The sequence below is a fragment of the Beta vulgaris genome, chromosome 2, assembly GCF_026745355.1.
Source record: "Beta vulgaris subsp. vulgaris cultivar EL10 chromosome 2, EL10.2, whole genome shotgun sequence".
Classification (NCBI taxonomy): Eukaryota; Viridiplantae; Streptophyta; class Magnoliopsida; order Caryophyllales; family Amaranthaceae; genus Beta; species Beta vulgaris.
In genome coordinates, this window is record NC_079203.1 from 19,811,746 (window position 1) to 19,955,924 (window position 144,179).

A 144,179-nucleotide genomic window follows, 5' to 3' on the forward strand; every position below is an offset into this window, starting at 1 on the left:
CCTTCTCCCTACATGGCATGGCAGCATTTATATTGTCTTCGAACTCCTAGATTTAGGAGGCAAAGATTGCACAATCATGCGTTTATCACCCATCAAAACCGAATATGCATTAGTTTAGTCATTATGCATCACATGCCTATCACTTTGCCTTGGACGTCAGTAATAACGAGCATGCAGTCATTGGCAAGGCATCACACCATAGTCTATCCATATATTCACCTACATGAAAGCCAACTAATGCTTGTTTACTCACCCAAATGCCATCATCATTCAACCAGCCTAGCTTAAAGGGATTCGGATGCTTGCGCGTTTATAGATTCAATGATTCAGCCAAAGACAAATCAAACACGTTAGTACATGAACCACTCTATGATAAAGGGACAAACTTTACCCTTGATGACACAATTCGAGTGAAATAGGTTGGTGCGTTGTTCATCCTCAAGTTCATCATGGCTGGAAGTTAACAAAGAGCGACGAATTAGCAAATTAAGTTGCTCTTGTTTCGGTGCATAAATAGGTTGCTTCGACCAAAAGTCTTCATCATCCATATGAGGTTCAGTGGAGGCCGAAGTAGTAGAGGTAAGTGTGTGCAGTTCTTCCGTCAAATAGCACACTAATTCCTCACGTGTGGTGACAATTGTGTTTGGACAATTTCGAGCTATATAACCGAGGCCTTGGCAATGAGAACATTGAGGTTAGTTGGCCTTGCTCGTTGCACTAGAAGGAGTAGTAGTAGATGTGCTTCAGGACTCGACAACCTTGGTTGTAGCACTCGACAATTCAGGCGTGGCCTTATCACTTGAAGGCGTGCATGACGAAGCATCCAACGAGGCAACAGGCGAGCTAAACCACGAGGACTTCTTGAATCGAGGCTCTTGTTGTTGGCGCTCAACCTTGTAAGCAAGAAGTAACATATCATCAAACGTTACATACGGCTGCAATTCAACAACATTGGCGATTAATCTGTTTAAACCAACAAGAAAACGAGCGTTTTTCTGTTCGTCCTCTTCTTTAACATCACACGCCATATGGAGCCTTTCATATTCTTTAATATATTGTTTTACCCTCAGAGTGGCTTGACCCAAGGTGTTTAGGCGCACAAAAAGCTCCTGTATGTAGGTTCTAGGCACAAAACGTTTGCGCATCTTAGTCTTCATGGAGGACCAGCAATCAATGGGTGGTTTATCCTCTCTTGCACGCCTAGTACGCGTGGCATCATACCAAAGGGAAGCGTACTTGGTGAGCTTCAGTATACCATAGGAAAATCGTGAACCACCACTAAAGTTCTTGTGATTAAAGAAGCGATCTAACATGCTTTCCCACTCCAAGTTTGTTTCAGGGTGGAGATCTCCCTCAAAGGAAGCTGAATATGCCATCCTTAAGTCATCTTTACTCCTAGGATGATGTGGAGGTGGGCGTGCAAAGTTTAGATCACGCAAAGGTGGAAACTTTCGCGTTCATAGCAGACATCTGAGCCACAAGGAGTTGCACTTGTTCATTGGTATCTTGAATGGCGTCGTGCGAGGATTGGTGATCGTCAGGCATGGTGCAAGAGTGTGAAAGCACGGCAAAGGAAGGGTTAGTTGCACGAAATATCCCAGCAGCCACACCACTTGATGTGTTTCTTTAAGTAAGAATCACTTAATTTGGGCTCTTTGATGTAGTTTAGTGGCTTTTGTCTATGAAAGATTGGATCTTTATTGAATCTTTAATGATTCTTGATTTAAATAATGGTTCTTTATGGTTTCTTGATTGATTCTTTAATGAAATAGTAACAAAAGTAGTAACTAGTGACCAGGATATGAAGAACTTAGGCGTATTTCGTCTCAAAGTTCAACTAGGGTTTTTGGATTCTCTCATAAATATTTAACTCACAATAATTAACTTAAAAATCTTCTCTACTCTATTGATATGGCCAAAATTCTTGATTTATAGTACAAGAATCCTAATCCTATTAAAACTAGTAAAGCTTAAAGGATCAACATAAATAACTAACTTATCTATCTTTATCTTAAAGGATAAAGATAAATAACAAACTAGAACTTATCTATACCACACGCCTATCCTAAGATAATTAACAAAATAAAACTCCTAATTAGACTCAATGACAAGGAATTAGACTCCTAAGTATAATAGGATTCCTTTATCAAAGCAATTAAAAATAATTACACTATATAGTCTCCTAACAGAACTAGGATACTATATAGATGTCCTAGCAGAACTAGGACTCTTCACCTTAGCCACGCATCGATCTCCTTCACAAATTCGGATTTGATGATAACCACTTCTCAAATCTATCTTTGCAAACACCTTAGAACCATTAAGATCATCTACCAAATCATTCAATCTTGGAATAGGGAATCGATACTTAATAGCGATCTTATTGATAGCTCTACTATCCACACACATATGCCATTCTCCATTTTTCTTTTGAACTAAGAGAGTTGGTACAACACAAAGACTCAAAGACTCAAAGCAATTTAAAAATCATTCACTTGTCTCCTTATTTCTTCAGTTTCTTTTGCATTTGTTCTATAAGCAGTTTACGTTTACTAACCAAATAGGATTTGTGGTTACAACTGGGTACCAAACTTTGCCAAAAGTTTTAGTTTGGGTACTCAACTTTCAAAAGCTTCAGTTTGGGTACTCAAACCACACTTCTGTTACTGTTAACTCTAATAAAATAATAAAAATTATTTTTGCATAAATTAAGTAGTTATTTCTCTTTCCTCCCCCATAAACACCAAATCCACCACCTCCTCCAACCATCCCCCTCCGTATCCCCCTGAAGTTTTCTCTCTCCTCCGCTCCTGCTTCCACCGCTCCTCCGCCTTCCTCTCCTCTTCGGTAACCAAAACTAAGACAATATATTGCATTATCAGGCACAGTTTGCCCACAATTCAATCATTGAACAACCAAAAATCTAACCAAATAAAAATAGATCATAAAAACTACAAAACGATAATGAAGTGAATGCCAAGAACATTAAGAACATCTTCACGCATAAGTTTCCTGTTCATAACTATGAATACATCAACCTCAAAGTCTCAATATAAACTTCAACATCGTTATAATCAGAAATATAAATATTAGTTGTAAGGTTTCTTCCATAGCTCCTAGCATTCATCAAGAAAATTTACTTTGTATTTTGTTTTGTTCGCAAATCACAATTTGAATCTTCTTGAAATATTTTTTGTCTCTCGATCAAACTTGAACTGGTTTCATTTTAAATCAACCATAAGTAGCTATTACCCTACAACAATTTTTAAATAAAGTGCCGAAGTGGCATCAATAATAGAACTACACTATAGGCAGTGGGAAGATTTTATTCTTGTCAATTGCTATTTACGAAATTTACACTTTTGAAAGTAATATATTACCTGCTTTTTTAAATCTTCATTGATTGAGGTACTCAATTTTTGTTTTAAAAGTAAGGAAATAGTAAACTTTGAAGTATGAAAAGCTTTCTGCAATTTTTGGGATGTTTTAGTATTGTAACACGTCGATGTTGGCTTCGCGACAATCTTCATTAATCCATAACTGGCGAGTAAAAGGTTATGAATGATAGAGCATTTGACTGTAATTGTGGAGGAGAGAGAAAGAGAGTGTGAGGAAAGCGTTATTATGTAAAGTCTCTTTATCACCCAGTTAGCAGGTGGAGAGAGAAAAACTAGGGGGGAAGGGTGGGAGGAGGTGGAGTGGTAGGTGGGAAGGCATGGATTGGTGTTTATGGGGCGAAGAAAGATGTATAGGGGCTAACTTCCATACCGGTCCACAATAGACCGATAAGAATCGTCATGGTCAATGCACTAATCATAGAGCCATTGACTTTGTCATACCGGTTTCATGAGGATACCTAGACGACACTCCTCCTTGGGCCATTCTCACATGGGCATGGGTTTGATCCAGTAACTATCTAAATGCGCCTATGGGCCTAAAGATAAACATCAATAGAGGATAAAAGTATATTCCAAAAGGATATACTTACATCCAGCCAATAGGAGCACATACCTACCAAAGCAATGACTCTTGTCGGCTCCTATAAATACCCCGTTCATCTGAGTCATAAGGTACGTTCACAATCACAATCATACTCCATTTGAGAGCTACCGGTTTACCCATTACTAACTAAGGTATCGGAGGGGCGTTCCTCGGATCAACCCTCGAGGTTAGCTTGCGTGTTCTCTTTTGCAGGAAATCAAACCGGCTTACATAAGAAGGAGATACCGGTTCAAACCCAACCATTTATTCCATACCGGAACAATTGGCGCTAGAAGGAGGGGGAACTATACTTTCGAGTCTAAGCCATAATTTTACCAGCAAAACCACTCTCATGGATTCTAATCGGCATTTTGGGATGTCGGAAATCGACGAAAACAACATCCATATAGGGAAAGCACAACCAGGGTTCTGAACCCCGATGCCGGTGGCAGGATTATCCAAATCACCAACTAAGGGAAAGAAAGCTGCTTAGACCCCCCAACAGAATATCTTCGAGACACTCCAACACATGTTCACTCCAGAACAACTCAAGTGCAGCGGAGGTCTTTCAAGCCATGGCTAGCCAGACACCACCGACCAGTCCAACCGCTAATCGTCCTCTGAGCAGAGCCCACAGCCCTGTGAGAAAGATGCGCTCACTAGGGACGGGCTGCCAGGGTGAACAAGGCCGGAATGACCAGGAACAAGTGCCGAACTCCAAGACCCCCACTGAGCAGATTGGGGAGGAGGAAGAAGAGGAGGCACAAGAGACGGAGATCCAACAGTCAACCCAATGCAGAAGAGGAAGCGAATACAGGCGTAGAGCACCGGTATCTTTGAGAAACTCTCCTTTCTCCACAGCCATCCTCCAAGAGCCATGCAGAAGATCAAAATGCCGACATGCAAATATGACGGCAAGACTGATCCGGAGGATCACATATCGTCTTATGAGAGACACATGCTGCTATACACTAATACCGACTCGGTATGGTGTAAGGTGTTCCCTTCCATGCTAATTGGACTTGGCCAAACGTGGTTCAAGCATATACCACCGGCAACTGTCTTCCACTTCCGCCAGCTCACATCCATGTTTGTTACCCACTTTGTTAGTAACAAGCGTAGGGAAAAGACTACCGGTGAGTTGATCGAAAGCTTGAGGGACTATGTAGGTCGTTTTAATGCGGAAGCCGTTACCATCCCAGTCTGCAACAGAAGGTAGCAGTCTTAGCCCTGATGATAGGTCTGAAAGAAGGGACTGCCTTCAGAAGCTACCTAGGCCGCAAAAGGCTGACTAGCCTATCAGAAGTCTTAAGGAAGGCGAATGACTTCATCCGGGGAGACGAATTTGACAAGGCGACAGCTGCTAAAAGGCCGGCATGAGATGGGAAGGAAAACGAGAAAGATCAAAGGGAAGACAAGTACCGGAAGGACAAGAAGCTGGAAAATTCCGACATGAGGGAGGAAAGTAACTCGGTAAAGAAGGGTCAGGAAGGGTGAGCTGACCGATATCGCAATTACAGCCCTCTGACAATGTCTCGGGTAGAGATATATGAACTCCACACGAACGTCGATAAGTGCCAAAGGCCCACAAAGATGTATTATAAGGGTCTGGATAAATCGAAGTGGTGCGAGTTCCACAGGGAATATGGTCATGTTACAGATGACTGTAAAATACCTAAAAGACGGGATAGAGGAATTTGGTATGAAGGGGATACTTCACTCCGTACCAAGCGAGAGAGGATCGAAAATCCCCGTCCAGGGAGGATGAAAACGGCAACAGGAAGTCGATGAAAGAACGGATCACTGAAATCCATGTTATCTCAGGAGGACCGACACGCGGGGGAAGCATACATGGTGTCAAAGCTAGTCTGAAGGAAGTCAGGCACCAAGTGAACTATCACAACACCGGGCAGTGGCCGGCACCCCCAAGCACGCCGTCCGTGGAGTTCACGTCAGAGGATGCTAAGGGAATCATTTACCCCCATGATGATCCCTTAGTAGTATCTCTACAGATCTCAACGGTGATGGTCCATCGCATACTGGTAGATGGCGGAATTTCCGTCAACATATTGTATAAGGAAACGTTTGAAAAGATAGGCCTAAAAGCATCGTGTCTGAAGCCGTACTCGTACCCATGGATTGGATTTACAGGGGCATCTCTTGTCATAGAAGGAACCATCAAGTTACCAGTAAAGCTCGGTGAAAGGTCCCATTCTAGGGATATGATGTTAAATTTCTCATCATCAACGTCCTGGCAGTCTACAACACCATCATTGGACGACCTCTGATCCATGTGGCGCAGGCAGTGGTCTCTACATACCATTTGACGATGATTTACAGGTCAAATGAAGGGAAGTCGAAGAAAATCAAGAGTCTGCCAGGGCTTGTTACCTAACGGCTCTAAAAAATTCTTATCACAAGCTACCAGCAGAGACACCATTGTTGGCAAGGAAACGGTGCAGGACGGAGAACAAAGCTGAGAAAGATCTGTCAATGGAAAACTTTGAGGGAAGGCTGGCAGACCTGTCACGACCTAGCCAGAAGGTGAGACAGAAGAAGTGGGCCTTGAGCTGGAAATGCCGAAAAGAACGATAAAGATAGGGGCAGACTTAGCAACAGAAGTCAAGATCAACCTGATAAGCCTCTTGCGAGGTCACGACGACATCTTTGCTTTCTCTGTAGATGAGATGCCGGGAATAGACCCAACATTTATGGTCCATCGGCTGAACGTCAATGAGGATGTTAGACTGGTAAAACAGAAGAAAGAGGAACTTCTCCTTAAAAAGAATGCAGCCATCAAGGAAGAGGTTGATAAATTGCTAGCTGCAAATTTCATCGAGCCTTGTGATTATCCGGAATGGCTGGCTAATGTGGGAATGGTCAAGAAGGCCATGGGTCATGGCGAATGTGTGTTGACTTCACCGACCGCAACAAGGCTTGTCCCAAAGACTATTATCCCCTTCCCAGGATCGAGCAGCTGGTAGACTCCACTAGCGGCCACGCTCTGCTGAGCTTTATGGATGCCTTCTCTAGGTACCATCAAATCAGTCTGCTAAAGTCCGATAGAAGCAAAGCGGCCTTTATCACAGATGCAGGGGTATACACTTACAAAGTCATGTCCGACGCAAATCGTCTACTATGTACTAGTGATAGATGCGTTTTTAATATTGTTATAGGCAATAGATCCGAGAAAGCCAGGAAGAGTCGTTTTATTTAATAAAATGAGCATCTTCTACAATTATCAAGTTCACTAACGGCCCATGACCTACAACGATCTGTCGGTAGCATAAACTCCAAATAAATGAGGACCTTGGCGGTCAATGACCAACCTGGATCTGCCGACCAAGGACAATTTAACACAAAACCTCTGACGGTCAATGACTAAGGGTGCGTTCTATTCAACTTATTAGACCTGAATTTATTGGAACTTATCTGAACTGAACTTATTGAACCTGAACTGAACTTATTGGAACTTATTAAACCTGATTGTACCTGATTGGACCTGATTCAACTTATTGGACCTGATTGAACCTGATTGGAACTACCTGATTGACCTTATTGGACCTTATTGGAACTTATTGACCCTGATTGAAACTTATTAGACCTTATTGGACCTGATTGAAACTTATTAGACCTTATTGAACCTGATTGAAACTTATTTGACCTTATTAGACAAAAACATTGACCATGAATAACATAAATATTACCACTAACGTAAATACTACCCCTCAAAATTTTTACGGAATAATAATTATTATAATTCGTCCTTTAAAAAATAATGATTATTAATTATCTCTTATGATAATTAATTTAACAAAAAAATTACTATTTATATATTTGCCTATACATAACTTTCATCACTAATATATCTAATAGTGTTGTTTTAATTTTATAAAACACTAGTAGAAAATCAAAAAATTAATTTTATAAAATACTAGTAGTTACTAATCTAAGATGAGCAAAAGGCAGTGAACTATCATTTTAAAGGGCTTGATTATGTGCCTGATTCTCCTTTTCCTAATCAATGAAAATAAGCTGAACATTTATTGCTAACAACAACTCCTTCATTCATTTCTTCAGCTTTCTTCACCTTTCATTTATTTAAATGTTATTAGAAGAAAGAGAAAAAAATGTTCAAAGTCACAGTAGCTTCAACACCTCTCAGATTTCTTCTCATTACTTTTCCTTTCTTCTCCTTTCTTCCTTCTGTTTTTTCTTTTTTTTTTTTGTTCAAAATCAGTATAACACGAAGCCATTATTCGTCCTTCAATTCTTCATCTGAGCAGCTTGTGAGCCGTCGCGCCTGTGCATTCCAGTTTTCACCACCATTGTCGCCTACTGTATGGATCTGAGGTACTTTCTTTTATATTTCTGTGATGGTTAATATTAATTGTTAGTGCATTTTAATTGTTAGAGAATTCTAATTGTTCTATGTGCGAATTTCAATTGTTAATGGTGAGGTTCATTATATTTTTGAGGGAGAAATCTTGCATTTTTTATTGTACAGTGAGATGTTTATTTGAGGGAAAAAATTGACGCTGAACATTTGAGGTTCATTATATTTTTGAGGGAAAAAATTGACGCTAAACATTTATTGTACAGTGAGATGTTAATGGTGAGGTTCATTATATTTTTGAGGGAAAAAATTGACGCTGAACATTTGAGGAATCTCTAGTTTGGTGGTTGTTTACTTGTTTGTTAGTTAGATGTTTATTGTGATGATTGGAGTATGAGAATTGTGAAATGTGCTTGTTATTTATCACAGAACATTTGAGGTTCTCCTTTTACATTGCTAGTTATTGGTGATTTTGTTTGCATAAATTTTGTAGGGGTTGTTCTGTGATGGTTAATCATCACAGAAATATGATTTTTTTTTGTGATGGTTAATCATCACAGAAATATGAATGAGTTCGTAAAAATATGAATGAGTTGTGATGGTAAAATTGTGGTTTTTTTTGTGATTGTCTTTTGGGAAGGATATTATTAGTATTTAATTTCTAAAATTATATTTGAATGTGTATTAATTTAGCCAACAACAATGGCCCCTAAGGAAAGGACACTTTGGACCCCTAAGACTACCGAAACATTTTTGGATTTGTGCCTTGAAAACAAGAACGGTGGCAATACTAAGTATGATTGGGATACAATTAAAATACGTTTAAATGCATAAACTGGGAAAAATTTCGAGAAAAAGGTTGTAGAGAATTACTATAATGATTGTAGAAGCAGATTTAAGGCTTGGTATGAACTGAAGACCAAGTAGACCGGAATCGGGTGGGATGAGAACATTGGATGCCCGACAATTGATCCACATGATGAGAAGTGGAAAGCGTTTGGTCAGGTATATATTAATATGTAAACATATTCTTTTATATTTTTTATATCTCGTCTGATTCATACTCACTAATCTTTATGTATTACTATTTCCAGGTTCATAAAGGAAGACCTTCAGCCTTTTTAAAAAAACCACTACAATTTGAGAAAAAGATGTTTGAACTCTTTGGGGGAACTTTTGCCACTGGAAGTATGGCTTGGAGTATTAATTCCACGGGGCCAAGCTTATTTGACAAAGGGAAAATGGTTGATGTTGATGAAGGATCGGGAGATTCCGATGATGGAGAAGTTAATGGGGATAAAGGATATGATGACGACTCTTGTGATGCTAGTAGGTCCCCAAGTAAGAGTTTATCTGGGAAAAAACGTAAAAGCACTGATAGTAAGAGAACTATGAAGGAAGACCTTGAAACATGTATGGATGTAAAAACATCCAATTAGAATCCTCCAAAGCACAATACACTCCATCATCCTCTTTATATGAAAGATTAATCACAACTTTGCATGGATAACATACCATTGCATGTTGGAGGTGAAAATGGTTCTCATTGGATCCATAGATTATTGAATGGTCATCCACAATTATGCAAGGAACAATTAAGAGTAGAAAAACATATTTTCATCAACCTTGTGAATCTGCTCATGGAAAAACAACTAATCTCAGATGGAAGGTTTGTACTTGTTGCAGAGCAGGTTAGCATATGTTTGTATATCCTGGCGAAAGCCGATTCATATCGTGATGCAGCTGATAGATTTCAACACTCAATATCAACTATTTGTATCTATAATAGAAAGGTATTGCAAGTCTTAGTTGCATTATCAAAAGATATCATTCGGCCATATCAAAGTTTAAATGAAGTTCCAACAAAAATCGCCAACAATGATAAGTATTAGCCTTTCTTTAAGGTAATAATCACTTCCCTCAACTTTTTCAATATTGTTATGAAGATGATCGCCATTACTTTATGATTACGGTTTCTATGTAGGATTGTATTGGTGCTCTAGATGGGACCCACATAGACGCAATAGTAGGAGATAAAGCTGCACAACCATTTAGAGGTCGTAAAGGAAACAAAATGTGGAATGTGTTAGCTTCTTGTTCTTTTGATATGATTTTCATGTACATTTGTGTCGGGTTCGAAGGAAGTGCACATGACACAGCGGTTTTGAGGCATTGTTTAAGCGATCCTAATATGGGATTCCACCACCACCTCCAGGTATCATATTATTGTTGCTAAGTATTTGAAGCATTATTTAACTATGATTATAAATTATCTTTTTTGCACTAACAGGAAAATATTATTTGGTTGACTCTGGATATCCAAATTCTACCGGGTATTTGAGTCCATATCAAGAGAAAGGTTTGAGAGTTCATACTCCTGAATTTAGGAATGGTCCTCCACCAAAGGGAAAGTTAGAGCATTTTAATTATCGACATTCTTCATTACGTGGGACTGTTGAAAGAATTTTTGGTGTACTAAAAAATAGATGGAAGATTCTAAGAATGATGCCGAAGATGGATGATGCTTACCAGTTGGCTATCATCGTGGCAACATGCACGCTACATAATTTTATTCGTTTACATGATTTAGGAATTCCAGTTTCGCAAGTAGTTGAAACCATGGAACCAAGAGCTGATTTAAATTTGACTGACAAGACGAGAACAAAGAATATGGAGATAACTCGGGCGAAAATTGCAGATGAAATATGGTTGGCTGTTGATGAAGAAAAGTATTGATTGAAGAGGATGATGTAGAAGATGAAGAAAATATCTCCGATGAAGAAAGATACTCCAGTGATGATAATGAAGCAATCAATTGATAACATTTATATCTTTCATAGTTATTAGTAACGAAAACATGTTATCTCTAGTTATTTAAAGACGAATTGCAAAATATTGTAATTATAATAATTATTATTATTATTGTTAACCTTAATTATTTGACCATGATTATAATATTATTCAATAGCAATATGAATAATCAAATAATAGACAATAATACAAGTATAATACTATACATTGTGGTACTTTAATAAAAAATTCTAATAATAACATAATCAGCTAATAGTAATATGAATAATAAAATAATAGACATAATACAAATAAATAATAAAATAATAGACATAATACAAATAAATAATAAAATAATAGACACTAATACAAGTATAATACTATATAATCATTGTGGTACTTTAATTAAAATTCTAATAATAACATAATCCGCTAATATTGATATGAAATTATGAATAACAAAATAGTGGACAATAATACAAATGTTTATTAAACATTGACTATTTGGACCTTATTGGACCTTATTAGACCTGATTGGAACTTATTGGACCTTATTAGACCTGATTGGAACTTATTGCACCTGATTGGAACTTATTGCACCTGATTGGAACTTATTGGACCTTATTAGACCTTATTGGAACTTATTGCACTTATTAGACCTTATTGCAACTTATCTGAACATATCTGAACTTATCTGAACTTATTGGACCTGAAAATTAATTTTTTAAGTTGAACAGAACGCACCCTAACTAGGATCTGCCGTCAGAAGTGACTCCTAAAACGACGAATCTTGGTCGGTCAATGACCTTAATGGATCTGCCGGATTAAGCGGATAAGTATTCGGAGTAAACCGGTCAATGACCTTAGTGGATCTGCCGGATTAATTCTTTAAATATTCCTAACCAGTCAATGACCTTGGTGGGTCTGCCGGATTAAGTGAATAAGCATTCAAAATTAACCGGTCCATCCCACTAGTGGATCTGCTGGGTTAATTGAGATGTATAACAAGCGGCTAGCCGGTCAAGGACCAATAGGGTTCTACCGGATCAAGCAAACTACTCTAATAAGTATTAAAATGAGATGAGATAGAAAAGACGACATCCAAGTTGGGCAAAAGCTATAATATTTTCAGTAAATAGCAAGAATGATTACAACCCTAAAAACTAAACGGTCCGCCACATGCGGCAAGATCGCAAAAGAAGATGAGAAGAAAAGCTAAATCCTATTTCTTGGGCTCCTCAGTTTCAAGACCGTCGACGACGACTACCAGATCTTCAGTGACGGTAGTAGTGTTGTCAACCTCCAGAACCTGGGCATCTTCAAACTCGAACCGGGGGTCAACATTGGCTATGTCGGACTCAGTGACCCCGAAGTCAAGGACCTCGCCCTCGACCGGGAGCTCAAAGTCCCAACAACCATGAGCCTCTTCCACCTGGGACAAATCCAGGTCGGGAAGAGCATGTTTAGCACACCTCATGGCCGCTGCCCAACCGTCGTTATACCGGTTGGCCAGACGAACAACAAAATCCATGGACTTCCGGTATTCTCCAACTGCATCGTCTTTTCGGGCCGTGGCATCAGCAATTTGCTCCCAAAGGAGATGGATATCCTCACCCTTGTTCGCCAAAACCAAGGAATGATCGACTACAACCTTCGTCAAGGCGTCATCAGCCTTCTTCTCAACATCTTTGGTGGCATTCACCTCATCGTGAGCCGTCTTCAACTCCTGCTCCTTCACGGCCATCTGGCCCTTCAAAGTCTTACGGGCATCTAACTCGTTGAAGTATGAGGTGTGAAAGTATCAGTAAAGGTCGCATAGCTCCTTACCGGACTGGGCAGACTGAAAATCAGCAAGAGAAAACAATTAGAACATTAATAGACCGACAATACCCTTGTAAGATAAACAAGGAAAATTGCTACTTACCACGGCCAGGTTGTGTGCATGCACAACAGTAAGCGCCTAGTCCTCATCCACCGGTATATCGTATTTCAGCTGCATAGCTTTTAAAATACGATATCCCAGGTTCCCACCCTTCAAAGGACGGTCCAATAGCAGTGGATCGTCGTCCAAGATGTTGAGCTTGGGCTGGAAAAATTCACCGTCCCTTACAAGAGATCGGAACCAGCGCTTCTTCAGCACTTCCGGGAGTACAACCCGGGATCGTTCAAAAACCCGGCGTTGCACGGCTTAGCAAAAGGCTCCAACACTGACACCATGCCAGGCAGGGTGAGGTGCTTGTAGATCTTCGGGCGCAAAGAGAAGGAGCCAACCTCCTCAAACCAGCCCTTCATGAGACCCTTAGGGTGCGGCTCTCCCGATCCCGGAGCAACCGAGACTTTGGGCGACTCGTTCTAAGGCTCCTTGGCCTCCTTCGACCCCATCCCAATGCATCTTCAGCCTTCCTTTTCACAGGAAGGAGGGAGGTCTTGCGTTGGGCAAGGGGCATAGCGCCCCTCTCATTCTCCCTCTGATATGAGCCTCTGCTGGCCTCACGGCACTGCTTTCCGCCGCGACCTCCTACCCTGGTAGGAATGGAAGTAAACCGACGTGTTGGTTTAGGTGGCATGTTGCTGATGGGCTCTTAGTTAGAGTTCAGGTGCAACGCCTCTCGGATAAGGTGTTCCCGGCCTGCAAACAATGAGAAAGGACGAACTAGAAGTGAAATCAGCAGAGATAATATCTAAAGGTAAGGATTAGAACAACAAATAAAACCCACCATGCTGGGGCTTAGCAATACAAAAATCGAGTGCAGAAAGGGCCGAATTGCCCAATATATATTGAACATGAGGCAACCAATAAAGTGATATCGGTACCCTCTTCTTCCCTCTCAGCGCCGGAACGGTAGTGGCAGCAAAAACGCCGAAGGCCTCTTTCTCCCGGCCACTCAGTCTCCTATCAGGGATGTGGTCCATCCGAGAGCGGGGCTTGGTCCACTGGCGACGGAGGGGAAATCGACAGGTACCCTCACTCAGAAAAATCTTTCCCTCTAATGATTTAAGGAGGTGAGCTTGGGATAGATAGTAAGTTTGTCGGCCTTGGTGTTCAAAGACATATAGCCTCCCCGACCTTAGCCTTCGTCAGTTCGGGACTTTTTCCTCTTTCCCGTACCCTTCTCCTTAGCGGAGCCATCCTCCTTTATCCAATGCAGCTTGCGAAACATGTTAAGGGTCTTAGGGAACCCCTTATACCAGACAACCCAAGCGTAGGCAATCAAGTTGCGGCACCCTAACGACGTCAACAATGCCAAACATATGTTCCAAGCCCTGAATATCTTGACAATGAAAGGGTCTAAAGGGAACCGGAGGTCGAAATCTAACATGTAACGCATAGATCCGCAACATGTCTTGGGGGGCAGTCAGTTATCTTATCCCCCTCAACCCGCATCATTAGCCTATAGTCATTAGGGAAGGCAAAATAAGCAGGCCCTTTAGTCAAAAAGCGATTCTCTATACATATGCCTACCCATCCCATGTCGAGAACAACGGAAGCTGCACTACCGACCTCATGAGGAGGCATGTACGGTTCTTCCAGGGCCTCTTCGTCCGAATCATCGATAATGATCTCCGGTGGGTCTTTGTCATCGTCGGCCTCCAAAGTACCGGATTCCTCATCGGACAAGAAGGAGCGCACGACACTTGCAACTTCGTCTGAATTAACAGACGACGCCTTCCCGAGACGCTGGAATGGCCCGGCTATGGCCTCACCTTCGGTCGCCACTCCCACCGGTCTAGACGACGAAGCCTCACTAGGGGGAAATAGCACGGGAGAGCGTTCAACAAGCCCCATCATAGTCCGATGAGGCGCGCCTAAGGCGTCACCAAGCGCCACTACTGCTCCCAGGGGAGAGGCGCGCAATGCTGGCTCCTCATTAGTTCTATCGAAAGTACTACATTCATGGCGATTTTTAGTTCTACGTTCATTGTCAATATCTATTACCGGTGAGCTAGCAGAAACTAGAGGGCTGGAAGAGGTACTACTATTGGAATTAAAATCACTATCGGTTATAGCGGAAGGGCGTCCAAATATGTTTTGTGAATCAGAATTTGAAGACATGTTGATAATTTAAGACGGTATGAAAGACAGGGAAAAATTTGTGGAAGTACCTGGAAGCAGGAAGTTGAAGAGACAATGAACCGATATCCGAGTGTACGTAAGAACCGAAAGGGAATATCCAATCAAGTTCGTCAGGAGGCAGAAGATCAGTATAGAGAGAGAAAATCCGTTAAGAAAATGCGAGCGAATAAAGAAGGATGTGAAATGAGGAGTGGATGTCACCCAAAGCGTATTTATAAAAAAATTCACGGCTTGGATTAAGCGACTCTTCGTCTTTTCGTCCTTGATCACGCCACATATTGTGAATAACGAAAACAACTGGTTAGCAAGTTCTCATAATGAGTTCTAACAATAGTCACGCGCATCGATGCGACGATTAGGGTTCCGAGGCAACGGTTCCCACGCTATTTCATGTTAGTTATGTCCCTGACGGTTTAACATTTACTAAGCAGGATATGTCTCTACCAGACATACCCGCTTTGAGGCTAATTGTATGGGGGCTGACTAAGTTCCATACCCGTTCACAATAGACCGATAAGAATCGTCATGGTCAATGCACTTATCATAGAACCGATGACTTTGTCATACTGGTTTTGTGAGGACACCTAGACAACACTCCTCCTTGGGCCATTCTCACATGGGCCTAAGTTTGATCCAGTTACTATCTAAATGCGCCTACGGGCATAAAGATAAACATCATTAGAGGATAAAAGTATATTCCAAAAGGATATACTTACATCCAGCCAATAGCAGCAGAGTCCTAACTTAGCAATGACTCTTGCTGGCTCCTATAAATACCTCGTTGATTTGAGTCATAACATACGTTCAAAATCACAATCATACTCCATTTGAGAGCTATCGGTTTACCCATTACTGACTTAGGCATAAGAAGATAGTTCCTCGGATCAACCCCCGAGGTTAGCTTACATGTTCTCTTTTGTAGGAAATCAAACCGACTTACATACAAATGAGATACCGGTTCACAGCCAACCATTTATTCCATACCGGAACAAGAGAGGAGAAATTAAATTTGTGTAAAATTATTTTTTATTATTAATTTATTGAAGTTAACAGCCAAAGTAACAGAAGTTTGGTTTGAGTATCCAAACCGAAACTTTTAAAAATTGAGTACTCAAACTAGAACTTTTGGCAAAGTTTAAGTACCCGGTTGTAACCTTAATTCAATTAAATAGTAATATCATCACGTATTCACGTCGGCAATCGAAGAGCACCACAATTTGATAATTTTGGCGCAAAACGAACATATATTCAAGAATCCACCAACGTTACGTTACTTTCAAACAAGGCAAACAAAACCCGGCTGATTCACTCTCACTTCTACCAAGAAAAAAGTTCACACAATTACAAGATTAGCTTCAAATTCCAAGACCACTCCTCACTTCTCCTCCTTCACATTTTCCCCTACTCCCCAAAAAAAAAAAAAAAAAAAAAAACCTCATTTTCTCTCTCCTCGCGCCATAAATGGCGTCTTCTTACCTGCGCAACCATCTCACCATAGCAAGATCACCGAACGATTCAACTCACGGAATTCTCCAAACTGGGCAATCCACTCAAATCGCCGTCAAAAGTCGGAGAAGAAGAACCAATATTCGCGATTTCCGAATTTCTGCTTCGAATGGAAGTAGTAGTAATGGCGATTCTTACCTTAATATGTGGAAGAAAGCTGTGAAGCGAGAACAAAAGGAGATTGAGTTTCAGAAAATTGCTCAGAATTTGCCTGCAATCGATGAGGAGAATCCTGAGGTCTTGGAGAGGAAGAGCTTTGAATTCCAGAAGATTTTGGAAGTTTCTAAGGAGGAGAGAGATAAAGTGCAGCGGATGCAGGTTATTGATCGTGCTGCGGCCGCCATTGCTGCTGCGCGTGCTCTTCTTAAGGATAAGAAAGTGAACACTCTCGCGAATGCCGCGAGTTTGGCGAGTTCTAGGGTTCAGGCTGATAGTAATAGAGTTTCGAGCTTGGAGATTGAAGACGGAGGTAATTTCTAGTTTTTTCTGCCGTTTTAGTGAAGTACTTATTGATGTTTGCTGGCTTGATTATGATTTTCTTATGGTATTTAATATTAAAGCATGAGAAATTATGTCAAAGTTAATGGTTACAGTTGCTTTTTATGGTTACACTTTGTTATATACTACCTCCATTTCTTTTTAATTGTTAGACTTTGACATTTTACACTATTCACAAATTGCACTTTGACCCTCGTTTGTGATTTATACGTGAATAAAAACATAGTCATGTGGGATCTTGTTAGATTCGTATTAGTATGTATTTTATTAATATGTAGTTTTTATATTTTTACAAATACAAAATTAGAGATATAAAGGCTCAAAGTAGTGCATCGGCATGCGTGAAAAGTGTAAGTGTAACAATTAAAAAGAAACGGAGGTAGTATGATAATAGTATTATTTTTAATCAGCGTCGCAAATACAATTATGCACCTAAGTGTATTTAAAAAAAGAAAATGATATACATAGCCCTTACGGCTATGTATAAGAAGCTTACAATAGAAATAAAAATTTGAATCAAGCATTTATAATCTCAGATGATGTGAAATTTTGTCATGAATTTATAAATTGTTTTCATTTTAAGACATGTATTTAGTGCTTATATGTAGCCCTTAGGGCTACATATAACCTTACCCTTAAAAAAATTCTTTTTACTTTAAAACAAAAATTTTGGCAAAGATTTTTTTTTTTCAAATTTAAATTTAAAAGTTAAATGTTTTTTATGTTAAGTGGAGATGTTCATTTACTATATACTTTCTCCATTATAATTTATATTCTTTTTATAAATATAGATATAAATGTTCTTTAATTTTAAGTTGTGTGTTTTTTTTGAAGTAGAAAAATTGTTGAAAAAATTCGTATTTTTTTATATAAATGTTATGTTATTTTTGGGTGCATAATGAGCATTGTACATCCAACATCCTAGTACATAATCCAAGCTTTATGTAGAGCGTACATGTCCTTTAGTCTTGGATAGCCACTGGCGTTAATTTATTACTTTCTAGTTTCTCCAAATGAAACGCAACGTTAATTTAATGAAGTAGTGTATTTGGTGAGAAAAATATTTACTTGACCTTGTTCTTTATTATTGTTAGGTTGGATTGAGTTTGTTTAATACTTTTTTTTTTGACGGGTTGTTTAATACTTTTTTGGTTTAGAAATAGTTGCACCATTTACATGGTATTCACCATTAACATGTTATACTTTGATTGTCTTTTGTATTTTATATTTACGAAAATATAGTTATAAGGGATCTTGTTAGACTCGTCTCAATCACTCAATGTATATATTTTTGATATCAAATTTCCATAATTTTTACTTATGGGTAATTAAAGATATCTATATTATTAATATATTAAAAGGCGCACGCGAATAAAAAAAATTGTGCCATGTGGCGCTCTCGTCGAGGGCATTTTATTCCATGTAATCCGCATACAATAAAAAAAAAAAAATTAGAAATTGCATAATATATTTATATACTAATGTTTTGACAACTAAGCAATAATCAGTATTACCATTTTAAAGTGTAATATTAAAAAATGAAAATTTTCCTTATTCAGGGCATAGTCCGGACCTAATAACTAGTAAAATTTTAAAACATGTCTCAACAAGCGTGAAAAAACGAAATAGTGCAATTATTTCTAAACGGAGAAGTATTTGTTACTTGGTTAGAAAGGCAGAGAGAAAAATTTAGGTGAATGCAAAATGGTAAAATATGAATAATTATTAGTGTTTTATTTGTAGTATCGTTAATTAATCTTGTATTTAGAGGATTTTGACATGTATTTAACACCTATTGTTTGTAATTCATAATCGTTATGGACGTTTTTGTTTTCTTCCATATACTAAATGTTATGAGTTGAGTTGTGAAAATCAAGGTATCAAATCATCATCAAACTTTATTAAGATGGTGAACTTTTGATTTGATATACTTCCTCCCTTTTTGTTTTACATGTTATACTTTCCTTAAATGAAATGCTACAAAATACATGTTACACTTCTTTTCTTTCCAAATTGGTACTCCCTCTGTTTTTTTTTTTTCATTCTCACTTTCCTGTGCGCGTCTCCCAATGCACATTTTTGAACTTAAATACCTTTTATTATATATTAGTAAAAATTATAACGATTGAATATTAATTATGTATTAATTGAGACGAATCAAACAAGACCCCACATGACTATATTTTTTCTTATAAATTGAACAAAATTGAGAAGATTCTCTCTAAGTATGAATAGTGCCAAGATTCCAAGTTTTAACCTCTTAAATTACCAACTTACCCTTACTCATAACAAATTAACCAAAATTAAATCTACTTAATTTTACCTAATTTAACAAAAATTAACACCTTCCCACCACCGCAACAACCCCCTTCCCCCACCACCGTACCCCACCCAACCTGTCGAAAACACTACCCCACCCGCCGAAAACCCCACCCCACCCGCCAAAAGCCCCAGCCTACCCCTTGAAACCCCACCCCACCCGTCGAAAACCCCACCCAACCTCGAAAACACCACCTCACCCGCCAAAACCCCACCCTAGCTCTCGAAAAGGTCCGGTGGCTGCAAGGGAAGGAGAAGGGGAGGGGGGCTGCACGTTCAGCAGGAGAAGAGGAGGGGGAGGGTGTCAGTGGTCGATTTGGTGGTGTGCGGTGTCGGATTGGTGGAGTTAATTAGTTGTGGTGGTCGTAGCTCTGGCTCGTGATCCATTTGGTGGTGGTGGCTCACTGGTATTCCCCACTCCCTGTAATTCCCACCCTTCCTTTTACTTAATCCCCAATTAAATTTTTTTCTAGGTAACCACAATTTTCAAAAGTGTAACATGTAAAAAAAACGGAGGAAGTACAATACTTGTGATTTAATATACCACACTAATATTTAAACATCCAATATGAAAAAAATGTTTTATTTCTTCAAAAGAGTTATGATGATGTGATTCACAAACCATTATTTTTTCTTCTTGGAATGCATTTAGTTTTAGAAGTTACTTTGATTGGAAAAGACTATTTTAGGGTTTTGCCTATAGGTTCTTAATCTTCTACTCCCTTCACTTTTTTTACTTGCTACATTTTCCTTAAATGGTTGTTTTTCTTTATTTGTTACATTGTTTCAACTTTCCTTATTAGGAGATTTGGCCCGCCAAAAAAAATTAATTTTATATGATGTTATGTAGTTTTCTCAAGTATTAAAGATTTTTTTACTACTTTTCTTTCAAAAAGTAAGGTTCTCCCACCTTATTTAATGATAAAGGGCAGGGTTACCTAATTCGCGGATCGCCTTGGATCGCGGAACGGGAACGGGAACGCGATTCGCTAGTCGAAAGAATTTGGATCGCGATGGGATTTTTTTTCGGAACGGATTTTAGGAACATAATTCGATGGAACATAATACGCACTAATAATGATAAAAAAATAGGCACTCATTTTGACTATATTTTTTTTTATAATATTCAGTCGTTAAAAAAAAAAGAAGTTTGAGAATCAATTACAATGCCACAATAAACAAATGATAATTAACCCAAAACCTGGCTCTTTAATTATGGGGAAAGGAAGAAAGGTTGAAACTTGAAATAGTAAGTTATTGTTCTTATTTTTCCCATGTACCCCAATTCCCTAAAAAAAAATCTTAATACAGTGAATGGTGAGGAAAATGAATGGTGAGTATATAGTAACATTCTCTAGACTAATCCTCACCCTTCATTTTCCTCACTCATTCATTTCCACTTTCTCTAATATCAAGAACCACCAAGTCTCTATCAACCAAAACACTCATTGCATTGCCTAATAAAAGTTCATGAAGATGAACATCCATCTTTAACCTCTTGCTTACCCGTAAAAAAAAAAAAACAAAAACACCTCAAGGCGCCCACAACCACCGCAGCCACCAGATGAGGAGAAGACAACCGGAGGAAAATAGGTAACCCTAAACACTTCAATCAACTCGATTTTAAATTCCTATCAAAAGCCCCATAATTAAAGCACAAATTTTGTTATGTTTCCCCTTCAATTAACAAAATTAGGGTTTATTCAAACCCTAAATCTCGAAATCTCTACCCACCATTTGGAACGCCAATTTTAACGATCTAAGTCGCGTTCCCTACCGATTTGGTGCGCGAACGAATGGCGTTTCGGAACGGACGAATCGAAACATGATTCGCGGGGGGTAGGGGCGAATTAGGTAACCCTGATAAAGGGGTCAAGAAGTACACCAAAAAAGATTGAAAGGGACATCTCCAAAAACTAGTGAAAACAACAATGTAACAAGTAAAAAAAAAAAAAACAGATGGAGTATTTGAGAACGTTTCCTATTTGAGGCTTTAGAATTAATTATTTTATTTAATTTGCTACAATTAGATTAGGCATGTGATGTTAGGCATGTAAAGAAGTCCACCCGAGCTTTAGGTGTGTGGTTTTTCTTTTAGTTAGTTTTTATTCTAGTTTCCTACGTAGAGTTGGATTAGGAAAATTCTGTGCTTATCCGTGATTAATAAAGTTAGTTTACCTTGTGTTTGGTTCATATTATGGTATGGGTTTGGAATCAGGAATGAATCCAAGGTGGTATGGGTTTGGAACTTGATACTTAATACCTTGTGTTTGGTTTCATTTGGGAATGAAAAATCTTCTTTTATTTGATACCCAGAGGTAAGGTATGTGCCATACCCACCTCCCCCCATGGGTTTCTAAACCCCATATTTTATGGGTTTGAGGTATGGGTTTAAAATTTAGAAATAAGTTAAACAAACACTAGGTATGAGTTTTGTTCATTCCAAACTCATACCTCATACCTAAAACTAGTGAACCAAACATCCCCTTAGAGATTTATGAATTGATTCCTTTGTGAGTTATTGTTTCGCTGAGATATCACAAGTTTCCCTGAGATAGCACCCAAATCTAGTTGAATCCTAGCCGAGATAGCTTCAATCCTTGATACCTTTTACTTGTTTCATGCATGAAACATTGCAAAACCACTAAAAGATTTCCAAGGAAAGCCAAGAAAGACTTAAGGTCCGAACTATCATCCTTTGAGAGCTCATTAAACGTGCTAATTCTTGGTTCAAGAAACACATCATATGAACTAGTAGGCCGTACTCCCTTTGGTTTTCCTTTGAGTAATGTTTAACTTCTGCCAAAAACAAGTTCTTTTTTAGAAATCTGTGAACTAATCCCATTTTGGCTTCGCATGAAGGTGTCTTATGAGAAGGCCTCTCACCCCTTTAGGCGACAAACCTCGCTTCTCTGGAACCTTTTATCATACGTTTTGGCCGACAAAAACATGTCAATCTTTTTCAACATATTTGCATATGTAATGGTAAAAGTAAATAAAGACATGGAGTGAATGGGGAAATTGGATTAGTAGCTAAGCAAATTAAATAAATGCCCACCTCCCTTATGGAGAAGCTTAGATTCTGTTTACGAAACTTCTCTGTGATAGGGTCTTCAAACTTCTTTGCTTTGAAAACGGCTCCAAGAGGAATATTTCAGTACATCTTGGGAGGGAGTAAACCGTTCTCCTTAGGACTGAGGCAAGTCATGCAGATACGTGACGAGATTGTTTTTTTATGCAGAGTTGTATTGTTCTGCTGTATGACTCTTGCCTCTCCTATTAACTTGTACCTGTGTCAGGATATGTCGGGAATAAATCTGGCACCGACAATGGATAGGAATCCCAGAGTATGCTCCTTGAAAAATGATAGGATAGCGTAAAAAAGCGTTTGAGATTCACAATGAATACTTGTACCGCATGTCCGCCTCCGAAGCCTCTAAAGAGTCTTTTGTAGCATATGCTGCTTTATGGACTTGCTTCACTCTGCTGAGTGATTTCCTAGTTTCCTGGAAGCAATTTTGTGATGATAACCATTTAGAAATTGAGTTGCGAAATCAAATTTTCAACGCTGTTGTTTATATGAGTAACAGAAAGATTAAAGAATGTCAATTCCTGACTCAAAATTCAATAATAGCATATGTGACTTAGGGATACTTATAATTGATTATTTAATCCTTTAAACGCCGAAGCTAGCTGATGTTTTTTAAACACAAAGCATGAAATTATATTAATTTAACCAAAATACAAGCATCTAACTATTTCCTAGCCATAGAAGAAAGAGATTCAAGCCATTTAATTACCCATTCTTGTATATACCCCTAAAAAAAAAGTTCTTGTAATTAATCACGTCATTGATGAAGCAACTTACACTCTAGTTTTTTCTCTTTTTTTTTTCCTGGAATTTGTTTTCTTACGAAACTTGAAGTCCCACATTGACATTTTAGTAATGCTAGGAGGGATACCAAGTTGTAAAAGCATATGTAGAGTGAGTTTGTTTATCTTTAACAAAACATGGAGTCATGCATTAGTAACTTTAAGAGGGAAACCAAGTTATAAAAGCATGGGTAGGATGAGTTTGTTTTCTTTAACAAACCATGGAGCAGAATGATGTGTGAGAGCACAAGCTCACCTACTTTCTTGGGTATACTTTGGCCTATATGGTTGGGCCTAACCGCCTAAGTGTAGTTTTATTTATTGACTTGGACCTGTTGGGCCAAAACCTAACTTTTTAAAATTAAGTTTCGAGCCGAGCCGAGCTTGAACTTTGTCCTCTCGAGCTCGAGCCGAGCCCAAATACTTGAGCTCGTCGAGCTTGACTTCAATTGTTTTGGAGCCGAGCCGAGCCGAGCCTAAGCATGTTTGGTCTCGGTTCGGCTTGTTATCACCCCAAATGTGACTGAAGGGGGGAAACCAATTCATATACAATGCTTAATACTACAACATGTGGACCCATTTCATATTTTAGGAAGCAGTGTAGGTCTTATAAGAAATCAGATCCCCAGTGTGGAATATCAACTAGATTTTTGTGAAGATGATAAAATTCTGCAGCACTTGTTGGAAATAGACACTTGATGATAGATTTTTCGCCTGAAGTTGATGGAAAACGTGAGTATGAAACAAATCATTGCCTTCAGAGCAAGTATTGCGCACCTCAGAATTATGAACATTTTGATTTTAATGATTCATGTATACTACTTTTAGAGGCCAGGATAAGATATGCACTTTGAGAAAAGCAAAGTGCTAAGACCACCCAACTGGTGTTGAGATATTTACACCAGGTAGCTGACCGCAAGGTTCTTTATTATGTTAGCGTGCATGTATATGGTAGGAGCTAAGTCGGTCTTCTGTCATATGAAGTAATCCCACAGTGCCGATTGTGACACATGTCATCTGTTCCTTCAACACCTCATTCTAGATGTTCTAATTTCAAAAATCACAACCTAAAACAGACCCTAGCCACTGGAAGTTGTAAGCTTATAACCTATGCCTATTTTATTCTTTGTTCTTCAGTTTGAATTATGTGTAGTACGTTCAGCTCACGCAATCTCCAGGTAGCATTTTCATCTTACATAAGGCTCTTAACTTACATAATTGTCGAGAGGGACTTATTCAAGTTACTTCAATAGCATGGCTAAGGTGCTGCTAAGTGAATGGCTGACATCCTACCAATGATTTCTTGAGAAGACGTCGGAATGTCCCTCCAAACTAAGGTGCCACTAGTGTAGTGATAAAAATTGGATCTTCTTTAGTAAACCAGAGAGGAGAGGTTATAATAATAAGCTAAGATAAATTAAAAATAACTTAGAAATATTGCCTCAAAAGTCCTATCAATTCCCAATTGAATTTCAAGAGTAAAACTGTATAATGTATTATAAGGACATACTTTTATTTTTATTTTCTCTGAAAGAAGCTTCATTTGTATCCAGAAAAGGGGAAGAATTTCACCTGTATAGAAGTTACGTCTAGTTGAATGTATTGCTTGTAAGGATGATAATTTTTTTCTTCTATTTTTAGCAATTTTTTAAAAATTTCATAGCTTAGGTATCTTTCCAATTCTTATCCTTCCTGCCATTATACTATATGCTTATCATGTCAAGACTTGAGGATTATAGAATACACTCATACAGGTAAATTACCTTTCCATAGAAGTGCCTAATCATGTTTTGGGAATCAACAGAATCAAAGTGGTGTAGAACTACTTCTCTGGACAGGTTTAATCTACGTGCTGGCATTTGTATTGATACGGTTGTGTTGGATGCGGTTGTGTTGGATGAATAACTTGTACTGGCATTTGTAACAATGTTGTAAATTAGCAGGAACAGATAGTAGAAACCTTTACAAGCATCAGCCAAGAATTTATGGAGAAGGACCACCTGGTCCAGACTTTTGGTCTTGGACACCCCCACCAGAGGATGATTCGATTCAAAGTGATGTCAGTAACGCAGAGAGAGCTCCAAAGACCTCTGTGAATCTATGTCCATCAAATGAGGTGATGGAGAAAGAGAGGGCTGCAGAAATTCTGTCAATACCGTTGGAGAGCACATACTTAGAAAGAAACCTTCTCCCACCTTTTCAATCATTGATGGATGTGCACAACGTAGTAGCTCCTGAAACTACTCAAGACGTCCCTGTAACGAAAGAGGAAATTGGCTCTCAATTCTCAGCTCATGCAGCAGAAGCAGCTCAAGCTTTACATGAGGTAGAAGGAAAACCATCTTATGGGGTAAATCGTGATGGATCAAGGTGGTGGAAGGAGACAGGAGTAGAAAGAAGGCCTGATGGTGTTGTGTGCCGATGGACGTTGAACAGAGGTGTGACTGCTGATGGGGTTGTAGAATGGGAAGAGAAATACTGGGAAGCAGCAGATGAATTTGAATACAAGGAACTTGGGTCAGAGAAGTCTGGACGTGATGCCATGGGAAACGTTTGGCATGAGTATTGGAAGGAAACAATGTGGCAGGTAACTGAGTTTGATGGTATATAAATTAACAATAATTGTTAGTTGCCATTTAATTTGAAATTGATTGAAGATTATCATGCAAATACAGTGGTGCCACAGTGCTCTAATCCGTGAAAAATCTTATCCTCGCTTTATGTGGTGGTTATTGTGTCATCATGCATATGTTTGGCTTACTTGAGTACTGAGCATCATTAAACTAGGCATATATTATAGGTAAGTTATCTTTTTGGTACTGCAGTATTCAGCTGCATAAGATGCAACTTCTATAGCACTTTTGAACATAATGTTTCACGTGTTTGTAGGAACTTAGTTTTTTGACACAAGGTACCTAGGGTGGATCATTGGATGTTTACTTTATGTAGCTTCTTCTTGCTGCCTCAATATTTATAGTCTAATTTTTACTCTGAATTTGATGCGCAGCTATGTTTCTGAGGCAGAGAGGAAAAAAAGAACATACTTCTTCACAGAGAATGTAATCTGAATTGCATTGGTTATTGTCCTCTATTATTAATGAGGTTTATCTTAGCAATTGACTAGATATGGCTAGACTTCTGATATTGCTTTGCAATGGCTTTATGGGTTAAATCCCCGTACAGCAATTTGTAGAATTTTTTTAATTGTCTTCCCCATTCTTCTATGTACAGGAGCATGGGCTTTTACATATGGAGAAAACTGCAGATAAGTGGGGAAAGAACGCAAAGGGTGATGAGTGGCAAGAGAAGTGGTTGGAGCTTTACGATGCCACTGGAAAAGCTGAGAAGTGGGCACATAAGTGGTGTAGCATTGATCCCACCACTCAACTACAGGCTGGCCATGCTCATGTTTGGCATGAGAGGTAATGAAAAGCATGACCTTTTTCTAATTGCTTTCCTGTGTCAGACCATGCTCTATTGGCTTCTAATTACACTTTAAATCATCTTCTTGTGCTTGTAATGTGAGTTTTGTTTTCAGCACAACTTTCTGATTGAGTATAAAACTATTCATGGGGCATTAACCATCAGCTTAAGCTTTTGGTTAAGGTGGTCTTTTGACATGGTATTGGAGCCAGCATGACTTAAAGGTCACGGGTTCAAATCTCATAATCCCCTCGAATCTAAGTTGAATATTTAGTGCCGGGTTGTGTATCCACACTTCAAGCCCAAAGGGCTCTCACGTAAAGGGGCGTTATACAGTATACTATTCCGGGTTCAACCATCAGCTTAAGTTTTTTGGTTGAGTTGTTCCTTTAACATTTTTAATTAGTATGGTTGTGTTTGATTTCAAATTAGCATGTCATGTTGCCTTCATAGTTTTATGGATGCTAATAGCTAATCAACATGTGATCTTAAGCAGGTGGGGAGAAAACTACGACGGTCAAGGTGCAAGTATAAAGTATACTGATAGATGGGCGGAGCGTTATGAAGGAGATGATTGGGTAAAATGGGGTGATAAATGGGATGAAAACTTTGATCTAAATGGTCATGGGGTGAAGCAGGGGGAGACCTGGTGGCAAGGTAAGTGTGGGGATCAGTGGAACCGTACATGGGGTGAGAAACATAATGGCTCTGGATGGTTGCACAAGTATGGCAAAAGCAGCAACGGGGAGCATTGGGATACTCATGTGCAGGAAGGTACGTGGTATGAGAGGTTTCCACACTTCGGCTTTATGCATTGCTTTGAAAATTCTCCCCAGCTAAGGGAAGTTACAAAACCATCAGAGACATGATAAATTATGGTGCGAATAATTCTCCTATACTAAGATGTAAATATTACATAAGTGCTATTTTCCGTATAGAATGATATGGTCAAATCAAAGATTGTATTGGTTGTCTGCAAATGCAGAGTGTTGTATCGGATAGGTTTTATATCCCTATAAATCATGTATTGTACTTTGTGTTCCATGTTGACATGAATTGTCTTAATAATTAATCACTCTTCGAGATGTACGTTAACACCTCAAATTTCTCTCTTTAAGATAACTTATTTTAATACTAGCCTTTTGTACACGCGAGGCGTACGATGATATTTTTAGGCCTAATATTAAGTAGTAATATTAGTATTTAAGTTCACCTCCATTTTGTGAATAAGATTCTTCCATGTTCTTTTTATGTTGTTATTCATTTTTGTGATTTTGAATAGTCAAGTCTTATATGCGCATGTTCTTTTATAATCAGTATGATGTTCTTTACTAAATATCGTCATGTTCTTTTGTTTTGATATGGATTTCAGTAAATTCTCTATGATCCCAAAATTGTAACCGAAAAAGTATAATACAATTTCAGTTTTTTTTTCCTTGTTTAACTTCTAAATTCTGATTTCACAAATTGATATTTAAATTTTTTTATCATTTTAATTTTTTTCCTTTTCTAAATGTTCACTCTTTGAGTTTCAATTATATTTAAAATGAAATTTTAAAATTTTCATACACAATCTGATTTAGCATGAAATGGTCATTTTTAATTTTTCTCCTTTTATAAATTTTAACACTTTGAGTTTCAATTATAGGTGAAATGAAATTTTAAATTTTTCATACACAATCTGGTTTCGCATGAAATGGTTTTCGCAAATTAATGTAATTTTTTTTTCTGAAAATAGATTTTTGCAAAAGTTGTTCACAAAAAGGTTTGATATTGTTTTGTTTTTCAAATATATTTCTGAACATGGATATTTTTGCAAAAGTTTTGGGCAAAAATTTTATATTGGAATTTTAAAAAAAGAACTAAATTTGTAACTTTTTCATCAGTGTCATAAATGAAACAAATTTCATACACATCTTGTTTTCTGATTTTATATGAAACTGAATCAAATTTAAATCTAATTATATAAAAGCCCTTTTCAACTAATTGTTATCATCTCCATTTTTCCAACTACATAACAGTCGACTAATGTGAAATAGCTTTGAAGATTAAAAGAATTATGTACCTGTTCGAAAGTTCGCAAATCCCCGATGGACGAACGTGTGATATCTCTATCAAAATCTTATATTTTTCTCAGATTTGTGTTTATAGGTAATTTTTGTGAGTATGTAATTTTGAATGGTTATTGAGAATAATGATTTGTAAGTGAATTTTGTGAATGTTTTTGTATGTATTGACGTCATAGTATATTAGTTTTAGTTTGTAATTTAATTTTTAGTTTTTGTAAAGTTTTCTGATCATTTGAGTGATTTACGTGATTTTTACAACGTGATTTTCTCAACTATATGAGTGATTTGTAAAGTTTCCTCATATAAGTGATTTCTGAGTGATTGTTGAAAATTAATTGTCGGTGGCTTTGTTTGACTCCCATTTTGGTATTGAGATTTCTTTTTTGTAGTTTAGAAAGGGAAGGGGGGCAAAATAGTCAGTTCAAAAGAGGACACTGTTGCTCCCCCTTCCCTTATGTAATAGAGATAAAACTTTTTGAGAAACTTGAGAGTATTAACGCCACGTGATAACGTTAAAGGCTTTAATACTAACTACTTATTGAGTTTGAAACTATTGCAGCGGAAATAACTTAAATATCTTCTCTTTATTAATCTAAACTTTATTCTACAACTATATAACAATGGAAATAAAGAAATAAAATAACAACTCCTTGACTAATTATGATTCCAAACTAGCTCCCCCGTATGAAGTATGCATCATATCAACCTATAAAATCTGCTCGCCACCATAGGGTCATCAGAGGGACAAAGCCATAAAGCAAAACAAAATAAAACAAAGCGTGTCAGTAAAAAAATATTGAGTACATGTATATGCGGAATATTAAACACTTTATTTAATTAAAATTTTGAAATATTTAATTTCAAAAAACCTTTCTGAATACTTGATAATACTTGTATAACATAAAGTATATAATTTTGATAAAAACTCATTTTCCTTGCCTAGGTAACTTACCTAAAGTGTCCACACCCCCAAGTTTAGTATTCCTTAATGAGTCTATCACAAGGGGTTACTACCTTGTCCACATGACTTATACAAAAGGTACATGGGTAAATAATATAATGACTACCGTTCTTGCTAATAAATAACAAGTTGTTGCCTCTTTATAATTGTGATCATAAAAGATCATATATTTTAAAAAAATCCTTCTAAAATAATCCTCCTTTAAAAAGAATAATAATTCTTAAAACTTAGCCGTATAAAGGCATAAATAAAATAACTTACTCAAGCGTTAACCTTTGAAAAATAATAATAGTTCAAAAATACTCCTTTTTAAATATTTAAACATGAATCAAAAGATCAAACTCCTTCTAAAATATTTGAATATAAATTCAATGATCAAACTTTATAAATATATTAAACGAAAGACATAATTCAAAGTTCATAAATAAAATTTGTACACATTCAAACATGCTCATACGAAACCGATGCAGTTCATAATAAAACTCATATAAAAACATGTATTTCAATCCAAAATATTTTCCTAAAAACATGATAGTATACTCGCAAAACAATTTTTAAAGATCTACAAATACACGCACCTTGAAAATTAATAATTACTAGGAGAAAGAGAAAGGTAGGCTAAAAGAGAGAGAGTTTAAACTTGAGAAAAGAGATTTATTTCTCAAAGTTTGTGTGAAAGATATGATGGGTGGAGACCCCTATTTATACTAGTTGCAAAAGTAGAATCGGAATAGGAAACTAAATGTAACACCCTCCAAATTTAAATAAGTTTAATGTCAAATAAATATAGATTTAAGAAAATCCTTTATTCAAACTTGGAGGATATTACCGCCTGTTCACTCTCTAAGAGTACACGAAAGGCAAACAAAAGATTAGTTAACCCAATTATCTTAAAATACAAATATCATTACAACCAAAGTTAGATAAAATCTAAAATAGTAACTCCAAGATAGAAAAACTAAATAAGCTCGTCTAGGTGAATTATCTAAGCCTCCTCACACGAGATCCATCATCAAGTCCAACCTGCAAAGTAATCGAAAGAAGACAACAAGAGAGACAACTCCCAAAAATCAGAAAACTGAGTAATTCGACTCCATCCCGTAAAAATAATAATTTTAAAATATATTTTGATTTTAGAAATAGAATAAAGTGCTCCAACAAATTCAATATTAATGTTTGGATTTTCAAACGTTTGTATCACTAACTCCAAATACAAGTCACATAATCATAACATTTATTCACACAACTAAAAACAATAATTTTAAATTAAGAGAGAGAAATGTGAACGCCAGTAGGCCGGGACTAATCCCTATTATTCGCCAACTTCGACAAGAGGTCGTCACCCCAATATAACCATGGCCAAAATCATAGAATCTCTAGTGTGCACACCCCTTCTACTTGGATCACAACAAATAGAAGGAAGACAACTGTTTCGTATCGTATATAATAATCAACCTATAGATAGTTATACCACCATATAGGGCAACCTGTTCAACACCCTTTCGGGCTTCATTACCCTCCTTAGTTTTTATTAAAAGATCATAATAAACACAAGTTCTCAAGTTGATAACCATACAATTCCACACGTTCTTTTAACATAAAACATAATCTAGTCATAAAGGTTTGCTACAAGAATATCACATACTAATACTTTAATTTCAAAAGAAATCACATGATTATAGCATATTTATACTATTACCAAATTATAATAACATACTCCCATTTCATAGTATTATGAGAATCATACTCTTATAATAGTAATTACTAACTCAGAAATTCATAATATTAGTCTATAAATTATTTGTTACATACATAAGAACATAATCATATAATCACACAGATAGCCGTTTTGCAACGGGAAATAGGGTACAATGAACATCGAAATTACCTCGAGTAGCAAAGATACTGTTGTAGCCTCAAAATCGAGGGCTACCAAGATGACACGTGGCTTCATCCTAGCCTTACATGTGACGCAAGCTTATGAAGGTAAAAGTACATGGGTCAGAAGATTATGTGGGCTAAAGTACACTTTTCTGAGGAAAAAGATGTACTAAAACCACTCTTATGGCCCAAACCTGTACTTAGGCCCAGCTAAGGCAACTTATATCCTGCATAAAGGTGAGGTGTACTGACCAATCAACACCTGCCACGTGTCACCATTTTATTGCTTAGCCAATCAGATGCTCTCAAATTAGGGTGACATCAAGGTACAACAGTCATTTCAAATAGTATAAATAGTCCTTGAAATCAGGGAAAAGGTACGTTTTTCAGAGGATATCACTGTTATTCTGCCATAAATTCTCTCTCTCTCTCTACTTTCTCTGTCTAAAAGTTCCTTCATATCCCTGATATCTGACTTAAGCATCATAGGGGGAAATACCACCCAAACCTCCAGGGTGGTCCCTTTTTTGCAGGTGACTAGTCCGAGCTCAGTATCGGGATTCAAGTCCAATCATTGTTGCACGAGTCTCCAAATTAAGAACACGAAGTTGGGAGTTGTTGTATGAAATTACTAGTTTCATACTACGTAACATTTGGCGCCGTTTGTGGGGAGACGCAACAATGACTAATTGTCACTCTTCAAACATTGCTAGGAATAGAAGTTTCAGAATTCAAGTAGAGGATACAATGGATGACGAGAGGCCACCCCGAGGATGGGAAAGGCACCATGCTACCGTTCATCTTGAGGGAAGAAGTGGGACCCCTGTCATCAAGGAGAATCTTGATCGTCCAGTGACGGCTGGTCATCAGGAGACTGTCTTAAATGACTTCCAGACCAGGATGGCCATTGTTATGGAAGAGCAAATTAAGAACAACATGTTGTTCTTTCAAATAAGCCCAGGAAGAGAGGCTGCTGAGCCGCTAAAGGGAAAGTCTCAAGAAGGTCGTCCAGGACCCAGCCGGCCACCACGGCCAGAGCTGTCCAGGCCACCTTCTAAGGGAAAGCAGCCAGCTATCAGTGAGCCAAGGAGGAAGATGGACTGGAAGCTGGTAGTTCGTCCAGGAGATAACATTCCTCCCACTGGTCGCATGATGGAGACAGATGCTAGGGAGTATCTGGAGGTCAAGAGGGCTGCTGCGTTTCAGCGCTCAGCCTCAGGTTCTACTCCTTACATGAAGGACCCGTCTTTGAGAGTTCCATCTAAGACAGCAGGAATAAGTCATGGACCTTCGGCTATTCAACCAAGGCAAGAAAAAACAGTGGTACAACCTATGGTGTATAGGCGTCAGGCCGTCCCCAATACCTCTTCAAACCCAGTATTGAAGGAGTACTGTCGGGAGCACATACCCACTGAGGGACATGCGGGGGCACTCTAGATTAATTGGCCGACTCCCTTTTCGGTCAGAATCATGGAGTCTCCTCCTTTCCCAAAGGTTAAGCTCCCGACGGTCGAGCCTTTTGATGGTACAACAGATCCAGACGATCATTTGTCAGCCTACAAACACCAGATGTATGTCCAGGGTGTTGATGACGCTACATGGTGTAAGAACTTTCCGGCCACATTGAAGGGAGTGACGCAGAAGTGGTTCAATAATTTACCTCCTAACTCGGTGAATAATTTCACTGAGCTTAGTATCTTGTTCGCCAGCCATTTTGTGGCAAACCGTCAAGAACAAAAGACAAGTATGCATTTAGGAAAGGTAGTTTAAGGGCCTAAAGAAGCCTCAAGGAGTTATGTGAAGCGGTTCAATTTGGAGGCATTGCAGATCCAGGATCTGAATGCTTGAGTGGGTTTGACGCCTTCATCCGAGGTCTAAGACCTGAGCTTTAAGTTTGATTTAGTGAAGAAGAAGATAACAACCTTAACAGAGGCTCTGAAGGAAGCCGAAGCATTCATCCATGCCACGGAAGTTTGTGCAGAAGCCAAACAGCCGGAGGCGAAGAAAACTGAAGAGGCAATTCAGCCAAAAAAGAGTCTTCCCAAGAAAGCTGAAACTTGGGGGATGACTACAATGACCACCTCGTCCAAGAGGAGCAGGAGATCTGAGCCGGCAGCCTCAGTTGAACCCATAGAGTTCAACAAAGATCAGTATTCCATTCTTATGGAAATCAAAGATCAGCATGATTTGAAGGCGTCCTACAGAAATAGGGACAAAAGTAACAACTGTCATTTCCACAAAGATTGTGGTCATGAGACGAATGAGTGCAAGCATCTCAAGAGAGCATTGGAGGATTTGGCCCGAAAGGGAAAAATGAACTCTTATCTACCCTCGTCAGGAAGGAAATTCCAGAAAAAAGATAATAATTGTCAGGGAAGAAGGAAAGATGACGAAAGTACTGATGAACGTGGTAATGGTAATTTCGTGGGGATTCGCAGCCGGAGGTCCTACAACTCGCGGCCATAAAAATTATCTGAGGGAACTCAGCCAGGTGATGCTCACCAATCAGGCTGAGGCTGATCCTTTCCCCAAGATAGTGGTCAGTGAGCAGGATCGAGGAAAAATAAGAACACCTCATGACGACCCGCTGGTGGTGGAGATGGAGATTGCTAATCTCAGGGCAAGACGGATCCTGATTGATACAGGAAGTTCTACCGACATCATCAGTGCGGATTGTCTTTCAAGAGTTTGATGAAAATGATTTAGTTCCTGTTAATCATCCTATCATTGGTTTCGGCGGAGGGGTAATTCATCCTATGGGGACGGTTACCCTACCCGTCAGAGTTGGAGACAAAGAAGCTGCAAGAACACTCTTGTGAAGTCCTAGTAGTACGAGATCTGACAGCATACAATGTCATCCTCGGACGACCTGCCTTAAATCATATCAAAGCCGTCATTGTGACTCATTATATGCTCATGAAATTTGAGTGTGATAGTGGGAAAATTAGGTCGTTGTATGGAGACCAGCAGGCGGCAAGAGAATGCTATCTTACTACTTTGAGACCATCATCATGGAAGGAGAGATCAGAGCGGCCAAAGGCCATGGAGGATGACCCGAGAAACTGAAAGGCCATATAAGTGAGTTGAAGCATGAGGTAGAGAAAGCATAGGCAAAGCCCTCCAAGAGGGCAAGCCGTCCATGCTCTTACCTAGCAAGAAAAGGAGATGCTTAGCTATCAAGAAGAGAAAATTCATCGATGAAGTTATGGCTATCATGAGCTTGGGACTAGAGCGTCCAGAGCCAGTAGAGAGTCCAGTAGAAATATGTTTAAACCTAGAGCGTCCGGAGAGGACATTGAAGATTGGGTCCGTCTTAGGTTCCGAAACCAAGGACGCCTTGGTTATGTTGTTGCGAGAGTTTGAAGATTTTTTTGCTTATACTGTGGAAGAAATGCCGGGAACAGATCCCGAAGTGGAAGTGCATAAGTTGAACATTAAGCCGGGGCATAAACCAGTACGACAAAAGAAAAGGCATCTAGGGCCGGCCAGAAACCAAGCAGTTGATAAGGAGGTCCAGAAGCTGCTCCAATCCAAATTCATCCGCGAAACCTATTACCCGGATTGGGTGGCCAATGTGGTCATGGTTCCCAAGCCGAATGGTACTTGGAGCATGTGTGTTGATTACACAGACTTGAACAAGGCTTGTCCTAAGGACCGCTTCCTGCTGCCCAAGATTGACCGGCTAGTTGACTCCATTACAGGGCATGCACTACTTAGTTTCATGGACGCCTATTCAGGCTTTCACCAAATTCCTATGTGGCCGGATGATCAGGATAAGACCTCTTTCATTACTGAAAAAGGGCTATATGGCTGGCTTCGGATGCCCTTCGGCCCGAGGAATGCGCCGGCCACCTTTTAGAGGCTCATAAACACTGTTTTTCAGCCGCAGCTGGGGAAGAATATGGAGGCTTATATTGATGATATGATCGTCAAGAGCCAGAAAGAGAAGGATCATTTGGAAAATTTAAGAGAAACCTTCACCACCTTGAGAAAGTACAAGTTAAAGCTCAATCCGCAGAAATGCGTGTTAGGTGTAGTAGCCGGGACGTTTCTGGGGTTTTTGGCCGATCAACGAGGAATTGAGGCCAACCCTGACCAAATTCAAGCAATTCTGAATATGACATCTCCGTCCAAGATCAAGGAGGTCCAGCGTTTGACGAGATGTCTGTCCGCTCTTGGATGGTTTTTATCAAAATCAGGCGACAAGTGTCATCACTTCTTTGCGACCATAAAAAAGAATGCAAAGTTTGAATGGACAGAGGAAGCTGAGAAAGCACTTCAGCAGGTTAAAGACCATCTTCGGCAATTACCTAGGCTAATCAGCCGCCGAAGGAGAAAAGCTGTATGTTTACTTGGCCATGTCCCCATTCGCAGTAAGTGTTGTTCTCCTAGCTGAGAGAGATTCAGTACAAATACCCTTTTATTTTGTTAGCCATGTGCTAAAGGACGCAGAAGGCAGGTATTCGTCAATAGAGAAGTTCGGCCTGGCGCTGCTAATGGCCAGCCGATAGATGAGACCTTATTTTCTTGCTCACAGTATTCTAGTCTATACTGACCAGCCGTTAAGGCAAGTGTTGCATAAGATGGACGCATCCGGACGAATGTTGAAGTGGGCCGTAGAGCTCAATATGTTTGATCTGACGTTCGAGCCCCAAAAAGCAATTAAGGGACAAGCTTTGGAAGACTTTATGGTAGAGCTCACCCGGCCTATAGTAGAGAATGTTCAAGACCCAGCAAAGGGAAAGAGGCATTGGACCCTAATGGTGGACGGATCATCCACTGCTAATGAATGTGGAGCCGGGATCATCTTTCAGTCACCAGAAGGGGACAAGTTTGAGTATGCTATGAAGTTCCAATTCCAGGCTTCAAACAATGAAGCAGAGTATGAAGCTCTCTTAGCCGGCATCAGAATGTGCAAAGCGGCTGGAGCTCTGGAAATTGAAGTAAAAACTGATTCCCTGCTGGTGGTCAGCCAAGTGAATGGAGACTTTGAATGGAAGGAGGCGTCTATGAGTAAGTATATGAGCCTGATAAAAGAGGAGGTTATGTCTTTGAAACGATTCGTCCTAGATCAAGTACCAAGGTCTGAAAATCATCAAGCTGATGGTCTCTCCAAACTAGCCAGTTCGGCTGAGGGGGATGTGCCTTGAACAATGTTCTGGGAGGTCAAGGCGGCCACGAGCATTGATGCCAAGGAAGTCCTGTTTCTTAGCCGAGAAGATAAATGGATGAGCCCCATTATTGAATATAAGAAGACAGGGCGACTCCCCCTTGATCCTCTAGAAGCTAAGTATGTGAAGGCTAGGGACAAGTGGTTCGAGTTATGGAATGAAACTTTGTACAAGAAATCCTTCAACCGGCTTCTTCTCAAGTGCATTAGTAGGAAGGACGAATTGGACGTTTTGAAAGAATTGCATGAAGGAGCTTGTGCTTCCCACATTGGGGGGAGGGCGTTAGGAGAAAAAGCTTTAAGGACTGGCTATTTTTGGCCGACCTTGAAGGAGGACGCCTTGCTTTACGCGAAAAAATGTGATAGTTGTCAAAAGCATGGCAACATCTATCAGAAGCCGTCCAATTACTTAACTCCAATTCTTTTTCCTCTTCCCTTTGCTAAATGGGATATGGACATTCTTGGACCTTTTCCTATTGCTGCCGCCTAGAAAAAGTTCGTAATAGTAGCCGTCAACTACTTCACCAAATGGGTGGAGGCTGAAGCACTGAGAGGCATTACCACCAACGACGTCAAAGGGTTCATCTGGAAGAATCTCATCACAAGGTTTGGTATGCCCCAGTCCATTGTCTTTGACAACAGACCGTAATTTGAAACACCCAAGCTTCGTCAATGGCTGGCCAATCAGGGAATCAAGGCTCACTTTGCTGCAGTGGCTCATCCACAGGCTAATGGGCAGGTCGAAGCTTTTAATAAGATCTTGTCGGCCGGAATAAAAAAGAAGCTAGATAATGCAAGGGGATTATGGGTTTAAGAGTTACAATTGGTCTTGTGGTCCATAAGAACAACGACCAAAAACTCAACGGGTGAAACTCCATTCATGCATGCTCGTCTATGGATCAGAGGCCGTTCTCCCTATTGAGGTTGAGGAACCAACTCTGCGAGTGATGATGTACTCAGAAGATGCCAATTGGGCTGCTATTCGGACGACCTTGGATCTGGTTCCTGAAGTCAGGGGCAATGCGCTGCTAAGGATGCAACTTTATAAGTTAAGAATGGCTAGAGAATTTAACAAAAGAGTAGCAAGGCGGCCACTGAAGCAGGGAGATCTCGTCCTGAGGAAGATGGAAGTAGTAGGCCGAGCCAAGGAGCTAGGAAAGCTCACTCCAAATTGGGAAGGCCCCTACAAGATCGTCGAGGAAGTTCAGAATGGCACCTTTCGTCTGGAAGGCATGGACGGTCGTTCTATTCCTAGGACGTGGAACTCTGATACTTTGAAAAAATACTTTGTTTAAGATATCTCAACAGAGTGTCATCTTTTCTTAGTAGCCAACAATGAAAAAGTAGAAATGTATACATGTATCTTGGCTTCCAGCCAAGTAAAATTCATATAATACAACTCTACTTCTATCTTATGACTGTCTCTCTGTTTGATTTATTTTTCTTTAGCTAAAAATGCATACTATCGTCCAAGATGACTAATAAAACAGAGCAGCAAGAAAAAACACCTTCTATTAGGAGATCGGCCAACATGTTATCATCCTTATAAGGATAAGTACATGGAATCGGCCAACAGTTTGTTTACTTAAAGAGTTAAACATCTCCTAAGCAAGGTCGGCTGGAATTAGGAAGCCTTAGTAAAGGTATCCTACTTTCCGTCCAAAAGCCATACCTAGAAATAACAACCTTAGTAAAGGAACAAGTTATTTCACAATTAAACAAAGATGGACGGGTTACAATAACCTTCATAAAACGTCCAAGTTACTTAGCAAATTATGGCCTTTCTCCTTCTTGAAACAAAGAAAGGTCACTAAGACCTCTTCGTCCAAGAAGGGGGGCATATAGGGACCTAAATTATTGCAAAAAACTAAGTCTTTGTCCAATGACGAATGATAGCAAAAGTTCAGGCCGAACAAGTTATTAACTTAATGTTTCTTTTTTTTTAAAAAAACTCAAGTATTAAACTTAGGTATTTGATAAATGTCTTGAAATATTCGGCCAATAAGAGCCATTGATCAGGTAAACGTCTTGAAATATGTTTTGAACTATGCGGCCAATGAGAGCCATTGGATCAAATTAAATCTATTAAGACGAGTTGCTTTCGTACTTAGGCATAAATGTTTGATCAACAACAAGGCGTCCATTGCATAAAAGTATAAAGCATTGGAAATGGAAAAAGATAACTCTTTTATAGATAAAAGAAAAGATTACAAACTATTCTAAAAGGTACAAAAAATTACAAGTACAAGTGGCCTGCGGCCAAGATGGAGAATAGAAAAAGTTAAGCTCACTAGTAGAATAAATGCTATTTGCTGCACTGATATTGCTGCGGTATTACCTGTACGCAGCAATATAACACGGAAAAAGAAAAAAAAATTGAAAATTACAATATTGTTGCGGTTTCCCGCCAAAAACCGCAGCAATATTAGTCAACGGGCAAATTTTGAAAACATGTGGGCCCTCAGCAGCGAATATTCCTGCGGAATTATTTTTTAATATATTGCTGCGGTTGCCACGTGGAAACCGCAACAATATTCGCTGGCAATCCAAAAAAAAAAAGGGACGCGGGTTTCTCAAACTCTCTCACAGTACCCTCACACTCTCAAACTCTCTCACAGTACTCTCTCAAAATTTCGACCCCCTCACACACTCTCTCTCTCCTCCGGCGACACGTTCGGTCTTCCGGCGATTTCGCAACAACATTACGGCGTCCCCCTTTCGTGTTCCGGCGTTTCGATCCGGCAGTTCTCCTCCGCCGCCTCTCTCTCCTACGTTGCTTCAGCGAATCTTAGAATTTCCGTTACAGTTCTCCAACATACGTTTCTCCTCCGCCGCCTCTCTCTCACGTTGGATTCATATCCGCCGCTCTCCTCAGAATTTCGGTGCATTCAAGCTGTTCCTCGCGTTTTGTCATCTTAGGTTAGTTTTTTTGTAAATTTTTTAATTAGTGTTGTAAAAATTTTTGGCTTAAATTGTAGTTTAAAATGATTAGTATAAGTATTATATGCTTGTATATAGATTTAGTATTAAAACTGATTTTGTGATAATTATGCTTTAGTTTTGTATGCCTAATATGTTATACGGGATTTGTTTTTAATTCTTTTTTAAATTGATATGAATGCAATGCCTTTATATTGATAGACTTACAATGGGAGGGGAAGGGAAATCTAAGGAATGGTTTGGTATTTGTTGTTTGATGATAACTTGAAATCGCTTGAATGCGATTATTGTTTGGTGAATATTTGGAATCGCTTGAATGCGATTGTTTTTATGTACATCATATTGCCTAGATACCCGTTCAAGACTTACTCATTAGGAGTAAGTCTTGAATAGTCCCCATTTTGGGACTGTTCTTAAACGTCACATCTCACTTAGGTGGTGAATGTGTGTTGATTCTTTGATTCTAAGTGAAATACGGTTAGTCATTTCCCTAATTTGTTCTCCGGTACATATAAGATAAACAATTATCTTTATCGTGTACTTGGAGAACTGTAGGGAAATGCTGCCGAATTTTACTTAAAATCAAAGATGATACATGCATTCACTAGTGGGATTGGACGTTTAAGGATGGGTTAGGTTGGAGTGATAAGGACCCAATGGAAGCATGCATTGAATATTAGTTTGTTGTATGTGTTGGGGTTATGTGAATTTTAAATTGATAATAATTTGTAATATGTATGTGTTGGGGTTTTTAGAAATGGATCGAAGTTGGATGTATGGAAAGCGAAATACGTTGGAGTTCGTAGAAGGTGTGAATGAGTTTTGTAAACGTGCTATAGAACATCAACAACTTACTTGCGAGGCTGAGATTTATTGTCCATGTGTTGATTGCTACAATGTGAATATGATTTCTGATATTAGGACCATAAGGGATCATCTTATCCGTCGTGGATTTAGGGCTGAGTATTATATTTGGTTATGGCATGGTGAGCAGGGAAAGTATACTCAGGATAGGGTTAATGTTGATGTTGGCACTAGTAATTCATTAGAAATTGATATGTCGAATGTCGGGGTTGAGAATGAAGTTGTGGTAGAAGATCATGTTAGGATTGAAGGCGATGATGTAGTAGGTGATGAAAATGACAACGGAGAGAATAGTGACACTGAGGATGAAGATTTTGGTGATCGAATAGGTGAGATGTTGGAAGGGGCTCGTGACCATTTTAATGAGCGGCCACGAGTGTTTGACAGTTTGTCTGAAGCTGCTGGGAAACCCCTTTATCCAGGGTGTACAAAATACACTCAATTGAGTGGGATTTTAACTCTTTTCAACATAAAAGCGAAACATAATTTGACTGATGTAGGCTTCACAGAACTCTTAGAAGCTTTACATGATATGTTTCCTGAGGGTAATTTGTTACCAAAATCTACCTATTATGCCAAAAAATTAATGTGTCCTTTGGGTTTGAATATGAGCGCATCGATGCATGTCTGAATGATTGCATGTTGTATCGAAATGAGTATGCGGACCTTTATGAATGCCCGAGGTGTGGTAAGTCCCGCTACAAATTGCCGGATGGGGTTGTGCCCGGACCGGGCAATACTGGGCCTTCTGTGAAAGTGTTGTGGTATCTTCCAGTTGTGCCAAGGTTTAGGAGGCTCTTTTCTATTAAAGAAGATGCACAAAACCTAAGATGGCATGCTGATCGCAGAAAGAAAGATGGGATGCTTAGGCATCCAGCAGATTCTCCTCAATGGAAAGCTATCGATTCCAGATATAGAGACTTTGGTCAGGAAGCTAGGAACTTGAGACTTGCATTGTGTACGGACGGAATGAATCCTTACAGTACTTTGAGTAGTCACATAGCACTTGGCCTGTTCTTTTAGTGATATATAATCTTCCTCCATGGTTGTGCATGAAGCGGAAGTATATTATGTTGTCTCTTTTAATTTCTGGGCCTAAGCAGCCGGGAAATGATATAGACATATATCTTGCACCTCTCATCGAAGATCTCAAAAATGTAGGACGAAAGGTATTATGGTGTTTGATGCGTATTCTAACGAAGATTTCAGGCTTCGTGCTATGCTATTCTGTACTATAAATGATTATCCTGCTTATGGGAATTTATCGAGGTATAAGGTCAAAGGGAAAAAGGATGTCCCATTTGTGAGAGATGGCATGGAGGAAGCATACATGACTTGTGTGGAAACATGTCTATATATCATCAATAGGCAATTCCTACATAGTTCTCATCCATATCGAAAGAAAAAGCACCATTTAACGGGTTTGTTGAAAATGGTCCAGCTCCTATACCGTTAACTGGAAAAGAAGTTTATAATCGTGTTAAGGGGATGGGAAAATATTTGGTAAGGGGTTAAACCTTCGGAAGACGATGTGTCGTTTGGAAAAAAGAGTCTATATTCTGGAGACTTCCTTATTGGAAATATTTACCAGTTAGACATTGTCTCGACGTAATGCATATTGAAAAAAATGTTTGTGATGCAATTATCGGTACTCTGTTGAATATGCCAGGAAAGACTAAGGATGGTCTTAAGGTTCGTAGAGATATGGAGAAATTGAAGATTCGGCCTAATTTATGGCCAAAGGTTAAGGAAAAGGCTAAGAAAGGAAAGGGAACAACAACGTATTTGCCTCCAGCTTGCTATACATTGTCTAGGAAAGAGAAATGATTGTTCTGTGAGTGTTTATACGGTATTAAGGTTCCCACTGGATACTCATCTAACATGAGAAGACTTGTTTCCATGACTGATATGAAATTAATTGGGTTGAAATCTCATGACTGTCATGTGATGATGCAAGTGTTTTTGCCGATTGCAATACGCGGGATTCTTCCAAAACATGTCAGACTTGCTATCACGAGGTTGTGTTCATTTTTCAATACCATATGCAACAAGGTACTTGATCCTGATAGGTTGGATGCTTTGCAAAATGAGGTGGTGATCACACTTTGTCAATTTGAGATGTATTTTCCACCTTCTTTTTTTATGTTAGAGTTGTTTATAACTTAAACTAGCATGAAACAAGTCATTTTCATTCATTTGGGAAGAAAAAGGCCCGAAATGGCCTAAAATGGCTAATTTTGGTTCCAACTAGTCTATATGTTGTATTTGCAATCAAATCTACCTATAAATACATCAAACTAAGTATATATGATATGTTAGAGGTGTTTACAACTTAAACTAGCATGAAACAAGTCATTTTCATTCATTTGGGAAGAAAAAGGCCCGAAATGGCCAAAAAGGCTAATTTTGGTTCCAACTAGTCTATATGTTGTATTTGCAATCAAATCTACCTATAAATACATCAAACTAAGTATATATGATATGTTAGAGTTGTTTATAACTTGAAATAGCATGAAACAAGTCATTTTCATTCATTTGGGAAGAAAAAGGCCCGAAATGGCCTAATTTTGGTTCCAACTAGTCTATATGTTGTATTTGCAATCAAATCAACCTATAAATACATCAAACTAAGTATATATGATATGTTAGAGGTGTTTACAACTTAAACTAGCATGAAACAAGTCATTTTCATTCATTTGGGAAGAAAAAGGCCCGAAATGGCCTAAAAGGGCTAATTTGGTTCCAACTAGTCTATATGTTGTATTTGCAATCAAATCTACCTATAAATACATCAAACTAAGTATATATGATATGTTAGAGTTGTTTATGACTTAAACTAGCATGAAACAAGTCATTTTCATTCATTTGGGAAGAAAAAGGCCCGAAAAGGCCTAAAATGGCTAATTTTGGTGCCAACTAGTCTATATGTTGTATTTGCAATCAAATCTACCTATAAATACATCAAACTAAGTATATATGATATGTTAGAGGTGTTTACAACTTAAACTAGCATGAAACAAGTCATTTTCATTCATTTGGGAAGAAAAAGGCCCGAAATGGCCTAAAAGGGCTAATTTTGGTTCCAACTAGTCTATATGTTGTATTTGCAATCAAATCTACCTATAAATACATCAAACTAAGTATATATGACATGTTAGAGTTGTTTATGACTTAAACTAGCATGAAACAAGTCATTTTCATTCATTTGGGAAGAAAAAGGCCCGAAATGACCTAAAAGGGCTAATTTTGGTTCCAACTAGTCTATATGTTGTATTTGGAATCAAATCTACCTATAAATATATTAAACTAAGTATATATAATATGTTTGAGTTGTTTACCATAGTGTCTGTCCACATCACATCCAACAAGGTAGGAGAAATGTGTCTCCATGACCAGTTGATGTTCAGCTTCCGTATAGAAAGACCGATCCAAACACCATACTTGGCTCGCCATGGACCTAGTAAAGAAACAATTAAAAATCCAAATATGAAATTGTAATAAGCTAAGTATGATAAAATACATCTATTTACCTGTTGGTCTTCCCAAATCATCGAACTCTAAGACCATATCTCCTGTGTTGAGGAGATTCATCGTAGGACCTCGTTTACTCTTTCGTGTTGCCTTTGGATTCCCACTTGACTTCTTCCCGCTCCCCTGTGCACCATAATATGTAGTGGTCTGACCTAAACCTAAGAATCAAAATAAGAAAATTAAATTATAGAACGAACAAGTAAATTACATAATGAATGTTTAAAAAATTGAAATAAACGCGAACCTGACGGGGGTGGCTGCCCATCACCTGTCACCTCAATGCCAAGTAAGGCATTCCTATCAGCCTCTAGCTCAAATCTCTCCATCCACGCATCTAACGCATCTGCCTCACGATCACTGGCCTCTCCCAGGTCAGGCTCCTTTTCTGGGTGAAAAGGGGCATCAGAATTTGATGAATGCTCGCTCGAATCGTCACTAGCCATATCTGTAGCATATAGATAGAAACAAGATATAGTGTTAACGAAATTTAAAACAATATACATCATCACATCATTGTAACAAAATTCAAAACAAGCCAAATTACTCATATAGAACATTTTTTACCTTTAATTTTGGTCAATAGGTTGCTCAATGACTGTTATACCTTCTTGGTGATCCATTCGCATGTAACTAATTTCAGTATCAATCACATTCATCATATCGTCATTTGGGATTGAGAAAGGGGGGATGTCATCAAACTTATCATATTCTTCTTCGTCGTCAACATCACCCACTCCTAAAATTCGCCTTTTACCATTAACAACAATGCACCACTGAGTGTCTACAGGATCAGATACATAGAACACTTGTTTTGCTTGCGATGCGAGGATAAAAAGGTTCTTCAGTGTCATGCAGACGACTCATATTGACCAGAGTAAAACCGCACTCATCGTTTTGCAAACCACGTCTATTATCCGCCCACTTGCATCGAAAAATAGGCATAGTGAAGTCACAATAATCGAGCTCCCATATTTCTTTGAATGATCCCATAATATGATTGTGTAGCATCAATCGGAGTTTTATCCTTTGCACTCGCATACTCCCTAGATGATGCAATCGTTGAAACCCACAATTCTGGACCACCTTTGATTTCTTATCCTGACGTTCAGTGTAAAAGGTATAACCATTGATATCATATCCTTCATAGGAGTTAAAATTGTCACGTGGACCGTATGCCAACCACTTAATTGTATCAGGTACATGATGGTTATTTGCAGACAATTCACCGATTACTTTATTGTGAAACCAGTCAATGAACGACCTGTTATGCTCATTCATCAATGCCCTCTCCCCTTTTGACGGATTTTTGTGACGCAATTCATGCATATGTCTTTCTAAGTATGGATTAACTTCAGTAACATGGTGCAACACAAAAAGATGAGCTTTATGCAACTCATCCAATGAAGGTGCAATATGTCGCATTCCGACCCACCTTTGCCTTCTAATCTACCCTCGTGTCTCGACTTTGGAAGACCTATCGTCACAGCCTTAGCAAAATAAGAAGAACAATATCCTCCAACCTCTTCGGCAATTGTTCTTTGAATAATACTCGCTTTTGGTATTGCTGGATTCTTCACTTTCTTTTTCAAAGAACCCATATGTCTCTCAAAAGGGTATGCCCATCTTAAAAACACAGGACCACACAGCTTAATCTCCCTTACCAAATGAAGGACTAAGTGAACATATATACTTAGTTTGATGTATTTATAGGTAGATTTGATTGTAAATACAACATATAGACTAGTTGGAACCAAAATTAACCCTTTTAGGCCATTTCGGGCCTTTTTCTTCCCAAATGAATGAAAATGACTTGTTTCATGCTAATTTAAGTTATAAACAACTCTAACATATCATATATACTTAGTTTGATGTATTTATAGGTAGATTTGATTGAAAATACAACATATAGAGTAGTTGGAACCAAAATTAGTCATTTTAGCCTATTTTGAAAAACAGAACATGTTTCACCTTCCCGACGAGGTTCGATACAAGAAGCTCTACTTGTCTGCTCTGAACGTTAGATGGAGGGATTTTAAGAGCAAATTGGTATCTGGCTGGATAACAATGACGAGAGTTAGATCAAAGAAAGAGAAGTTAGGTGATAGTCCGCCTGACGTATACAACACATCAAGAAGGAGGATTGGGCCACTTTCAAAAAAAGATGATGTCAGATCATGCTATAGTAAGTTTGTATTCTTATTATTAACTTGGTTTTATTGATTTAAATAATATTATACTAACTTAATGTGTTTTTTTATTTTGCAGAAAAAGCGAGAAAAGGCGCTTGAGAGCGCAAAGAAGAACACACATAATCACCACTTAGGTCAGAGGAGTTATGGAGATGCTAGAGAGTAGTGGAGGCAGGAGAAATTCGGTCCACCTAGTTTTGATTCTGGATCGTCTTCTAGTACACCATCCTCCTCGGTGTCCTCCAGTTTTAACCGGGGTGATGATTGGTGGTGCGCGATGCATAAGAAAGATCCTGTTACTAAACAGAGATTCATTCCAGATGAGGAAACAAAGAAAGCAGCTGACAAATACATATGTATATCATTATAATTAACTTTTAGTTTGACATGAATATTTTTTTCATTTATTAACTACATTATTACTGTTAACTTGCTTTTTGGGCAGTTGGAGTACAAGGAGAAGCAAGCCAAGGGTGAGTTATTCCGGTTCGTAACAGAGACGCCCTTTTTATGGCTCTTGGAGAGAAGCTAGATCATCCGGTCGCTGTTACGGTTTTGGGGGTGTTAATGCTGGCTATACCAAGGCTTTTGGCACGTACCTCGTACGCACTATAGGAGATCGATGAAGGAACAAGAGGAGGCACTCATACAGAAAATGAGTGAAAGGTGGAGGGAGGACATTGCCACATATATGCAGAATGTGATGATTTCACCTTCACATCCATCTACCGGGCCATATTCTTCACCATCTGGTGGGCCATCTCCTTCTCATGTACAGCCACCTACTCAGTCACCTGGGCTGTATCATTTTTTCCCTTCACCATTTGCTATGCCATCTCCTCCTACACAGCCGACTCAGCCTCCTATTCTAACATCTGCTTCACCATTTCCTGGGCCATATTCTGGGCCATCTCCTGGGCCATACCCTGGGCCACCTCTTGGGCCATCTCCTGGGCCACCTCTTGGGCCATATCTTGGGCCATATCTTGGGCCATCTCCTGGGCCATCTCCTGGGCCACCTCTTGGGCCACCTCCTGGGCCATCTCCTGGGCCACCTCTTGGGCCACCTCCTCGGCCATCTCCTGGGCCATCTCCTGAGGTAGCTGCTTCACAGCCCACTCATCTACGTACTCCATTATCTGGATCAGACACTCATTCTCCTCAGCTGAAGGTACATATAATTATTATATATACATGTGCTTTATACAAAATATTATCTTATATACATGGCGCCCTATACAAATAATTATCCTATTTACATGTGTGTTTTATTCAAATAATATCAATATTACGTGTTGCTATTAGGACGAGGTTCCATGTCGATTGTATTTGGTAGATCCAACTAGTGGAGAGACTTGTCTAGTGGCAGATGCATATTCTTATGCTTTTGATGAGACCACTACAGTTCATGGGTCTAGAATGATGAATGATCACCTGAAAGTGAAAATTCATCGAATTATAGAGAAATATGGTCATTTGCCACTACCTGTTCCCGTCCCTGCATATGAGATCGACACTACAGCTACTGCTTTGGGTACTTGGGTGCAATGGCCAAAAAATTTAGCACAAATGTTAAGTGATGAGGTAATTATTCATATAGGCCTCCATTTTTGTAAATATAATAGCTTTCAATTTAAAAATTTCATAATCTTATGCCCGTTTTGAAAAATAATTATTAGGTTACACCGACACCTAAAAAACAAAAAGGGATTTCGGGGAGGCTGTTAGATCTTCTAGCCAGTTGCATTCATCAGCGGGTTCGGCTTCTCAGTTTAGTCCAGTTATCGACGATCGATCGTTCTTGGACTCCCTTACTGAGGACTGCAGGGAGTTAGCAGATACGCTTGCCCTTGCCGTCGCAGACGATGATGCTGTTGGTGTTACCTTGCCGAGATCCTTGTTCCATTATTTGACAGATGATGGCACCGCTTTTCTGACCAAGGAGGATATTGGTCAGTTTTTGAGAGGAGAAATGATTAATATTTCTATTATCCAAGTCTACATGAGGTAACAATAATCAAAGTTATGTTTTTTTTTAACATTTAATTATATGGTAGTTGTATTTTTCACATATAGTTTACTTTTGCCAATTTTTAGGGCTACGCAGTCGGACTTGGCTGGATTTGGGGATTCTATTGGACGTGTTTGTTGGATGTGTCCGCAAAGCACTGTTATGGAGTCGCATTCATCATCGGAGGAGGTAACAAAGTACATTCTGCATGCTATGGTTGGATGCGTCGATGTAAATGCTAGTATCATGTTCGCGCCAATCTTTCAAGAGTAATATTCTTTCTTAATATCTACAAATATTTATTGTTGCATGATATGTGATTTTTCAAGTAATTATTGTTGTTTAATCTTTCAATAGCCAACATTGGATGCTACTTGTCATATGTCCCTTGCCTGGGATAGTGTATATCTTCGATTCTGCCAGTTATCACAAACAGCGGAAGTTAAAGCTTAAATTGCCTATGATAGTGTAAGTTGATATATGTTTGATATACTTTATATGAATTGAGATGGTAACATTATTCCACAATTAAGGACTAAATCAAACAATGTTGTGTAATCTAGTGCTTTTAGGAGGTTTCGGATGAGCGACCACAAAGTTCGTCGAGAGAAGCTTTTGTGGAAATATGTTGAGGTATGTATTGATCGAATTGCTTGATTCAATTTAAAGCTTACTTTATTCTCATTATGCGGTAATTTTTCTCATTTTCTTATAACTTTTGATAAAGTGCCCGCAACAACAAGAAGGCACGGAGTGCGGTTATTTTGTGATGCGGTACATTTTTGACGTACTCGCTTCATATTTTGGTTCGTTGGATATGGACAAAGTAAGTTTATATAATTATTCATTTCATATTTAATATATTTTAACTATTTGATGCTAACTTTGGTAAATTATTTTCAGGTTGCTCAAACCTTTACCAAAGATCCTTATACGGAGGATCAAATCAATGAGGTGAAGAATAAGTGGGCAAGATACTTTGTTGATGAGTGCATTGCATAGGTTAGTTAGTTTATGTTAATATTCTTTTTTTTGTTCTAACTTTAGACGAACATATACATTATTGCAACTTGTACAACCAACTTTGTAGTGATGGATTATCATGATATATAAATATTTTTGTTGGATTATTATAGAATTGTATTTATGTTGGTTGGGTTGAATATGATGTTGGTTTGTTGCCTTGAATATTGGATGATGTATGTTGGAGATCATGGTGGTTGTTTGATGGATTTTTGATTTGCTTGGATGGTGGATTCGGAGATGTTATTGGTTGTTGTACAGGTTAATTAAGTCCCTATTATGGGTTTATCCAATTTACAAACGGAGCTCTGCCAAAATTTATGCAGAAAATTTATTAGCATATTGCTGCATAGCTTGATCAAGGTTGCATATATAGCTTCCTCTTCACTAATATAAAACAAATTTTTATTTTTTTTTTAAAAAAAGGTAATATTGCTGCGGTTCTGGGCCAGATTCCGCAGCAATATTAGTTTTTTATAATAAAAAAAGTAATATTGATGCGGTTCTGGGCCAGAAACCGCAACAATATTACCTTTTTGGCCCACCTTATGTCACCACAATTCCATATATTGCTGCGGTTTGGTCATTAAAACCGCAGCAATATTACGTAATATTGCTGCGGTTTAAAACCGCAGCAATATTATTAATACCTATTGCTGCGCCCTTAATTGCTGCGCGCCCTATTCCGCAGCAATAGGGCACTTTTTAACCGCAGCAAGTAGCCTTTTTTCTACTAGTGGCTTCCGGAGGAGTGTTGTTCTCTTCGTCCTGGGCCTCGACCTCTTCTTCCTCTTCATCTTCTGAAGACTCCTGGAAGACGGGGGGGTTCCTCCCCTTTAATGTTAGCCTTGTGCAGGCTCTCCTGACATTCTAGTCGGCGGACATATCTAGGGATGTCCTCTTCCTCAGCCAGCATTTTGAAGGCCTGCACGGCCCAGTATTTCGAAGTCTCGATCACTTCGTTCATTGCCTCCTTGGCCGCCTCCTCCGTAGCCTTAACCTCCGCTTTCAGCGCCTGGTTCTTCTCATGAAGGATGAGATTCTCTCTGAAAAGCTCTGCAGCCACCAGCATGCCCGAGTTCCTCTCGTCCTTGAGAGAGCGCTCCAGAACAGCCCTCTCGTCCAAGAGTTCGGTCAGCCGAAGGAGGTAGGTCTTGTTCTGGGACTCCAGCTCGGCCGACCACTTTTCCCAAGCTATCTTGGACTGCTGGTGTAGCACCTCCTGCTCGGCCATAGAAAACTGAACATGATCGGCTGCTTTAATCACATCCTGGATGAGCCTTTTATTCTCCTTTCTCAGCAGCCTCGCCCAGTCCTCCGTAATCATGCTGCGAGCAAAGAGCTGTCAAAAGGAAGACGAGGATGAGTTAGGACGAATGTAAAACTTAAGAAATACATAAAGTATTAAAAGCAAGCGTCCAGCAAAAGAAAAGCTTACCTCAGCAGCAAGTTGAGACATGTAGCCTACATGTCCTGACGAAGCTCCCCTCAACCCTTTGATGTAAGGTTCAGGGAAGCACTTGAAAAGCTCAGCTTTGAGCTTCTCGCGATCAACCGGTGCCATCTTCGAAAAAGCGGCCGAAGATTCATTGTCTGAAAGTGAAGGAGAGCCCTCAGGAACCGGCCCTTTTCCTTTATCTGAAAGAGGAGACTCGTCAGTAGTATTACGAACTGGGAAAACCACGGCTTGTTTGTTAGATGGACTCATCGGACGCCCGCCAACGCGAAGGGTTCTAACGGTATTTAAATAGTAAGACTCACCAGAGGATCGGGAGGCCGTCCTGTATGCCTCCGGCATCTGAGCCACTAGCTTAGCGACTGGCCCAGAAAAAGACCCATCCACAGCCGCGTCTGGCTGGGAAGACTGGTCCCCTGCTCCGTCCAAATCAACAACCGCGTCCGGTTGGTCAGTAGCAGGTGGGCCCGCAAGACCCGTGTAGGTCAACAAGGCCAGCTCATCGGCCTTGGGAAGCTCCTCCTCGGCCAGAATGTCAATCACGACCTTGGGAATAGGCCGTGATGGTTTTTTCTTCTTGGCCGTGAACCCCTTTGCCTTTTTAGGAGGGGGAGCATCACTGGTAGTGGCCGGTCTTTTCTTGGCGGCCGCTTTCTCTGCCAACGCTTTGGACGTTAGGGAATTTTCTGAAAAAGTTAGAAAAAATGTTAGACAAAAAGCAAAAATCTGGAGAAAAAGGAAGACGTCCAAGACTAGCTCTGGCCGTTTTGCTCCACAAAGAGGAAGCTCGTCCAGAGGTCAATTCCAGACGTTCTGTCCTTAGAAGAAGGTGCTCGTCCAAGAGTTTCATTCAGGACGTTCTGTTCTTTGAAGGCGAATGCCGTCCAGAATAAACTTTGGACGTTTTGCCCATAGAGGGAGAACTCGTCCAGAGTCAGTTCAGGACGTTTTGCTCTTCAAAGAAGTGACTCGTCCAGCAAAAAAAAAAAAAAAGAAGTGAAAGTTCATACCAGGGTGTCTGTCCTCTTTTTAGCACCATTCTTGCTGAATCCTTCCAGAGGGAGTCTGTGAATCTTGACGAACTCATATCACCTTTCAAAGATTTTCTGAGTTTTGCCTTGCCTGAGTCTGCATAAGAAAAAGAAACATGATTAAAATCATGGACATAGGACGAGGGCATTTACTTAGAAGTTCTTTCAAGGTATACCTCTATCCTCGGCCCGCCGCAAGCCGGCCGCGACCAGGAAATCGTCATTGTAAAACATCTCCTTGAAAGGGATCCAATTGGACGGACCCTTGAAGGAGACGTCGTTGATGGAATACGCCGAGATTCTGAAGTATTCCACCAACTGCTCAGCCGAAGTGCTTTCCAGCTCCAGGAAGGATGTTGTTCGTCCAGCATTGGTAGCAGTCCGTCTAGTGTAGCGGTACCGTCTGGCCACCACCTGATATGCCATGTTCATATGGCATTTTTCAGTACTTATTTGGCTATTTTTGTGTGGTCTTGAACATATTTTGGTATGATTTTGTACTCTTTCTCATCAATTGGTATTTGAGTGCTTTAATTTCTATTATGTTGGTGAGAGGGTCCAATTGTAACAATGTGCTATTGAGAAAATGCCAAGTCACAAAGTCAAGTGTACAAGTGGAATAAGTCAACAAAGTGCATTTAAGTGGCAAGGAAACAAAAATGGGAAGAAAATGTTAATCAATTGAGGAAGCATCCAAGGAAAGAAGAAGGAAGTGGTACCGGCAACCTCCGCGGGCGCGGGGCTAGGGACCGCGGTCACGACGAATTTCGGAGGAAAAACAAAAGAATTCACCGTGAGCTACTCCGCGACTTCACCACGGTCGCGGACCATCTCTGCTGGCGCGGACCTATTCTCCGCGGTCGCGGACCCCTGTAGTAAGGAAACGACGCTTCGTTTCCTCTGTTTTGCGGATTAAAACATTAGTTAGCTTTTGGTGTTGTTATTCAGTTTTTAGCATCTGTTTTTTAGAGAGAACATTTTTAAAAGAAAAGTAGTAGTGATTATTTTGGATTATGAGGAACTAATTTCCTAACTTGGTAAATCGATTGGAGCAACCTCTTCATCCATTTTGTGAGTTCAATCTTTACCTTTTATTTGCTTGAATGTTTGATGATTCTTCATATTCTTTATGCTAGATTGTTGTGTACTTTGAGTTAATCTGATCATTTAACTTGTGGTTTCTTTACAATCTTTGCTATCCAGATAATTGCCTGCATTGAGATTCTCTAGAATTGGTAGTTTTGTGCTCAATTATCACATGCTTTTGGATAGTTGTGCATAAGAAGAATCATCTCATAAACTTGTGTTTGACCGCTTGTGTGAATGCAAGTTTATCCTATTGATATCTCCTTAGTTGTTATTTAATTGTTTAATTGAATCTAGAACGCTTGGGCTAGGTTAAACCGTTAAGGATTGGATTAGAGCGCTCGCTTAATCTTACCACAAAGTTAGAGGAGATTGAATCTGTTGATTCACAATAGGTCATTCAAGTAATTATAGGAATTCAGTTGTTCTATGATCAAAGTTTGAATTGGTTGTTAAGATTGGTTGCTAAGTATTTGTCTATTATTGATTACCGTTTGCTTAGTCCTTCTTAGTTATACTTTTAAGTGAAAACCCCCCCATTGTTACCACAACACACGTTTAACCTTGCCAAACCGTCCTTCTCCGTGGATTCGAACCTTACTTCCTTATTCTACGTTTGTGTAGGGTAGTATTGATTATTTGCGCATTAGCCGATACGACGTAGGCCTCGCCAAATTTGGCGCCGTTGCCGGGGAAGGCAGCGTGTTTGGGTTGTTTATTTGTGTGTTTGTATCTGATTTTTGGTGTGTGAACCTTTCATATGGTTCACACCCGTTCTACTAATCAAGGAGCTTTGTTATTTGATTCAGAGATCGAAAGGACGCTTTATCGGTTGAGAAAGGAAATTTGGGATCACTTCCGTGAGTTGCCTTATTATCTTGGTACTGAGGAAGAAGAGATGCCGCCTAGAGCTGATCCGACATTGAGGGAGCTTTCTGCTCCTAATCTGGACCAGGCACCATTGGCCATTCTATATCCAGAGTTTGGGGAGAATGTTACTTTTGAGCTGAAGTCGGGTCTTGTTCATTTACTGCCAAGCTTCCATGGTTTAAATGGGGAAGATCCAATCAAACATCTTGGGTTATTCCATGCTGTTTGTACTAGTATGCAACCAAGGGGTGTTACGGAGGATCAAATCAAACTTAGGGCCTTTCCTTTTTCATTGAAGGATAAGGCTAATGATTGGTTCTATCATCTAAGCCCCAACAGTATCAACACATGGAGGGGGATGAAGCAAGCGTTCTTGGAGAAGTTCTTTCCTTCAAGCAAGTTGAATGAGCTTAAGAGAGCCATTAGCAACATTGAGCAAGGTTATGATGAACTTCTTTATGACTACTTAGAGAGGTTTAAGAGGCTCGTTGCTTGTTGTCCTTACCATGGTTTTGCCGAGAAGGATCTTATGCTGTACTTAGTTGCTGGGCTCCTTCCAGATGAGAGAAGGATGGTGAATGCTGCTTGTGGGGGTAACATTGATAACAAGACCCCACAACAAGCCATGGAGCTCATAGGTGAGTTTGCTGAGAGTTCTCGCACCTATTCTAAGAGGAATGCTACCCGGGGTGTTAAAGCTGCAAGTTCTGATTCATCTTTGGAGTCGGAGGTTTCGAACCTTAAGAATATGTTCCGGCCATTTATGATAAGTAACAAACCTCAACAAGTGAAAGCTTGTGGAATTTGTTCCAATACCGGTCATCCTACCGATGCTTGCCCAACCTTGCAAGAAGACACTCAAGAGGTGAATGCTTTGGGATATCAAGGGAATAGAAAGTATGATCCCTATTCAAATTCATACAATCCCGGGTGGAAAGATCATCCGGCTTTCAGTTACAAGCAAGGGAATCAAAATTTTCAAGGGAACCAAAATTTTCAACAACGAAATCGACCTCCTCCATTCAAGCAATCATATCAACCTCAAGGGCAATCATCTAGCTCTAACACAATGTCCACAAAGGATATGATCAAAGCTTTGACTAAGAATGTGACTACCATGTAGTCCAATATGGTGCAATTTCAACAAGAGACCAAGTCAAGCATTTACAACTTGGAAACACAAGTGGGCCAAATGTCTAGTGTCATGAATAGGCTTGAGGCCCAAAATTCAGGAAAATTGCCATCTCAAACCGAGGTGAACCCCAAGAAGAATGTGAGTGTTGTGACATTAAGGAGTGGTAAGGAGCTTCTTGATCATGCGTCCGAAAAGAGCAAGGTTGTGGAAGAGAAGACAAGAGTTGAAGATGAGGAGGTGGAGGTTCTTACCCCTTCCAAAGAGGTGGAAAAAGTGGTGAGTCCTAGCTCTCATCAAGAGGTAAAATCTTTCCCGGAATACAAACCGGCAACCCCTTTTCCCGATGCACTTAAGGACAATCGTAAGCTTGATTTATCTAAGGATATTTATGAAACATTTAGCCAATGTAATGTGAATATTCCTTTGTTGCAATTGATTAAGACTGTGCCTTTGTATGCTAAGTGGTTAAAGGAGATGTGTTCAATTAAGAGGAAAAGTAATGTTAAAGGAAAACAAACGGTTAAGGTTAGTGAACATGTGTCCGCTGTTTTTCAAAAGAGAATGCCAAAGAAATGCGATGATCCGGGCATGTTCACTATTCCTATAACTCTTGGTGATACTAAGATTGATAGGGCCATGTTAGATTTAGGAGCCTCCATCAATGTGCTTCCTTATTCTTTGTATGAGTCTTTGACACTTGGTGATTTGCTTCCTACCAATGTTGTTATCCAACTTGCGGATAGATCCACTTCCATTCCTAGAGGTGTAGTTGAAGATTATCTTTTGGTAGTTGATAAGTTGACTTTTCCTGCTGATTTTTATGTGATTGATATGGAGCATGATAAGCATTCGACCCCTCACTAGGGGAAAAAACGTAAAGGGCTGCGCAGGAAGGGTTGCGCTTTTCGTAAAAGCGCAGCCCTACTAGTGAAGGGCTGCGCTTATTTAAAAAAGCGCAGCCCTACTAAGTGAAGGGCTGCGCTTATTTAAAAAAGCGCAGCCCTTCACTAGTAGGGCTGCACTTTTTTAAATAAGCGCAGCCCTTCTGTAGGTAAGAAGGGCTGCGCTTTTTAAAAAAGCGCAGCCCTACTAAGTGAAGGGCTGCGCTTTTTTAAAAAGCGCAGCCCATCTGCTTAGTAGGGCTGCGCTTTTTTAAAAAAGCGCAGCCCTTCCTGAAAAAATTTGAAATTTCGGAATCGCGGGCTTTGAAATATTGAGCGGGGATTTGTCAAATATATTATCCCTCATTCTCTCTCATCTCTCACGTCCCTCATTATTCCTTTCCTCCTTCTCTCTCATCCTCTCTTCTCTCTCATCCTCTCTTCTCTCTCATCCTCTCTTCTCTCTCAAAATCTCCCATAAACATTTGCGACAAAAACCTTGAAATTATTTGCACTAAACATGGCGACGGAGTCCGATTGCCTATTGTGATACCTTTTCGGAAGCGGAACGAGCCAACGAGTCAAACTCACCGCTATGCTGTGACGTTTAGGCTTTTTAAGCCATCCGAGTTCGTTTAAGCCTCCAAATAGCCATTTTAAGTTTTTCCGAAATTATTTTTTTTTCCTTAAATTATGTATTTGGGTTTTGTTTTATGTATTTAAACATTATTAGGTTGTAGTTCTTGTATTTTCAGATCTATAATGTTCTTGTATACTTCTCTTTGTTTATATGTTTTGATTAATGTTCTTGTATACTTCTCTTTGTTAATATGTTTTGATTAATGTTCTTGTATACTTCTCTTTGTTTTGATTAATGTTCTTGTATACTTCTCTTTGTTTATTTTGATTAATGTTATTCTTGTATGCTTCTCTTTGTTTATTTTGATTAATGTTCTTGTATACTTCTCTTCTATATAATTTCTTGTATTTTCATCTTTGTTTTGATTAATGTTCTTGTATACTTATTTTATACTTCTCTTTGTATATTAGTTTTTGTTCCTTTTTTTCATTTTCGTTTCATTCTTTTTATTGTTTTGGGTTTAGTATTTTCGTTTCGTTTCTCTTCTCTTCTGTTTAATTTCAGAAAATGTGAGATTATGAGTAAAAAATGACAAAAAAAAAAAATTTTTTTTTTTTTTTTTTTTGGGAAGGGCTGCGCTAGTTAGGAAAAAGCGCAGCCCTTTAGCCCAGAAGGGCTGCACTTTTTCTTAACTAGCCCAGCCCTTCTGGGCTAGAAGGGCTGCGCTTTTTCCTAACTAGCGCAGCCCTTCTAGCTTAAGGGCTGCGCTTTTCTAGCGCAGCCCTACTTAAAAAGTGAAGGGCTGCTACTGAAAGGGCTGCTGTCAAAAAGCGCAGCCCTACATGCCTTTTTTAGCGCAGCCCTTCTTCATTTTTCCACTAGTGCCTATTCTTTTAGGAAGGCCGTTCTTGAAAACGGCTAAGACCAAGATTGATTGTGACACCGGTTCTTTGGCCATGCAGTTTGATGGTCAAATCATTGAGTTTAATATGTATGATGCCATGAGGTACCATAGGGAATAAGGATCACTCTCTCTGTGCCATTAATGTGTTTGAGCCATGTGTTCAAGGTGTGTTCGATGTCTTACGTGGTGATGATTTGCAAAGTGTTTTGGACTTTAGTTTGAATGCTGATTCTTTGGAGTTTGTTTGCCAGATAATGTGCTTAAAATTGTTGTTGAATTGAATGAGCTTTCCAAACTTCCTTTGAATCCTTCAAACTATAAGCCCATGCCACTTACTGTGCCTAGCACAAGACCGCTTCCTTCTGTTGTGCAGGCCCCCGATGTTGAGCTCAAGACTGTACCGGAGCATTTGAAGTATGTCTTCTTAGGTGAGAAAGAGACCTTGCCAGTTATCATTTCCAACAAGTTGACCTTGGAACAAGAGAGCAAGTTGGTGGACGTGCTCAAGGAGCATTCGACATCGATTGGGTGGTCAATTGCCGACATCCATGGCATTAGCCCATCCACATGTATGCATAGGATCTTGTTGGAAGATGAAGCTAAGCCGGTGAGGCAACCTCAAAGGCGTTTGAACCCACCCATGATGGAGGTGGTAAAGAAGGAGGTAATAAAGTTGTGTCAAATGGGTATTATTTACCCCATCTCCGATAGTAAATGGGTAAGTCCTACGCAAGTGGTGCCAAAGAAAGGTGGTGTCACAGTGATCCCTAATGCAAATGGCGAAATGGTACCCACCCGAACTCAAACCGGGTGGAGGGTATGTATTGATTATCGTCGTTTGAACTTGGTAACTAGAAAGGATCATTTTCCCCTTCCTTTTATTGACCAAATGCTTGAGCGACTTGCAGGGAGGGCTTTCTATTGTTTCCTTGATGGGTACTCAGGCTATTTTCAAGTGCCCATTGCTCCAGAGGACCAGGAAAAGACAACATTTACATGTCCCTTTGGCACTTTTGCGTATCGGCGCATGCCTTTTGGACTTTGTAATGCCCCTGCCACCTTTCAAAGGTGTATGGTAAGTATTTTCTCTGACTTTGTGGGGGAGTTTCTAGAGGTTTTCATGGATGATTTCACCGTTCATGGTGACTCTTTTGACCAATGCTTGTACCATTTGTCCCTTGTCTTGAAACGTTGTATTGAGTCTCATCTTGTGTTGAATTCTGAGAAATGTCATTTCATGGTTGAGCAAGGCATAGTGTTGGGGCATGTTATTTCATCTAGGGGGATAGAGGTAGATAAAGCAAAGATCGAAGTGATTCAATCCCTTCCCTACCCCACTAGTGTACGTGAAATTAGGTCTTTCCTTGGTCATGCCGGTTTTTACCGGCGATTTATAAAAGATTTTTCTAAGGTGTCTTCTCCTTTTTGCAAGTTGTTGCAAAAGGCTGTTGATTTTGTGTTTGATGATGCTTGTAAGAAGGCCTTTGACTCTTTAAAAGAGAAGCTTACTTCTGCCCCTATCATTCAAGCCCCCATTTGATCTCCCCCTTTTGAGATAATGTGTGATGCAAGTGATTATGCCGTGGGGGCTGTTTTGGGTCAAAAGAGTGGTAGAGCGTCTCATGTAATACATTATGCATCTATGACATTGAATGGGGCCCAAAGAAACTATACCACCACGGAAAAAGAAATGTTAGCTGTTGTTTTCGCGATTGAAAAATTTCGGTCCTACTTGCTTGGGACCAAGGTCAATGTGTACACCGACCATGCAGCTATTAGATACTTGATGGCAAAGAAAGAAGCCAAACCCCGCCTCATACGGTTGGTTTTGCTTCTTAGTGAATTTGAAGTGGAGATTAAAGACAAGAAAGGCGTTGAAAATCTTGTGGCTAATCATTTGAGTCGTCTTGTCCATGATGAGGACAAACCCCACTCTCAAGAGGCTATTCTTGGAGAGTTTCTGGATGAAACCTTGTTTTCTATCCGTGAAGTCCGTCCTTGGTTTGCTAACATTGTGAATTTTCTTGTTTCTCATGAGTTTCCCCCCAAGTTTACTAAGATGCAAAAGGATAATCTACGAAGTGATGCAAGATACTATGTTTGGGATGATCCATATCTTTGGAGACATTGTGCCGATCGAATTGTCCGAAGATGCATTCCGGAAAGTGAGGTAGCCTCTATTCTTGATTTTTGTCATTCTCATGCATGTGGTGGGCATTTTGGGGCCAAGAGAACGGCGCGAAAGGTACTTGATTGTGGATTCTTTTGGCCAAGCCTTTTTCGTGATGCCTATGCTTTTTGTAAAGTTTGTGACAAGTGTCAAAGAGTTGGGAATATCTCCCAACGGAATGAAATGCCCCAAAATTCTCTTCTCTATTGTGAAATCTTCGATGTGTGGGGCATGATTTCATGGGCCCATTTCCCAACTCTAGTGGAAATCTTTACATTCTCCTTGCGGTGGACTACGTTTCCAAGTGGGTGGAAGCGAAGGCCACCAAGACTAACGATGCTAAAGTTGTGGCAGGTTTTGTGAAGTCACAAATTTTCTCTCGGTTTGGTGTACCCGCGCTATGATTAGTGATCAAGGCACTCATTTTTGCAATCGGACCATTGAAGCTTTGATGAGGAAGTATGGAGTTACTCACAAGGTTTCAACACCCTACCATCCTCAAACAAATGGTCAAGCCGAGGTGTCTAATAGGGAAGTTAAGTCTATTTTGGAAAAGACCGTGAATCCCACCAGCAAGGATTGGAGTTCCCGTCTTGAAGATGCATTGTGGGCTTATCGGACTGCCTACAAGACCCCTATTGGCATGTCTCCATATCAGTTGGTTTTCGGTAAAGCGTGTCATTTGCCTCTGGAGTTAGAGCATAGGGCTGATTGGGCGATAAAGCAATTGAATATGCGCTTTGATGGAGCCGGAGACCATAGGGGTGGCATGACAAAATGATTATGCGGAAAGAATTCAAGGTGGGTGACAAGGTACTTCTCTACCAATCCCGCTTGAGATTATTTCCGGGTAAGCTTCGATCCCGTTGGGATGGTCCTTTTGTAATTGTTAAAGTCTACCCTCATGGTGCAGTTGATATCCGAAGTTTGAGCACGGATAATGTTTTCAAAGTGAATGGCCAAAGGCTTAAGCGTTACTTTGAAATTGCGAAAGTGGAGGATGTAGAGTTTTTGGAACTCTATGCCCCTCACTATGAGTAAACTTTTTTTGCTTGCATGACGTCGAGCTTTCGACTTTAAACTAAGCGCTTCTCGGGAGGCAACCCGTGATTTGATTTTATTTTTAGATAATTGGTTATGTTTGGTACTTGTGTTTTTTTTTTTTTTGGTGTTTCTGTTTTTTGACTTTTGTAGGTGCACATTTGGGCACTAAGAAGGTAGTAGGAAGGGGTGTATTTCAAAAAAAAAAAAAAAAAAAGCAAGAAAAGAAAAGTTACAAGATTTGAGGTTTTGCCGAGAGCAATTCCGCGGGCTAACTGCGGGCGCTGCAGCAGTCCGCGGGCGCGACGTCAAACTCCACGGGCGCGGCCCTGGTTACAAGTTAAAATGAAAAAAAAAAAGCCGCAAGCAACTTCGCGACCTGACCGCGATCGCGGAGCGCCTCCGCGGGCGCGGACCTTTTCTCCGCGTTGCGGACCCGCGTATTTCCGCCAGCTTTCTTTTTGTTCGTTTTTTTTCGCCTTTCCTCCTTCACTCAATTTCGACCCTCTCTCTCTCTCTCTTCTCACTTTCCCTCTCACAAAACCTCATTCCCTTTCATTTCTCTTGAATTCTTTCACTCAAATTACTCTCTTTCACTCATTCAATCCCTTTTCCTCAATCTCTCATCTCATTTCCCACTCAATCTCCTTCAAAAATCTCCACTTTTCTCATCTTTTTACAAAATCTTTTGGAAACCCTAAAATTTGGGGGTTTTTGCTTCTTGGAGTTCTTGGGCAATTAAAGGAGCAAGGAGCATTCTTGGGATATTGTTCTCACTTGGGTACTTGATCAACCACTCTATTAATTCTTCCATAAGGTAAAACTTCAATTCTTCACTCTCTTTTTGGAAGTTCCCTTCATTTTTCGTTGTGGTTGATTGATTATTGTGGAGGATTGTTGTGTTTTTAGAACTCTTTGTGGTTGTGTTGAAATTGTTGAGAGTTGAATTTGTGAATTTTGGAGTGAATTGTTGGAAGTTTGAATTGAGAAATTGAGGGTGGAATTGTTGTTTGACTTACTTGGGTTGTCTTGGTGAGATTTGTGGTTGCTTTAGCAATGGTAAGAAAGCGTGGTCGTACCCAAGGTTCCAATGAGCCTGAGGCTCATGAGGAACCTGCTGCTAGTCAGGTGATGATTGACACTATGGGGTTAACTGGACTCAATAGGGAGCAAAAGGTGACTTGGAGAAATCTTTGTCGATCAAAACGAGTTGTCCAGTGTACCAAGTTTATTGACACTAATTTCTTGGCTCAGTTGGGGCTTTTAGATGGATTTAGAGAGATGATGGGTAGAGCTGGATTGTTGGGCATGCTTGATTATACACCTCGCACTTATAAGAGGTGTGTTTATGAATTTTTATCCACTCTCACCTTAGTGAAGCATAGGGGAGAAACCCGTATTCGGTTTAGGATGCATGACCGAGTGCGTGATATTTCTATGAGCCAAATTAAAGAGGCTTTTGGTTGGGTCGCTCCCTCCAGCGACACTCCTTTCGTCCCCATGGGTGTTCCGTCTGAGGAGGTTGGTGTCTTTTGGTATCGTATTTCTGGGTTACCCCTTAGCAGTGGTGGTGAGAAGATTAGTAGTATCCGTCACCCTGGTCTACGCATGGCTGCTTACTTCCTAGGCATGACTATCTTCTGCAAGGGTGAGACGGGGAAATTGAACCAATTAGAGATGTGCTATCTTCGTTCCTTGCTTCCTGGTAGTGTTGGTATTCCGGATTTGGCCGACCTTTGGCTCAAGTCTTGCATTGATGTGCGAACCAAATTGGGTGGTCACCTAAGCATGGGAGGTATGATTACACATTTGATTACGCGGTTGGGATATCCTTCTAATAATGCTTGTGACCCGGTGGCTGATAATGATATGGAAATAGTAATAATTATATGGAATTCTAGTTCTGTTAGGATTCTATGTAAATTAGGGTTTTTAATTTCAGTTTATTTTAATTAAGTGTGTTAATGATTAAGGAATCCTATTATATTTAGGAGTCTAATTCCTTATCATTTGAGTCAAAGTAGGAGTTTTAATAATCCTAATTATTGTTGGATTAGGCGTGTGAAGTACTTAGATAAAGGTAGGATAATTATTTATCTTGATCCTTAAGATAAAGATAAATAAGTTTAGTTGTTTTTCTAATTCAATTAGGTTTAGGAAAATCTTGTATTATATAAAGGATTTTCGGCTATCAATAATATTAGTTTTTGAGTTTGAGTTATTTGAGTTTCAGGAGAGAATCCACAACCCTTGTTTTTACAAGTGAATCTAAAACCCTAGTTGAACCGTGAGCTGAAATACACCTGGGTTCATCATATCTTGTTACTTTATAAAATAAAAACAACAAAAAAATACAAACTTTCATTGTCAAATCCACTAAACTACTTCAAGAGCCCAAACTTAGTGAAATCTTCATCAAGATTCACATCAGATAAGTTTCTCTTGTTTAATGCCCGCACATTGTTGAAAATGAACATGTTGAAGAGCTCTGATGGTCCCCCATTTCAGATACACTGTGGTGATGGTTTTATCTTCCTTCCTTGGGCGCATTTTCCTTTTGGCCCCACGGTGGCCGATTTCTTCATTAGGCCCGAGGTAGGCGGTGGGATTTTGGATGATATGGATGAGGATGAGGAAGGTGATGGGGATTATGATATGGAGATGGAGCAAGGAGAAGGAAGTAGGCTTTCCTCTATCGAGGAACAGTTACAGGCTCTTACTCTCCAGGGTAATGCTACCATGGGCTACATGAGGCATTTACATGCTTTCTTTCAGCAGCAGTATGGTGGTAGCTATGTTCCATATGGTGATTTCCCTGGAGGAGCATCTGGCTCCGGTGCTTCCGGTAGCGGTGGGGCATTTCATGGTGATCCCTAGAGGTTTGTTTCTCCCTTTTGCTTGATCTTTTGATTTTCTTACACATTGGGGACAATGTGTCCTTTAAGCATGGGGGAGAGGAGTTGTTGATGATGTGTTTATATTGTAAATATTTGTTTTCATTTCGTAAGTTCAAAGAAAAAAAAAAAGAATGATGAAAGAAAAAAAAAACAACAAAAAACATGAGATATGAAATAACCAATTAAAAAAAAAATGATGAGTGGCTAGGTGAAAACCCGGAAGGGCGCCTAGGCAAAAGGAGAGGACTCTAGTGTCATTTATTTTTCGGAGTGGTGGCATATGAAGGTGTTTGAAGCGGCGTTTGGGTAGGTCACTCATTGTTGAAATAAGGAGGTTGTGGTTTAGATGGTGGTAGGTTAGAAAGCCTCTTGTTTTTCATCTTGGAGCCATAAGGGGAGTCGGAGGTTTCTAAAGAGGTAAGCTCTTGGTTTGATGGTGTTATTCCTAACCAAGGCTTTGTTTTGAGGGAGTAGTGTGTGAGTTGAGCTTGGGGGACTTAGGACATGTTAGCTCCCTTGCTCTTTGGTTTGTTGTGTAAGTTAGCTTGGGTGTGTTGAGGTCATTTCCACCCCAAGTTAACTATCTTTGTGGATTTTGGAGCGATAAGATGGCTAGAGTTTTGGTGCGTTGAGATTACTTCCGCTCAAACTTTAGCTAGTTGCGATTCATCATTTATTCGCTTTTGATTGGAGTAGTGGTGTTAGGATTGGATTTTTGTGTGAATTTCGCCATGCTTTTCTTGATAGACCTTGGAGATAGATAGGAGTTAGGATTTTACTCGAGGACGAGTAAAGGTCTAAGCATGGGGGAATTTGATATGCCATGTTCATATGGCATTTTTCAGTACTTATTTGGCTATTTTTGTGTGGTCTTGAACATATTTTGGTATGATTTTGTACTCTTTCTCATCAATTGGTATTTGAGTTCTTTAATTTCTATTATGTTGGTGAGAGGGTCCAATTGTAACAATGTGCTATTGAGAAAATGCCAAGTCACAAAGTCAAGTGTACAAGTGGAATAAGTCAACAAAGTGCATTTAAGTGGCAAGGAAACAAAAATGGGAAGAAAATGTTTATCAATTGAGGAAGCATCCAAGGAAAGAAGAAGAAAAAGTAGTAGTGATTATTTTGGATTATGAGGAACTAATTTCCTAACTTGGCAAATCGATTGGAGCAACCTCTTCATCCATTTTGTGAGTTCAATCTTTACCTTTTATTTGCTTGAATGTTTGATGATTCTTCATATTCTTTATGCTAGATTGTTGTGTACTTTGAGTTAATCTGATCATTTAACTTGTGGTTTCTTTACAATCTTTGCTATCTAGATAATTGTCTGCATTGAGATTATCTAGAATTGGTAGTTTTGTGCTCAATTATCACATGCTTTTGGATAGTTGTGCATAAGAAGAATCATCTCATAAACTTGTGTTTGACCGCCGCTTGTGCAAATGCAAGTTTATCCTATTGATATCTCCTTAGTTGTTATTTAATTGTTTAATTGAATCTAGAACGCTTGGACTAGGTTGTTAAACCGTTAAGGATTGGATTAGAGCACTCGCTTAATCTTACCACTATGTTAGAGGAGATTGAATCTGTTGATTCGCAATAGGTCATTCAAGTAATTATAGGAATTGAGTTGTTCTATGATCAAAGTTTGAATTGGCTGTTAAGATTGATTGCCAAGTATTTGTCTATTATTGATTACCGTTTGCTTAGTCCTTCTTAGTTATACTTTTAAGTGAAAACCCCCCCATTGTTACCACAACACACGTTTAACCTTGCCAAACCCTCCTTCTCCGTGGATTCGAACCTTATGTAGGATAGTATTGACTTATTTTGGCGTTAGCCGATACGACTTAGGCCTCGCCAAATTTGGCGCCGTTGCCGGGGAAGGCAGCGTGTTTGGGTTGTTTATTTGTGTGTTTGTTTCTGATTTTTGGTGTGTGAACCTTTCATATGGTTCACACCCGTTCTACTAATCAAAGAGCTTTGTTCTTTGATTCAGAGATCGAAAGGACGCTTTATCGGTTGAGAAAGGAAATTCGGGATCACTTCCGTGAGTTGCCTTATTATCTTGGTACTGAGGAAGAAGAGATGCCGCCTAGAGCTGATCCGACATTGAGGGAGCTTTCTGCTCCTAATCTGGACCAGGCACCATTGGCCATTCAATATCCAGAGTTTGGGGAGAATGTTACTTTTGAGCTGAAGTCGGGTCTTGTTCATTTACTGCCAAGCTTCCATGGTTTAAATGGGGAAGATCCAATCAAACATCTTGGGGAATTCCATGCTGTTTGTACTAGTATGCAGGTAAGGGGTGTTACGGAGGATCAAATCAAACTTAGGGCCTTTCCTTTTTCATTGAAGGATAAGGCTAATGATTGGTTCTATCATCTAAGCCCCAACAGTATCAACACATGGAGGCTTCATTCGACTCATCTGAGGCCGTCCTTGGTTTGGACGGGCTGGGGTCTGCGGAGCCTCGAGCATCAGATTCCTCCAGGATGATTTCAGGAGAAGTCTTTGGGATTGCGGGACGAGCGCTTTGGAATTCTCGCTCTCCATCAGCGAGAATCCGTCCAGTAGATGCCTCCATTTCTGAGCTGGAGGCCGGCAGGTTAACTCCTCGTCTGATACGAGCCGTTTGCTTGACGCGCGCCAGATTACCCTGCACAGGTAAAGACTGGGTCGTCTGACTTTGCCGTCCATGACTAAAGAAAAAGAATGCATGTCCGGCCGAGATAGGTCCAACTCTAGAAGATGCCGAGGAAGACAGGTCCTCTGTTCTAGGGTTAGTACCAACCCTTGAGCGGCCGGGATCGTTCGATGAAGAGGACAAATCCATTTTCTGAAAATATGCGTGAAAATACAAGGAAAATAAATGAGGAAATACTTGTAGAGAAAGTTCGGACGAATGTCAAGGACGAATCAAAGCCTCGGACGAACAGAGTAGCAGTATGCAAGAGCTTGGACGGGAGTAATTTCTCTCTCTAAAAAAGCTCAGTAAAAATTGCGGAGTCTCTCTCCCTAGAAAATTTCACAGCGATGTTAAAATGATTTCAGAAACGACAAAGTCACATATTTATAGAGGGGTGAAAGTGACCCCCTCATCTGGTAAAAGTAACCGTTGCTCTTGAGGGTTGACCTGTGGAGACCGGCAAAATGGCACCTCTTTTTTGAAAAAGAGAAGGGCAGTTCCAGGTCGGTTAAAAGAGGAAATCAACCGTCTTGGCGCCTAAATGGTAACTTCCTCTTTTAAGGGGCAAATGTTGTAGCCTCAAAATCGAGGGCTACCAAGATGACACGTGGCTTCATCCTAGACTTACATGTGGCGCAAGCTTATCAAGGTTAGTACATGGCTCAGAAGATTATGTGGGCTAAAGTACACTTTTCCAAGGAAAAAGATGTACTAAAACCACTCTTATGGCCCAAACATGTACTTAGGCCCAGCTAAAGCAACTTATATCCTGCATAAAGGTGAGGTGTACTGACCAATCAACACCTGCCACGTGTCACCATTTTATTGTTTAGCCAATCAGATGCTCTGAAATTAGGGTGACATCAAGGTACAATAGTCTTTTCAAATAGTATAAATAATCCTTGAAATCAGGGGAAAGGTACGTTTTTCAGAGGATATTACTGTTATTCTGCCATAAATTCTCTCTCTCTCTAGTTTCTCTCTCTAAAAGTTCCTTCATATCCATGATATCTGACTTAAGCATCGGAGGGGGAAATACCACCCAAACCTCTAGGGTGGTCCCTTTTTTGCAGGTGGCTAGTCGGAGCTCAGTATCGGGATTCAAGTCCAATCATTGTTGCACGAGTCTCCAAATTAAGAACCTGAAGTTGGGAGTTGTTGTATTAAATTACTAGTTTCATACTACGTAACAGATACGAATAATAAAGTCACCCCCTAGAAAGCTCATTCTACAAAATCTCTGTCTATAATAGTAAGTAAATGAACTAAATTAGTTACCTATATATGTAAAGCCCCGACAAATCTACATGACCTTAATCGTCAGCGGAAGCATAACTTAATCTTGTGGGTTAAGGCCCACTAAGAAATAACAGCCTAAAATGGCCTCTTAAACAAACAAAAGAACATCATTAAGCAATAGATACTACCCATAAATACAGAGTATTCTAGATAACCCAAATATACACAAAGTCGCTTCAACTCAGCATTCCTGGAGCATCCTTGACATAACTGATCCTGAGCTATCTTTATAATACCTGAATTGTTTTTATAAAATAGAGAAAAGAGAAAACACAGAAAATAACCTAAAATGAGTTGAAAACTCAGTAACTCCACTCCAGCCCGTAAAAACAGTTTTTAGTTCGTAAACATTTTCATACACAGACATATATCACATCATATTGGTAATTGTTCAGAAATACTATCAGAAAACATCATTGTTGAATAGTCTGCTGACAAGGAAACATTTGCGTGACCATAGTTCATTGGCAAGTACAGGCTTTGGACATAGCATTAACTTTATCATATGACCCTTTTGGTCCGTGTTCATTCGTATATCGTAACATCATTCCTCCACCTGTAACTTGCCCATTTGCCAGTTCAGTTCATAATGCCAAGCCAGCAGAACCATCCACTTTTACAAACTTGCATATGTTCATATTTCCGTATAACACCCATAAATGATGATAACCAGGTTTCATAAATCATAACATCATTGCTCATAGTATACATATCCATCATTGAATCATATCATATTTCATCATGCCACATCGACGTTGTAAAACATAATCAGATCACATAATCATATCACATAATCATCATCACATACTCGTATTCATGTGCAAGAGCATACATAAAACATCACATATAACATATACGAGCATACACATAATTGCTAGACATGAAAGGTTACCTCGAACGTTATTCCTTTTCTTACTCCTTAAGTATCGTCAAAACTAGCCTCCAAGAATCGTCATACATGTATCCCCCTCAAAATTATAACACTCAAAATTATAACAGCATGACCCATAATCAGAAATCATCCACTAAACAACCAAATTATTCTTACTTAACCCATCTTCAATTTCATAACTCCATAATGTCCTAATAACCTATGATTTAATTATTCAGACGAAACTAAGTAAGAGATTAATAGATCGATTCAATTAAATCTCTTTGATTTGTAATACTTAAAACATTTTGTTTTAGAAATGCCATCAACATTGCTTAATGAAAATTATTCAACATAAACCATTTACAACCATTTCTTATACTAAAAATATTTAGTATAATATAACTTAATCATAAGAATAAAATAATCCAATTAAAAGAGTTAAACTAAGTATTTAAAACTAATTAAATCAATATAACTTAATAGAATACTAAATCAGCTTTAGTTTAACTCAATTTGTCCATCTAGTATAAGTAGATTAGCTAATATAATAAAAGTCAAATTTGAGCTTAAATAGTGAACATGCAACACTTGAATTTGAGTTAGTTTAAGTTCAACTAATATAAATCAGATTTTTGAAACCCAACTAAATCCATGCAACAATCAAACTAAGTTGGTTTAAGTAAATTGATTTGGGCCCAATCTAACTAACTTAACAATTGACTACATCTTTAAATTTAAAAATCAGAATTTGGGGGGGATAAGAGGTAGATTCTTTACCTCTGCTTACTTAGAGCAGGGACGCACAAAGCAGAAAACGAGCTCCGGCGAACTCCAGCTGAGGCGGTGGAAGCCGGCGACGACACAGAAGACCTACGGCGGTCCTCGAAGCTCCGGTGGCGGCGGAAACACGAGCGGCAGCAGCAACGAAGAGGAGCGACGAGAGAGAGCACGAGGAGGAGAGAGAGAGTGCGCGAGATGCAGGTGAAGCTCCGACGAGCTGCAGGTGGTCGGCGAGTGCCGCAAAAGTGACCGGCGACTGTCTTGCGACGTGCGAGCTGGCGGCAGATTGTGGTGGTGTTGGTGTGAGATCCGAAACAGGGGAGAGAGAGAAGGAATAAGAGGAGAAGAAATTCTTTGTGATTTCTTGTGGTTTTAAGTTTGTAATTGAAGCCTAGTTTCAATGTGCATTTAAAGACAGATTTCTGGAGACAAAAATGGAGGTGGAAAGATGCTGAATGGTGGTTCAATTAAGGAAGATTAATGTAGGGGACAAGGAGGTAGGTGGTGGGTGTTGAAACTTGACCGTGGGTTTGGGAAAAGCTGAACACCAGCTCCCTTCAATCCTTTTTCTTTCTCATTTCCTTTGGATGTCAAAATGTTAAACTTTGCTATTTACTTTGACTTGTATCTATAATATTGAAGTCATAAAACTATATTGTAAATAGAATCATTTACCATAATAAACATCATTAAAGTAATATGAATATACTTATTTTATAAAATAACTTTCTCCAGATTAATTTCAAAAAAAATTTAGGACGTAATTATGCTAATAAATATAATTCGTAATTAATAAAACGAGTTTAAGGTTCGGGGTATTACAATATATAATACCCGAAATTAATTAAAATTTGTTAAATTAAAGGGAGTAGCTACTATACTCTAAAAGTTTAGAAGGATCAAGTACTAAAAGTATAAGGGTTTAGTTTGAAAAAAAACTACAAAAGAAAATGATAAATAATAATAAATGAATAAAAGAAAAAGAAAGTCTGCAAAAGAGACAAAAGAAACTTATCAACTTCTTAGTTGTCAAGTTTCACGTGATAAAACAAGAAATGGGTTTGAAAAAGAAAAGGAAAACAATTAATAAGAAATGTTACAAGTAGTAAAAGGAGAATAAAAATGAAAGAAAACAAAAAGAAAAAATACAAAAAATAAAAATACAATTACAACTCATGAAACGTGGGATTTTAAAAAGTAAACAAGGAAGTTGCAAAGAGAAAAAAAAAATAAAGAAAACCTCTCTAGTTCTACAAAAGCAGACTATTTGTATCTCAATTAGAAGATATTAGATGGGGCTACTTAATGTGTTACATAGAATATTTTAATTATTCTGGATTCTATTAAAAAATACTCGAGTCAAAATATTAAAAATCACACGAAGAATTGTTAGTCATTACTAAGAAACATCTCAGTATTTAGTCATTCGAAGCATTTTTTTTAATATTTTATTAGTATTTTATTTTAGAATAATGAATAATATTTCTATGTATAGAAATATTATTCATTATTCTATATTTATTAAGATTTGTTTTTAATTATTATATATTAGAATTCGATTTTCTTTTAAAAAAAGAAAAAAAATGTTATTTTTTATATTTGAAATAGTAATTTATTTGTATTAATAGCTAATAGACGAAAAGAAATAAAATGATTCTGTACTCTATAACGATCTGAAAAGGGATATAAAGAAATTCTTTGATTGGTTCTTTCTCGAAGAATGATTCCATTCTATTTGACTAATAATTCTAACAAATAACAAAAAAATTAGAAATAATAAGAATTATTATTGTTTTATTCGAACCGCCCCGTGATCTTCAACCAATTATGCGCTTCAATATAATTCCCAGGAGTAAGCGTTATAGCCTGTTTCCAATACTCAGCGGCTTGATCGAACCAAGCCTCCGCAATTTCAGAATCTCCCTGTTGAATGGCCTGTTCTCCCGGTCGGAATAGGAATAGGCGGGTCAATTCCTTCCCTTAGAACCGTACTTCAGAGTTTCCAACCTCATACGGCTCCGCAGTCAATTCATTTGGTGCCCTATTAAACTGAATGAGATTTCTTATACATCTATATCCCACTGTTCAGAGTAACTAAAAGAGGTTAATACATGAGTTTCAAACTTTCATTTTGATTTAATTAAGAATCAGTTTCAGTTTTATCTTTTCTCCCACCTGCAGAAGAATAAAGCATAGGTATTTACTCTTATCCGGCGTATTTTCCGCAAGGTAACTATCTCGGTTTCATATCGAAATTTATATAGAATCTTTGAAAAAGGCTTTCCTTCATAAGTAAGAAAGAAAAGACTTACTATCTTTGGGATTTGATCCTACACCGCCGCTCAATACCTTAGTCTTAGTGGATCGATCTATTACATAAGTTAATTCCTAACTTTTTTTATCTTATATATACATAAGTAAGCGGTTCTTATTCTTTTCTTAATGTATTGGCCCAAAACCTCATTAATTGATCTTTACGGTGCTCTCTCTATCAATTAGATCTTTTTTTATCCATAGACATAGAAAAAGTATCTAGGCATATTTTGACTTCTATTAATATGAAGTTTCTTTCTTTGCTACAGCTCAAAGAAATCATCGTTTTGGACGATGCATTTGTAGCGAGCCTTTTTTTTAGTATTTACTAGAAAATTTTTCTTCCTTTTTCTTTCTATAGTGGAGATAGCCGCACGTAATACAGATCACTGCCATATTATTAAAAGCTTGTGGTAAGAATGGGTTTCGCTCTAGTGCCCTAAAATAATATTCTAAAGCTTTTGTATGTTCTCCATTACTTGTGTGAATAAGGCCTATATTATAGAGTATATAACTTCGATCGTAGGGATCGATTTCTAGTCGCATAGCTTCATAATAATTCTGTAAAGCTTCCGCATAATTTCCTTCGGATTGAGCTGACATCCGTTACGGTCGTTATTCGATTAAAAGAATCTCCGTTCCAGAACCGTACATATAATTTTCACCTCATACGGCTCCTCCCTTAAATATACATAATGAGAATTAAATATACATGGAATAATAAAAAAGGATTAAAACATTCTCATTATGAACTGAGCGGGGCTAGTGTTTTTACAAAAAATCTCTAGCCAACCTTCTTGCGCAAGAGATTTTACTAGAATCAAGTGTCTTGATACTAAATAAAAAGGATAACTCCAACAATTCCTTTGTTCTCAACGCCTCCTAATTTCCAGGAAATAGTCACTTCAACAGTCTTCGATGGTTATACGGGTATCCAAAGTACGAACGAGATGGATGTTTGTTGTCCCAACCATTCTTGTTAGTCCCAATCCAGGTAAGAAAAGAAAGGGAATAGGTAAGTAATTTTAACAATTTCATTTTGAAGAAACCAAAACAAAGACCAGAGGATAGAGAAAGAATAAAGAAGGTAAAGATGAAGAAAGACAGAAGACAGGAGGTGGTCGGCCGGCCAGTCCCGCGGCGGTACGACAACCCTTTTTTTTTCTTCTTCTCCAATTTTGTTTAACAAAACATGGTGTTTCATAAATGGGTTTCTCAGCTACTGAATTTTGAAGGAAAATTGTGCTTGAATGAGGTGTAGAAGTCCGGTATTTATAGTCTTGGAAGAGGGAGAGAGGAACAATTCAAGAAGGAAGGAAAGATTTCATTGAAACAAAGGAGGAAGGTTAGAATTGATTGAAAGAAAATTTTGGGTGATAATTGATTGAGCAATCAATTTGACAGATTTGCTTGGTAAAACTGAGGAATTTGTTTTTTTTTTTGGTTTTTGGAAATAATCTCTCAGCAAGATGTTTGCTTCAAAACAGAATTTCTTCTTTCTTTTTTTTTCTTAAATAGTATTATTATTTTCGAAATTTAGATTTTCTAAAATACAATATAAATAATAATAATTCAAGTATAGATATATATAGATACAGTATAGTAATATATGAATTTTTGAAATAATAATTATAATTTGATATGAATAAAATCATGAATTTTGTAATTTGGAGAAAATCATTATTTAGGAGTTTTAAGAATTTCGGGATATTACATTCACTCCTCCTAAAAATCAAAGTTCGTCCTCAAACTTAAATCGGTAAGACTCTCTAAGCTAGAAGAACGAAAAGTTAGTATCACATTCTTCCCCTCATTGAAGAAGTTTCGTCCTCGCAACTCTATCATACCTGAGGAAAAAGTTCTGGATATCGGCTTCTCATGGCATCATCAGCTTCCCAAGTAGCTTCCTCGATTTTCTGATTCGACCATAATACCTTATCTAACCTCACAACTTTACGTCGAGTACTTCGCGTTTTGGTATCTAAGATCTTAATGGGTCGGTTCTCAAAGGTAAGGTTTTGATCTAATTTGACAGTTTTTGGTTGAAGGATATGGTTTGGGTCATGAATATATCTTCGAAGTTGAGACACATGGAAAACATTATGGACATTGGCTAATTCCGTAGGTAATGCTAACCTATAGGCCACCTCTCCGATTCGCTCCAGAACTTCATAAGGGCCAATATATCGAGGGCTTAGCTTCCCTTTTCTCCCAAATCGCATTACACCTTTAGTTGGGGAGACCTTGAGTAAGGCTTTTTCTCCAATTTCGAACTCTAAGTCTTGCCTTTTTTTATCTCGTACGATTTTTGGCGATCTTGAGCTGCTTTCATGTGTTCTTGAATGAGTTTCACCTTTTTGGTGTCTCTTCAATCATTCGGGCCCCAAATTCAATGATCATTCACATCACTCCAACATATAGGGCTTCTGCATTTTTGTCCATACAAAGCTTCGTAAGGTGCGATCTTTATACTTGAGTGATAACTATTATTATATGAGAATTCTATATACATCAAGAGTTCATCCCATGATCCTCCAAAGTCCATCACACACGCCCGTAACATGTCTTCGAGTGTCTGAATAGTTCTTTCAGTTTGTCCATCAGTAGCTGGATGAAATGTTGTACTAAACTTGAGTATGGTTCCCACAGCTTCTTGAAGCTTCTGCCAGAATTTGGATAAGAATCGAGAATCCCTATCAGAAACAATATCCTTGGGTACACCATGCAATCTTACTACCTCCTTGAAATAAGCATCTGCTAGTTGTTGCATTGACCATGTGTCCTTCATTGCCACAAATCTTGCTGTTTTTGTCAAACGATCTACTATAACCCAAATGGCATTCTTTCCTGACTTAGTGTTTGGCAATCCCATAACAAAGTCCATAGAGATCGATTCCCATTTCCATCCTGGAACCGATAAAGGTTGTAGCTTTCCACCAGGTTTCATGTGCTGGATCTTAACCTTTTGGCAAGTTAAGCATTTGGCTACGAATCAATCACTTTTCGCTTCATTCTAGGCCACAAAAAGTGTTGTTTGAGGTATTTATAAGTTTGTCTCCGCCAGGGTGTATAGAGTAATGGGAATTAGACCTCTTTCAAGATCTTGTCCTTTAGGGTTTCATCATTAGGCACAACCATCTTCCCTTGTACTTTGCTATTCCTTTAGCATCACCTCAAATTCAGGTGCTTGACCCTCCTCTTTCATCTTCCTCAACTTAATCAACCAATCATCGTGCTTGCTTTGCTTGAATTTCTTCGAAGAATTAGGCTCAACAGTGACTGCATTTAATCTAGCTTCTACATAACCATGTTCAACCACTCTAAGTTTAACTTAGAAGTCCTTGCATAACTCGTCGGCTAAGATCAATACATTCAATGTATGACTACTCTTCCTGCTTAGAGCATCTGCGACTTTGTTGGCTTTGCCTTCGTGGTAGACAATGTCCAGATCATAGTCATTGATGAGTTCAAGCCAACGCCTTTGTCTCATGTTCAACTCCTTCTGAGTGTAGAGATATTTTAAACTCTTATGTCTTGTACATTGTGCACTTGACTCCATACAAATAATGTCTCCATATTTTGAGTGCAAACACAATGCTCCTAACTCCAAATCATGAGTAGGGTAATTTTGTTCATAAGGTTTCAGTTGCCTGATGCGTACGCTAGACTTTTCCATGTTGCATTAGCACACACCCTAACCCATGCTTTGAGGCGTCACTGTACACCTCGAAGCCTTCTGTTCCGTAGGGTAAGGTCAACACTGGTGCTGTTGTAAGTCGTTTCTTCAATTCTTGGAATGCTGACTCACATTGGTCGTCCCAATGAAATTTAGTGGTTTTCTTCATCAGGTTGGTTAGAGGTTGAGCAACCTTAGAGAAATCTTTACGAATCTCCTATAGTACCCTGCAAGACCCAAGAAACTTCTAATTTCCGTAACACTTTGGGTCTAGCCCAATCGGTCACTGCTTGTATCTTTGAGGGGTCAACAGCAACTCCGTCCTTTGAAATCACATGGCCTAAAAATGCGACCTTCTCTAACCAAAATTCCACTTTGAGAATTTGGCATACAATTTCTCTTGGCGAAGGATCTCCAAAATTATCCTCAAATGGGCCTCATGTTCTTCCTTATCTCTTGAGAAGACCAGAATGTCATCGATGAATATGACCACGCACTTATCTAAGTACTGCTTGAAGGTCCTATTCATGAGGTCCATGAATGCAGCAGGCGCATTAGTGAGTCCAAATGGCATAACTGTGAACTCATAATGGCCATACCTTTCGGAAGGCTGTTTTGGGTATATCCTCATTCGCGATCTTAACTAATGATATCCAGAACGCAAGTCGATTTTTGAGAATATTGCAGCACCTTTTAACTGATCGAAAAATCCTCGTTTCTAGGAAGTGGGTATCTGTTCTTGACAGTGACGTTGTTCAACTCCCTATAATCAATGCATAATCTTAGAGACCCATCCTTCTTCCTAACGAACAACACTGGTGCTCCCCAGGGTGAGACACTTGGTCTTATATATCCTTTCTCCAAGAGTTCTTCTAATTGCACTTTCAATTCTCTTGTTTCTGCTGGGGCCATTCGATATGGTGCTTTAGAAATAGGGCCTGTTCCAGGAACTACGTCGATTTTGAAATCAACTTCTCTCTCTGGTGGCATCCCTGGAATCTCTTCTGGGAATACATCCGGGAATTCACAAACAACAGGAATTTGGGTATCTCCTCATCCTCCTTACTTATATCTTTCATGTGACATAGGTACACTGTGTAGCCTTTCCTAATGTAAGTTTAAAGGTTCAAAGCTGAGATAATCTTGATTCCAGGTGTAAAGACAACCCTTGGTAAGATATCCTATTCCCTTTGGTCCTTTAAGAGACATTTTTGCTTATGACACTCAATCTTGGCCTTATATTTACTCAACCAGTCCATTCCTAAGATAACATCAAAGTCTTTTAGGGAAAACAAGATCAGATAAGCAGGTAGATCAGTTCCGCCTATGGTAATAGGAATGTCTTGAAAAAGGGTATTATATGGGACTGTGGTCCCGGTGGACATGACAATGTTGGCTAGACATGACGATGAAGGTTCTAAGGAAAACTTTTCCACAAAGGACTGAGAAATGAAAGAATGAGACGCTCCAGAGTCAAAGAGTAGGAAAGCAGGATTAGAGTTTAAGAGAAAAGTACCCGTCACGACATTACTGTTGGTGTCTGCTTCAGTTCTGCTCATGACGTGAATTCTGCCATAAGTTGGACGTACACCATTTCCATTGATCATGTTGTTGCTTTGGGTAGCATTTGGAGTGGCTTGATTACCATTGGTGTTTGGAACTTGAGGATTGGCAGGGCGATTATTGGTCTGGTATTGGTTTTTATTGGTATTTCCATTGTTGTTGTTTCCCTTATTTTGCCCATTTTGGTCAGTTTGCCTATTTGGACACTGATTGGCCTTGTGTCCAGGTTCGCCGCACTGGAAACACTTAATTCGTTCACCTTGACATGTGAAACCTGGATGACTCTTATTGCACTTCTTACAGACAAACACCTTCTTATTATTGGCTCCTTGTCTACTTTGACCTTGATTATTGTTGTGAGAACTGTTATTGCTGGTATAACGACCTCCCTGATGGTTACCCCCGCTATTATTTCCTCCATAGCGATCCTTTTTCTCATAAGCTTGAGTCTGAGAGTTCCCACTTTGGTCCTTCCTCTTGATTCGTCCCAACACTTCCTCCTCTCGTTTCAAAATTGTCTCCATGTTGCAAGCTTTACCATAAGCCTCCATAAAAGTGGGGGAGGTACTACCGCCTAGTCTCTTTTGAATTCTAAAACTAAGTCCATCCTCAAATTTCTGGGCTTTTGAGGCTTTACCAGGAACCATATTGGGGTAAAAACCTAGCATATTCATGAAATTTTTGAGCATACTCTTCTACACTCATAGTAGATCCTTGATTGAATCTAGTGAACTCACTACATTTTTGCCTCCTAATGTGCTCGGGAAAGAATCGGGCCCTCATAGCAGTCTTAAAAGTAGACCAATCAAAATTAGGTTGCATATGAATGGTAGGCCCTTGAGTCTCCCACCAAAGATCAGCATCCTCTCGAAGGTAAAAGGTAGCATGGTCAACCTTTTGGTTGTCAGGGGTTCCATTAGAGGTGAATATCTTATCGATATTGCGCAACCAGTTTTCTAACACAAGAGGATCTTCTCGACCAATGAAGGTTAATGGTTTCAAATTGGCAATTTTCTTGGCCATGGTTGCTTGGGATTCCTCACCGACATGGTTGTTGAGTTGGTTTTGAAGAACAAGTCCAAAACTTTGGGATAATTGCTCAAGAGTTCGCAAACGAGCAGCAATTTGTTCGGAAGCACTAGTAGAATAAATGCTATTTGCTGCGGTTAAAAAGTCCCCTATTGCTGCGGTTTTGGGCGCGCAGCAATTAAGGGCGCAACAATAGGTATTAATTATATTGCTGCGGTTATAATCCGCAGCAATATCTACAAATATTGCTGCGGTTTTTAGGCCAAACCGCAACAATATTTTTATGTAGTATATATTTATTAGAGAGTATTGCTGCGGTTTTGGGCCCAAAACCGCAGCAATAGGTCTTGTTAAAAAAAAAAATTTTTTTTTTGCATTTTGCAATCAAATATGAACTAAAATCAGGCAATTAATCCATCCACTATCACCTAATTCACATAATCTTATAATCAACAACAAAGTTGACGAAAAGAAAGAATATGAAATAACTAAAAAATCTAGATCTGGTGAAATTAACAGAAAATTAAACAAAACAGAAATAATGTAAAGTGAATCATACAATAAAAAATCAAAATCAACTGATAGAATAATATAAAGTGAATCATATAATAAAAAAATAATCCATGATTTAATCATCTCTTGGGGCCGAATCATCCATGAATGGATTTATCGCTGTCAAAGAATATCCCTGAATTTCATCATACACCATGCGTTGCACTGGATCACTTAGAACCTATAAGGCACAAATTTATTTAGTTTCATTCCACTTATATGTGATCAAAAGATATATATCATGCAAAAGTAGATCATTTTCCTAGGAAAACATACCCCATATACTTCATTAATGAACTTGCAAAAGTTCATAGTCTCTGGATCATCACCAGTCAAGTCAGGATGGCAAGCTTTTTTGATTTGTTGTGGTGTAGCATCTGGTGTCTGCCAAATTTCAAACACTGCCATTCATCAGTGCCTTCAAAATCATGATTGTTGCTCAAAAAATAAACCCCAATTTCTCTTTAATTTTTACCCCGCAGTAACTAAAACATCATTATTCAAGCATCAATTTTTATAAAAATGTCAATTCTTTCAAAACCAATTCCTTATAAGGCAAACACCCAATTCCATACAAAAAAAAAATGATGCCTTGAGAACGAAACTCGTGAAAAATCGTGGCTTGAGAACGAAACTCGTGAAAAACCTTGAGAACCAGATCTGAAAAATCGAAACCCACGAACGAACGAACGCATATGACTCACGAACGAAGAGTCGCCGGCCGACTACAAACGAACGAAAAGGAAGAGGAGAGGGAGATTTCTTGAAGCACGACGAACGAAAAGAACGAACCAGATATGACGATGAAGAACAAAAATGATGAACGACGAACGACAAAGAAGAGGAGAGAAGTCAGATTGTTGAAGCACGACGAACGACAAAGAAGAGGAGAGAGGTCAGATTTGACGGAGGAAATGAGAGAGAGTGAGGAGAGAGACGGCTGGGAGGAGTTGTGAAGGAAGACAAATAAACCCTAGGGTCGCGTCTTTTTTTTTTTAAGCAAACAATATTGCTGCGGTTTTGGGCGGGAAACCACAGCAATATATTTTTAAAATATTTTTTATTAAATTGCTGCGGTTTCCCGCCCAAAACCGCAGCAATATTAGTCTCTCCAGGCCCCACATTTTTTTCAAAATGTATCCGTTGAACAATATTGCTGCGGTTTTGGGCGGAAACCGCAGCAATATTGTTATTTTCTATTTTTTCTTTTCTTTTTGCGTGTAATATTGCTGCATATAGGTAAAACCGCAGCAATATTACCGCAGCAAATAGCATTTATTCTACTAGTGAAGTCTCAGGCATGTTTTTGTTTTTGCATGAACGTGAACGAGTATAGACGTTAAATGGCATAAACTACCTAGAAAAGAGAAAACAATGGTGTGACCACCATTTATTATTGATGTAAAGTATAATAATGAGACATAAGTATTTAGTTTGAGCTAGGAACACATCTTAGATAAAGTAAACATCTTTATTCAATCATTCAATCAACATAATATCTTGTTCAACATAACATCTATTGGTTCTAAAAATCTTATTGCACGTAATAAAATAAAAGAAAGAACAACTTAAAGGTCATCATCCTCCATAGGCTCTTCATCTTCCATCTCGGACAAAGGGTGGTAAGGTAGGGCTTCTATTAGCTTCTCCTTCATCAGAACTAGAGCCATTTAAATTGAGATTGTAATAGTATTCTTCCATAGCATCAATCATGACCCTTCGTAGATACTCATTAGTCAGAAACCATGATCCTTTATGCGTGTACCTCTCAACATTAGGTGTATCATTAAGATAAACATCACTGTATTTTCTTTTGATCGATCCTAATGGTCCTCGCTCGGGTAGGGTTGTCAATAAAACATATGCTTTCTTTTCAGGAGTGCAAAAGTATGAATCTCCATATAAATCATTGAAATGGTAGCTTTCAATAGCCAAGTTCAAACGATGGACATAATCACAAACATCCTCCCCGTATCTCATGCGAATCAAGTAAGGTGAAGTAGAGAGAGGGCCAGTGAGTTTCCTCGTTGTCCTTTTTCTTGAAAGACATATATTAAGTACTTAAAAGTAGTACTTCAAAACATTAATAAAATAAAATAATCCCTTTTCCGAACCCACTCTCATAACTTAGTTCATTTAGTCCTAAATTTATTTATTTAATTTACTTATCCTATTTAGTTCATTTAACCCAATTATCCCTAGTTAATCTTAAACCTAAGCTCTGATACCACTTTGTAACACCCTCCAAATTTAAATAAGTGTAATGTCAAATAAATATAGTTTTAAGAAAATCCTTTATTCAAACTTGGAGGATATTACCGCCCATTCACTCTCTAAGAGTAAACGAAAGGCAAACAAAAGATAAGTTAACCCAATTATCTTAAAATAGAAATATCATTACAACCAAAGTTAGATAAAATCTAAAATAGTAACTCTAAGATAGAAAAACTAAATAAGGTCGTCTAGGTGAATAATCTAAGCCTCCTCACATGAGATCCCATCACCAAGTCGAACCTGCAAAGTCATAGAAAGAAGACAACAAGAGAGACAACTCCCAAAAATCAGAAAACTGAGTAATTCGACTCCATCCCGTAAAAATAATAATTTTAAAATAAATTTTTATTTTAGAAATAGAATAAAGTGCTCCAACAAATTCAATATAATGTTTGGATTTTCAAACGTTTGTATTACTAACTCCAGATACAAGTCACATAATCATAACATTTATTCACACAACTAAAAACAATAATTTTAAATTAAGAGACGGAAATGTGAACGCCAGTAGGCCGGGACTAATCCCTATTATCCGCCTACTTCAACAAGATGTCGTCACCCCAATATAACCATGGCCAAAATCATAGAGTCCCTAGTGTGCACACCCCTTCTACTTGGATCACAACAAATAGAAGGAAGACAACAGTTTCGTATCGTATATAATAATCAACCTATAGATAGTTATACCATCATATAGGGCAACCTCTTCAACACCCTTTCAGGCTTCATTACCCTTCTTAGTTTTTATTAAAAGGTCATAATAAACACAAGTTCTCACGTTGATAACTATACAATTCGACACGTTCTTTTAACATAAAACATACTCTAGTCATAAAGGTTTGCTACAAGAATATTCACATACTAATACTTTAGTTTCAAAAGAAATCACATGATTATAACATATTTATACTATTACCAAATTATAATAACATACTCCAATTTCATAGTATTATGAGAATCATATTCTTATAATAGTAATTACTAACTTAGAAATTCATAATATTAGTCTATAAATTATTTGTTACATACATAACCACATAATCATCTTGTAACAGCCCGTTTTCCTGAGCTGCTAGGTAAGCACACTTAAGATTCACTAATCACTATCAATGCTTAGTAAGCCTCCAATAATATATTTACTCGCAGCGGAAACATAACCTAGAAAATGATCCTGGACCTGTGGGTTATTAGCCCACAAAACAAAATCCTTTATATAAGACTTCAATTACACCAATATCTTGACTAATGTTCCCAAATATTATATACACCGAAATAAAAATATCTAATCTCAAATATACTATCTAGATACAAACTTAATCCATTAGCTACGGCAACATCTTTATCTTGCTTCACTTCAGAATCCTGAGCTCACAACACCAAACCCGCAACAATATTTCACTCTGCCACCCACCAAGTGACAGGCCACAGAAATGACAACACTATCAGCAAAGCTGAGTACACAATAAAAAATACAAGTTTAGGTGTATTTTGGAAACTAACACATAGTTATAATAACAGATAATCACATTCGACTGAGTTATTATAGTTTCACAAAATCAAATCGTTTGGCATGAACGCGAGTGGAGAGGGATACCACGCAGTACCAGCTGTCTCCAAACTATTGAGGGTCATCACCCAGCCTTTTATTGTTTTGCTTGCAAGACTTACCCGGACATGTCCTATAACGCCAGGAGTTCGCCCTTCCTGGAAGGCAACAGCTAGGGACTCTACCCGCCCTAACTCGGGGTGCCTATTCATGCCTCACTTTCATATTTATAAAATGAGATTTTTAATGATTCATACTTGAATCCTCAATACTCATAACATAACACAATATTCGTCCTTATCTGGTCTTAACTCATATTTGAATCATTTCCTCATTATCATACCAAATCATATTTTGAGAAATATAGTATTTTCGAACGATTTCGATAATTGAACAAAATGATACTTTTATAACAATCCAATTACAATTCTTAACTAACTCATAGAGATGTATCTATAATCATGGCCATTACCACAAACGATATATGATATCCAAAATTCAATATAACTCCCACGGGAGCATTTAAATATATTTTGCTGAACCTAAAGGTTACCTCAACTCTATAACAATTATACGAAACCTCCAATCATCATAACTTGATTTCCCATATCATCTTCAATTCTATACGTCTACATAGCCATCCTCCAACAACCACCTCACGGTAACATCAAGAATCAATAACCAAACTTAACAATTCTAATTATCTTCTTCTAACGCAACCATTATGCTAATCAAACTGAATCCCGTAAATAGAAATTAACGAAGTCATTCCATAACTCATAACTCGACTTCATGCATATTAACTCTAACTACAATAATTATAACAATCTCCCAATTCTAAGATTATGACTTCCCTCGCATCATTAACAACGACTATCCAATAAGAACGATACAACAACAACATAATAACAACAGCACATACAACAAACTTTTCAAAAAGTAAGGAGATGGGAGAAAATGAACAAACTTTTCAAAAAGTTATTCTTGCAAACATACTACGTACATGAAAATTTCTCGAAGTTCCATCACCTTAACCAAGGAACTAAGACTGTTGAGGAGTATGCAAGGGAATTCGAGGCATACATCATGAAATGTGATGTGATGGGGATGGGACTCAAACATTGGTTCATTTCTTAGGAGGCTTAGACCCTTCTATTGCAAGTGTGGTTGAGTTGCATTCATACTTAACCTTAAAAGAGTTAGTTTTGTTAGCTTATAAAGTTGAACGCCAAAGCAAACACAAATCCAAGGGTAAATGGGATACTTCTTGTTCCTTTACCAAAACCACTTCATACTTTTAGCCAAACACAACCCATTCTAAGGCAAACACATGCTACACGTCTAAACCACCCTAAAAGAGTGACACTAAGCCTAATGTTTCAAGTACTCCTCTGTAACACCCCGCCGTCCCAAACCCTTCTTTATTTGATGAAACTCGGGTTTGAAGGGAAAATCCATGAGGAATCTACTAGACGAGAGGCACTACTGTCACACTTACCTCCTTGAAAATAAATGCAAGGCTAAGTTAAAGTATACTAAACTCAGATTCATCAATCCTTACAACCAAGTAAATCGTTCATTAACCATTACTAATTAATTAAGTATTTCAGAGTCCAGCTGAAGCTAATCATATGCTAAGTGGATGACAACTCTAAATGATATCCTTTGGCACCCCCAATCGATCACCCACCTGCATAAATACATTGAAAAGAGAAAAGAGAGGCAAGCTCCAAAAAATCAGAACAAGTGAGGAATTCCAACTCCATCCCGTAAATACTTAAGTTGAAAGTACTCTGTAAATAGTAAGCGAATAGGTTTGGTAGTCATAAGACATATACCCATATATATACACTGAATACTCATATAATAAATTCAATTAATCCAGTTATTCAAGGAGAGGTGATGCGTGTGTGAAGCATCAAAATGCACAATCCTAGTTTTGTTAGGATTCTTTATGCAATGTCCTAGTTCTGTTAGGAGACTACGTATTTTGATCGATTTATAATTCTTTATTTTAGGTGTTTGAATGATAAAGAAATCCTATTATATTTAGGAGTCTAATTCCTTTGTCATTGAGTCTTATTAGGAGTCTTTTTTTTTTTGGGTTATCTTTAAGTTAGGTGTGTGGTTTAGGCGTGTGATGATAGATTTGTTAGATAGTTATTTTTGTTTATCCTTTAGGCTTTACTAGTTCAATCCGGTGATTAACATCTTTTAAGTCATCACATAAATCACGAACACATTTACGTCATCTTAATCCGGTGTGAACATATTCAATGCATCATAATCTCAATCTATTCATACTGGTTTCAATATTCCATTTCATAAACACAACCGTCACTTGAATTCATTTAGCAGTTCAGATTCATAAATATTTCATTATCACAAGGTATTAATGATTCCAACTTTCATAAATTCCCACAATAATAATAATAACAATAATAATAGTCAATAATAATAATAATAATAGTAATAATAATAATAATAATAATAATAATAATAATAATAATAATAATAATAATAATATTACTAATAATAACGATAACATTACTAAATCACTTTAAACGATTTTAATAACTAGAGTAAAAGATTAGTGATTACACTACTACAAAACGAGTGCTTTCTCGACACTATAGCCTCGACACTGTATAAAAGCGTTCTTCGTGTTTTTTCTTGTCCGTGTTTTCTCGACGCTTTTTTTAGTCGAGAAATATCTCAACACAAAAAAGCGTTGAGACAGGTCACATGCCCCGCATGTGATCGTGAGCACACGTATATTGAAATTTCTTGAGCCCGCTGCCCGCGTATGTTAAAATTTCGTGAGCCCGCCTATGTTGAAATTTTGGGAAAAAAAGCGGTTCTTTCTCTATCTTCTCTAATCTTTACAGCCCACTTTCTATCTCTACTTTTTTTCTACTTCGTCCTCATTATTTCCGGAAGATCTCATTTTTGGTTTGCTCAATAATCTGAATTTGGAATTAGGTCTCATCGTTTTTGGTTTGCTCAACATTCTTTCTTTATCTTTTCTAATCCAAATGTTTCGAATTAATTTTGTGGGTTTTGAATAAAATTGCAGGAAAAATGAACAACATCACCAAGACCTTTGATTTGGGAGATTGTGAACGGTTATCTGACCGAGTAAAGAAAATTATCGAGCTCTTCCATGACTTCTTAATCCCGATTCTCCTTCTTGAACTTCAGATTTTGTAGGTATCCATTTTGTGTAATCCCAAGGTATGAATTTTCCAATTATACTCATCGTTGTTGGTCATGTTCTTGCTTTAATTTGGTCCACTTCTTTCTTCATCTTCATTTGTAGTTGCCTTTATGATTGGTGATGCCACTAAGAATCAGGTAGCCATGAACCCCATCAACATCGTTTTTGGTTAATTTTTGTCTCTCTTCGATTTCAATCTTTTTTTACTGCTTTTTGGTTTCAGATTTGTTTTTCTTTGCTGTTTCATTGAATATTTGGAATGCATGTAATGATTCTCGCCTTGCAGCTTGACGATGAAGGTACTATACAAGTCTAAACTAAATTTTGCTTGTAGGTTGTTTCTGCTTCTTTGGTTAGGTGTTGACATATTTTTACTTTTGGTCAGAACTGAAAAAAAATGGAATCAGATCCAACATATAACATCAATGTGAGTGGAGACATTAAGCAGATGCTTGCAGAACTTGGAACAGAGAAAGGGAAACAAGCAGCATTGCTTGGAGTAGGTGGAAGCAAGGCACAACAAGAAAGAGCCGCTACACTGACTGCGATTTTAGATGCAAGATCACGTATTATAGATGATTCTAAATCAAATGGAAAATCTGAAAACAAATAGGGTTATAGTATTGTAGATGCTGCATCTGTGTCAGTACATGGAAGAAGTGCTGCTGCAGCAAAAGCTGCCCCAGCTGAAAAAACTGCTGCTCGTATAGCTGCCCACATGGCTGGTGAGAGAGCTCCTATGAATGCAAAGCTGGTTAGATTCTTATCCTTCTTGTTTAATTTGGATTTCTGGAGTGATGCTTTTGTTACATTTTACTTGTCTTTTCCCTGTCGGCTTTGCAGCGCTTATTTTATTAGTTGTAATTGTGCTGAGGTTCTGTGTACTACATGATCACCCATAGCTTCTTGATGCTTCATAATAGATGTGTATTGATGCTTAATTTGTTATTATGCTTCATACTACACAAGTTATTATGCTTTCTCTGTGTATTGTTAGTATACCAATCAATTATGATACTTGTATTGAACAATATGTATTTCCGAGAAAGTATTCAAGTTCAGATTCCTTTAGTTGGTTAGGTTGCTTGAGTGAATGAATTCATTCTGAATGAATTTTTAAATTCATATTTTTCTGAAGGCAGGAGCATCAACTATGAATGATAGTCATTGAGAAAGCAACAATTAATGCTTTGAAGAAAGCAACATTTTTTTAAAGCTTTGTTGTTCATCCTCTTTTAACAAATTGCTGCACAGTCCTAACTATGAATCTTTCAAAAAAAAATTGAATTTCAGTTCTTTCTATTAGAGAATATGAATAGTTACTCTTTTAGAAAATGAATAGAGGTCTTGAACTGCTCATAAAGTTGATATAAGATCTAATACTTGTTCTTTTTTGCGTGGAGGTTAGATTGATAGAAGATCCTATATTTGGGGTTCTTGAAGTTCTTGAAATATGCTGGAAGAAAACATTAACATGTAATTTCAACTGTAGCTGAGTTTGTCCACAGTCAGTCTTTTGTTTCTTTGTTATCTCATGTTGCTCTGTTGCATATTTAAAAATTAAAAGCCTATCAAAGATTGATTCATTATATCTGGCTCTATGACTGTTGTAGGTTTGTGTATGATTTATCTTTGAATTCTTCTTTTAACTCATATTCAGGCTACACATTGCTACTGATTGATTTGGAATGTGATGATTAGAGCCTGCAGAGTTACTAACTGAACCTCGAAACCCTATACAAATTTGATGTTTAAGAATTGTGTGAAGATACATATAACTCAAAAGGTGTCAATTGTGAATTTGTTTAAAGATGTTTCATGTTTGATTTGGTTCTAATAACATGCTTGGATCAATCAAGTGGAGTAGTAGACTCAATTTGATGAGTAAGATTAAACGGAGCCACTTTACAATACAGGTAAGATGGTGTATGCCAGATCCTCTGACAGTGCAATTCGTAGTAGCCTACTAGAATTGTGGGGTTAAGTGTATGTTATGGTATATGCCTAAGTGTATTATTGTTTCATGTCTGAGCTAAGACGACTTGTATCCTATGAGAGAAATATAGGATTGAAAAATTTGTCCCCAATATAGTGGCATAATTTAGAAAACATAATTTTTTACAATCACTATACCCAAGTAATAGCCAGATCTATAAGTTAGGTTTTTCGGATTATATGCCACTTTTTGGATTTAGTATGTTAAGCTTTGTACTTATATTATCCTTCTATGCTACCTTAAGAAAGACTATATTATTGTGGTGGAGGTGTGAAGATTCAATAGTGCAGGGTGCTATTATATTTTTAGTTTAATTTTGAAAATTTGATCCCTAATTAAATGTAGCACGAATGGAGGGAGTATAATCTATTAACTTTCTGATAAACTTGTAGCAGCAGGCTTTATGTTGGTTATGGAGGCACTCTTCAGCTTGTTATTTGCTATAAGGAATCATATGTTACGCAAGGAGTCTATGTTATGGGTTCACAAAACAACTATGCCCATGTAAATTGCACTGATAGTTGAGTACAATGTGATATATTTACGTATTGTATACCGAAGATACCTCATGTTTCAGAGATCTCAATAATTCATGTTTTCTAATTTCTCTCATGACGTAGTTTGTATCTTTGGCTTTAGTTCTGCCTACCTGCTTGCGAAAGTGAAGTGGTAGACCATAGTGATTAAATTTCTCAAGTTCTCTGTCTTTCTTGTTGCGAAATCTCAACCATTTAAGCCGCTGTTTCTCAATGTCAAGTGCCTCAGCCTGCAACCTGACCTTTTGCATTTCAAGTTGCAACATTCGATGCTGAATCTGGGCTCTCTATTTCTGTCGGTGACTTTGTCATCTTCGGAAACGTTGGCTGCAATTCTATTCTATTATGAGGTCAAGGTAGTAGGTTCTACTTAAGTCAATGTGACAGTATGTACCATGTGTTTCTATGGTTAATTTTTGTATTGGGTTGATTTTTGAGTCTCTAGCTTGGAGTAGTTAATGATACTGGTTTCAGCCACGAGCTTCTTTAGGGTGGGGAATGAGTTAATGAGTAGGAAAGAAGCTAAGGGGATAAAAGGAGCAATGAAGCCAGTGAATTATATTATATTATGTCGACTCCCATCTTACGGTGGTGGTGGTGGTGGTGGGGCAAGGGGGAGTTGTATATTAGTTATGTGATGTAACAAGCATGATAATCATATATCTGTTGCTTGAGATGGGATGATAGTTGGTGCATAATGTGTATATGTATTGCTAATTTTACTAGCAGTTTTGTGCCTGCTTATGTTTCTGTTCAGTGCTCATTGCTTGATACCAAAGCAAGGAAATGTTGGATATGGCTTTCGGCTTTTCATACACCTTGTTCTGATCTATATTATATGTAACTGAGGCTTGCCATTGGAGTATGTAGGTAATATGGAACATTCTTTACTCGGAAAATTTGAAGGATTTTTATATAAATGTCAATTAAGCTTGAAGGGTGCAGATGGTCTTCCTACCTTGTATTCCTAAAAGGAAAAAAGACTGGTCCTTGTTGAAATGTACGAAATTACGAATTGTTATAGGTTACCACATTTACTGTGAGATAGGTAGCTATTTCACTGAAAATCAAGCTTGTATGAAGCTAAGGAGAATAAGTTGTGGTTCATCTTACCTTTGTTCTCTGTCATTGCTTCTGTATATGTAAATGTAGTTAGTTCTTCCAAGTATGGTGAGTCACTAATATCTAGAAATTTAAAATAAATAATACTACTTGATTGGTGTGTTTTGCAAAAGTCATTCCATTTGCATGTGCTACCTTATCTTTGGACCACTGTGATGGTTGTCTATAGATGTTTCCGTAGTAAAACGTTGGTACCTAAAGTTATCTCAAGTAAGGAAGAACACATTCAGTATTACCTGTTTGCATTGATGAATTAATGTAAAAATCAATCCAATTCCACACTCACGTGTTGTTTAATGTTTTAATTGGTTCTTCCTTGCTATGAGATGTTACCTTCTCTCTAACAGGAAGAAGACAGTTGCTACACATTTTTCTATAGTGTTGGATGCGGTGCGTGATGGAAAAGCTTCTGCTTAACTTATAGATGCTGCAAAGTCAGCTATGCATTTGATTACTACAGAGGTATTGTTATATTATTATCATTCATTGTTTCACTTGAATTATCAAAATCAAGTTGCTTGCTAGTTACATATTCTTTTCTTTTGTCATTAACTAACTTGCATAAAATTTTTATAATTGGCGTTCTATAATATATCACTTTTATATAATTAAGATTACTTATGTCATTATTGTTTTTTTTTCAAGGTTCAAGATGACGGTGAAGGAAAAGAAGCCAAAGATCGTCCATTAAATTAATACAACTCATAAAACTATTAATGATTTGAAAAGGAGTTGTACAAAATATATTTCTTTTATTATGCTTGTTATGCTTTTGTTTTGTAAGGTTTGAAGAAATTGATAGTAGACATTATATAATTGACTTATTTTATTTGTGATCAAACATAATATTTTAGTGTGTATTTAATCATTAATATTATTATATATTGGTCATTTCTACCTAAATATTTTTTTTTTTGGAAAATAGCTTAATTATAATATATTATATTTGATCCATATCCAATTAAATAGTGGTTATTATTATTACTATTATTACTGATTATAAACTCATGCATTATTCTCCTATTTGTAGATATTTTTTTAGGCTAAAATCTCGACACTTTTTCGTGTTAAGAGAACTTTTGGCTCCAAAAATTTATTTGTGGAGGTAAAATAATATTGACGCTAGAATGTGTCAAGAACATATTTCGAGACGCATAAAAGCGTTGAGAAACTCAACACAAAAAAACGTCACAAGTTATAACTGGACGCGACTCGTGTTGATAATTCTCCACGCGTGAAATCTCGACGCTTTTACATTGCGTTGAGAATCAATTTCTCAACACTTTTTTCCGTCCAGGATATTGAGGAAAAGCGTTGAGAAAACACTCTTTTTCTAGTAGTGTTAAGTTGTTATAATTAACGACGTTAATAACATTATAGTAAACATCTTTGTCATATTTTACAATGTCCAAAGTCATGATCATAATCGAAATCCCATAGTCATTGTCTATTTTGTTCTTCATATTCATAATACGTATTAAGTCGATAATCAATAATTATAGTCCATACTTATAAATTTTATAAGCATAGAATAATGTAATCAATGCGTTTATACTAACGGGATCTATGTTTAGATGGATATCAGAGATTACCTCGTGACGCATGCCTAAAAGTTAAGTTCGCGAACGTAGTAACACTCTTGATATTCCTCGTCTACACAATCGGGGGTCTCTAATAGATAATAACGAGATATATAAGTTAGTTCCTACATAACCCCTTTTTATATATATAAAACAAATGATTTAAATAATTCCAATAACTTAAAAAAAATTCTTAATAATTTTCACAGGGTTTATAAATCAAAGTAAATCATTTATGAAATCATTTTAAGTAATCGCAAAATTACTTCAACTTAACTTTCATTAACTTAAATAATCATTTTAAACATAGAAAACTAACTTTATTTTACTCCTTATTTCATTTTAGAAAATTAAGTAATATTTTCAAGTTATAAAAGATTACCTTAAACAAAGATATACTAACTTAATTAGGGTAAGTTAGCTTAGGAAGGTTACTGGTTTTGGTTTTGAAAATAAAAGTAAACTAAATAAAAATAATTAAAAACCAATTAAACTAAAGGAAAAAGGAAAGGAGATTTAAAAGAGGAGCTCAGTTTTTCAATTGAGAAATGATGCGAGGGACGAAAGAATGAAGAAGAGGGGAGGTGAAACAAGGAAAAGTGGTGCTGGTTTTTTGGTGGTTTAGTGTGCGGCGGTGGACAAGGCGCCACGAAAAGGGTGGCTAGTTCGAGTGGTGGTGCGCAGGCTGTAACTACAGCAGGGGAAGTCGCGTGGGAGAGATGATAGTTGGGCTACGATGGGCCACAAAAGGGGCAGTAAGTCTGCGAATCAGGGGGGTTGTGGCTGATGGTTTGATGGTTATGTTGTGGTCGAAGGTGATGCGGTGGTTCAAAAAAAATAGAGGAATTGTAAATGGTGGGTTGTAATTTCATTTTTATTTTTCAAAATTAAAATCAGAAATTAAGGAAGAAGAGAAAGGATTGAAGCAAACCTTTTGAGATTGTTTATTTAAGCAAATTGGTGAAGGTAGTTTAGTATTTATAGGAGGATTTGGTCAGAAATTTCGAGCTTTGGTCAAGCTCCATCAATTGTGGAGGTGAGGAGTGAGGGCTATGGTGTTAGAATAGCTTTTTGAATTTCTATGTCCGTAGTATGTGAAATATGGACTGAAATTCAATTTGCGCTGACAAAGGCTGGATTTTGTTGAAAAATTTGGCTCCTTTGGAGTTGTAAATCAGACGAGAGAGGGGAAGAAGATGGTGATGCTGAATCATGTTTTCCTCCTCTTTTTCCTATTTTTTTTGTTTTTAATTTAACTTTTCTTTTTGGGTAAAAGACATATGGCTATGGACTTGGCATTTGGGCTTTGTATGGATTGCTAAGAATGGATGGACAATTCTTTGTACAAGGATACTGTAACAGCCCGTTTTCCCGAGCTGCTAGGTAAACACACTTAAGATCCACTAATCATAATCAAAGCTTAATAAGCCTCAACTTAAACACTTAACTCGCAGCGGAAATATAACCTAGAAATCGATCCTGGACCTGTGGGTTATTGGCCCACAAAATAAAATCCTTAAAATAACACAATTATCTCAACTAGATTCCCAAATATTATACATCGAAAATATCAATAACTATTCTCAAACCAACTATCTAAATTACAAGCTTGTAACTAAGCCACTATGACACCTTGATCTTGCTCCACTTCCAATTCCGAGCCTTTGATACCAAACCTGCAAATTCAGGGAAGAAATACAAAACAAACAAAATTCCAAAATGAGTGGAAAACTCGTAACCTTTACTTCAGCCCGTTATAAACATTTTATTTCTCAAATCATTTTCATTTCGTAATAACGCTGGCATAGCTCACTCTCTTAAACAAATCAGTGGCAAGTACAAGCTTTGGACAAAAGGACAAATGACAAATGCTGCCTCCAAGCTGCGCTATAGAGTCCAGCAACACTACCCCCAAAGTTCGCAATGGAGCGTAGCCGACCTGTACCAGGTCAAAAGAGTAACCCTCCTCCACCCATTCCTTGCCCACTTACTATTTTCGGTTCATAAACTAAGCCAGCAAAATAGTTTTCATATTCATACTCATCGAATAATATTTCATAATCAACTCACAACATCACATTCATAACTATGGCCATAGTACGAACTTAATTATTAAAAACGAAACAAAGATCCACACACACATGGGCATGAGTAAATAATTATACTGAACATAAAAGTTACCTGAATCGCAATCCAAATCCAACACCACCTTCAATAATCTTCATCTCCAAAATCATCCTCCAAGAATCACCTCACAATTATAACGATAATTAAAAACCAAACTTAAACTAATCTAAACTAGGAAATATAATCATAGGTAATCTCAATCTAGAAATTATCAACCTTTAACCTTCTAATTTCCTTAATTGTCAATATAGAAATCCTTTACAACCAAACACAACAACAACACCACTACAACCATCATCACCACCACCAACCTCAACAACTAAACAAAGAAAACCCAATAACAATAAGCAACAACAACAACTTGACATCCACCACCAACAATAACACTAACAATAACAGAACACTGCCACGACCACAACAGCGCAATAACAATCACTGCGACATCACCACCCCAACAACAACCAACAATAAGAACAACAACAAAAAGTAGCAACAACAACAACAAAAGAACCTCACAAACAACCACCACAACAGCTCACAAACCAAGGAGACATCACAACAGGACAACAATAATAACAACAACGCTGCAACAAAAACAATAACAACTAGGACTTGATATTTGCAAACTCTAATAAGAAATCAAAAACTGAAAGAAAGGTGGTGCGATTTACCTCTGCTCACAAGAGCAGCGAAGAACATAGGGATGAAGGGAGGTGTTTCAAAGCTTTGGGTACGGTGGAGCACCGACGAACTCCACGCGCAAAGCAGCAGTAAAACAACCACAGCAGCGACACCAGCCGCGGTGGTCGCAGGATAGAGAGGAGAGAGAAGAAACAGGGCAGAGCAGCGGCAACCCAACAGCGAACGAGAAGAGAGAGAAAGAAACACGAGTAGAGGGGCGAAGAACCACCCCAGCAACAACAACAACAACACGACAACAACACCGGCGACAGTAAGGCGGCGCAGGTGACGCGAGAGAAGTGTCGAACACGACAAACAGGGGAAACGCGAACGGAAGAATAACAACAGCAACAGGGTCTCGATGGTTCAACACGGCTCCGACGAATTTAAAACGCCGGCGAGGCAGGAGGGTGGAGCTCCGGTGGTGTCCGACGATATGAGAGAGGAAGAAAAGGGTTTTGGGTTTCGGGAATTTTGGTTCGTCGAGCAAAGCAATAGGGGAGGGTTTCATTTTGGGTTTCTTTGGTTTTTCTAATCTTTTGGGTTTTATAAAACCACCGACAAGAAGGAGAAGATTGGAGTTTATCCTCCAAAACAAACCGACAACAAGAAGGGATAAGGCCCGACTTTGATTTTCTATTTGGGCCAAATACCACTCAACTTAAGCTTAAAATCTGAAAATATAAAATAATAATAATAATAATAATAATAACCTTATAAATTAAACATATAAATATATTACAAGCACGACAATATAATTCAACTCCAACTCAAATAAAATAAGATTTTCGAAACATAATTAACTTAATAAATATAATTAATATTTAAATAAAGGTACTTAAAAACATAATTGAAACTTGTTAAATTTTTTTAGTTACCATAATTAAAATAACTAATAAAAAAGTAAATGATTTAATTGAAACTTGTTAAATAAATCAAAACTGAATGAAATCATTATTCTAATAAACATGATTATCAAATAAAATTGCATTATCATAAAAATAAATTTAAGTGGAAATAATATTAAATCTTAGTAAATAATAAATTAAATTCTGAACATCTGGGGTATTACATATACTCTTCCTTAAAAACAAAGTTCATCCTCGATCTTTAAAGTTAGATTGTTTAAGATTAACGAAATAGTAGCTTGGCACTTTGTTAGTATTACGTTTGGTCCCCCTTATGTAGTTTCGTTCCAAAACTCGATAATTGTACCTTAAGAAAAGAGTTCAGGATAACACTTTCTCATGTCGTCTTCTGTTTCCCAAGTTGCTTCTTCGGTTTAATGATTAGACCATAAAACATTGACTAACTTTATTGCCTTGTTTCGGGTGTTTCTCGTTTTGGAATCAAGGATTCTGATAGGACGTTCTTCAAAGGTGAGGGTCTCATCTAGTTCAATGATTTCAGGTTGGATAACGTGGGAGGGGTCAGAATTGTATTTACGGAGTTGAGACACATGAAAAGACATTATGAACCTTGGCTAATTATGTAGGTAAGGCTAACCTATAAGCCACTGGTCCAATTATTTTTTCCAATATCTCATAAGGTCCAATATAACGAGGACTTAGCTTTCCTTTCCTACCGAACCTCATTAGTCCCTTAGTTGGTGAAACTTTCAGCAACACTTTCTCTCCAACTCCAAACTTCAATTCCCGTCTCCTTTGATCGGCATATGATTTTTGTCGATCCTAAGCTGTTTTCATATGCTCTTGAATCAACTTCACCTTATTGGTAGTCTCTTATATAATTTCTGATCCTAAATTCAACAACTCGTTCACATCGCTCCAACATATAGGACTCCTACATTTCCGTCCATACAATGCCTCATAAGGAGCCATTCCTATGCTTGATAACTTTTGTTGTACGAAAACTCAATGTACATCAAATGATCATCCCAATATCCTCCTAAATCCATTACACATGCTCTCAATATATCCTCCAAGATCTGAATGGTTCTCTCTGTTAGACCATCTATTGTTGGGTGGAAGGCTGTGCTGAATTTCAATTGTGTACCCACGGCTGTCTAAAGTTGTTTCGAGAACTTAGATAAGAATCTCGATTCCCTATCCGAAACGATGTCCTTCGGAACACCATGTAGCCTAACAACCTCTCTAAAGAAAGCATCTGCCAACTGTTTCAATGACCAAGTATTCTTCATTGCTACGAATCTTGCCGTCTTTGTCAAACGGTCCACTATGACCCATATTGCATTCTTTCCCGACCTCATATTCGGTAATCTCATAATGAAATCCATAGAGATAGATTCCATTTCCAACCTGACACTTCCAAAGGTTACAATTTTACTCCAGGCTTCATATGCTGTATTTTCAACTTCTGGCAGGTTAGACATTTTGCCACGAAGTCAGCTACTTCTTGCTTCACCCTAGGCCACCAAAATTATTTCTTCAAATCCTTATAAAGCTTATATCCTCCAGGATGTATGGAATATGGCGAATTATGGGCTTCTCTTAGAATTCTCGTCTTGAGTTCCTCGTCCTGTGGCGCACACAATCTCCATTTCTACTTCGCAACACCATTGTTGTCGATCTCGAACTCCGGTGCTTGACCAATTTCTTTCATATCTCTTAACTTACTTAGCCACTTATCTACAGCTTGTTTCTCCTGAATCTCTTCGAATATACTTGGTCCAACAATAAGAGCATTCAATTGAGCTTTCACATAAACGGGTTCAACTATTTCCAAATTTAATCTCTTGATATCTTCACACAGTTCATTTGCCAAGATCAACACGTTTTGCAAATGAGCACTCTTCCTACTCAATGTGTCAGCTACTTTGTTCGCTTTTCCTTCTTGATATCTTCAAATCATAGTCGTTTATAAGCTCGAGCCAGTGTCTCTGTCTCATAGTCAATTCCTTCTATGTATACAAATACTTAAAATTCTTTTGATCTGTATAGACTTTACACTGCATTCCATACAAGTAATGTCTCCAGATTTTCAGCGCAAACACGATCGCTCCTGAAATGCTCAATTGTCTCCAAGTCACGAGTAGGGTGATTTTGCTCATATGGTTTGAGTTGTCTCGAGGCATAGGCCACTACTTTACCATGTTGCATCAAGACACGCCCAAAACCTTTCTTCGAGGTATCACCATAAACTTCAAATCCTTCTACTCCAGAGGGCAATGTCAATACCGGGGCTGTTGTAAGCCTTTTCTTCAGCTCTTGAAATGCTTCCTCACACTTATCATCCGAATGAAATTTTTTTGTTTTCTTCATCAGGTTGGTAAGAGGTTCGGACATTCTCTAGAAATCCTTCACAAATCTCCGGTAATATCCAGCTAAACCCAAGAAACTCCTTACTTCGATGACGTTCTTAGGTCGAGGCCAATCGGTCACTGCTTGAATCTTCGATGGACCTACTAAAACACCTTCTTTTGATATCACATAACCTAAAAATGATACTTTTTCTAACCAAAATTTATACTTCGAGAACTTGGCGTACAATTTCTTTTCTCGAAGAATCTCTAAGATGCTCAACTGAGCCTCATGATCCTCTTTATCCTTTGAGCACACGAATATGTCGTCAATAAACACAATCACGAACTTATCAAAGTATGGTTAGAAAGTTCTGTTCATGAGGTCCATGAAAGCTGCTGGCGCATTAGTGAGTCCAAAAGGCATAATTATGAACTCATAATATATCATACGAAAGGCTGTTTTTGTGATGTCCTCTTTAGTAATTTGTAATTGGTGATATCCCGACCTCAAATCGATCTTGGAAAATACTGTTGCACCTTGAAGTTGATCGAACAAATCCTCGATTCTCGGGAGCGGATATTTATTCTTTACCGTGGCATTATTCAACTCCCTACAATCGATACACAACCTCAAAGATCCGTCTTTCTTTCGAACAAACAATACCGGGGCTTCCCAAGGCGAAACACTAGGTCGACTGTACGATTTTTCCAATAATTCCTCCAACTGGACCTTCAATTCTTGCCTTTCTGTAGGCGCCATTCGATACGGAGTCTTAGAGATTGATCTTGCTCCCGGGGCTAAATCGATCTTGAAACTCAGTTCCGTGACTGGCTGCATTCCATGTAGCTCTTCGGGATATACATCTGGAAACTCCTTTACTACCGAAATTTGAGTCAACTCCTTGTTTTCCACGTTTACGTCCCTTAATTGGCATAGGTATACTGGGTAGCCTTTTCTAAGATACGTTTGAAGCTTCATGGTAGATATTATTTTGACGTCGGGCTGGAAGGTTATGCCTTTATAAGATATCCTATATTCCTTTGGTCCTCTAAGAGATATTTTCTGGTTATGACACACGATTTTGGCTTTGTACTTAGCTAACCAATCCATTCCTAAGATAACGTCAAAGTATTTTAGGGCAAAAAGGATAAGATTGCCCGGTAATCCAGTATCAGCTATGACTACTGGGGTACTTTGGAAAAGAGATTAACAAGAAACAATTTCACCTGTGGGCATGGCTATATTTGGCTCGACAAGACTCGGTAGACATGAGGGGATACTTTTTAGCAAAAGTGCTAGAAGTAAAAGAATGAGATGCTCCTGAATCAAAGAGTAGATAAGCAGGATTTGAGTTTACAAGAAAAGTACCACTCACAACGTTGGCATCAGTGTCAGCTTCAATTTCGCTCATGAAATCGATTTGGTGTAGCCTCCATTGTCGTTCTTGCCAAAGTTTCCCTTTCCACCTCTAAAAGAGCGGTTGTTCTGGTTCCCGTTTTGTGCAGCATTTCCACCACTGGGGCAGTTGTTATTAAAGTTTTGAATTCTATTTCCACCTCCATTGTTACCATTATTCGCATTTGATCCATTTTGAGCTTGCTTCTTGGGACAGTTGAATGATTTTTTACCTAATTATCCACATTCGAAACATTTGTTCCTTTCACCCTGACAAGTGAATCCTAGGTGGCTCTTGGAACACTTCTTGCAAACAAAGTTCTTTTGGTTCTTATTTTCTTATTGGGCCTGTTGTCCAGAATTTTGATTGTTGCGGTCGTTGTAGCGTGCACCGTTGTTGTTGTTGTTTCCTCCATTATTGTTGTTTTTGGGCCTTCTATCGACCCTTGACTGTTGTTGCTGGAAGGTTCCTTTCTTTTATATCTACTCACCACTTCTCTATCACGCTATAGAATTCTATCTATGTTTGAGGCCTTTGCATACGCCTCTGTGAAAGTAGTTGAGGTACTACCTCCCATTCGAGTATGAAGATCGAACTTAAGTCCATCTTCAAAATTCTGAGCATTAGTTGCCTCATCTGGAACTACAATTGGGCAAAAGCGGGCATACTCATTAAATTTTTGAGCATACTCTTGCACAGTCATGTTATAACTCTGGTTGAACCTACTAAACTCATTGTATTTCTGCCTATGAATGTGCCCGGGGAAGAATCGAGCCTTAATTCCTACCTTAAACGCTTTCTAGTGAAAGTTCTCTTGAGTTTTGACAATGGGTCCTACACTTTTCCAGCAAGTATCGACATCTGCATGTAAGTAAAAGGTCGATTGGTCTACTTTTTGGGCCTCAGGCATACCCGTGGCCGTGAAAATCTTTTCAAAGTATCTTATCCAATTTTCGAGAGTTAATAAATCTTCTCTCCCAACAAAGGTTGCGGATCGTCAAAGCGGAAATATTTTTTGTCATCGCAGCTTGTGGATTGTCTCCATGGTGGTTGTTGTTGATTTGGTTTTGAAGGACTAATCCATAACTCTGAGCTAGTTGCTCGAGAGTCTTAAGTCGGGTTGCAACTTATTTAGGAGTTTCAGTCATTTGGTTTTCTTGTCGCCTTACTCCAGACCGCGTATAAACATTTTGCATAAGCTACTTGCGTTATTCACATTAGTGTTTCAACCATCCACATTGATCTTCAAATAAGAGCTAATTCACGCAAATATATGATCGAGGTTCATTCGATTCATTCATTTTTCCACACAGTAAACCTAGGACATATATCAAAAGTTCATCATTTCATTATTCAAAGAAGACCATGCACATTTCATTCATCACATAAGAGTTATTTCAGCTTCCATAACTAAGAAATACTAGCATCAAAAAACAGATTAAGTTAAGACTAACGTTAATAAGTCTGCTTCGGAGAGATAATGAGAGTCTGGAGAGAGAAGCTCCGTCTTCCCTCTAGGATTAAGAATTTCACTGCTTTCATTTCTTTGTTACTCAGTAATCGCTGGAGCAATGGCAACTGTCTCAAAGAAAGGTAATGGTGGAAAGAAGAAAAAGAGGAACTCGAATCAATCGCAAAAATTGAAGGTGAAAATGGCGCGAAAACCTCAATCAGAGGATGCGAGGAAAATGAAGAATGTGAATTATATTCAGGGTATCGCAGCTCTAAGTTGGACATCTGATGATGATGATAAGGATTCTGGATGTTCATTGAACCAGGATTTATCGAACCAGGACAAGGCAAACTCTGAGGCTGCTAGAACCCGTCTAGCGGATTGGATTGCATCGATTCAAACTCTGGTGAGACAATCTGGACCTTCTAAAGTCAATCCTTCTCCTCATCCTATGCAACAGTTAAATAGTAATGTGGGTAATGTGTGGAGTAACTCATTATTTGGACATCTTCATAAGGAGGGTTTGGATTTCACAACGAACACTAATAAATCTGCTGATAAAGATGATGTGATTAAAATCACTAGTGAAGATGTGGACCCTGAAATTAAATACTGGCAATCTGCGATTGTATGTTATATTTTAGGTGTTAAACCGCCATTTCGAATTATTGAAGGTTTCATTAGGAGAGTATGGGGTAAATATGGTGTAGTGAAGGTGGCAATGATGAATAATGGAGTGTTTGTGGTTCGATTTAAAACTGTGGAGGATAAGATGAAGGGGATGCAGGGGGGGTCAATATTGTATGACCGTAAACCGGTGATTATGCAGGAATAGACACCTGATTTGGATCTTCTAAATGCGGATATTAAGGTGGTTCCAACATGGATAAAGTTACCTGGGCTACCTCTGAAATAATAGAGGTTAATTAATAAAAGATCCTCTAGTTCTCGAGCTAACAACAAAGCCTATGGAATATAAAGATTCAATCTTTATGCCCTATTTCATATAAAGATCGACTCTTTAAACAAGTAGAAGTGAGATTCGGGTGTTTTGAGACTTGCTATTGATTTTACTAACCACAAACACATCATTTGCTTTATAATTCTTTTTTTTCAATGTTAAATAATATAGGGGTCCTATTATGTTTGTGAGTTTAATTCCCTAAAATCATGTGTGTGTGTGTGTGTGTGTGTGTGTGTGTGTGTGTGTGTGTGTGTGTGTGTGTGTGTGTGTGTGTGTGTGTGTGTGTGTGTGTGTGTGTGTGTGTGTGTGTGTGTGTTTTAATTTAACAATTCGAGTGCATTGCATTGAATTTACAAATTGAGGTTTGTGTGGATCCTAATAGAGGTTAATTAATAAAATATCCTCTAGTTCCCTTAAATCAGGTGTGTGTGTTTTAATTTAACAATTCGAATGCATTGCATTGAATTTACAAATTGAGGGTTGTGTGAATCCTAATAGAGGATAATAGAAAATCCCCTAGTTCTCGAGCTAACAACAAAGCCTGGGCAATATAAAGATTCAATCTCTATACCCTATTTCATATAAAGATCGACTCTTTCAAGAAGTAGAAGTGAGATTCAGGTGTTTTGAGACTTGTTATTGATTTTACTATCCACAAACACATCTTTTGCATTATAATACTTTTTTTTTCATTGTTAAATGATATATGGGTCCTATTATGTTTGTGAGTTTAATTCCCTTAAATCAGGTGTGTGTGTTTTAATTTAACAATTCGAGTGCATTGCATTGAATTTACAAATTGAGGGTTGTGTGGATCCTAATAGAGGATAATAGAAAATCCTCTAGTTCTCGAGCTAACAACAAAGCCTATGGAATATAAAGATTCAATCTTTATGACCTATTTCATATAAAGATCGAATCTTTCAACAAGTAGAAGTGAGATTCGGGTGTTTTGAGACTTGTTATTGATTTTACTATCCACAAACACATCATTTGCTTTATAATTCTTTTTTTTTTTGTTTTTGAATGATATAGGGGTCCTATTATGTTTGTGAGTCTAATTCATTCACATCATGTGTGTGTGTGTTTTAATTTAACAATTCGAGTGCACCGCATTGAATTTACAAATTTAGGGTTGTGTGAATCCTAATAGAGGTTAGTAAAAGATCCTCTAGTTCTTTAGCTAACAACAAAGCCTATGCAATATAAAGATTCAATCTTTATGTCCTATTTCATATAAAGATCGACTTTTTCAACAAGTAGAAGTGAGATTCGGGTGTTTTGAAACTTGTTACTTATTTTACTATCCACAAACACATCATTTGCTATATAATTCTTTTTTTTAGTTGTTGAATGATATGGGGGTCCTATTATGTTTGTGAGTCTAATTCCCTCAAATCAGGTGTGTGTGTTTTATTTTAACAAATCGAGTGCATTGCATTGAATTTACAAATTGAGGCTTGTGTGGATCCTAATAGAGGTTAATTAATAAAAGATCCTCTAGTTCCCGAGTTAACAACAAAGCCTATTGAATATAAAGATTTAGTCTTTATGCCCTATTTCATATAAAGATCGACTCTTTAAAGAAGTAGAAGTGAGATTCAGGTGTTTTGAGACTTGTTATTGATTTTACTATCCACAAACACATCATTTGCTTTATAATTCTTTATTTTCATTGTTAAATAATATAGGGGTCCTATTATGTTTGTGAGTCTAATTCCCTTAAATCAGGTGTCTGTTTTAATTTAACAATTCGAATGCATTGCATTTAATTTACAAGTTCAGGGTTGTTTGGATCCTAATAAAGGTTAATAAAAGATCCTCTAGTTCTCGAGCTAACAACAAAGCCTATGCAATATAAAGATTCAATCTTTATGCCCTATTTCATATAAAGATCGACTCTTTTAACAAGTAGAAGTGAGATTCGTGTGTTTTGAGACTTGTTATTAATTTACTATCCACAAACACATCATTTGCTTGATAATTCTTTTTTATAGTTTTTGAATGATATAGGGGTCCTATGATGTTTGTGAGTCTAATTCCCTAAAATCGTGTGTGTGTGTGTGTGTGTGTGTGTGTGTGTGTGTGTGTGTGTGTGTGTGTGTGTGTGTGTGTGGTGTGTGTGTGTGTGTGTTGTGTGTGTGTGTGTGTGTGTGTGTGTGTGTGTGTGTGCGTGTGTGTGTGCGTGTGTGTGTCTGTGTGTGTCTGTGAGTGTGTGTGTGTGTGTGTGTGTGTTTTAATTTAACAATTCGAGTGCATTGCATTGAATTTACAAATTGAGGGTTGTGTGGATCCTAATAGAGGTTAATTAATAAAATATCCTCTAGTTCTCGAGCTAACAACAAAGCCTAGGCAATATAAAGATTCAATCTCTATACCCTATTTCATATAAAGATCGACTCTTTCAACAAGTAGAAGTGAGATTCGGGTGTTTTGAGACTTGTTATTGATTTTACTATCCACAAACACATCATTTGCTTTATAATTCTTTTTTTTCATTGTTAAATAATATATGGGTCCTATTATGTTTGTGAGTTTAATTCTCTTAAATCAGGTGTGTGTGTTTTAATTTAACAATTCGAGTGCATTGCATTGAACTTACAAATTGAGGGTTGTGTGGATCCTAATAGAGGATAATAGAAAATCCCCTAGTTCTCGAGCTAACAACAAAGCCTGGGCAATATAAAGATTCAATCTCTATACCCTATTTCATATAAAGATCGACTCTTTCAACAAGTAGAAGTGAGATTCGGGTGTTTTGAGACTTGTTATTGATTTTACTATCCACAAACACATCATTTGCTTTATAATTCTTTTTTTTCATTGTTAAATAATATATGGGTCCTATTATGTTTGTGAGTTTAATTCTCTTAAATCAGGTGTGTGTGTTTTAATTTAACAATTCGAGTGCATTGCATTGAACTTACAAATTGAGGGTTGTGTTGATCCTAATAGAGGATAATAAAAGATCCTCTAGTTCTCGAGCTAACAACAAAGCCTATGGAATATAAAGATTCAATCTTTATGCCCTATTTCATATAAAGATCGAATCTTTCAACAAGTAGAAGTGAGATTCGGGTGTTTTGAGACTTGCTATTGATTTTACTATCCACAAACACATCATTTGCTTTATAATTCTTTTTTTTTTTTAGTTTTTGAATGATATAGGGGTCCTATTATGTTTGTGAGTCTTATTCCCTCAAATCAGGTGTGTGTTTTAATTTAACAATTCGAGTGCACCGCATTGAATTTACAAATTGAGGGTTGTATGAATCCTAATTGAGGTTAATAAAAGATCCTCTAGTTCTTGAAATATAAAGATTCAATCTTTATACCCTATTTCATATAAAGATCGACTTTTTTAACAAGTAGAAGTGAGATTCGGGTGTTTTGAGACTTGTTAATTATTTTACTATCCACAAACACATCATTTGCTTTATAATTCTTTTTTTTTTCATTGTTAAAAAATATAAGGGTCCTATTATGTTTGTGAGTTTAATTCCCTTAAATCAGGTGTGTGTGTTTTAATTAAACAATTCGAATGCATTGCATTAAATTTACAAATTGAGGGTTATGTTGATCCTAATAGAGGTTAGTAAAAGATCCTCTAGTTCTCGAGCTAACAACAAAGCCTATGCAATATAAAGATTCAATCTTTATGCCCTATTTCATATAAAGATCGACTCTTTCAACAAGTAGAAGTGAGATTCGGGTGTTTTGAGACTTGTTATTGATTTTACTATCCACAAACAAATCATTTGCTTTATAATTCTTTTTGTTTAGTTTTTGAATGATATAGGGGTCCTATTATGTTTGTGAGTCTAATTCCCTCAAATCAGGTGTGTGTGTGTTTTAATTTAACAATTCGAGTGCACCGCATTGAATTTACAAATTGAGGGTTGTGTGAATCCTAATAGAGTTTAATAAAAGATTCTCTAGTTCTTGAGCTAACAACAAAGCCTATGCAATATAAAGATTCAATCTTTATGCCCTATTTCATATAAAGATCGACTTTTTCAACAAGTAGAAGTGAGACTCGGGTGTTTTGAGATTTGTTATTGATTTTACTATCCACAAACACATCATTTGCTTTATAATTCTTTTTTTTTCATTGTTAAAAAATATAGGGGTCCTATTATGTTTGTGAGTTTAATTCCCTTAAATTAGTGTGTGTGTTTTAATTTGACAATTCGAGTGCATTGCATTGAATTTACAAATTGAGGGTTGTGTGGATCCTAATACAGGTTAATAAATGATCCTCTAGTTCTCGAGCTAACAACAAAGGCTATGCAATATAAAGATTCAATCTTTATGCCCTATTTCATATAAAGATCGAATATTTCAACAAGTACAAGGGAGATTCGGGTGTTTTGAGACTCGTTATTGCTTGTACTATCCACAAACACATCATTCACTATTGTTCAAAACTTTAAAACATGTATACTTCGAGTGTTAATCCAATTACAAAAAAATTGAGCTTACAAATTGAGGTTTGTGTGGATCCGAATAGACGTTAATGAAAGATCCTCTAGTTCTCGAGCTAACAAATAAGCCTATTCAATATAAACATTCAATCTTTATGCCCTATTTCATATAAAGATCGATTTTTTGAAAAAGTACAAGGGTGATCGGGTGTTTTGAAACTTGTTATTGATTTTACTATCCACAAACACATCATTTGCTTTAATAATTCTTTTTTTTTAGTTGTTGAATGATATGGGGGTCCTATTATGTTTGTGAGTCTAATTCCCTCAAATCAGGTGTGTGTGTGTTTTATTTTAACAAATCGATTGGATTGCATTGAATTTACAAATTGAGGGTTGTGTGGATCCTAATAGAGGTTAATTAATAAAAGATCCTCTAGTTCTCGAGTTAACAACAAAGCCTATGCAATATAAAGATTCAATCTTTATGCCCTATTTCATATAAAGATCGACTCTTTAAGAATAGAAGTGAGATTCAAGTGTTTTGAGATTGTTTTTTGATTCTACTATCCACAACACATCATTGCTTTATAATTCTTTTGAGTTTCATTGTTAAATAATATAGGGGGCCCTATTATGTTTGTGAGTCTAATTCCCTTAAATCAGGTGTCTGTTTTAATTAAACAATTCGAATGCATTGCATTGAATTTACAAATTCAGGGTTGTGTGGATCCTAATAAAGGTTAATAAAAGATCCTCTAGTTCTCGAGCTAACAACAAAGCCTATGCAATATCTAAATTCAATCTTTATTCCCTATTTCATATAAAGATCGACTCTTTCAAGAAGTTGAAGTGAGATTCCTGTGTTTTGAGACTTGTTATTGATTTTACTATCCACAAACACATCATTTTCTTTAGAATTCTTTTTTTTAGTTGTTGAATGATATATGGGTCCTATTATGTTTAGGAGTTTAATTCCCTTAAATCAGGTGTGTGTGTTTTAATTTAACAATTCGAGTGCATTGCATTGAATTTACAAATTGAGGGTTGTGTGGATCCTAATAGAGGATAATAGAAAATCCTCTAGTTCTCGAGCTAACAACAAAGCCTATTCAATATAAAGATTCAATCTTTATAACCTATTTCATATAAAGATCGAATCTTTCAACAAGTACAAGTGAGATTCGGGTGTTTTAAGACTTGTTATTGATTTTACTATCCACAAACACATCATTTGCTTTTAATAGTTTTTTTTTTTTAGTTTTTGAATGATATAGGGATCCTATTATGTTTGTGAGTCTAATTCCCTCACATCAGGTGTGTGTGTGTTTAAATTTAACAATTCGAGTGCACCGCATTGAATTTACAAATTTAGGGTTGTGTGAATCCTAATAGAGTTTAGTAAAAGATCCTCTAGTTCTTTAGCTAACAACAAAGCCTATGCAATATGAAGATTCAATCTTTATGCCCTATTTCATAAAAAGATCGACTTTTTCAACCAGTAGAAGTGAGATCCGGGTGTTTTGAGACTTGTTATTGATTTGACTATCCACAAACACATCATTTGCTTTATAATTCTTTTTTTTTAGTTTTTGAATGATATATGGGTCCTATTATATTTTTGAGTCTAATTCCCTCAAATCAGGTGTGTGTGTGTTTTAATTTAACAATTCGAGTGCACCGCATTGAATTTACAAATTGAGGGCTGTGTGAATCCTAATAGAGGTTAATAAAAGATCCTCTAGTTCTTGAGCTAACAACAAAGCCTATGCAATATAAATATTCAATCTTTATGCCCTATTTCATATAAAGATCGACTTTTTTAACAAGTAGAAGTGAGATTCGGGTGTTTTGAGACTTGTTATTGATTTTACTATCCACAAACACATCATTTGCTTTATAATTCTTTTTTTTTCATTGTTAAAAAATATAGGGGTCCTATTATGTTTGTGAGTTTAATTCCCTTAAATTAGATGTGTGTGTTTTAATTTGACAATTCGAGTGCATTGCATTGAATTTACAAATTGAGGGTTGTGTGGATCCTAATACATGTTAATAAATGATCCTCTAGTTCTCGAGCTAACAACAAAGGCTATGCAATATAAAGATTCAATCTTTATGCCCTATTTCATATAAAGATCGAATATTTCAACAAGTACAAGGGAGATTCGGGTGTTTTGAGACTCGTTATTGCTTGTACTATCCACAAACACATCATTCACTATTGTTCAAAACTTTAAAACATGTATACTTCGAGTGTTAATCCAATTACAAAAAAATTGAGCTTACAAATTGAGGTTTGTGTGGATCCGAATAGACGTTAATGAAAGATCCTCTAGTTCTCGAGCTAACAAATAAGCCTATTCAATATAAACATTCAATCTTTATGCCCTATTTCATATAAAGATCGATTTTTTGAAAAAGTACAAGGGAGATTCGGGTGTTTTGAAACTTGTTATTGATTTTACTATCCACAAACACATCATTTGCTTTATAATTCTTTTTTTTAGTTGTTGAATGATATGGGGGTCCTATTATGTTTGTGAGTCTAATTCCCTCAAATCAGGTGTGTGTGTGTTTTATTTTAACAAATCGAGTGGATTGCATTGAATTTACAAATTGAGGGTTGTGTGGATCCTAATAGAGGTTAATTAATAAAAGATCCTCTAGTTCTCGAGTTAACAACAAAGCCTATGCAATATAAAGATTCAATCTTTATGCCCTATTTCATATAAAGATCGACTCTTTAAACAAGTAGAAGTGAGATTCAAGTGTTTTGAGACTTGTTTTTGATTCTACTATCCACACACACATCATTTGCTTTATAATTCTTTAGTTTCATTGTTAAATAATATAGGGGTCCTATTATGTTTGTGAGTCTAATTCCCTTAAATCAGGTGTCTGTTTTAATTAAACAATTCGAATGCATTGCATTGAATTTACAAATTCAGGGTTGTGTGGATCCTAATAAAGGTTAATAAAAGATCCTCTAGTTCTCGAGCTAACAACAAAGCCTATGCAATATCTAAATTCAATCTTTATTCCCTATTTCATATAAAGATCGACTCTTTCAAGAAGTTGAAGTGAGATTCCTGTGTTTTGAGACTTGTTATTAATTTTACTATCCACAAACACATCATTTGCTTTAGAATTCTTTTTTTTCAGTTTTTGAATGATATATGGGTCCTATTATGTTTGTGAGTTTAATTCCCTTAAATCAGGTGTGTGTGTTTTAATTTAACAATTCGAGTGCATTGCATTGAATTTACAAATTGAGGGTTGTGTGGATCCTAATAGAGGATAATAAAAAATCCTCTAGTTCTCGAGCTAACAACAAAGCCTATGGAATATAAGATTCAATCTTTATTACCTATTTCATATAAAGATCGAATCTTTCAACAAGTAGAAGTGAGATTCGGGGTTGTTTTAAGACTTGTTATTGATTTTACTATCCACAAACACATCATATTTTTTATAGTTTTTTTTTTTAGTTTTTGAATGATATAGGGATCCTATTATGTTTGTGAGTCTAATTCCCTCACATCAGGTGTGTGTGTGTTTAAATTTAACAATTCGAGTGCACCGCATTGAATTTACAAATTTAGGGTTGTGTGAATCCTAATAGAGTTTAGTAAAAGATCCTCTAGTTCTTTAGCTAACAACAAAGCCTATGCAATATGAAGATTCAATCTTTATGCCCTATTTCATAAAAAGATCGACTTTTTCAACCAGTAGAAGTGAGATCCGGGTGTTTTGAGACTTGTTATTGATTTGACTATCCACAAAACACATCATTGCTTTATAATTTCTTTTTTTTAGTTTTTGAATGATATATGGGTCCTATTATATTTTTGAGTCTAATTCCCTCACATCAGGTGTGTGTGTGTTTTAATTTAACAATTCGAGTGCACCGCATTGAATTTACAAATTGAGGGCTGTGTGAATCCTAATAGAGGTTAATAAAAGATCCTCTAGTTCTTGAGCTAACAACAAAGCCTATGCAATATAAAGATTCAACCTTTATGCCCTATTTCATATAAAGATCGACTTTTTTAACAAGTAGAAGTGAGATTCGGGTGTTTTGAGACTTGTTATTGATTTTACTATCCACAACCACATCATTTGCTTTATAATTCTTTTTTTTTCATTGTTAAAAAATATAGGGGTCCTATTATGTTTGTGAGTTTAATTCCCTTAAATTAGATGTGTGTGTTTTAATTTGACAATTCCATTGCATTGCATTGAATTTACAAATTGAGGGTTGTGTGGATCCTAATACAGGTTAATAAAAGATCCTCTAGTTCTCGAGCTAACAACAAAGCCTATTCAATATAAAGATTCAATCTTTATTCCCAATTCATATAAAGATCGAATCTTTCAACAATTCAATATAAAGATTCAATCTTTATGCCCTATTTCATATAAAGATCGAATCTTTCAACAATTACAAGGGGATTCGGGTGTTTTGAGACTCGTTATTGCTTTTACTATCCACAAACACATCATTAACTATTGTTCAAAACTTTAAAACATGTATACTTCGATTGTTACTCCAATTATAAAATAATTGATCTTACAAATTGAGTTTGTGTGGATCCTAATAGACGTTAATGAAAGATCCTCTAGTTCTCGAGCTAACAAATAAGCCTATTCAATATACACATTCAATCTTTATGCCCTATTTCATATAAAGATCGAATCTTTCAAAAAGTACAAGGGAGATTCGGGTGTTTTGAAACTTGTTATTGATTTTACTATCCACAAACACATCATTTGCTTTATAATTCTTTTTTTTAGTTGTTGAATGATATGGGGTCCTATTATGTTTGTGAGTCTAATTCCCTCAAATTAGGTGTGTGTGTTTTATTTTAACAAATCGAGTGCAGTGCATTGAATTTACAAATTGAGGGTTGTGTGGATCCTAATAGAGGTTAATTAATAAAAGATCCTCTAGTTCTCGAGTTAACAACAAAGCCTATGCAATATAAAGATTCAATCTTTATGCCCTATTTCATATAATGATCGACTCTTTAAAGAAGTAGAAGTGAGATTCAGGTGTTTTGAGACTAGTTATTGATTTTACTATCCACAAACACATCATTTGCTTTATAATTCTTTATTTTCATTGTTAAATAATATAGGGGTCCTATTATGTTTGTGAGTCTAATTCTCTTAAATCAGGTGTCTGTCTTTATTTAACAATTCGAATGCATTGCATTGAATTTACAATTTCAGGGTTGTGTGGATCCTAATAAAGGTTAATAAAAGATCCTCTAGTTCTCGAGCTAACAACAAAGCCTATGCAATATTAAGATTCAATCTTTATTCCCTATTTCATATAAACATCGACTCTTTTAACAAGTAGAAGTGAGATTCATGTGTTTTGAGACTTGTTATTGATTTACTATCCACAAACAAATCATTTGCTTTATAATTCTTTTTTTAGTTTTTGAATGATATAGGGGTCCTATTATGTTTGTGAGTCTAATTCCCTAAAATCAGGTGTGTGTGTGTGTGTGTGTTTTAATTTAACAATTCGAGTGCATTGCATTGAATTTACAAATTGAGGTTGTGTGGATCCTAATAGAGGTTAATAAAATATCCTCTAGTTCTTGAGCTAACAAGAAAGCCTATGCAATATAAAGATTCAATCTTTATGCCCTATTTCATATTAAATCGAATCTTTCAACAAGTAGAAGTGAGATTCGGGTGTTTTGAGACTTGTTATTGATTTTACTATCCACAAACACATCATTTGCTTTATAATTCTTTTTTTTTATTGTTAAATAATATAGGGGTCCTATTATGTTTGTGAGTTTAATTCCCTTAAATCAGGTGTGTGTGTTTTAATTTAACAATTCGAGTGCATTGCATTGAATTTACAAATTGAGGGTTGTGTGAATCCTAATAGAGGTTAATAAAAGATCCTCTAGTTCTTGAGCTAAACAACAAAGCCTATGCAATATAAAGATTCAATCTTTATGCCCTATTTCATAAAAGATCGACTTTTTCAACAAGTAGAAGTGAGATTCGGGTGTTTTGAGACTTGTTATTGATTTTACTATCCACAAACACATCATTTGCTTTATAATTCTTTTTTTTCAATGTTAAATAATATAGGGGTCCTATTATGTTTGTGAGTCTAATTCCCTCAAATTAGGTGTGTGTGTTTTATTTTAACAAATCGAGTGCAGTGCATTGAATTTACAAATTGAGGGTTGTGTGGAATCTAATAAGAGGTTAATTATAAATGATCCTCTAGTTCCCGAGTTAACAACAAAGCCTATGCAATATAAAGATTCAATCTTTATGCCCTATTTCATATAAAGATCGACTCTTTAAAGAAGTAGAAGTGAGATTCAGGTGTTTTGAGACTTGTTATTGATTATACTATCCACAAACACATCATTTGCTTTATAATTCTTTTTTTTTCAATGTTAAAAAACTATAGGGGTCCTATTATGTTTGTGAGTTTAATTCCCTTAAATTAGATGTGTGTGTTTTTAATTTGACAATTCGAGTGCATTGCATTGAATTTACAAATTGAGGGTTGTGTGGATCCTAATACAGGTTAATAAAAGATCCTATAGTTCTCAAGCTAACAACAAAGCCTATGCAATATAAAGATCCAATCTTTATGCCCTATTTCATATAAAGATCGAATATTTCAACAAGTACAAGGAAGATTCGGGTGTTTTGAGACTCGTTATTGCTTGTACGATCCACAAACACATCATTTACTATTGTTCAAAACTTTAAAACATGTATACTTCGAGAGTTAATCCAATTATAAAATAATTGGGGTTACAAATTGAGGTTTGTGTGGATCATAATAGACGTTAATGAAAGATCCTCTAGTTCTCGAGCTAACAAATAAGCCTATTCAATATAAACCTTCAATCTTTATGCCCTATTTCATATAAAGATCGAATTTTTGAAAGTACAAGGGAGATTCGAGTGTTTTGAAACTTGTTATTGATTTTACTATCCACCAACACATCATTTGCTTTATAATTCTTTTTTTTTAGTTGTTGAATGATATGGGGTCCTATTATGTTTGTGAGTCTAATTCCCTCAAATCAGGTGTGTGTGTGTGTTTTATTTTAACAAATCAAGTGCATTGCATTGAATTTACAAATTGAGGGTTGTGTGGATCCTAATAGAGGTTAATTAATAAAAGATCCTCTAGTTCTCGAGTTAACAACAAAGCCTATGCAATTTAAAGATTCAATCTTTATGCCCTATTTTATATGAAGATCACTCTATAAAGAAGTAGAAGTGAGATTCTGGTTTTTTGAGACTTGCTATTGATTTTACTATCCACAAACACATCATTTGCTTTATAATTCTTTATTTTCATTGTTAAATAATATAGGGGTCCTATTATGTTTGTGAGTCTAATTCCCTTAAATCAGGTGTCTGTTTTAATTTAACAATTCGAGTGCATTGCATTGAATTTACAAATTCAGGGTTGTGTGGATCCTAATACAGGTTAATAAAAGATCCTCTAGTTCTCGAGCTAACAACAAAGCCTATGCAATATAAAGATTCAATCTTTATGCCCTATTTCATATAAAGATCGACTCTTTTAACAAGTAGAAGTGAGATTCGTGTGTTTTGAGACTTGTTATTGATTTACTATCCACAAACAAATCATTTGCTTTATAATTCTTTTTTTTCATTGTCAAATCAGGTGTGTGTGTTTTAATTTAACAATTCGAATGCATTGCATTAAATTTACAAATTGAGGGTTGTGTTGATCCAAATAGAGGTTAATTGAAGATCCTCTACTTCTCGAGCTAACAACAAAGCCTATGCAATATAAAGATTCAATCTTTATGCCCTATTTCATATAAAGATTGACTTTTTCAACAAGTAGAAGTGAGATTCGGGTGTTTGTAGACTTCTTATTGATTTTACTATCCACAAACACATCATTTGCTTTATAAGTCTTTTTTTTTTAGTTTTTGAATGATATAGGGGTCCTATTATGTTTGTGAGTCTAATTCCCTTAAATCAGGTGTGTGTGTTTTTTAATTTAACAATTCGAGTGCACCACATTGAATTTACAAATTGAGGGTTGTGTAAATCCTAATAGAAGTTAATCAAAGATCTTCTAGTTCTTTTGCTAACAACAAAGCCTATGCAATATAAAGATTCAATCTTTATGCCCTATTTCATATAAAGATCGACTTTTTCAACAAGTCGAAGTGAGATTCGTGTGTTTTGAAACTTGTTATTGATTTTACTATCCACAAACACATCATTTGCTTTATAATTCTTTTTTTTTTCATTGTTAAAAAATGTAGGGGTCCTATTATGTTTGTGAGTATAATGCCCTTAAATTAGATGTGTGTGTTTTAATTTGACAATTCAAGTGCATTGCATTGAATTTACAAATTGAGGGTTGTGTGAATCCTAATACAGGTTAATAAAAGATCCTCTAGTTCTCAAGCTAAAAACAAAGCCTATGCAATATAAAGATTCAATCTTTATGCCTTATTTCCTATAAAAATCGACTCTTTCAACAAGTAGAAGTGAGATTCGAGTGTTTTGAGACTTGTTATTGATTTTACTATCCACAAACACATCATTTGCTTTATAATTCTTTTTTTTCATTGTTAAATAATATAGGGGTCCTATTATGTTTGTGAGTTTAATTCCCTTAAATCAGGTGTGTGTGTTTTAATTTAACAATTCGAGTGCATTGCATTGAATTTACAAATTGAGGGTTGTGTGGATCCTAATAGAGGTTAATAAAAGATCCTCTAGTTCTCGAGGTAACAACAAAGCCTATGCAATATAAAGATTCAATCTTTATGCCTTATTTCATATAAAGATCGAATCTTTCAACAAGTAGAAGTGAGATTCGGGTGTTTTGAGACTTGTTATTGATTTTACTATCAACAAACACATCATTTGCTTTATAATTCTTTTTTTAGTTTTTGAATGATATAGGGGTCCTATTATGTTTATGAGTCTCATTCCCTCAAATTGTGTGTGTTTGTGTTTTAATTTTACAATTCGAGTGCATTACATTGAATTTACAAATTGAGGGTTGTGTGGATTCTAATATAGGTTAATAAAAGATCCTCTAGTTCTCGAGCTAACGATAAGGCCTATGCAATATTAAGATTCAATCTTTATGACCTATTTCATATAAAGATCGACTATTTCAACAAGCAGAAGTCAGATTCTGGTGTTTTGAGACTTGTTATTGATTTTACTATCCACAAACACATCATTTGCTTTATAATCTTTTTTTTTCATTGTTAAATGATATAGGGGTCCTATTATGTTTGTGAGTTTAATTCCCTTAAATCAGGTGTGTGTGTTTTAATTTAAAAATTCGAGTGCATTGCATTGAAGTTACAAATTGAGGTTTGTGTGGATCCTAATGGAGGATAATGAAAGATCCTCTAGTTCTCGAGCTAACAACAAAGCCTATTCAATATAAAGATTCAAACTTTATGCCCTATTTCATATAAAGATCGAATCTTTCAACAAGTAGAAGTTAGATTCGGGTGTTTTGAGACTTGTTATTGATTTTACTTTCCACAAACACATCATTTGCTTTATAATTCTTTTTTTTTTTTAGTTTTTGAATGATATAGGGGTCCTATTATGTTTGTGAGTCTAATTCCCTCAAATCAGGTGTATGTGTGTTTTAATTTAACATTCGAGTGCATTGCATTGAACTTACAAATTGAGGTTTGTGTGGATCATAATAGAGGTTAATGAAAGATCCCTTAGTTCTCAAGCTAACAACAAAGCCTATTAAATATAAAGATTCAATCTTTATGCCCTATTTCATATAAAGATCGAATCTTTCAACAAGTACAAGGGAGATTCGGGTGTTTTCAGACTTGTTATTGATTTTACTATCCACAAACACATCATTTGCTTTATAAGTCTTTTTTTTTAGTTGTTGAATGATATGGGGGTCCTATTATGTTTGTGAGTTTAATTCCCTTAAATCAGGTGTGTGTGTTTTAATTTAATAATTCGAGTGCATTGCATTGAATTTACAAATTGAAGGTTGTGTGGATCCTAATAGAGGTTAATAAAGGATCCTCTAGTTCTCGCGCTAACAACAAAGCCTATTCAATATAAAAATTCAATCTTTATGCCTTATTTCCTATAAAAATCGACTCTTTCAACAAGTAGAAGTGAGTCTCATTCCCTCAAATTATGTGTGTGTGTGTTTTAATTTTACAATTCGAGTGCATTACATTGAATTTACAAATTGAGGGTTGTGTGGATCCTAATAGAGGTTAATAAAAGATCCTCTAGTTCTCGAGCTAACGATAAAGCCTATGCAATATTAAGATTCAATCTTTATGACCTATTTCATATAAAGATCGACTCTTTCAACAAGCAGAAGTGAGATTCGGGTGTTTTGAGACTTGTTATTGATTTTACTATCCACAAAAACATCATTTGCTTTATAATTCTTTTTTTTCATTGTTAAATGATATAGGGGTCCTATTATGTTTATGAGTTTAATTCCCTTAATTCAGGTGTGTGTGTTTTAATTTAACAATTCGAGTGCATTGCATTGAAGTTACAAATTGAGGTTTGTGTGGATCCTAATAGAGGTTAATGAAAGATCCTCTAGTTCTCGAGCTAACAAGAAAGCCTATTCAATATAAAGATTTAAACTTTATGCCCTATTTCATATAAAGATCGAATCTTTCAACAAGTAGAAGTTAGATTCGGGTGTTTTGAGACTTGTTATTGATTTTACTTTCCACAAACACATCATTTGCTTTATAAGTCTTTTTTTTTAGTTGTTGAATGATATAGGGGTCCTATTATGTTTGTGAGTTTAATTCCCTTAAATCAGGTGTGTGTGTTTTAATTTAATAATTCGAGTGCATTACCTTGAATTTTCAAATTGAAGGTTGTGTGGATCCAAATAGAGGTTAATAAAGGATCCTCTAGTTCTCGAGCTAACAACAAAGCCTATTCAATATAAAAATTCAATCTTTATGCCCTATTTCATATAAAGATCGAATCTTTCAACAAGTAGAAGTGAGATTCGAGTGTTTTGAGACTTGTTATTGATTTTACTACCCACAAACACATCATTTGCTTTATAATTCTTTTTTTTCATTGTTAAATAATATAGGGGTCCTATTATGTTTGTGAGTTTAATTCCCTTAAATCAGGTATGTGTGTTTTAATTTAACAATTCGAATGCATTGCATTGAATTTACAAATTGAGGTTTGTGTTGATCCTAATAGAGGTAAATAGAAGATCCTCTAGTTCTCGAGCTAACAACAAAGCCTATGCAATATAAAGATTCAATCTTTATGCCCTATTTCATATAAAGATCGAATCTTTCAACAAGTAGAAGTGAGATTTGGGTGTTTTGAGACTTGTTATTGATTTTACTATCCACAAACACATCATTTGCTTTATAATTCTTTTTTTTCATTGTTAAATAATATAGGGGTCCTATAATGTTTGTGAGTTTAATTCCCTTAAATCAGGTGTGTGTGTTTTAATTTAACAATTCGAGTGCATTGCATTGAATTTACAAATTGAGGGTTGTGTGAATCCTAACAGAGGTTAATAAAAGATCCTCTAGTTCTTGAGCTAACAACAAAGCCTATGCAATATAAAGATTCAATCTTTATGCCCTATTTCATATAAAGATCGACTTTTTCAACAAGTAGAAGTGAGATTCGGGTGTTTTGAGACTTCTTATTGATTTTACTATCCACAAACACATCATTTGCTTTATAATTTTTTTTTTCATTGTTAAAAAATATAGGGGTCCTATTATGTTTGTGAGTTTAATTTTCTTAAATCAGATATGTGTGTTTTAATTTAACAATTCGAGTGCATTGTATTGAATTTACAAATTGAGGGTTGTGTGGATCCTAATAGAGGTTAATAAAAGATCCTCTAGCTCTTAAGCTAAAAATAAAGCCTATGTAAGATAAAGATTCAATCTTTATGCCCTATTTCCTATAAAGATCGACTCTTTCAACAAGTAGAAGTGAGATTCGAGTGTTTTGAGACTTGTTATTGATTTTACTATCCACAAACACATCATTTGCTTTATAATTCTTTTTTTTTCATTGTTAAATAATATAGGGGTCCGATTATGTTTGTGAGTTTAATACCCTTAAATCAAGTGTGTGTGTTTTAATTTAACAATTCGAGTGCATTGCATTGAAGTTACAAATTGAGGTTTGTGTGGATCCTAATAGAGGTTAATGAAAGATCCTCTATTTCTCGAGCTAACAAGAAAGCTTATTCAATATAAAGATTCAAACTTTATGCCCTATTTCATATAAAGATCGAATCTTTCAAAAAGTTGAAGTGAGATTCGAGTGTTTTAAGACTTGTTATTGATTTTACTATCCACAAACACATCATTTGCTTTATAATTCTTTTTTTTCATTGTTAAATAATATAGGGGTCCTATTATGTTTGTGAGTTTAATTCCCTTAAATCAGGTGTGTGTGTTTTAATTTAACAATTCAATGCATTGCATTGAATTTACAAATTAGGTTTGTGTTGATCCTAATAGAGGTAAATAGAAGATCCTCTAGTTCTCGAGGTAACAACAAAGCCTATGCAATATAAAGATTCAATCTTTATGACCTATTTCATATAAAATCGAATCTTTCAACAAGTAGAAGTGAGATTTGGTGTTTTAGACTTGTTATTGATTTTACTATCCACAAACACATCATTTGCTTTATAATTCTTTTTTTTCATTGTTCAATGATATAGGGGTCCTATTATGTTTGTGAGTTAATTCCCTAAATCGGTGTGTGTGTTTTAATTTAACAATTCGAGTGCATTGCATTAAATTACAAATTGAGGTTTGTGTGATCCTAATAGAGGATAATGAAAGATCCTCTAGTTCTCGAGCTAACAACAAGCCTATTCAATATAAAGATTCAATCTTTATGCCCTATTTCATATAAAGATCGAATTTTCAACAAGTAGAAGTGAGATTCGGTGTTTTGAGACTTGTTATTGATTTTACTATCCACAAACACATCATTTGCTTTATAATTTTTTTTTTATGTTAAATATAGGGGTCCTATTATGTTTGTAGTAATTTCCCTAAATCAGTTGTGTGTGTTTTAATTTAACAATTCGAGTGCATTGCATTGAATTACAAATTGAGGTTGTGTGGATCCTAATAGAGGTTAAAAAGATCCTCTAGTTCTCGAGCTAAAACAAAGCCTATTCAATATAAAGATTCAATCTTTATGCCCTATTTCATATAAAGATCGAATCTTTCAACAAGTAGAAGTGAGATTCGAGTGTTTTGAGACTTGTTATTGATTTTACTATCCACAAACACATCATTTGTTTATAATTCTTTTTTTATTGTTAATATATAGGGGTCCTATTATGTTTGTGAGTCTAATTCCCTCAATCAGTGTGTGTGTGTTTAATTTAACAATTCGAGTGCATTGCATTGAATTACAAATTGAGGTTTGTGTGATCCTAATAGAGGTTAATGAAAGATCCTCTAGTTCTCGAGCTAACAACAAAGCCTATTCAATATAAAGATTCAATCTTTATGCCCTATTTCATATAAAGATCGAATCTTTCAACAAGTGAAGTGAGATTCGGTGTTTTGAGACTTGTTATTGATTTTACTATCCACAAACACATCATTTGCTTTATAATTCTTTTTTTTATTGTTAATGATATAGGGGTCCTATTATGTTTGTGAGTCTAATTCCCTAAATCAGGTTGTGTGTTTAATTTAACAATTCGAGTGCATTGCATTGAATTACAAATTGAGGTTTGTGTGGATCCTAATAGAGGTTAATGAAAGATCCTCTAGTTCTCGAGCTAACAACAAAGCCTATTCAATATAAAGATTCAATCTTTATGCCCATTTCATATAAAGATCGAATCTTTCAACAAGTAGAAGTGAGATTCGGTGTTTTGAGACTTGTTATTGATTTTACTATCCACAAACACATCATTTGCTTTATAATTCTTTTTTTAGTTTTTAATGATATAGGGGTCCTATTGTTTGTGAGTCTAATTCCCTAAATCAGTGTGTGTGTGTGTTTTAATTTAACAATTCGAGTGCATTGCATTGAACTTACAAATTGAGGTTTGTGTGGATCCTAATAGAGGTTAATGAAAGATCCTCTAGTTCTCGAGCTAACAACAAAGCCTATTCAATATAAAGATTAATCTTTATGCCCTATTTCATATAAAGATCGAATCTTTCAACAAGTAGAAGTGAGATTGGTGTTTTGAGACTTGTTATTGATTTTACTATCCACAAACACATCATTTGCTTTATAATTCTTTTTTTAGTTTTGAATGATATAGGGGTCCTATTATGTTTGTGAGTCTAATTCCCTCAAATCAGTGTGTGTGTTTTAATTTAACAATTCGAGTGCATTGTATTGAAATTACAAATTGAGGTTTGTGGGATCCTAATAGAGGTTAATAAAGATCCTCTAGTTCTCGAGCTAACAACAAAGCCTATTCAATATAAAGATTCAATCTTTATGCCCTATTTCATATAAAGATCGAATCTTTCAACAAGTAGAAGTGAGATTGGTGTTTTGAGACTTGTTATTGATTTTACTATCCACAAACACATCATTTGCTTTATAATTCTTTTTTTAATTGTTTAAATGATATAGGGGTCCTATTATGTTTGTGAGATTAATTCCCTTAATCAGGTGTGTGTGTTATAATTTAACAATTCGAGTGCATTGCATTGAATTACAAATTGGGTTGTGTGGATCCTAATAGAGGTTAATAGAAGATCCTCTAGTTCTCGAGCTAACAACAAAGCCTATTCAATATAAAGATTCAATCTTTATGCCCTATTTCATATAAAGATCGAATCTTTCAACAAGTAGAAGTGAGATTGGTGTTTTGAGACTTGTTATTGATTTTACTACCACAAACACATCATTTGCTTTATAATTCTTTTTTTTATTTTTAATATATAGGGGTCTTATTATGTTTGTGAGACTAATTCCCTCAATCAGGTGTGTGTGTGTTTTAATCTAACAATTCGAGTGCATTGCATTGAATTACAAATTGAGGTTGTGTGGATCCTAATAGAGGTTAATAAAGATCCTCTAGTTCTCGAGCTAACAACAAAGCCTATTCAATATAAAGATTCAATCTTTATGCCCTATTTCATATAAAGATCGAATCTTTCAACAAGTAGAAATGAGATTCGAGTGTTTTGAGACTTGTTATTGATTTTACTATCCACAAACACATCATTTGCTTTATAATTTTTTTTTTTTTATGTTTAAATATAGGGGTCCTATTATGTTTGTGAGATTAATACCCTTAATCAGGTTGTGTGTTTTAATTTAACAATTCGAGTGCATTGCATTGAATTACAAATTGAGGTTTGTGTGGATCCTAATAGAGGATAAGAAGATCCTCTAGTTCTCGAGCTAACAACAAAGCCTATTCAATATAAAGATTCAATCTTTATGCCCTATTTCATATAAAGATCGAATCTTTCAACAAGTAGAAGTGAGATTGGTGTTTTGAGACTTGTTATTGATTTTACTATCCACAAACACATCATTTGCTTTATAATTCTTTTTTTTATTTGTTAATGATATAGGGGTCCTATTATGTTTGTGAGTCTAATTCCCTCAAATCAGGTGTGTGTTTTAATTTAACAATTCGAGTGCATTGCATTGAATTACAAATTGAGGGTTGTGTGGATCCTAATAGAGGTTAATGAAAGATCCTCTAGTTCTCGAGCTAACAACAAAGCCTATTCAATATAAAGATTCAATCTTTATGCCCTATTTCATATAAAGATCGAATTTTCAACAAGTAGAAGTGAGATTCGGTGTTTTGAGACTTGTTATTGATTTTACTATCCACAAACACATCATTTGCTTTATAATTCTTTTTTTTATTGTTTAAATGATATAGGGGTCCTATTATGTTTGTGAGTTAATTCCCTAAATCAGGTGTGTGTGTGTTTTAATTTAACAATTCGAGTGCATTGCATTGAATTACAAATTGAGGTTTGTGTGGATCCTAATAGAGGTTAATGAAAGATCCTCTAGTTCTCGAGCTAACAACAAAGCCTATTCAATATAAAGATTCAATCTTTATGCCCTATTTCATATAAAGATCGAATCTTTCAACAAGTGAAGTGAGATTGGTGTTTTGAGACTTGTTATTGATTTTACTATCCACAAACACATCATTTGCTTTATAATTCTTTTTTTTTATTGTTAATATATGGGGTCCTATTATGTTTGTGAGTTAATTCCCTAAATCAGGTGTGTGTGTGATTTTAATTCAATTCGAGTGCATTGCATTGAATTACAAATTGAGGTTTGTGTGGATCCTAATAGAGGTTAATGAAAGATCCTCTATTCTCGAGCAACAACAAAGCCTATTCAATATAAAGATTCAACTTTATGCCCATTTCATATAAAGATCGAATCTTTCAACAAGTAGAAGTGAGATTCGAGTGTTTTGAGACTTGTTATTGATTTTACTATCCACAAACACATCATTTGCTTTATAATTCTTTTTTTTTTAGTTTTAATGATAGGGGTCCTATTATGTTTGTGAGTCTAATTCCCTCAAATAGGTGTTGGTTTTGTTTTAATTTAACAATTCGAGTGCATTGCATTGAACTTACAAATTGAGGTTTGTGTGGATCCTAATAGAGGTTAATGAAAGATCCTCTAGTTCTCGAGCTAACAACAAAGCCTATTCAATATAAAGATTAATCTTTATGCCCTATTTCATATAAAGATCGAATCTTTCAACAAGTAGAAGTGAGATTTGAGTGTTTTGAGACTTGTTATTGATTTTACTATCCACAAACACATCATTTGCTTTATAATTCTTTTTTAGTTTTTGAATGATATAGGGGTCCTATTATGTTTGTGAGTCTAATTCCCTCAAATCATGTGTGTGTGTGTGTTTTAATTTAACAATTCGAGTGCATTGCATTGAACTTACAAATTGAGGTTTGTGTGGATCCTAATAGAGGTTAATGAAAGATCCTCTAGTTCTCGAGCTAACAAAAAAGCCTATTCAATATAAAGATTCAATCTTTATGCCCTATTTCATATAAAGATCGAATCTTTCAACAAGTAGAAGTGAGATTGAGTGTTTTGAGATTGTTTTGATTTTACTATCCACAAACACATCATTTGCTTTATAATTCTTTTTTTTTTGTTTTTTAATAATATAGGGGTCCTATTATGTTTGTGAGTCTAATTCCCTTAAATCAGGTGTGTGTGTGTTTTAATTTAACAATTCGAGTGCATTGCATTGAACTTACAAATTGAGGTTTGTGTGGATCCTAATAGAGGTTAATGAAGATCCTCTAGTTCTCGAGCTAACAACAAAGCCTATTCAATATAAAGATTCAATCTTTATGCCCTATTTCATATAAAGATCGAATCTTTCAACAAGTAGAAGTGAGATTGAGGTGTTTGAGACTTGTTATTGATTTTACTATCCACAAACACATCATTTGCTTTATAATTCTTTTTTATTTTTAATATATAGGGGTCTTATTATGTTTGTGAGACTAATTCCCTCAATCAGGTGTGTGTGTGTTTAATTTAACAATTCGAGTGCATTGCATTGAATTACAAATTGAGTGGTTGTGTGATCCTAATAGAGGTTAATAAAGATCCTCTAGTTCTGAGCTAACAACAAAGCCTATTCAATATATAAAGATTCAATCTTTATGCCCTATTTCATATAAAGATCGTCTTTCAACAAGTAGAAGTGAGATTCGAGTGTTTGAGACTTGTTATTGATTTTACTATCCACAAACACATCATTTGCTTTATAATTTTTTTTTTATTGTTAAATATAGGGGTCCTATTATGTTTGTGAGTCTAATTCCTTAAATCAGAGTGTGTTGTGTTTTAATTTAACAATTCGAGTGCATTGCATTGAATTACAAATTGAGGTTTGTGTGGATCCTAATAGAGGTTAATAAAAGAGCCTCTAGTTCTGAGCTAAAACAAAGCCTATTCAATATAAAGATTCAATCTTTATGCCCTATTTCATATAAAGATCGAATCTTTCAACAAGTAAAGTAGATTCGAGGTGTTTTGAGACTTGTTATTGATTTTACTATCCACAAACACATCATTTGCTTTATAATTTTTTTTTTATTTTTTTTTTAATGATATAGGGGTCCATTATGTTTGTGAGTCTAATTCCCTAAATCAGGTGTGTGTGTTTTTAATTTAACAATTCGAGTGCATTGCATTGAACTTACAAATTGAGGTTTGTGTGGATCCTAATAGAGGTTAATGAAAAATCCTCAAGTTCTAACAAAAAAGCCTATTCAATATAAAGATTCAACTTTATGCCCTATTTCATATAAAGATCGAATCTTTCAACAGTAGAAGTGAGATTCGAGGTGTTTTTGAGACTTGTTATTGATTTTACTATCCAAAACACATCTTTGCTTTATAATTTTTTTTTTAGTTTTTTAATGATATAGGGGTCCTATTATGTTTGTGAGTCTAATTCCTCAAATCAGGTGTGTGTATTTTAATTTAACAATTCGAGTGCATTGCATTGAACTTACAAATTGAGGTTTGTGTGGATCCTAATAGAGGTTAATGAAAAATCCTCTAGTTCTCGAGCTAACAACAAAGCCTATTCAATATAAAGATTCAATCTTTATGCCCTATTTCATATAAAGATCGAATCTTTCAACAAGTAAAGTGAGATTCGGTGTTTTGAGACTTGTTATTGATTTTACTATCCACAAACACATCATTTGCTTTATAATTTTTTTTTTGTTTTGAATGAATAGGGGTCCTATTATGTTTGTGAGTTTAATTCTCCTAAATCAGGTGTGTGTGTTTTTAATTTAACAATTCGAGTGCATTGCATTGAACTTACAAATTGAGGTTGTGTGGATCCTAATAGAGGTTAATAAAGATCCTCTAGTTCTCGAGCTAACAACAAAGCCTATTCAATATAAAGATTCAATCTTTATGCCCTATTTCATATAAAGATCGAATCTTTCAACAAGTAGAAGTGAGATTCGAGTGTTTTGAGACTTGTTATTGATTTTACTATCCACAAACACATCATTTGCTTTATAATTCTTTTTTTTTAGTTTTTAATGATATAGGGTCCTATTATGTTTGTGAGTCTAATTCCCTCAAATCAGGTGTGTGTGTGTGTTTTAATTTAACAATTCGAGTGCATTGCATTGAACTTACAAATTGAGGTTTGTGTGGATCCTAATAGAGGTTAATGAAAGATCCTCTAGTTCTCGAGCTAACAACAAAGCCTTTCATATAAAGATTCAATCTTTATGCCCTATTTCATATAAAGATCGAATCTTTAACAAGTAGAAGTGAGATTGGTGTTTTGAGACTTGTTATTGATTTTACTATCCACAAACACATCATTTGCTTTATAATTTTTTTTTAGTTTTTGAATGATATAGGGGTCCTATTATGTTTTTGAGTCTAATTCCCTCAAATCAGTGTGTGTGTTTTAATTTAACAATTAAGTGCATTGCATTGAATTACAAATTGGGGTTGTGTGGATCCTAATAGAGGTTAATAAAGATCCTCTAGTTCTCGAGCTAACAACAAAGCCTATTCAATATAAGATTCAATCTTTATGCCCTATTTCATATAAAGATCGAATCTTTCAACAAGTAGAAGTGAGATTCGAGTGTTTTGAGACTTGTTATTGATTTTACTATCCACAAACACATCATTTGCTTTATAATTCTTTTTTTTATTTTAATGATATAGGGGTCCTATTATGTTTAGGAGTTTAATTCCCTTAAATCAGGTGTGTGTGTTTTTAATTTAACAATTCGATGCATTGCATTGAATTTACAAATTGAGGTTTGTGTGGATCCTAATAGAGGTTAATAAAAGATCCTCTAGTTCTCGAGCTACAACAAAGCCTACAATATAAAGATTCAAATTTATGCCTATTTCATATAAAGATCGAATCTTTCAACAAGTAGAAGTGAGATTCGGTGTTTTGAGACTTGTTATTGATTTTACTATCCACAAACACATCATTTGCTTTATAATTCTTTTTTTTTTTTATATAATAAAGGGGTCCTATTATGTTTGTGAGTTAATTCCCTAAATGGTGTGTGTGTTTTAATTTAACAATTCGAGTGCATTGCATTGAATTACAAATTAGGTTGTTGTGATCCTAATAGAGGTTAATAAAGATCCTCTAGTTCTTGAGCCAACAACAAAGCCTATGTAATATAAAGATTCAATCTTTATGCCCTATTTCATATAAAGATCGAATTTTTCAACAAGTAGAAGTGAGATTCGGGTGTTTTGAGACTTTTTATTGATTTTACTATCCACAAACACATCATTTGCTTTATAATTTTTTTTTTTATGTTAAACAATATAGGGGTCCTATTATGTTTGGAGTTAATATCCTTAAATCAGTTGTGTGTGTTTTAATTTAACAAGTCGAGTGCATAGCATTGAATTTACAAATTGAGGGTTGTGTGGATCCTAATAGAGGTTAATAAAAGATCCTCTAGTTCTTAAGCTAAAAACAAAGCCTATGTAAGATAAAGATTCAATCTTTGATATGGAAATGGTAATCATTATATAGAATTCTAGTTCTGTTAGGATTCTATGTAAATTAGGAATTTAATTTCTGTTTTATTTTAATTAAGTGTTTAGGTTTATAAAGGAATCCTATTAAATTTATTAGGAGTCTAATTCCTTATCAGAGTCGAACTAGGTGTCTTATTAGGCGTAAAGTATGTTTAATTTAGGATAATAATTATCTTGATCCTTAAGATAAAGATAAATAAGTTTATTTGTTTTACTAGTTCAAGTAGGTTTAGGAAAATCTTGCACTATATAAGAGATTTTCGGCCATAATGAATAAAAAAGAATGATTTTGAGTTAATTATTGTTTCAGGAGAGAATCCACCTTGTTTCAGGAGTGAATCTAAAAACCCTAGTTGAACTGTAAGCCGAAAATACGCCTGAGTTCTTCATATCCAGTTACTAATTAAATAAAAACAAACAAAAATTCAAACTTTCATAATCAACATCCACTAAACTACATCAAAGAGCCCAACTCTAGTGAATTCTTCATTAAGAATCACATCAAGTGGTGTGGCTGCTGCTACTTCACCCTTATCCGTCATTGCTACCTACTGCCGCACATCCCTCGCCTAGCCTTCGTCTACTGCTCGCATCACTCATGCCCTCCCTCGGCAGCCTCCCGCCTACACCTCGCACATCTGCGCGCTGCATCCTCGCGCATCATCGCGAGCCCTCGACTACGATCCCGCACCATGGGAGATCCTCCGGTCGACATGCTCTCGGCCATCAACGACAAGCTTGAAGCCCTCATGGCATCACATGCGGCCCTCGCCACAAAAGTCACCCACCTCGAGCGTGACGAAGACCTTCGCTTAGCCGAGTTACCTGCTTTTGATGGAGACTTGGATCCCGAAGCATATTTGGAGAGGGTACAAAGGATTGAACGCCACTTTGAGCACCGAAAGCTTAGTGATGGGTCTCGCTTCTCCTATGCTATCCTTAAACTCACAAAGTATGCCTCCCTTTGGTATGAGTCTACCCGCACTAGGCGTGCAAGAGAAGAAAAGCCTCCTATTGATTGTTGGTCCTCCCTAAAGACCAAGATGTGCAAACGCTTTGTGCCTCGCACCTACCGCCAAGAGTTATTTATGCGCCTCACTGCTTTACGTCAGGCTACTATGAGTGTTGAACTCTACATCAAAGAATTTGAAAGATTACATATGGCATGCGATATTAAAGAAGCAAATGAACAAAAAAAATGCTCGCTTTCTTGTTGGTCTCAATAGATCCATTGCCAATCTTCTTGAGTTGCAACAATACGTAACTTTTGATGATGTGTGTATTTTAGCTACTAAAATTGAACGTCAACTACGGGAAAATCGCACACATACTCCATGGGCTGCTTCTTTGCCTTCGTCTCCACCTTCGGCCTCCCCTTCCAACCCCACGCCAGAAGTGCCGAGTACTCAACCTCCAGCTTCCACGCCATCCACCACAACATCTACAACACCAAACTCCAGTGCCACTATTTGGAGTAAGAAACCTCTATGTTTTCGTTGCCAAGGCCTCGGCCATATTGCCAAGCACTGCCCTAACACAACTGTTACCACACGAGAGGAACTAGTCCTTTATTTGGCCGAAGAAGAGCACCATCCTTCTACTTCTATGGATGAGGATGAGTTTTGGTCGAATCAACCTATATGTGAACCAGAACAAGAGCATCCTTCCTTGTTAATTCGTCGCTCTTTGTTATCTTCTAACTATGATGATTCTGTGGATGATCAACGTACCAATTTATTCCATTCCAACTGCATCATCAAGGGTAAAGTTTGTCCTTTTATCATAGATAATGGTTCATGTACTAACGTTTGTGATGTGAATATGGCTGAAGCATTAAATCTGCAAATGTGCAAGCATCCAAATCCCTATAAACTCAGCTGGTTGAATGATGATAGCATTTGGGTACGTAAACAAGCTTTAGTTGGTTTTCGTGTTGGTGAATACATGGATCAACTTTGGTGTGATGCTTTACCAATGATTGCATGTTCATTATTATTAGGAAGACCATGGCAAAGTGATAGACATGTGATGCATAATGGGAAAACTAATGCATACTCAGTTTTAATGGGGGATAAAAGAATGATTTTGCAATCCTTACCACCTAAATCTAGGCGCCCCAAGGAGAAGGAAAAGGATAGCCAAGACAAAGGTCATGTATGCATAAGTTCATGTCATCATGAAGTTCTAAAAACTGCACAAAACAAAAAGGAAGGGAGACAACAACTGCTACAATTGCACCAAGTTTATAAGATGGACTTAGGAGACAAAGTATGGTTGTCACTTTCTGCTCAAAAACTTCATGTGAATCATAAAGATGGAGAACCTATGGATGAAGGACCATTTGAAATTGTGGAAAAAGTAGGCTATGTGCAACATTTCCTTCCTGTGATTTGGTTCCATGCTTTCCAGACTAAAACTTGTGGACAAGTTTTTTTCTAGAGGGGGAGTTTGATATGGAAATGGTAATCATTATATAGAATTCTAGTTCTGTTAAGATTCTATGTAAATTAGGAATTTAATTTCAGTTTTATTTTAATTAAGTGTTTAAGTTGATAAAGGAATCCTATTATATTTGGGAGTCGAACTATAGGAGTCTTATTAGGCGTGAAGTATGTTTAATTTAGGATAATTATTTATCTTGATCATTAAGATAAAGATAAATAAGTTTATTTGTTTTACTAGTTCAAGTAGGTTTAGGAAAATCTTGCACTATATAAGAGATTTTCAGCCATAATGAATAAAAAAGAGTGATTTTGAGTTAATTATTGTTTCAGGAGAGAATCCACCTTGTTTCAGGAGTGAATCCAAAAACCCTAGTTGAACTGTGAGCCGAAAATACGCCTGAGTTCTTCATATCCAGTAACTAATTAAAAAAAACAAACAAAAATACAAACTTTCATAATCAACATCCACTAAACTACATCAAAGAGCCCAACTCTAGTGAATTCTTCATTATGAATCACATCAATCTTTATGCCCTATTTCCAATAAAGATCGACTCTTTCAACAAGTAGAAGTGAATTCGAGTGTTTTGAGACTTGTTATTGATTTTACTATCCACAAACACATCATTTGCTTTATAATTCTTTTTTTTTTCATTGTTTAAATAATATAGGGGTCCTATTATATTTGTGAGTTTAATTCCCTTAAATCAGGTGTGTGTGTTTTAAGTTAACAATTCGAGTGCATTGCATTAAATTTACAAATTGAGAGTTGTGTGTATCCTAGTAGAGGTTAATAAAAGATCCTCTAGTTCTCGGGGTAACAACAAAGCCTATGCAATATAAAGATTCAATCTTTATGCCTTATTTCATATAAAGATCGAATATTTCAACAAGTAGAAGTGAGATTCGGGTGTTTTGAGACTTGTTATTGATTTTACTATCCACAAACACATCATTTGCTTTATAATTCTTTGTTTTAGTTTTTGAATGATATAGGGGTCCTATTATGTTTGTGAGCCTAATTCTCTCAAATCATGTGTGTGTGTTTTAATTTAACAATTCTAGTGCATTGCATTGAATTTACAAATTGACGGTTGTGAGGATCCTAATAGAGGTTAATAAAGGATCCTCTAGTTCTCGAGCTAACAAAAAAAGCCTATTCTATATAAATATTCAATCTCTATGCCCTATTTCATATAAAGATCGAATCATTCAACAAGTAGAAGTGAGATTCGAGTGTTTTGAGACTTGTTATTGATTTTACTATCCACAAACACATCATTTGCTTTAATTTTTTTTTCATTGTTAAGTAATATAGGGGTCCAATTAAGTTTGTGAGTTTAATTCCCTTAAATCAGGTGTGTGTGCTTTAATTTAACAATTCGAGTGCAATGCATTGAAGTTACAAATCGAGGTTTGTGTGGATCCTAATATAGGTTAATGAAAGATCATCTAGTTCTTGAGCTAACACGAAAGCCTATTGAATATAAAGATTCAAACTTTATGCCCTATTTCATATAAAGATCGAATCTTTCAACAAGTAGAAGTTATATTCGGGTGTTTTGAGACTTGTTATTGATTAGACTTTCCACAAACACATCATTTGCTTTGTAATTCTTTTTTTTACTTTTTGAATGATATAGGGGTCCTATTATGTTTGTTAGTCTAATTCCCTCAAATCAGGTGTATGTGTGTTTTAATTTAACATTCGAGTGCATTGCATTGAACTTACAAATTGAGGTTTGTGTGGATCCTAATAGAGGTTAATGAAAGATCCCCAAGATCTCGAGCTAACAACAAAGCCTATTCAATATAAAGATTCAATCTTTATGCCCTATTTCATATAAAGATCGAATCTTTCAACAAGCACATTGTTATTGATTTTACTTTCCACAAACACATCATTTGCTTTATAAGTCTTTTTCTTTTGTTGTTGAATGATATAGGGGTCCTATTATGTTTGTGAGTTTAATTCCATTAAATCAGGTGTGTGTGTGTTGTAATTTAACAATTCGAGTGCATTGCCATGAATTTACAATTTGAGGGTTATGTGGATCCTAATAGAGGTTAATAAAGGATCCTCTAGTTCTGGAGCTAACAACAAAGCCTATTCAATATAAAGATTCAATCTTTATGCCCTATTTCATATAAAGATCGAATCTTTCAACAAGTTGAAGTGAGATTCGAGTGTTTTGAGACTTGTTATTGATTTTACTATCCACAAACACATCATTTGCTTTATAATTAATTTTTTTTTTAGTTTTTAAATGATATGGGGGTCCTTTTATGTTTGTGAGTCTAATTCCCTTAAATCAGGTGTGTGTGTGTATTTTAATTTAACAATTCGAGTGCATTGCATTGAACTTACAAATTAAGGTTTGTGTGGATCCTAATAGAGGTTAATGAAAGATCCTCTAGTTCTCGAGCTAACAACAAAGCATGTTCATTATAAAGATTCAATCTTTATGCCCTATTTCATATAAAGATCGAATCTTTAAACAAGTAGAAGTGAGATTCGGGTGTTTTGAGACTTATTATTGATTTTACTATCCACAAACACATCATTTGCTTTATAATTCTTTTTTTTTAGTTTTTGAATGATATAGGGGTCCTATTATTTTTGTGAGTCTAATTCCCTCAAATCAGGTTGTGTGTGTATTTTAATTTAACAATTCGAGTGCATTGCATTGAATTTACAAATTGAGGGTTGTGTGGATCCTAATAGAGGTTAATAAAAGATCCTATAGTTCTCGAGCTACCAATGAAGCCTATGCAATATTAAGATTCAATCTTTATGACCTATTTCATATAAAGATCGACTCTTTTAACCAATCTAATAATCAAGTATGAATATGAATCTTGAAGATATGAACTTCAAGAAACTCGAACAAACAAGTAAAGAACTCGAACAAGGTAATTTCGTGAACTGCCTTAGTTCGTAATCATCCGGCAAAAACTTATCTTTAAGCTTTCCCTTCAACTTCTCTCAACTACATAGCTTGGGTTTGTTTTTCTTGGCTCTTTGTGCGTGCAATCCTTCAAGCCAAATTCCAGCATATTTCGTGTGCCTTATGGCAGCAACTTTGAACTTCTTTCGATCATCAAAACCCCTATACTCACTTACTTTCTCTAGTTGGCGAATCCACTCCAACAAGTCCTCAGGCTTGCCTTCACTAGTGTAATCCTCAAGCTTCAATCCTTTATCATCTGGATAGGCGTTCTTGGGTGGTCTTGAATCACCTTCATCCCCTTCTTCTTCCGAATGTATGCCTATATACGACGCACTATTGGGATTGAGTCTCTTGTTGATTATGTCGGCCATAGCATCTAGGCGTGCGTCTACCCTCTTGGAATGGTTGCTTGCCTCAGTTTGAGCACTCGCTAACTCACTCATAGCCATAGTTAGCTTGTCCATCTCGGACGCCATAGTTAAGGTGTCTCCAAGAACTTCCTACACCTTTCTTGATCCTAAAGATTGGATCTTGATGCAATCTTGGATGTACAACGTAGAATCTTGGGTGCGTAACCACTTCTTGAACCTTGTTTTGTATCACCACAACTAAGAACTTTGTAACTTCCTCAAAACAAACCCAAACCTGATGAAATTTTGACACATTCTATATTTGTATGTTGTAAGATTCCATTTAAAATTTCGTAGCCAAATTCGTTGTCAAGTGCTGGTAATCCTCTTTTTAATATCGCTGTTCTTTATTCCAGCGATTCTTGCACGACTTTAAAGACGAGTCTCGAAACTTTATCAAATCTCCTCAAAACATTGTGAAATTTTAACACAATAAACTAGACAGGATGTAGTCCAGTATACGATCAAAAATCATCAAAAAGCTCGAAATATTCTGGGAGTTCGAGTCGTTCAAAGATCACCTGAAGTTCTTGCGAAATTGCCAGCCTGCCAGGAATTCACGTCTGATGTCGAGGGGTGTTACGGCTTCGTCCCTCGTCCAAATTCAATGAAATTTTAACACAATACTCTCATATATGTCTACTTCGTGTCCACCAATTTTCACGTCAACATGCCTCTTGTAGCTCTGATACCACTTGATATGATTACTAAACCAAGAAGTCTAATAATAAAGTATGAATATGAATCTTGAAGATATGAACTTCAAGAAACTCGAAAAAACAAGTAAAGAACTCGAACAAGGATATGGATTTATTCAAGAACACTCTTGAACCTTGAATAAAAACTCTTAAACACTCTTAAACCACTCCTGAAATTAAGATGTTTAACACTAAGAACTTATCACTCCTGAAAAGTTATTAATGGTTTTCAATTGTAAGCATACAAGCACACAATCAAGAATAAGTTTAAACACAAAAATCTTCTATGTCTTTATTGAAAGAAAACGTCCCTTTATATAGGGTACAACTTATTCTACTCTAACTAGGAAAACATAAACTTATCCTACTCCTACTTTACTTTAGACTCCTAATTAGACTCCTAAAGATAACATGTACAAGTCACATGTTTATCTTTTTAACAACTTTAAAACATAAAACATAAAGATAAACATAGCAATCCTAATAGAACTAGGATTCTATGTAGTAAGCTAGGAGTAATCCTAATAGGACTAGGACTCCTCTTCACTCCTTTCCACGCCAACTTCTAGGTCCCATGTTAGCACACAAGCTAGGACTTGGTTCTTGTTCTTGATTTGAAACCCTAAAGTATCCATGGTCAAGTCAATAGGCTCATGGTTAAAAAGTGCCTTTGCATCCATATCATTCTCCCCCTCCACAAAAGAATTTGCCCTCAAATTCTCATCATCATAGTAAGCAGATAGATCACCTACACTGAAAGTAGCACTTACATTCCCATACTCATCTGGTAAATCAATTTTGTAAGCACTATCTCCAATGACTCCAACAACCTCAAATGGTCCATCAGCTCGAGGCATAAGCTTGTTCTTCATTTTGCTAGGAAACCTCTCTTTCCTCAAATGTATCCATACAAGATCACCAACCTTGAACCTATGTTGTTTACGCCCCTTGTTAGCTCTTGTCTTGAATTGGATGTTCATCTTTTCAATCCTTGCTTTTACTTGTTCACACGTTTTGTTGAATGCTTCTAACCTCTTCTTTGCATCCATGTGTATCTCATGTTTAGGCATTGCAACAAAATCAATAGGAAGTAAAGGATTAATACCATATAGTACCTCAAATGGTGAATGAGATGTAGTAGATGAATGTGCTCTATTATAAGCAAATTCTGCATGAGCAAGCTTGATATCCCAATCCTTTTGAGTCTTACTCACCAATCCCCTTAGAAAAGCTCCCAAAGTGCGATTTGTTACCTCAGTTTGGCCATGATATGAAATGGTATTCATCATATAGAATTCTAGTTCTGTTAGGATTCTATGTAAATTAGGGTTTTTAATTTTAGCATTATTTTAATTAAGTGTTTAAATGATAAAGAAATCCTATTATACTTAGGAGTCTAATTCCTTATCAAAGTCGAACTAGGAGTCTTATTAGGCGTGTGAAGTGTGCTTAGTATAGGATAATTATTTATCTTGATCCTTAAGATAAAAATAAATAAGTTTATTTGTTTTGCTAGTTCTAGTAGGTTTAGGAAAATCTTGTACTATATAAGAGGATTTTCGGCCATCAATAATAGTTTAGATGAGTTTGAGTTATTTCTTGTTTCAGGAGAGAATGCACCATTGTTTCAGGAGTGAATCCAAAAACCCTAGTTCAACTGTGAGTCGAAATACGCCTGAGTTCTTCATATCCAGTTAGTAAATAAAAACAAATAAAAATATAACCTTTCATAAACAAAAGCCACTAAACTACATAAAAGAGCCCTAACTAAGTGAATCTTGCATAAAGAATCACATCAAGTGGTGTGGCAGCTGCTTTAAACCCCTCTCCGTCGCTGCTAGTACCCCCCACACACCTCGCCTTCGACTACTGCTCGCCAACCTTCGTCCACATCGCGCATCACTAGCGCACCCCTCCTTCGACAAGCCTCGCTACTGCCCTCGACTACGACTACGGTCTCGCACAATATGCCTGACGACTTCTGTAACAGCCCGTTTTCCCGAGCTGCTAGGTAAATACACTTAAGATTCACTAATCACAATCATTGCTTAATAAGCCTCAAATTAAACATTAACTCGCAACGGAAACATAACCTAGAAAACGATCCTGAACTTGTGGGTTATTGGCCCACAAAACAAAATCCTTTATATAAGACTTCAATTACACCGATATCTCGACTAATATTCCCAAATATTGTATACAACGAAATATATCAGAAATATTCCTTAATTGACTATCTAAAATACAAACTCAATCCATAAGCTACGACGACATCTTTATCTTGCTTCACTTCAGAATCCTGAGCTCACAACACCAAAACTGCAACGATGTTTGACTCTGCCACCCACCAAGTGACAGGCCACAGAAATGACAACACTATCAGCAAAGCTGAGTACACACTGTGTAATAGAAAATACAAGTTTAGGTGTATTTTGAAAACTAACACATAGTTATAATAACAGATAATCACACTCAACTTAGTTGATATATTTTCACAAAATCAGATCGTTTGGCATGAACGCGAGTGGAGAGGGTACCACGCAGTACCAGCTGTCTCCAAACTATTGAGGGTCGTCACCCAGCCTTTTATTGTTATGCTTGCAAGACTTACCCGGACATGTCCTATAACGCCAGGAATTCGCCCTTCCTGGAAGGCAACAACTAGGGACTCTAACCGCCCTAACTCGGGGTGCCTATTCATGCCTCAATTTCATATTTATAAAATAAGATATTTAATGATTCATACTTGAATCTTCAATACTCATAACATAACACCATATTCGACCTTATCTGGTCTTCACTCATATCCGAATCATTTCCTCATTATCATACCAAATCATATTTTGAGAAACATAGTATTTTCGAACGATTTCGATAATTGAACAAAATGATACTTTTATAAGAATACAATAGCAATTCACAACTAACTCATAGAGATGTATCTATAATCATGGCCATTACCACAAACCATATATATGTTATCCAAAATTCAATATAAGCCCACGGGAGCATTTAAATATATTTTGATGAACCTAAAGGTTACCTCAACTCTATAACAATTATACGAAACCTCCAATCATAACTCGAACAAACAAGTAAAGAACTCGAACAAGGTAATTTCGTGAACTGCCTTAGTTCGTAATCATTCGGCAAAAACTTATCTTTAAGCTTTCCCTTCAACTTCTCTCAACTACATAGCTTGGGTTTGTTTTTCTTGGCTCTTTGTGCGTGCTATCCTTCAAGCCAAATTCCAGCATATTTCGTGTGCCTTATGGCAGCAACTTTGAACTTCTTTCGATCATCAAAACCCCTATACTCACTTACTTTCTCTAGTTGGCGAATCCACTCCAACAAGTCCTCAGGCTTGCCTTCACTAGTGTAATCCTCAAGCTTCAATCCTTTATCATCTGGATAGGCGTTCTTGGGTGGTCTTGAATCACCTTCATCCCCTTCTTCTTCCGAATGTATGCCTATATACGACGCACTATTAGGATTGAGTCTCTTGTTGATTATGTCGGCCATAGCATCTAGGCGTGCGTCTACCCTCTTGGAATGGTTGCTTGCCTCAGTTTGAGCACTCGCTAACTCACTCATAGCCATATAGTTAGCTTGTCCATCTCGGACGCCATAGTTAAGGTGTCTCCAAGAACTTCCTACACCTTTCTTGATCCTAAAGATTGGATCTTGATGCAATCTTGGATGTACAACGTAGAATCTTGGGTGCGTAACCACTTCTTGAACCTTGTTTTGTATCACCACAACTAAGAACTTTGTAACTTCCTCAAAACAAACCCAAACCTTATGAAATCTTGACACAATCTATATTTGTATGTTGTAAGATTCCATTTAAAATTTCGTAGCCAAATTCGTTCTCAAGTGCTGGTAATCCTCGTTTTAATATCGCTATTCTTGATTCCAGCGATTCTTGCACGACTTTAAAGATGAGTCTCGAAACTTTATCAAATCTCCTCAAAACTTTGTGAAATTTTAACACAATAAACTAGACAGGATGTAGTCCAGTTTAAGATCAAAAATCATCAAAAAGCTCGAAATATTCTGGGAGTTCGAGTCGTTCAAAGATCACCTGAAGTTCTTGCGAAACTGCCAGCCTGCCAGGAATTCACGTCTGATGTCGAGGGGTGTTACGGCTTCGTCCCTAGTCCAAATTCAATGAAATTTTAACACAATACTCTCATATATGTCTACTTCGTGTCCACCAATTTTCACGTCAAAATGCCTCTTGTAGCTCTGATACCACTTGATATGATTACTAAACCAAGAAGTCTAATAATCAAGTATGAATATGAATCTTGAAGATATGAACTTCAAGAAACTCGAAAAAACAAGTAAAGAACTCGAACAAGGATATGGATTTATTCAAGAACACTCTTGAACCTTGAATAAAAACTCTTAAACACTCTTAAACCACTCCTGAAATTAAGATGTTTAACACTAAGAACTTGTCACTCCTGAAAAGTTATTAATGGTTTTCAATTGTAAGCATACAAGCACACAATCAAGAATAAGTTTAAACACAAAAATCTTCAATGTCTTTATTGAAAGAAAACGTCCCTTTATATAGGGTACAACTTATTCTACTCTAACTAGGAAAACATAAACTTATCCTACTCCTACTTTACTTTAGACTCCTAATTAGACTCCTAAACATAACATGTACAAGTCACATGTTTATCTTTTTAACAACTTTAAAACATAAAACATAAAGATAAACATAGCAATCCTAATAGAACTAGGATTCTATGTAGTAAGCTAGGAGTAATCCTAATAGGACTAGGACTCCTCTTCACTCCTTTCCACGCCAACTTCTAGGTCCCATGTTAGCACACAAGCTAGGACTTGGTTTTTCTTGATTTGAAACCCTAAAGATCCATGGTCAAGTCAATAGGCTCATGGTTAAAAGTGCCTTTGCATCCATATCATTTCCCCCCTACAAAAGAATTTGCCCTCAAATTCTCATCATCATAGTAACAGATAGATCACCTACACTGAAAGTAGCACTTACATTCCCATACTCATCTGGTAATTCAATTTTGTAAGCACTATCTCCAATGACTCCAACAACCTCAAATGGTCCATCAGCTCGGGGCATAAGCTTGTTCTTCATTTTGCTAGGAAACCTCTCTTTCCTCAAATGTATCCATACAAGATCACCAACCTTGAACCTATGTTGTTTGCGCCCCTTGTTAGCCTTGTCTTGAATTGGATGTTCATCTTTTCAATCCTTGTCTTTACTTGTTCACACGTTTTGTTGAATGCTTCTAACCTCTTCTTTGCATCCATGTGTATCTCATGTTTAGGCATTGCAACAAAATCAATAGGAAGTAAAGGATTAATACCATATAGTACCTCAAATGGTGAATGAGATGTAGTAGATGAATGTGCTCTATTATAAGCAAATTCTGCATGAGCAAGCTTGATATCCCAATCCTTTTGAGTCTTACTCACCAATCCCCTTAGAAAAGCTCCCAAAGTGCGATTTGTTACCTCAGTTTGGCCATGATATGAAATGGTAGTCATCATATAGAATTCTAGTTCTGTTAGGGTTCTATGTAAATTAGGGTTTTTAATTTTAGCATTATTTTAATTAAGTGTTTAAATGATAAAGAAATCCTATTATACTTAGGAGTCTAATTCCTTATCAAAGTCGAACTAGGAGTCTTATTAGGCGTGTGAAGTGTGTTTAGTATAGGATAATTATTTATCTTGATCCTTAAGATAAAATTAAATAAGTTTATTTGTTTTGCTAGTTCTAGTAGGTTTAGGAAAATCTTGTACTATATAAGAGAATTTTCGGCCATCAATAATAGTTTAGATGAGTTTGAGTTATTTCTTGTTTCAGGAGAGAATGCACCATTGTTTCAGGAGTGAATCCAAAAACCCTAGTTCAACTGTGAGTCGAAATACGCCTGAGTTCTTCATATCCAGTTAGTAAATAAAAACAAATAAAAATACAACCTTTCATAAACAAAAGCCACTAAACTACATAAAAAAGCCCTAACTAAGTGAATCTTGCATAAAGAATCACATCAAGTGGTGTGGCTGCTGCTTTAAACCCCTCTCCGTCGCTGCTAGTACCCCACGTACACCTCGCCTTCGACTACTGCTCGCCAGCCTTCGTCCACATCGCGCATCACTAGTGCACCCCTCCTTCGACAAGCCTCGCTACTGCCCTCGACTACGACTACGGTCTCGCACAATATGCCTGACGACTTCTGTAACAGCCCGTTTTCCCGAGCTGCTAGGTAAATACACTTAAGATTCACTAATCACAATCAATGCTTAATAAGCCTCAAATTAAACATTAACTCGCAACGGAAACATAACCAGAAAACGATCCTGAACTTGTGGGTTATTGGCCACAAAACAAAATCCTTTATATAAGACTTCAATTACACCGATATCTCGACTAATATTCCCAAATATTGTATACAACGAAATATATCAGAAACTATTCCTTAATTGACTATCTAAAATACAAACTCAATCCATAAGCTACGACGACATCTTTATCTTGCTCACTTCAGAATCCTGAGCTCACAACACCAAAACTGCAACGATGTTTGACTCTGCCACCCACCAAGTGACAGGCCACAGAAATGACAACACTATCAGTAAAGCTGAGTACACACTGTATAATAGAAAATACAAGTTTAGGTGTATTTTGAAAACTAACACATAGTTATAATAACAGATAATCACACTCAACTTAGTTGATATATTTTCACAAAATCAGATCGTTTGGCATGAACGCGAGTGGAGAGGGGTACCACGCAGTACCAGCTGTCTCCAACTATTGAGGGTCGTCACCCAGCCTTTTATTGTTATGCTTGCAAGACTTACCCGGACATGTCCTATAACGCCAGGAATTCGCCCTTCCTGGAAGGCAACAACTAGGGACTCTAACCGCCCTAACTCGGGGTGCCTATTCATACCTCAATTTCATATTTATAAAATAAGATATTTAATGATTCATACTTGAATCTTCAATACTCATAACATAACACCATATTCGACCTTATCTGGTCTTCACTCATATCCGAATCATTTCTCATTATCATACAAATCATATTTTGAGAAACATAGTATTTTCGAACGATTTCGATAATTGAACAAAATGATACTTTTATAAGAATACAATAGCAATTCACAACTAACTCATAGAGATGTATCTATAATCATGGCCATTACCACAAACCATATATATGTTATCCAAAATTCAATATAAGCCCACGGGAGCATTTAAATATATTTTGATGAACCTAAAGGTTACCTCAACTCTATAACAATTATACGAAACCTCCAATCATAACTTGATTTCCCATATCATCTTCAATTCTATACGTCTACATAGCCATCCTCCAACAACCACCTCATAGTAACATCAATAACCAATAACCAAACTTAACTATTCTAATTATCTTCTTCTAACGCAACCATTATGCTAATCAAACTGGATCCCGTAAAAAGAAATTAACAAAGTCATTCCATAACTCATAACTCGACTTCATGCATATCAACTCCAACTACAATAATTATAACAGTCTCCCAATTCTAAGATTATGACTTCCCTCGCATCATCAACAACGACTATCCAATAAGAACGATACAACAACAACATAATAGCAACAACACATACAACAATAATACCACCTCCACCACCAACAATAAATCCGACACCAATAACACAACATTAAGCACAATAACAGAACAACACAACCACAATACAACAGCACAACCAACAACAGAAACCACCACCTACTATCTTCATAACAAACCTAAGTAAATCATATTTCCAAATTTATCACTCCAACTTCTTGAATCATAATAACAAGATGAACCATATTGTTCTACTGAATAATTTGGATATATATACTTAAACTATAAACCACATGATACTAGCTCTAGACACATCATTGTAACCATTTTAATCATATCCAAACTAAATCATCTTCTAAACTAGTAAACTATTTTAACTATTAACATCACCACAACAACAGAACAACAACATAATAAATCCACCACAACCATCACAACTACTCCACAATAGCCACCACAACTACAACAACAACCATAACAACGGCGCAACAACAACAATAGGCAACAACTTTACAGCAACTCCACCACAACCACAATGACAGAACAACAATAACCCAACACTACTACAATAGAGCAACAACAACAATAGCAACTCCACAACAACTTCACCACAACCACCACAACAACTCCACAACAACAATAACATAACAAATCCACCTCAATCATCACAATCACTCCACAAGTCCATGTACTAAACACATTCCATTAAGAATCATAATTGTAATGACTTAGTGTATAAGTGTTGTTTAGGTCAAATGAAACATCTCTAATGAACCTTAGCATGTTATACTCATGTAATATACTCAATATACACATAATAAAATACACATCATAAGTAAATTCATTTCATAGACATGCTTTACACTAGAAACAATCAATCACCTAATTATAGGTATGGAAATCTCTAGGGTAAAACCAAACTAAGTGTGTACATTAACTAAGGATGCTTAAAGCCACGAAATTCCTTACTCCACTTGGTTAACTCCTCCTACAGCTTCCCCTGAATGTATAAAATGCTAAAGATTATTTTCAACAAGCTTATAGATATGAAAAAACAGCTTAAATATAAGAGGTGTAAACTGTTGAACTTACAGCAACTTATGTGATCTTTCAGCAAGGTTTCTATATTTGTTTAAGGTCGAAAGATTGGAACCAAAGCTTGAAACTATTGTATGGATGCTAGAAGAGTTATATGTAAGGAAAAGTGGGTGTCCAAGAGGAAGAAATAAGAGAAAAGAGACGAAAATCCAGAACAGGCTTTTATAGTCTGTTCTGGCGGTACCCCAGGGGAGGGAAACCTCTTCTGGGCAAGGTCGGTTTCTTGGAGTTTCTGGGTGATTCTTGCTTGAGGTGTTAGCCTAAGGTGTTGGCTTTCATGCATAAAAAGGCCTTTGAGAGATCGACACTTAAGAAGCTGCTAAGCAGCTTTCTTTGAGCATAGGTCTGACCTGTAATTTCAGCTGGCCAGGTTTTACTATGTAAGCAATTTACCCTATTGAGCCACATAATTCTTGGGGATAAATGACCATTTTAACCTTAAGCCGTCCCAAGCATGTCATATATCAAGTTTGGTTAGGTTCTGAGCTCGGATTCATCCCCGAAAGCCTCTTTAACTAGAAGTTCATCGCTACCCGATAAAACAATCTCCATACGATTTTCACAATCTTAATGTTTAAGGCTCTCAAGGACTTTATAACTTATCTATTGGTTTCCAAAGCCTTCTTATCCAATAAGAATGATTGTTCTTATCCTCTTTGAGCTTTCTTAACCATTAAGAATGGTAATGCTTATCCACAATGTTGACCCTTGAGTTTTGAAGATGATCTAACCACAAAAGACATAGTATATTTTATTTATGTTGTTGCAAGGTAATTCATGCTCGAGCTAAGAGAATACTTGATTGAAGATTAAAGCGGAGAATTAATCAAGATCGAAGTAAAGATGTTCGAGAAATGAAGAATCAAGCATGGAATGAAGATTAGAATACATTAGGGTATTTATTAATCTTCTTGTTAAGGTTGAGTAATAGCTTTATTAAGTTCGTGGTGAATTCTCAAAGGAACTTGGTTCTGTTCCCATGAAAGGAACAGACCTGGCACTATAGGAACAAGGCTTAGGAACAAGACTTAATAATTAGGGAACAAGACTTTAAAACTAATTTAGGAACTTCTAAGTGACTAATATAGTTGTTAGAGTTTTTAGGGATAATTTGACTAAGATCCATAATTTTAGGAAGTTAGTTTAAGTTTGTTAGGAAAAGATTTTAAATAGATTTTCTGATTTTAAAATAACTGATTTTCAAATCTTATCTTTTTAAAATATATTTTTTATCTTTTATATTTTATTTAAAAGATTTAGTTTTCGAAAATATATTATTTCCGGTTTTTAAAATGTTTCGGATTTTTCGAAATACAAAATTGTTTTCCGGTTTTTATAAAAGATTTTGAAAAAGATTTTTTCCTAAAAATAGCTAAAGGATTTTTATTTATTTATTTCCTAAATTCTAGCTTACACGCCTAAATGATTTACTGCTTCATGTTTATGGAGTTAGTGGATTTAGTGGCTAAGTTAATTATCCTCCAAGTATTTAATTAAATTAAATAGATTAATTATTCTCCAAGTTTGCAAAACCACGTACTTTGTTACTGCTTCTATGAATGAAGTAATGGATTAGTGGATGATGACATGACTTAGAATAAATAATTTAATTTAATTAATTAATTAGAAATCATGGAGAACATGTGATAATGGTCTAAGTTAGTGGAAATCATGTCTTGTCTTAAAAGTCTATAAATAGGCGCCTAATTCACTTGAGAAAAATTGTGTCTGACTTAGTTAATTTGTCTTAAGTTATCTAAAGTGTCAGTGCCTTTCCTTAAGAGAATTCATACTTACATTAATCGAGTTTTTATTATCTTCCATTGTTTTACAAAGTGTATTTTTGAGAAAAAGGGTTTGAGTGAACTCTTGTAAGTGTGAGAAAGCTTTGAGTGAAGCAAGAGAAAGAGAAAGAGAAAGGAACTTCGAGTGAAGTTTGAGAGAAAACGTCAGTTGTTGGGAACTGTCGTTGGGAACTTGAGTTGAGTGACTTAAGTTGAGAATCGAGAGAAAAGTAATAGGTTGTAATCAGAGTTGTTTTGGCCTATTATAGTGGAAAGTTGTTTAAAATCCCTTGTGGTCGAGGTTGTTTCTTCCTACTAGGCCTAGGAAGTTTTTCCTCGTAAAATCTCTCGTGTTCCCATTGTTTGTTCCCAAGTTTACTTTTAATTCCGCAAAAAGTAGTGCTTATTCTCTCACTATAATTCACCCCCCTCTTATAGTGCTCATATTATACAACAATTGGTATCAGAGCGGGAACTCTAATATTCAGGAAACCCTGTTGAGTTCAAGATCTTGAAAAATATGAATACTAGAGAGAAACTGGAAGAAGGGTACTCTACGCAGAGGCCACCAATGTTCAATGGTAAGTTTTACACTTACTGGAAGAACAGAATGGAGATCTTTATCAAAGCCGACAATACCAGGTATGGAGAGTCATAGAGGTAGGTGATTTTGAAGTCACTACCACTAATGACAAGAATGAGGTAATTCCTAAATCTATATCTGATTTTGATAAAGCTGATTTCGAAAAGATGGAAATTAATGCTCTTGCTATAAAATTGCTTCATTGTGGTCTTGGTCCTCATGAACACAATCGTGTCATGGGATGTAAAACCGCAAAACAAATTTGGGATCTTCTTGAAGTCACTCATGAAGGTACGAGTGAAGTTAAGAGATCAAAAATAGATCTTTTGATGAACCAATATGAACTTTTTCAAATGAAATCAAAAGAGTCTATCCAAGACATGTTTACACGCTTTACTAATATAATTAATGAGCTAACATCTCTTGGTAAAGTGATTACATCTGAGGAACAGGTACGAAAGGTCCTAAGGAGCCTTCCTAGGGATCGTTGGATGGCTAAGGTAACTGCCTTGCAGGAAACTAAGGACTTTACTAAGTTCAATTTGGAACAACTTGCTGGTTCCCTCATGACTCATGAGTTGCAATTGGACAATGAAAATGGAGATATGTCCAAGCAAAAGTCGATTGCCTTAAAAGCTGATGAAAGTGAAGGCTCAGAAACAGATGAAGAAGAATCTGCTCTCATGGTCCGAAAATTCAAAAGAATGTTTAGGAACATGAAGAAAGGTGATTACAAAGGTAAGAATAAGAAATATTCTAACAAACTTGTTTGTCATAAGTGTGGCAGTTCTGAGCACTTCATCAAGGATTGTCCCCAATGGGAACAAGAAAAAGGCAAAGGAAGGGAACAGAGCAGAGATAGGAACAAAGAATACAAAAACTCCTATACTCGATCTGACATGAAGAAAGCTATGGTTGCTGCATGGGGAGACTCTGACTCTGAGGAAGAAGATGATCCTCAACCAAATGAGGAGACTGCAAACTTCTGTCTTATGGCTCTTGACAATTCCGAATCTGATGAAGAGATTGAATCTCTTGAGGCAAGTCTAGACACCATCAAAACTCGTCTTAATTCTTTAAGTAAAGAAAAATTATTTGAGTTTATTGTTGACGCTGTAAATGATTGCAAAGATGAAACCATTAAACTAAAACAATGTCAAAATGCTTTAAGTGTA

The 144,179-nt window shown here is 36.8% G+C and overlaps 5 protein-coding genes and 5 long non-coding RNA genes across 13 annotated transcripts; 6 read left to right on the top strand and 4 right to left on the bottom strand.

Annotated features, from left to right (window-relative positions):
* The first annotated feature begins 16,400 nt into the window (after positions 1-16,400).
* On the top strand, positions 16,401-27,890 carry LOC104906252 (hypothetical protein). Of its 3 annotated transcripts, none has more exons than XM_048637960.2 (4): positions 16,401-17,157; positions 25,319-25,965; positions 26,610-26,800; positions 27,298-27,890. In XM_048637960.2, the coding sequence occupies exons 1-4, from the start codon at positions 16,644-16,646 to the stop codon at positions 27,668-27,670; spliced, it is 1,725 nt and encodes a 574-aa protein (XP_048493917.1). In that variant the 5' UTR covers positions 16,401-16,643; the 3' UTR covers positions 27,671-27,890. The 3 variants fall into 3 exon arrangements, with proteins under 3 accessions (XP_048493917.1, XP_048493918.1, XP_010693289.1); XM_048637961.2 differs by having other exon boundaries at positions 25,328-25,965; XM_010694987.4 differs by having other exon boundaries at positions 16,403-17,157; positions 25,322-25,965.
* On the top strand, positions 25,498-27,670 carry LOC130590464 (protein LIKE EARLY STARVATION, chloroplastic-like). The gene is made up of 3 exons (XM_057392905.1): positions 25,498-25,965; positions 26,610-26,800; positions 27,298-27,670. The coding sequence occupies exons 1-3, from the start codon at positions 25,498-25,500 to the stop codon at positions 27,668-27,670; spliced, it is 1,032 nt and encodes a 343-aa protein (XP_057248888.1).
* A 21,272-nt stretch (positions 27,891-49,162) lies between the features above and the next one.
* Positions 49,163-49,544, top strand: LOC130590345 (uncharacterized). Its single transcript, XR_008967974.1, has 2 exons — positions 49,163-49,243; positions 49,321-49,544. It is a non-coding gene; the product is annotated as an uncharacterized LOC130590345 (long non-coding RNA).
* Positions 49,545-53,773: 4,229 nt separating this feature from the next.
* LOC125494398 (uncharacterized) lies at positions 53,774-55,006 on the top strand. The gene has a single exon (XM_048637958.1). The coding sequence runs from the start codon at positions 53,774-53,776 to the stop codon at positions 55,004-55,006; it is 1,233 nt and encodes a 410-aa protein (XP_048493915.1).
* A 12,567-nt stretch (positions 55,007-67,573) lies between these two features.
* LOC125494400 (uncharacterized) lies at positions 67,574-71,523 on the bottom strand. Of its 2 annotated transcripts, none has more exons than XR_007270683.2 (2): positions 69,137-71,523; positions 67,574-67,721 (listed from the first exon to the last, which is right to left on the bottom strand). It is a non-coding gene; the product is annotated as an uncharacterized LOC125494400 (long non-coding RNA). The 2 variants fall into 2 exon arrangements; XR_008967975.1 differs by lacking the exon at positions 69,137-71,523 and adding an exon at positions 68,378-68,459.
* Positions 71,524-73,293: 1,770 nt separating this feature from the next.
* On the bottom strand, positions 73,294-73,674 carry LOC125494397 (uncharacterized). The gene has a single exon (XM_048637957.1). The coding sequence runs from the start codon at positions 73,672-73,674 to the stop codon at positions 73,294-73,296; it is 381 nt and encodes a 126-aa protein (XP_048493914.1).
* Positions 73,675-78,200: 4,526 nt separating this feature from the next.
* On the bottom strand, positions 78,201-78,695 carry LOC125494396 (uncharacterized). The gene is made up of 2 exons (XM_048637956.2): positions 78,549-78,695; positions 78,201-78,453 (listed from the first exon to the last, which is right to left on the bottom strand). The coding sequence occupies exons 1-2, from the start codon at positions 78,678-78,680 to the stop codon at positions 78,349-78,351; spliced, it is 237 nt and encodes a 78-aa protein (XP_048493913.1). The 5' UTR covers positions 78,681-78,695; the 3' UTR covers positions 78,201-78,348.
* Positions 78,696-91,944: 13,249 nt separating this feature from the next.
* LOC109133828 (uncharacterized) lies at positions 91,945-93,338 on the bottom strand. The gene is made up of 2 exons (XR_007270684.2): positions 92,725-93,338; positions 91,945-92,219 (listed from the first exon to the last, which is right to left on the bottom strand). It is a non-coding gene; the product is annotated as an uncharacterized LOC109133828 (long non-coding RNA).
* Positions 93,339-101,075: 7,737 nt separating this feature from the next.
* Positions 101,076-118,414, top strand: LOC130590348 (uncharacterized). The gene is made up of 4 exons (XR_008967979.1): positions 101,076-101,796; positions 102,943-104,233; positions 115,984-116,061; positions 118,302-118,414. It is a non-coding gene; the product is annotated as an uncharacterized LOC130590348 (long non-coding RNA).
* A 443-nt stretch (positions 118,415-118,857) lies between these two features.
* LOC130590349 (uncharacterized) lies at positions 118,858-130,621 on the top strand. The gene is made up of 2 exons (XR_008967980.1): positions 118,858-119,180; positions 130,510-130,621. It is a non-coding gene; the product is annotated as an uncharacterized LOC130590349 (long non-coding RNA).
* Positions 130,622-144,179: the final 13,558 nt, after the last annotated feature.

What these genes read in the sequence shown, in the direction of transcription:
- LOC104906252 (XM_048637960.2), top strand. Translation starts at nt 16,644, where the DNA reads ATGGCGTCTTCTTACCTGCGCAACCATCTCACCATAGCAAGATCACCG. An exon ending in GGAAGGAAACAATGTGGCAG is followed by an intron (nt 25,966 to 26,609) that starts GTAACTGAGTTT and finishes TTCTATGTACAG; the next exon opens with GAGCATGGGCTTTTACATAT. An exon ending in GCTCATGTTTGGCATGAGAG is followed by an intron (nt 26,801 to 27,297) that starts GTAATGAAAAGC and finishes GATCTTAAGCAG; the next exon opens with GTGGGGAGAAAACTACGACG.
- LOC130590464 (XM_057392905.1), top strand. Translation starts at nt 25,498, where the DNA reads ATGGAGAAAGAGAGGGCTGCAGAAATTCTGTCAATACCGTTGGAGAGC. An exon ending in GGAAGGAAACAATGTGGCAG is followed by an intron (nt 25,966 to 26,609) that starts GTAACTGAGTTT and finishes TTCTATGTACAG; the next exon opens with GAGCATGGGCTTTTACATAT. An exon ending in GCTCATGTTTGGCATGAGAG is followed by an intron (nt 26,801 to 27,297) that starts GTAATGAAAAGC and finishes GATCTTAAGCAG; the next exon opens with GTGGGGAGAAAACTACGACG.
- LOC125494398 (XM_048637958.1), top strand. Translation starts at nt 53,774, where the DNA reads ATGGTTCACACCCGTTCTACTAATCAAGGAGCTTTGTTATTTGATTCA.
- LOC125494397 (XM_048637957.1), bottom strand. Translation starts at nt 73,674, where the DNA reads ATGCGATTTGGGAGAAAAGGGAAGCTAAGCCCTCGATATATTGGCCCT.
- LOC125494396 (XM_048637956.2), bottom strand. Translation starts at nt 78,680, where the DNA reads ATGGCAGTGTTTGAAATTTGGCAGACACCAGATGCTACACCACAACAA. An exon ending in TCATTAATGAAGTATATGGG is followed by an intron (nt 78,454 to 78,548) that starts GTATGTTTTCCT and finishes TGTGCCTTATAG; the next exon opens with GTTCTAAGTGATCCAGTGCA.